Here is a 132069-nt window from a genome sequence, read left to right as displayed (position 1 = left end):
AATTCATCTTGAGACACTTTACAAAGACCTTACTCATTGTTTTATTACAAAGACAGAACGGCAATCTAAAAAACATACCTGCCTGCATGTGGAGTAGACCTTAGAGATGTGTAAAACAAGTTCAGACATGAACACACCAAGAGACTCTTTTACTCCAGCTTCACAGACACTTTAATGATGCAGACAATTTGGAGTTTATTTTATTAGAGGCAGAGAGATTGGATGAGACAGAACATCAGGTAATTGTTTCTGATTTGAAACTACATCAGGCTGCAAATATTTACACGAGATGAACTGAAAGTGTTTTCTCCTCCATCGTCTTCAGACAGTTGAGTCAAACCGAACCAGCAACCGAGGCAGGGGAATGGATTCTGTGACTTCTTCCTTTGAGTGGTGGCCTTGTTTGAGATCCGATCCATACGATAAAGAAGTAGAAAGTGAGCAGCACAATGATGTTTGGTTGAAAATATTCAAATTCTTTAATTTTCTTGAATAGATGGGGAGATATCCGAAGCAGTTCTTAATTTCAGGATGATGTGTGTCTCCTTCTAACCTCCTCAAACAAAGACATGATCATTACAAAGCAGCCGATCAATCAATGGTACCATATCAACTGAAGACTAACACCAAGCAGGAAGTGGATGACAGCCCCCACTAAATAGAAACAAACACACATTCTTCACATCCTAAGAAGTTCAGGTGAGTCCCACAGTCTGTACAGCGTCTCTTCATCCATATCGTGTCCCTCAGCCCCCATGTCTTTGTTTTGATCCCATCATCACGTTACTCTCCACCCTTGCCATTAACAATGGCAAAGATTATGAGTCCGATAATGATGAGTGCAGCGACCACTCCGACACCGATGAACACCAGTTTCATCTTCTTGTTCTCCCATCTTTTCTTCTGCTTCACCTGATTCGCAGTCTTTTCAAAATGTTTACTCTGAAAGAAGAAGCACACATAGATGAAGTTAGATTATTGTGTTGTGTAACTTAAAGAGGACATATTATCCCCCTCCTCCACCTTTTCAAACAGTCCCCTGTGGTCAAAATATAACATTAATCAAGCACCAGAAGAGGTTTGTGACCCTCTCTCAGAACACTCCGTTTTGGTGTGTGTGTCTCTTTAAATGCAATGACCCCCCCCCCCCCCCTCTGTAGAGAAAATAAAAATGGCGGACCTGTGCAAAAGTTTTGTTCTAGTCTCATGGTGGAGTCCATGGGTGGAGATACCAGGGGAGGGAAGTTTTTTTTTAACCAGAATCCCACTGTGACATCACAAGGAGAGCACATTTGAAACTGAGCATTTTTCTCTGTGTGTTCTCTGTGCAGACCACAAACAAAGGACTGGATGGGTTTATTTCACATGTTGTGGGTCAGTAGACACTCAGGTTACACAAATATATGTTCAGAAACACTGTAGAAGTGGATTTTTCAAAATATGTCCCCTTTAATTAATAAAAAGCAAAGTGGCAACCAGATAACTTTAAGACTCTCTGCTTTTGAATGTTTATCAATTATTTTCAGAGGAATTGTAAAGTACTGAAGCCTTTTGTCTAAAACTCTCGAGGTCAACTTCCGGTTGTCCCCTTTAACCTCTTGCCTGATAGAGTTGGACATATGAATAAAAGATTATTCACAGCACAGCACTTTCAACACCATTTGAACTGCACGTGATGAAATGAAATGCACTTCTGTTGTTTCCTTCCGTTCCATTCTTTAAAGAAGAATATTCTCGATGATCACATCACTGTAGTCTTTCCGGTAGGGGTCGACTGATTATCCTCCTGGTCGTGATCGGGGGCCGATATCCGGCACTCTGTCGATTATCTGTATCAGCGTTTTATTTTACGATTGCCGATACAATAAATGACTTACAAAGAGCACTACTCTCACCACTCCGTCTCACCTATTGTCCCTCCCACAACACTATCTGATTGACAGGACGTCACAAAGTTAATATCCAATCAAAGTTGAACCCTTGACGCCACTGACATGCACAGAGACGAAAGTAGCAGGAGGAGAGAACATTTAGGCAAAGTCTTGTGTTGGAGTATTTTTAAAGTTATTTTTGGGAATGCAGAGTCTCATGATAATCCCCCTCACATCACATTTACTTGGTTGTTCCTTTATTCTGATAAAAACAGAATCTAGTGCAGCTTTAGGTCTTAAAATGGCTCCAAATTGTTGATGTGTTATCGTGCTCTGAGTGCTGAGCGACACTTGAGAGCTCCCAGCTGCACATCCTTACAAACCATGTGATCACAAAGTAAATCAAACTGTTTAGTCCTGTCTGTTTGCTTTTCTACTTCCCTGAGATCTTGGCCACAGCGTTATGTAACACAGGCCAACGGGGCTATGTGGAAATAGGTTGACCTTCTTTTTGACCCCCAGATGGACATTTACCTCATGGCATGTCCTGGACTCACTCTGTGGTACCCGGGGAGACCAGCTTACTTCATTCATCTTAGCAAACAATAGGAAATACCTCTCTAAAAATAGCCCCATCAAACACAATCAGGATGGAAATTGTACATTTGTTTTCCTCTCCAGCTCCTCCTAAGGTGTATTTTTAGACCTCAATGTGACATTTCCTATTTGTGAGCCTGCAGAGAGGGAGTCTGTAAACCATAAACTCCAGTCATTCCCCCGACCTTCACAAAGTCCACAGAGAAACTAAAGTGCTGTGTTGTCTTTCTTTCACCTGAACAGCTTCTCTGACACACTCTTACCTTTTCCAGCAGCTCGTCAGCTCTGTCCTCCAGGTCGTTCAGTTTGTCACCTCTCTCATCTGCCTTGTTCATGTTGTCCAGCATGATGCCCTTCACCTCCTCCACATCGTCCTGGGCCTGCTGCAGGCGGCTCTTCCCATTTTCCTGCCCAATCAACACATGAAGCATGATGTCAGAGTCTGGTGAGACATGTCTGAGACTGTAGCATCAAGATTTGAGTCGTCTTGAGCTTTAGGAAAGTTTTCCAGCCTCAATAAACCGATTCATTAAATAAAGATCAGTCTACTTCTCACAGTAAGGTTGAGCTATTAATCCAGTTTCAATTTCAGTTATGATTGAATCTTCCCAAAATCATGAGAACAAGATAATCCATGTCAATACAGATTCATGTTCCAACGGGTGAAGTATCCCTTTAATCGTTTAATCTGGAGTAGAACTGTGAAATACATTTTGAAGTTTGTCTTCTTGGCCCAGAAAAGACAGAAAGTGTCTTTTTGGCTCATGTGGATGAAAGACACCAAATCCCAGAATGCACAGCACCGCAGGCCACTCCCACTAAGGTCAGGTTTACAGACATATTTACTTCAACACATACGGCCGTTTCCTCAACTGATTCCGAGGTTTCTTCTACAAGGAATTGGCATCCTGTCAGAAAACAGACTCTATGTCTGTGTTCATAGGCAAACAGTGAGAGCACCGACACTACCAGTATGCCCCAGCTCCAGCTGGCCCCGGCTCCTCGTCCTCACCGCCACCGACAGGCAGGCCTGTCTCGGCTGCTGGCTGCGAGACGGTTGCTGCCAACAGGCTGGATTTGTTTCCAGAGGCTAGCGGTCAGCGGCGGCAGCAGCCAAAACACACCACCGGCCTGTCGGCAGCAACCGTCTTGCCGCTATATTTATATTTTTTCGCCATTATCAGCTTTCTCCATAGAGCCTGTTAGCATAGCTTCCAAGCAATATGGCTGACGTTAAGTTTGGATTCTGGGAGTGAGTTCCCACCCACTTATCTGTGATTGGTCTGTAGCTTCAGTGGTCGAAAATATGAGGAACTAGCGTTGTAGTTTCACCCCGCTAACCGCAACATTTTCCGATGACGCAAAATGATGCACGACCATTCAAAAATACTACCAGGTTTCTAATGATAAAAAGCTTAATGCAAATGTGTGAAGTATCCCTTTAAGGAGCTGCATGTGGTGCTGCATCATGTGTGGAAAAAGTTTCAAAGTGTAACATTTTGGTCACAAGCGTTTTTATCACCACTACCTCAGAAACAGAGTTAAACGCACAGTATGTACATTCCGCCACCAGGGGGCTCTCAATCAAAAATAACAAAAGATGGCATTGAGGCTGGAGGGGAATCATGGGAGTGATTCTCTCTGCTACTCCTCCACCCCGATGAAAATGAACTCCGAGTTGACTGTTGTCAAGACATACCGACCTAAAACTGACCTGAGGAAGAGAATATGTTTTCCCGACGAGCTAATGTATCCGAGTATAATTCACCTGATGTTTTTTTTACAGCAGCACAAACAGCAACAGTACGGCAGCTTTCAGAAGTAGTTCACGCTTCCTTATACAGCGGCCATTTTTTCCAAAATGTCAGCAACATGCTCATCTCAGATCTAGTTGTTCAGACATGTGCACGATTTAAAGGTCACATATTATACAAAATCCTCTCCACCATGTTCCTCTAACTCTAATATGTGTCTCTAGTCTGTCTACAAACCCCCCAATGATGAGAAAAGTCCATCCTCTCCGTCTTTTACCTGCTCCACTTTTCAGAAAATGTGTGCTCAAACAGGCTGTTTGGAGATTTTCCCTTCATGACATCACAAAGGGCAGTAGCCCCTCCCCCAGGTGGGTGACACTCCCACAGCTGGTGTTTGTTCTGCCCTCTGAGTCGGCCTTCTCAACGTAAACAATAGGACATGGAGCGAGAAAGACAGAGACACCCGAGCCCTTCCAGACACAGAAACAGACTGTTCTGAGCAGGGCTGAAATAGAGGGGTTTATAGTAGGGGTGTAAAGGTACACATACTCGGACCGGACCGTTTCGCAGGCGGACCGATCCGATTACGCACGGAACAGAAGTGCTTTAATCCGTGTTCCCACACGGACCGCAAAGCGGAGGCACACCTCTGGGTGGAGGAAAGCTGCGGCCGCTGGTATGGGACACAACTTTTACTTAGTAACTTTGAAGTAAAAGTTCAAACATAAACTGTGCAAACTGTGCAGATTACTAGTTCATCGAGCCCTGTCTGTTTGGACAGTTGAATATAACCGGGATGGAGTTCTTTATACGGACTGACTCTTAAGTTTCGTTTTCATTTTCAGCGATGATCCCGCTCCAGCGCTGCGGGGCAAAAGGGGAGGGGGAGACACGTCTGTGTGGGAGCATAACCTGCAGCATGATAGAATGAACACCCTCCCTCCCCATTCCCACAATAATGGACAAAAAGACGTTGACAAGACGAGAGTAGTGTGCCGTCATTGTTCAGCGGACATCGGGTACGTCGGAAGCAACACGTCCAACTTATTAAAGCACTTGAAAAGGCACCAGGCGAACGTAAACATCACTGCAACTAGGAAAAAACAGACAGCCTTTTGCTAGTAATTCTAAAATACTTCATTTCATTCATATCTTTTATTTATTGGAGACTCTTGGTTGAAGGATGCAGCATAAGTTAATTTTTTGTTTAATTTAAAATGTTATTAAAAAGTAACCTGAGCAGGTGTACAAGTCTTAACTGTTGATGCTGCACTTAGCCCAATGTGTAAAAGGGAAATTCTAAATGTTCCTAATAAAAAAAAGTGTTGCATCAGATCCCTTTACTGTACCGAAAATGCACCAAACCGAAGCTTCAAAACTGAGAACTGTACCCAACCAAAGATTTTGTGTACTGTTGCACCCCTAGTTTATAGACATGATCAAATACAGGATCAGAGTGGATCTAAAACAAGGAACAAAATAAGAGCAGCTGAACTTAAGTTTTCAGTACAGAGAGATTAATAATTTATCATTCAAGTAAAATGAAGAAGAACAGGCTTTCCCAGTTCAGCAGAAAGTGTGGTGGCAGCAGAAGTGGAAAAAGAAAGCACCCCATGGAGGGGGCAGAAGACAAACAACATTAGATCCAGGCTGATAAGAAGCCAGGAGCAGGACATGCAGAGAGCAGTTAGAGCGTAATGCAATTTGTATCCTGAGTAATGAGAGGAAACCCCCGTCTCAGATGTTGACAGGAACAGGAAACCAACAGATAGAACAAAACAAGAACGCTTTCTGCTTTGGCTCATAATTCACTCTCACTTCTCTTTAAAGTGCTGAGGGTCTGCTTTAGGTCTACTGAAGGTCTACTGAAGGTCTACTGAAGGTATACTGAAGGTATACTGTTGGTCTACTATCCACAGGAAGTCAGGATTCATAGACTTTAATGAATTGAAGGGGTTAGACAGTGAACAATGAATGACCCAGTTACCCAGTTTAAAGAAAAGAGTTTGTGTTTAACAGTCAGCTGGCGACGTCTTTTCACAGGAACTGCTGCCCATTCCAGTACCCCTCCTTGCTTCCTTCCTTCCTCCCCTCACTCACTCCTTCCCTTTCCTCCCTCCTGTCTGCGTTCATGTCGGCCTACCTGGCACTAACCAGGGAAGCCACACCTTCCTGCACTGTGTTATGGCTTGTTCATTATAGGCTCGTGTGCAACTACATCCAAATGAAATTTAAAAACAACTTAGACCTTTGTGTTGCTTTAATAGAAACATTTTATATTTAAATAAAATAAAAACAATAAGAACTTTCACTCGTAATTATGGAGCAGCAGGAAAGTGATGTTAAAAAGGGTTAGGGACCAGGGACTCTAAAAGAACATGTTTTCAATTTGTCTCTAACTTCTTTCATTTGAAATATCAGCCTTTGTATGGTCTCTTTCTACACTAACTTTAATTATAGGCTACAGCCTGGATATGTGTTTTTGTTCTTTTGTTCCCTGTTTGCCATCTGGTCATATGCTGTGCAGGCTCTGCCCCCCCCCCCCCCCTCCATCAGACAGACTAGTAGATACACCTGCACATGCTCAGGTGTTATTGCGCTACTTCAGGCTCTCCTACACTTACTGCAGCAGCACTTTCTTTATATTTGATATCGTCTTATTATGATCATGTTCCATATTCTGTTATCTTATTTCATATTTCTTTTTTGTTATTTGTCACATTATAAAAGCTTCCATCTCTCTCCTCTGTTTTATTTCCTTTAATTGCTCTCCAGGCTCTTATTATTGTCATTAGAGCCTGACCTATTAATCGGCTGATATCAGCATATCTAAAGCCGTTTTCACATCTGCACTCCGGATAATATCTAGATTATATCTGGGGGGTGGGGGGTGGGGGGGTCTCCTGAGGTAAGAATCTCAATCTGAGCGGTGATGAACGTATATGCTCAGTTACTTTACATTTGAGTGAATATCTTGTCTTCTTTATAAAGTTTTTGATATCTGAGGGTTAGACACAATAAATGTGTATATCTATATTTATTTATCTCTACAGATCAAACATAGATCTTAGAAAGATATCGGCTGATACATAGCAGCTTTTTTCCCCAACATCGGCCCCAAAACTCCCACATCGGTCTGACCCTAATTATTACACATAACAGGTCTTTGTTTTTAACCCTGTAGTGTCTCTGTCATGCGTCTTATTTTCTTTCAGTGTAGAGGCTTATTATGGAAGTGACACTTTTGAATGCTGAATATGTGTTTTACTTTTAGAAATGTAAGTTCGTTAATTGAAGTTTGATTAAAAGTTGTTCAGACCCGAAGCTAAACTCTCTTCTAGCCTAACAGCCTGCCCTTCACTGCTCTTTTCTGAATCAATCCTCAACATTTAAAATAGCATAGACTGTCAACAGGTAGAAAGGGAGACGTCACAGGTGACATCGCCTACAGTGTCCTCTTTGCCAACTTTGACCTTCCTGAGCTCGTTTTTCAGCAGCTAGAACAAACTCTCCTCTCTCTGTCTTCTCTTCTCCTTGTGGAAACTGTTCGGTGTTATGAAAGTCATGTTGAACATATTATCAAACAGTCTTTATGGACTTACCATGTCTGTGGCGTCTCCTGCTGTGGTCGTGTAGAAGCCGTCACCGGGACGAATGCATTTAAAGTGCGCCTCCAGAAAGCTCCAGAAACAGGAAACACAACTACCGAGCTGCTGACAGTTAAATCTTTTCTCTCTTTATGTCACACCTTGCTTCCGTTTTGTGGTTTGCTTGTTGTTCAGCTCCTCTAATGTGAACTCTCTCCTGTTGCTTTCACTTCTTCTCGTCGAGCCCTGCCGTCAGTCTTATCTTACTGGTGGACTTTGGACTGTCTGTTTGGTGATGCGTTCACGGTACTCCAGGAAATTTGCATACAGCAGGGCTGGTTATGTGGCCACAGGCAGACTCGGTAAAGCCCCGGACTTCCTACAGGATATATGGCTACTTGTAGACAGGTTGATAATTAAGTTGATGTGTCGGATGTCTATTCACTTAGAGTCTATGTTACAACCGGAAAGAAACTGCAAAAACATGTAGGCTACTAAATGAGGCTTCTGTTGATGAAAGATAATTTTTTTACATAGCCCTACACCTACTCGTGAGGTTGCTCTCCCCCACCCCCCTCCATGTCCCCTTTTTCGACTTTTTGACTACATGACATGTTTTGAGAGCTATAGTTCTTTTAATAATAATAATAATAATAATAATAATAATAATAATACAATACATATTATTCAATCATAATACATAATGATAACACCTCATGGACCACAAGATGTCTTAAACAGCCACAGTGACGTGATGAACATGATTTTCACCAGCTTACATGGTCATAGTCTACATCAGGGGTCATCATCTAGACTACATTTGTACAAGGGCCGGCTTTTTTCGGACTTTAAAATACGCTTGCACATAAACCTGACAATGGGTGGGTCGTCTCTCAACCGGAAGGTCGGGGGTTCGATCCCCAGCACTTGTAGCAACATGTCCGATTTGTCCTTGGGTGAGACACTTAACCCCAAATTAATTCTGCTGCTTCTTCAGTGGCACTTCTGATGGTCACAGGGTGTGAATGTGCAGGTGTGACCTGCAGGGAGAAAGCGCTTTGGGTTGTCAGAAGACTAGAAAATAAATATACAAGTTCAAGTCCATTTAGCGTTTACATTGTGTTATAACATCCAGCCATATTGAAAATTAATCTTTTATTGTCATACTGCTGATCCTTTGAGGGTCCAATCACAGCAGACCTACAGGAAAGAAGCGGGGCAGGCTACACCCTGGACAGATCGCAGGTCAATCACAAGGCTGTCACATGGAGATTCAAGTCACATAATGGGAAATTCAGTCACAACCAAAGAAGCACGTCTGTGAACTGTGGGAGGAAGCGTTAGTACATAGAGAAAACCCACTCAGGCACAGGGAGGACATTCAGACTGCACACAGAACAGGCCCCAGACAAGTGGAGGGTTCAATCCTCAACCTTCTCTCTGTGACCTACACTCTGTAACCCCCATCACTAGCAGGCCACCATATGAACAATAAAGAGACCCCTTGTTGAATTGTGGAAAGCAGTGGTGTAGACTATGGTACAGAACCAGCTCACACCTGCTACCCAACCGTTACCTTTACAACGTCTGTAGGAGAACCTCCAGATACTGGATTCAAGCAAAAAGACCCTTTTTAGAGCCACTGTTGGGTTTGTTCATTTGACTGTAGTGACATGGCCGGCCTTGTGAGATTATAGCACATCATCACACACGCAGGGCAGGATTAGACAGTGCTGGCGGGAAAATAAAAAAAACATGAAAGGCTAGACCTTTTCATTCGTGTTGACATCTGGGTAGTCACACCATGTGGCACTCTGTGGCACCCACAGCAAATCAGCATAATCAATACCATCCTGATGATGTGCAATACTCCAGCACTGTGACACTTTAATACTCTGACACTTGACCTCCTAAGCACCTTAAAGGGATACTTCACCTATTAGCATTAATCTTTGTATCATTAGAAACCTGGTAGTATTTTTGAATGGTCGTGCACCCCGCCCACATTTTCCCCTGAGATGGGAAATCTTTGTATTTCTAAGTCTGAAAAGGAGCTTCCAGTGACGCAAAATGACGATTTTTGAGTCAGTGGAAGCTGTTGCGGTTAGCGGGGTGAAACTACAACGCTAGTTCCTCATATTTTCGACGACTGAAGCTACAGACCAATCACAGATCAGTGGGTGGGACCTCACTCCCAGAATCGAAACTTAACGTCCGCCATATTGCTTGGAAGCTATGCTAACAGGCTCTATGGAGAAAGCTAATAATGGCGAAAAAATATAAATATAGCGGCGAGATGGCTGCTGCCAACAGGCCAGTCTTGTGTCTTGGCTGCTGCGGGGCCAGCGCTAGCTGGCTACCGGGGCCGCGGCTAGCCCGGCCGCTAGCGGACACAGACATAGAGTCTGTTTTCTCCCAGGAATTCCCAAGATCAATTCTGGAAGAAATCTCTGAATCAGTTGAGGAAATGGCCTCATGTGTTGTGGTAAATATGTCTGTAAATGTTTTTATTATTATATTTCTACTGCTATACTGTATATTTTGGAGAAACTGTATCGATCGAATTTCCCTCTGGGATTAATAAAGTATTTCTGATTCTGAAATCGAGGGCCTCAGTGGGAGTGGCCTGCAGTGTTGTGCATTCTGGGATTTGGTGTCTTTCATCCACGAACCAAAAAGACACTTTTTGCCTTTTCTTGGCCAAGAAGGCACCAACTTCAAAATGTATTTCCCATTTCTACTACATATATGACCCAATGTCAATACAGATTCATGTTTCAACGGGTGAAGTATCCCTTTAAGCACTTTTAACGCTGATGGTCACTTTACACTGGTTTGTTCTGAACCAGTCTATATTCTGGTTTAGTAATGAACAGTATATGTTGTTGTTTTGTCATTACTTGTTGTATTAGTTCTGCTTGTCATTGTGGTTTTATGTAACTGTGTCTACCCAACCTGCCGAGGGACTGGTATATTTACATGTTTATGGTCATTAATGTGCACTGCCCCTATTTTAAATAAATAAATGATGGCTAAAAGCTGAGATGTAGCTTTTAGCCATCTATTTGGGATTTGGAGCCATGCCTGCTGCTTCATCTCTCTATCTGTTGGAAGTGGCTTTAACTGTTGTTGCTTTTTCAAAGTTTAATCATCTGAGCAGCTCTCCTCAGACAGGTTTAAGGCTGCAGATGACCTGTCTTGACATGAAACCATGGACACATAACATCATTGGAATCTGCCCCCCCCAAAAAAATTGAAATGTTCCTTTCAGTAGGCTGCCAGAGTGCCACAATGTTTACACAATTCCTCTCCAAAGAAGAACTGCACAACAGAAGTAACAAAACATGCTAACATGACTTCATGTATTTATTTTATCAAGTAATTGTTGGTTGTTCTGTAAAGAAAGTATGTGGACTCAAAGCTCTTTTACAACAGGTCACACATTCACACACTGATTGATGGTAGAGGCTGCTGAGTAAAGAGTCCATCAGTATTAACTCATCCATTCATACACATTCACACACTGATGGTGGAGGCTGCTGTGTAAAGAGACCATCAGTATTAACTCATCCATTCATACACATTCACACACTGATGGTAGAGGCTGTAGCTGTCGCAGAACATTATATTTCTTTGAACAGGATTTGTTGTAATTACAGAGAAAATGTTTTGCGACAGCTACAGAGGCTGCTGAGTAAAGCATCCATCAGTATTAACTCATCCATTCATACATATTTACACACTGATGGTAGAGGCTGCTGAGTAAAGAGTCCATCAGTATTAACTCATCCATTCACACACTGACTCATCCATTCATACATATTTACACACTGATGGTAGAGGCTGCTGAGTAAAGAGTCCATCAGTATTAACTCATCCATTCACACACTGATGGTAGAGGCTGCTGAGTAAAGAGTCCATCAGTATTAACTCATGCATTCATACACTGATGGTAGAGGCTGCTGTGTAAAGCGTCCATCAGTATTAACTCATCCATTGTGTGTGTGTGTGTGTGTGTGTGTGTGTGTTAATAATAATCATTTTATTTATGTAGCACTTTTCAAGCCAGAGGCACAGAGTGCTTCCCAACGACGACACAATCAGTGAAGAAGTGAAAAGAAGAATTGAATAAAATAAAACAAAAAATATTAAATAAATGTGAAACATGTAAGCATAACAAAATAAGCTTCAAGGGGACATATTATGAAAAATCCACTTCTACAGTGTTGTTGAACATATATTTGGGTAACCTGAGTGTCTACTGACCCACAACGTGAAATAAAACCATCCAGTCCTTTGTTTGTGGTCTGCATAAGTCTTACAACACTGAGAAAAATGCTCTGTTTCAAATGTGCTCTCCTTGTGATGTCACAGTGGGATTCTGGTTAAAAATCCCCTCCCCTCCCCTGGTATCCTCACCCATGGACTCCACCCCCAGCCTAGAACAAAACTTTTGCACAGGTCCGCCATTTTTATTCTCTCTACAGAGGGGGGGGGGGGGGGGGGGGGGGTCATTGCATTTAAAGAGACACACACACACACCAAAACAGAGCGTTCTGAGAGAGCTGCTTTATACAGGGTCACAAACCTCTTCTGGTGCTTGATTCATGTTATATTTTGACCAAAGCACAGCACAGATGTTTCATTTAGACCACAGGGGACAGTTTGAAAAGCTGGAGTAGGGGGATAATATGCCCTCTTTAAATCACATGATTGCACAACAGAGCTGTAATAACTCAAACAGATAAAATTAGTTATCAGACAAAAAGGCAAGTGTGTAAAAATGTGTTTTGAGTCTGGATTTAAAAACAGAGACAATGTCAGCAGATTTAACTTTAACAGGAAGGCTGATCCAGAGCTGAGGAGCCGGTACAGCAAATGATCGATCACCCTTTGACCTTAGTCTCGACTGAGGAACTGCCAGGAGCCTAACCCTGCAGATCACAGAGGCCGTTCTGGGTGGTAAGGAGCGAGGAGTTCATGGATGTAGTCTGGTGCCTGGCCATGTAAAATGTTAAAATAGATCCTAAAAGAAATGGGTAAGCAATGCAAAGAGGCTTAAACTGGGATGATGTGAGCAAAGCGTTTTGTCTAAACAGCTGTGTGATTATTAAGTACAGTTATTTCATTCTGTAACAAAAAGAGGATATACACAAACTCTGGATCTACAGCTACTATCGGTCATAGTGTTTGGAAAGTGAAACATGAGAAAGAGGAAGTGGAGTAATTCTCACATTTTTTCCTCTCAAAGGTTATTATTGCTTCTTTGTGGGAATTTCTCACAAGATCTAAAACCCACCATTTTTAAATTTAGCGTATTTCTTTACCTCGACACCCACAGCTGAAGCTCTGTAAATATAAATTATCGGTTCCAACAGCTAACCTCTCTAAAGCGTCTGAGTATTCTTTGTTTATCTAAAGATGATCTTAATCCCATTAGAATTATGCTGAGCAGCACATTGTCCCATGCCCATAAACGCCACATAAAACAGAGCACTCTAGAGATATCACATTAAACACAGAGCTAGGTTACATGGAAGGAAAACTATGAGATGGAGATAGTAGAGCTGACCGTGCCCTGGAACGGTCGCTGAGGGAGGAGGCCTTCAGACGCAAAAGCCTCACATACTCCGAACTAGCAGTGATGCTGAGAAAGGTGGCTGGAAAAAAAGGGTCTGCCGTGTTGAGGTCAGCTGCAGCAGCTTTGTGGGCAGATCAACCACCAGGCTTCTGAATTGATTGAAGGGCATGGGGGTTCAGGTCCTCAGGGCGAGTAGAGGGAGGTAAAGCAGAGGGGGGCAGACATGGTACACCAGATGAGCCCTCTGGAGATGTTTAGGGCCTGTCGTCGAAAACACCTGTGAAGGCGGGTGCCCACCTGATGACCCCCGTGGTGTTGTTACCTCCCTTTAACCCCTGCCTCAAGTACCTCAGAAGACTAGAAAAGAACTCTACAAGCTGAAGTTCTTTTTCTATTTACTGATAAACTCTTTCCATTCTGACATGATTTTATTTTAAATTCTGCAGTGTGAGGTGACACTCCTCTGTCATTAACACTGAAAAGAAAAGAGGATGGGACCAGGGCCTCCACACCCGCACAGAACTATGAAAAAACAAACTCAGAAATGTTGTTATCAAAGTAAAGCAGGAAGCAACCTCGCCTTGTAACTGCCTCTATTTAAAGCAGTTTGTGTGATGTAACATAACCCAAAGCTGTGGTTAAAGGAGCTGCATCAAAACGTGTGTCACTTGTTTTCCATTCCATGTCATCAGCTAAACGATTCTATTATTATACACAATGTATACATATTATAACTGTTGTGTATTTTAAACTACAGTTACACTTTAGTGAGGGGCCACTCGAACTCTCACTTACTCTCCCAATAAAATAACTTTTTAAACTAAAATGGTAAATGGACTTGAGCTTGTAGAGTTCTTTTCTAGTCTCCTGCTGCTCAAAGACTCTTTTGCACAGCGGGTCACACCAACACATTCACACACTGATGGTAAAGGCCGCTGAGTAAAGACTCCATCAGTATTAACTCACCCATTCATACACTAATGGTAGAGGCCGCTGAGTAAAGACTCCATCAGTATTAACTCATCCATTCATACACATTCACACACTGATGGTAGAGGCCGCTGTGTAAAGACTCCATCAGTATTAACTCATCCATTCATACACATTCACACACTGATGGTAGAGGCCGCTGAGTAAAGAGTCCATCAGTATTAACTCATCCATTCATACACATACACATTCACACACTGATGGTAGAGGCCGCTGTGTAAAGACTCCATCAGTATTAACTCATCCATTCATACACATTCACACACTGATGGTAGAGGCCGCTGAGTAAAGAGTCCATCAGTATTAACTCATCCATTCATACACATACACATTCACACACTGATGGTAGAGGCTGCTGTGTAAAGAGTCCATCAGTATTATCTCATCCATTCATACACATTCACACACTGATGGTAGAGGCCGCTGAGTAAAGAGTCCATCAGTATTAACTCATCTATTCATACACATACACATTCACACACTGATGGTTGAGGTTGCTGTGTAAAGAGTCCATCAGTATTAACTCATCCATTCATACACATTCACACACTGATGGTAGAGGCCGCTGTGTAAGGAGTCCATCAGTATTAACTCATCCATTCATACACATTCACACACTGATGGTAGAGGCCGCTGTGTAAGGAGTCCATCAGTATTAACTCATCCATTCATACACATTCACACACTGATGGTAGAGGCCGCTGAGTAAAGAGTCCATCAGTATTAACTCATCCATTCATACACATACACATTCACACACTGATGGTAGAGGCTGCTGTGTAAAGAGTCCATCAGTATTATCTCATCCATTCATACACATTCACACACTGATGGTAGAGGCCGCTGAGTAAAGAGTCCATCAGTATTAACTCATCCATTCATACACATACACATTCACACACTGATGGTAGAGGCTGCTGTGTAAAGAGTCCATCAGTATTAACTCATCCATTCATACACATTCACACACTGATGGTAGAGGCCGCTGAGTAAAGAGTCCATCAGTATTAACTCATCCATTCATACACATACACATTCAAACACTGATGGTAGAGGCTGCTGTGTAAAGAGTCCATCAGTATTAATTCATCCATTCATACACATTCACACACTGATGGTAGAGGCCGCTGAGTAAAGAGTCCATCAGTATTAACTCATCCATTCATACACATACTGATGGTAGAGGCCGCTGAGTAAAGAGTCCATCAGTATTAACTCATCCATTCATACACATACACATTCACACACTGATGGTAGAGGCTGCTGTGTAAAGAGTCCATCAGTATTAACTCATCCATTCATACACATTCACACACTGATGGTAGAGGCTGCTGGGTAAAGAGTCCATCAGAATTAAAGGATGAACATGCAACCTTTTTGATCCAGTAGATGTCGCCCTTGAGCACCACCATGAAACCAAAACAAACAGCTTTGGCCACACCTCCTCCATACTGAAGTATTCGCCCTCCTTCCGCGGAACCAGTGGGGGAGCATAGCGCTGTGTGTGTGTGTGCATGTCTGTCTGTCTGTGTATGTGGAGCTCCCGCGGTGCCGTGCTTCCACAACACCAAATGCAATGTGAATTCACAGACTGGGACACCAATATTACGTCGTCGCAGAATCACAATGAATATACAAAGACAGCTGAGCTTAGCTCAGGCACTTTTGCAATAGTAAAGGCTGCTGAGTAAAGTGTCCATCTGTATTTACTTATTGTGGTAGTGAGGTGTTTCCTACAGCTCATCTGTAGGGGAGAGATGTTAGAGAGGCTTGGGGAGCAGTGCCAGAGTCAATTAGCACAGGTGATATCCGTTGGCTGATTGCACTCCTTTTTCTTTCTCTGCAGAAGAATGCTGGAGCTGGCATGAGACACACATACACACACTCACACAAACACTGTAGGGATTTTTGATTTTAAAAAAAGAACTAGATGATCTCTGGAAACACCGGGCAAATTAAAAATTTGGAGGAAGGAAAAATTGTTTATGTTGCATCTGTTGTGCTGAAACACACTTATCCATTCATACACACTTGTACACTGCCTACGAAGCAGTGGGAGCAACTTGGGGTTAAATGTCTTGTCCAAAGACCCTCAGAGATGTGGCTGCAGCAGCTGGGGATCAAACCTCTGACCTTCAAGTTATGAGACGACCAAGTGATCCACAGCCGCCTGACAATCATACAAAACATAGCCCAGAATCATCTTACTACTGCATCATCATCATGAAGTGGACATATTGTCATCAGCAGCATGGACAGAGACTTAAGCCTTTTCCTGCCAGTTTCAGCACATGAGACTGTGACAGGGTAGAGCTGCTGGAGTCAGAGACACAGCCAACAAAAGGCTTCCTCTGTGGAAAGAGGCTCAAACACAAAGGCCATATTCAGTATGCTGACCGCCCTCCCTCCACATCATTGTCCAACACTCATCCATTGACGGCACACTCACATCCACATGACTACAGACGATTCCAGGCTGATTTCCCAGCAGTGACAAACAGGCTTTCAGTACATTCTTTATGTTTGTGCTCGTCTGAGAGCCTGTTATACTAAAAACTAATAACGCTTTTTATCGTTGGGGATACAAAACTTAATTTAGTCACCGCCTGTTGACAAAACAACACATTCCCTCGTTTGGGATCGTCGAGGTCGCCCATTGTTGGGTCAACAGAAAGGTGACTGTGTACGGTCTGCCTCTTTATTTATTTTCCTCGCTCGGAGGTCTTCAACAGATTAGTTAATCAGGAAGGTTTTAAAGTTTTGGTCTTGGGCATATAAGGGTTTATATTATCCTGACAAATTCTGAAAAAAGCTGATAAATTAAAGCTGTGGGTCAGTGGTAGAGTTGGCAGTCTCTCTCTTTGGGGTTGGATCCCCAGCTCCTGCAGCCAGCTCCTTGGGAAAGACACTTAACCCCAAGTTGCTCCCGCTACTTCTTCTGCGGCGTATGAATGGGGTTAGTTAAAATAAAAACTGTGCGACATGTTTCACAAAAATAAATCATAAATCCAGTCTATCCTGTGTAAATGTGTCTCTGAGTCATGACTGTCTACAATGAGTGAGAAGCTCGAGTCCCACTGGCTGTGTTGTTATTACTGATGGACTCTTTACTCAGCAGCCTCTACCATCAGTGTGTGGATGGATGAGTTAATACTGATGAACTCTTTACACAGCACCCTCTACCATCAGTGTATGAATGGATGAGTTAATACTGATGGACTCTTTACGCAGCAGCCTCTACCATCAGTGTGTGAATGTGTATGAATGGATGAGTTAATACTGATGGACTCTTTACTCAGCAGCCTCTACCATCAGTGTGTGAATGTGTATGAATGGATGTTTTAATATTGATGGACTCTTTACACTGCAGCCTCTACCATCAGTGTGTGAATGTGTATGAATGGATGAGTTAATACTGATGGACTCTTTACACAGCAGCCTCTACCATCAGTGTGTGAATGTGTGTGAATGGATGAATTAATACTGATGGACGCTTTACACAGCAGCCTCTACTGTGTGGATGTGTGACCTGCATTCACAGGTTTTAATGTAATAACATATATATGTCTCAGTAATATGTCTTTACTGTCACTCCTTCGCTGTTTTTTAAGCAGCTTCAACGTGGTGACAGAGTTCAGCTGAGCCGTGACGAAGTAGATATTCATAACTTCCCAGATATCTTATCTCTAACTTTACAGATCAGCTCTAGTGAAACTCTGTGGGGCATTTGGGCTTGTTTTTCTGGAGTCTGTTACCAACCTTTAGCTTTTGAAACACAAGCAAAAAGAAAATGTTTGGGGATTTTCTGAAAAGCTGTAATCATTAAAACAGGACGTTGAACTGAAGGGTGGACAAAACTGAAAACTAATGTGTGTCAATAAGTTTGAATACTGTGAAAAATGCAGTTAGAGAAAAAAAGGAGCATTAACCGAAATCAGGCCCAGCTGCTTAGGATCTTAGCCAGCATGCCCTGACTGCACACATCTGTGTTTCAGAGATCAAACTGTGAGATCCATCTTACTGACATGTATCTGTTTACACTGCTTCACACTGTGAGGAGTTTTATTCTGGAAGATATGTTCACTGTAGATCATACACATACCTGCACAGCTCCTCCTTTATGTTCTATTATATGCATTTAATTGCTTTAAATATTTTTTATTTTTTTATTTAAGTTGTCAGCAGGAGCCATGCTGTTGATCTATGGCGTCTTAATAACTTATCTTTAACCCTTTTGATATTTGTTAGGCACCAAAAGACTGAGTCAAACTCCTCATATGTGTAAAAATACTTGGCAATAAAGATGCTGATTCTGATCTTGTTGGACTTTAACCAACGATAGGTTTGTTTTAAAAGTCTGTCATGTAAATAGTAAATGGATTTGGGTTTGTATTTTTATTTTCTAGTCTTCTGACTACTCAAAGCTCTTTTTCCCTGCAGGTCACACATATACATTCACACAATGATGGTAGAGGCTGCTGTGTAAAGAGTCCATCGGTGTTAACTCATCCATTTATACACATTCACACACTGATGGTAGAGGCTGCTGAGTAAAGACTCCATCAGTATTAACTCATCCATTCATAAACATTCGCACAGTGATGGTAGAGGCTGCTGCGTAAAGAGTCCATCAGTATTAACTCATCCATTCATACACATTCGCACAGTGATGGTAGAGGCTGCTGCGTAAAGAGTCCATCAGTATTAACTCATCCATTCATACACATTCGCACAGTGATGGTAGAGGCCGCTGCGTAAAGAGTCCATCAGTATTAACTCACCTATTCATACACATTCGCACAGTGATGGTAGAGGCCGCTGAGTAAAGAGTCCATCAGTATTAACTCATCCATTCATGCACTGATGGTAGAGGCTGCTGTGTAAAGAGTCCATCAGTATTAACTCATCCATTCATACACTGATGGTAGAGGCTGCTGTGTAAAGAGTCCATCAGTATTAACTCATCCATTCACACACTGATGGTAGAGGCTGCTGTGTAAAGCGTCCATCAGTATTAACTCATCCATTCATACACATTCGCACAGTGATGGTAGAGGCTGCTGCGTAAAGACTCCATCAGTATTAACTCATCCATTCATAAACATTCGCACAGTGATGGTAGAGGCTGCTGCGTAAAGAGTCCATCAGTATTAACTCATCCATTCATACACATTCACACACTGATGGTAGAGGCCGCTGAGTAAAGAGTCCATCAGTATTAACTCAACCATTCATACACATTCGCACAGTGATGGTAGAGGCCGCTGAGTAAAGACTCCATCAGTATTAACTCATCCATTCATGCACATTCACACACTGATGGTAGAGGCCGCTGAGTAAAGACTCCATCAGTATTAACTCATCCATTCATGCACATTCACACTGATGGTAGAGGCCGCTGAGTAAAGAGTCCATCAGTATTAACTCATCCATTCATACACTGATGGTAGAGGCTGCTGAGTAAAGAGTCCATCAGTATTAACTCATCCATTCATACACTGATGGTAGAGGCTGCTTTGTAAAGAGTCCATCAGTATTAACTCATCCATTCACACACTGATGGTAGAGGCTGCTGTGTAAAGCGTCCATCAGTATTAACTCATCCATTCATACACATTCACACACTGATGGTAGAGGCTGCTGAGTAAAGAGTCCGTCAGTATTAACGTGGTTCTATTTTGTTTAAATAGTTTAAAAGCTGAATAAAAGCTTTATATCAGATTCTTCAGAAATCACTTGCTCAGTTTGTTTTGGTGTATTGATGATTATAAAAACGAAGGTACATATCTGAAGCCTAGAAGGTCAGATTATTTTAAATCTAATTAATGCTAAACTAAACAGCAGAGAGGGTTGTTGGCACGATTTCAGATCTCTGTTCCAGACTTGTACTAAGAAGAGAGGCTGTGTTTGGGAACTGAACCTTGTAGTTATAAGCTGTGACAGTAGGGGAGCTATCCATTGACATGGAGCTAGCAGGGGGGGACCACGGAGGGACTGTAAGTGATCTGTCTCAGCTGCTTCCTAGAAATGTCCATGGGACTGAAAAGTGACCTTTCACAGCCGACCCTGCATGGTGGTGTATTTATTGAATCTAAGTACCAGAGCATGTGCTGCAGTGCTGAGAGCTTGTTTTCTTATGCACCAAATGAACTCTTGACTGACCTCTGCTGGTTCACACAAACATTACAGCTGATAGCTTTGACTTGTAGAAAATCCTGGTGTCGGTTCCTGACCTCTCTGTCTCTCTCTCTCTCTCCTCTCTCTCTGCACACAGACAACACTAGATGTATACCCAGTGGTGTAGTGCAGTTACCCTGCAGATATATTAAGTATATCCACTTATGTTTCAGTCTCCATAGGATACACACTTCTAAATCTCCTCTGATTCACACCATTTATGTATTCACAATATTCAAGTATGCTGCAATAATTTTTTTCCTAGGAAAATAATACAGACACAGAATCGAATTTAAAAACATCAAATGTCCTACGGTCCTTGAATGCATCACAACATACGCTATACTCGTCTTAAAAATGAAAGTAAAGCATAAAAAGTAACTACACATAAAGTTTGTTCATAAGTGTGTGAAACCTGCATTTGGAGAAGTGGAAATATGAGCCAGACTAAATATAACCCTGAACACAAACAGACCCGGGATAGTAGGTGTGCAGCGTGTTAGTGTTTACCTTCAGGGGTGAAAGGTTAATGTGTTAATAAATAGCCTCCAATGACGTGACAGATGGTCCGGTGTAGTCCACTTTGTCAAACTTCTATTTAAAATAAAGTGAAATGTTGTTTGTATGTCTGAAGTAAAGAAGCAGCCGACATGAGAGATTTTTAATCTTAATCAGAGATCCACTCCTGGATTATAGAAACAAGGTGATTGGAATAAAATGTAAAAAACAAATAATACAAAAAAAAAACATAAAATGGTGAAGCAGTAACTGATTATTAGATTAGTACCACATTCTTGTTTTCCAGTAATGAAGAGTGTTTGTTTGTCCTGATGAGGACGTCAGCGCCCTCCTGTGTTCTTCTCGAACATCACTTCTGATCCTTAGTTCAAGAACTTCATTATAAAAAACTTAAAATAACGCTGAAGCTTTGTTCCCCAGAAAAGATGACGCTGTACATTTCTGATAACTTCATGCAATCCTGACAGTACAGCCCAGTATGACCAGTGTCACTGAACATAGTTCAGTTTCTTGCCTCCATCACACGTTACATGAGGGATGTGTGCCATGACAGTGCTGCACAGGTCTGTGATTCACAGCTGCCCACGGCCTATACAGCAGCCCTGGCCCATGGTCACCCTGCAGACTGAATGTGGAGCAACACCATGACTGGGATGCAACCTCTCTCCACTCTCCTCCTCTTCAACAACTCTGACTCACAGCTTAGCACACATTATTCAACCCACAAGAAAGAGTCCTCAACAGAGTTGGAAGACAATGTTCCTCGCTAAATGTTACTGTTGTGCAGTTCAAAAGCTCCAATAAACACGAGTGGAACATTTATTACAGTAGCTACATGTAAAACAGTAAAGGCTACATGGTGGTTGTTTTCTGGATGGAAACATGCAGATGTTATTTATTAAAGGGGACATATCATGAAAAATCCACTTCTACAGTGTTTTTGAACATATATTTGTGTAACAAATGTGAAATAAACCCATCCAGTCCTTTGTTTGTGGTCTGCATAAGTCTTACAACACAGAGAAAAATGCTCCGTTTCAAATGTGCTCTCCTTGTGATGTCACAGTGGGATTCTGGTAAAAAGAAACCCCCTCCCCTCCCCTGGTATCTCCACCCATGGACTCCACCCCCAGTCTATAGCTAAAATTTTGAGCCAGTCCTCCATTTTTATTCTCTCTCCAGAGGAGTGATGTCTACCAGGAAAACTCAGGGGGGGGGGGGTCATTACATTTAAAGAGACACACACACCAAAACGGAGCGTTCTGAGAGAGCTGGTTTATACAGGGTCACAAACCTCCTCTGGTGCTAGATTCTGATAATCAAATAAAATATAAAAATTTGGGTCATGATTTCTCATGGAGGATTTGGTGGTGGGTCCTGAGTCTAGACGAGTTGAAAATCACTGCAGTAGATCATTGCTTTGTAACACATGTCCCCCCATAAGGAATAGTTCAATCACAATCAAGAGTTGTCGCCTCTCAACCAGAAGGTCGAGGGTTCGATCCCCAGCTCCTGCAGCAACATGTCTGATTTGTCCTTGAGCAAGACATTTAACCCCAAGTTGCTCCCACTGCTTCGACAGCAGCGTCTGAATGTGTATGAATGGATTAGTAACTTCTGATGGTCTCACTACACAGCAGCCTCTACCATCAGTGTGTGAATGTGTAGGTGTGACCTGCAGTGTAAAAGCGCTTTGATTAGTCAGAAGACTAGAAAAGCACTGTATAAGCTCAAGTGCATTCACCATTTACCATAGCAGCAGGCCCTCTCCACCAACGCTCCAGAGGAAAAACGAGAGGAGCTCCCAGGAAAACATTTGGTTAGGAACTTACTTCAAACCTGTCCATGCATCCCTGAAAGTTCAGTTACTCAACCCTCGAGCCGACTAAAAATGACCAATAACCACTTTGTGCAGAGAGTCATCATGGAAACAACACACCAAATCACCATCATCCAGCAATGCTTTGAAATGTATAAACTCAAGTATCACTTTCCCTGCTGACACATGAAAATGTTAAACAGCTCCTGTTATCAGAATATGAGTATTAAGAAAAGGTGACTTCATATTCTTTGATTTATACAGCCTATTCAAAGTGACCCTCAGACAAGCCTGAACAGGCCGCTGATCTACCTCTTAGAAGACCACTTTACGTCCGCACCTGTCCACTCTACATCTGACCCCTGACCCCGCCCCGCGCCCTGGTGTCAGTTTATGTTGACCCACTAGAAGCAGGCGATGTGTCACTTTGAGCTGAAGCTGTGAAAAGGTTTCAGGTAACTGTTGGAGAGTCAGAGCTGAAAGCTTTTGAAGTTGAAGTTGAACATGTGACCTGGAGCCCTCGGGCAGGATGAGCTCAGTTTGTAAGTAAAGAGTTACAAACGCAGAACAAACAGTGTGAGAGTCAAGCAGACGACAGGTGAACTGAGACCTGAGACGAGACAGATTGGAGCATTACAGAGGAGTAAAACATGTAACGATGTGTAGACGGTCGTTCAGTGAATGAAGAACATTTTGTAGAATCTTTACAGTCATCTCATTGTGTTCTTTAAAGGCTTTATATGTGATTTTTGATCCAGCAGATGTCGCCCTTGAGCACCAGCATGAAACCAAAACAACTTGCGCTGCATTGTTGTGTTAGCATGCTAATGTTAGCGATCTTTATTATGCTTGTATCTTCACACTGCATGTAAATTTACCTGAAATGAGCGTGATCTAGAAACACAGTTAAGCAGTGAGTACAGTATGTTATTCTTCTTTTCTCTAGTCCCTCAATTAAACAACTTTTATACACGAGGGGAGGAGTCAGCTGGCTGTCCTGGCGATGTAAACAAACTGAAGATAGGACTCTGAAAACTCTGAAAACATCACAGACAGTGGGACACGGGTTTTACACCCATTGTAGACAGTCATGACTCACAGAGTTATTTTCAGAGGATATACTTGATTTCTATTATATTTACTGCCTCTTTGAGTGATCTCACTCTGTCCACGAACACACCAACATGTTTTAAATGTTTTTCTCAGCTGCACAGTTCAGTAACAGCTTGCACGTTTTCACTCATTTGACACCAAACATTATCACTATCCTGTCTTCCACTAACGACAGAGCATCATAATGTATAACTGTGCAGACTAACGAGATCAGCCACTCTAAACACTTCATCTGAAATTCCTGGGAGCTCCTGAGGTGGATGGCCTGCCTGAACAAATGGTAAATGCAGCGGGAGCAATTCGGGGTTTGGTGTCTTGCCTGGGGACACATCTGACATGTTGTTGCAGGAGCTGGGGATTGAACCCTCAGCCTTCTAGTTGGGAGACAATGACTCCACCAACTGAGCCACAGCCGCCCCTCAACAACCAACCCCCTCGCCCCACCTGATCCCTATCCCTCTTCCTGCATCTTATCTCATCTCCCCCTATCCTATTTTCAAACCCTGCTCAATATAGCATTAAGCTGGGTCTTTGTAATATAGCAATAAGTAAGGTATTTTACCTGATCTTTGTAAAGTGTCTTAAGATAACACTTGTTATGAGTTGACGCTATACAAATAAAGATTGATTGATTGAAATGACTTCAACATTTGATGTAAGGGCAGACATACTTTATCCAATGTCAAGATTTGATCTAAAAAGTGAAGTACACACGTTCTGACTTTATTGTCTTAAAACCTGCCTTCTCACGCTCACACAGCTGTTAGCACAACCAGAGGAGCTGCCTGTCAACGGGCAAGAAAGGCAGGCAGACCTCTGCTTGCAGCCCCAGGTCAGCAGGGGGCGCCAGAGGGCTGACAAACTTTAAAACACAGCAGTAACTGGAAATCAAGTTGCAACCTCCGGGGTTGAAAAATGAAGCCAATGCTGAAGTACAAGATCCAACAGTTCAGTGAGGGTCGGCATGAGGTGGACCAAGAGCCTCACAAGTCACATACACACCCATTTAAAAGAGCCAGTTTACAGCCTGGTTCAAAAACAGTACTGGTTATTGTTCTCACAGGCACAAACTGTACGGGGGGGGGGGTTAATGTTTTGATGACTCATCAGTTTTGATTTGATGAAGGATAAGAGTTATTCACAATAAGGTGTGTAGCTGACCTGATTGACAGGTGGGCGCGGTGTAACGGTTTGTCAGGAGGTTTAAAACCTGCCTCAGCTCCAGCTCTCAGCCTGTCGTTAGGTTGACTGAAAGTTAGGGTGCGTTCAAATTGTCCCTCCTATCTCCTTTCACTATCCACTTTACCTTAACCCTGCGAAAACGTCATGAGGTCAAGGAAAGATGTTAGGAGAATTCATGAAGGACTCAGGGAAAGGCGATCTCGTTGCTCTGACAATCCGAACACATTTTCCACTAGGCGACGTAATTAAATGCGACGGGCCGGCGGAGGTTATTGACGTGGGTCTGCCGTGTTGAAACTACAATGTTCCGAAAATGGACTACAAAAAACGCATCTAAAAAACTTTCCCCTGTGCCTTCTTACCGGTGAAATATTCCTAATTACCACAAGGTTGGGATTGAAATAAAAGCAATATAGGCTACCAGGCTACAAGTAAAAAAAAGTGAAACCATCATCTGCTGACTTAGACTTAGACTTAGACTTTCTTTATTGTCATTCAAACTTGTACTTTACAGTGCAGATAAGAACGAAATTTCGTTGCATTTGGCCCGTTGTAGTGCATGATAAAAACAGCAGCATGTATTTACATATAAAAAATAAAAATAAGGTGCAGATATAAATAGATATAAAAAGAAAAACTATGTGTAAAAATACTATACAGATAAATATATTGCACGTTATATTGTGTTTTACAGTCCAGTGAGGTAGTCCTGTGTGGGGGTTTGAGGGGGAATGGAGAGATTATTTTTTCCTGTTCAAAAAACTTATGGCCTGTGGGAAGAAGCTGTTACAGAACCTGGAAGTTCTGCTTCGGAGGCTGCGGAACCTCTTTCCAGAGTCCAGCAGTGAAAACAGTCCTTGGTGGGGGTGGGAGGTGTCTCTGCTGATTTTCTGAGCCCTGGTCAGACAGCGGATCTTTGCGATCTACAGCGGATCTTTGCGATCTACAGCGGATCTTTGCGATCTACAGCGGATCTTTGCGATCTGCTGAACACGATGCTGAGTAAAGAGTCCATCAGTATTAACTCATCCATTCATACACATTCACACACTGATGGTAGAGGCTGCTGAGTAAAGAGTCCATCAGTATTAACTCATCCATTCATACACATTCACACACTGATGGTAGAGGCTGCTGAGTAAAGAGTCCATCAGTATTAACTCATCCATTCATACACATTCATACACCGCCAGACCAAGCAGTGGGAGCTGTTCTGCATGGTTGTGTTAGCATGCTAATGTTAGCACTTTTTAGTTAGCTTGAAGCTTCACATTACATGTAAACTGACACAGAATGAGCGTGATCTAAAAACTCTTACTAACATCCAAATAATCAGTGAGTATGTTCTTCTTCTTCTCTCTAGTTCTTGACTAAAACAGCTTTTACACACAAGGGGAGGAGCCGGCCGTCCCGTCCATGTAAACACGGCTCTGACAACAACACAGCCAGTGGGACTCGAGCTTCTCACTCATTGTAGACAGTCATGACTTAGAGACACATTTACACAGGATAGACTGGATTTATGAGATATTTGTTTAACATGTTGCACATTCTTCTTTTAACTAACTCCATTCATGCGTCGCCAATGAAGCAGTGGGAGCAATCCAGGGTTAAATGTCTTGCCTAAGGACACATCAGACATGTTGCTGTAGGAGCTGGGGATTCTGTTCATTATGAGTCTGGTTTGGCCCAAGACTTCTGCCTCTTAAAGGAAGCTCTTCCTCTCCTCTGTAACTTTGCTTAATGTTGCTCAATGCTCATGATGGATTAATGCTGGGTCTTTGTAATATAACGAGTAAGGTCTTTAACCTGCTCTTCGTAAAGAGTCTTTAAATAACATTTGTTATGAATATTAGCTACACAAATAAAGATTGATTGATGGTTGTACAGTGAGGGGAGGTAGAAACTGAATCACTGCCACCGATTATCACAACTGTTTCTCTACCTTGAGACAAAGAAGAGAAACCAACACGAGAGCTGTGGTAAATACTTTTTATTTCATATCAGAACATTAAAACCAAAGGAACACCATCAGACTCACCCAGCTGATCAGACAATAAGCTACATGACATCGGTTTAGAGAATTTTAAATGGCGGACGTGTGACGTGGTCTCTCACAGCCTTAGACGATCGAGAGTACAGACACAGATCTGAGGCCTGCTGCGTCCCAGAGACAGGTTATTATACAACATTAAATCTGTTCCTATTTAAACCTTCATTTAGAAAATAATCAAACAGTAGTTCTTCAAATGACAGTTTCAGGAAGAATCGATCCGAATGACCACTTTATAGAGAACTCACAAAGAGCTTCCAGCAGTTCATACTTCACTAACAACAGAGAAAACTTTAATTAAATCATTCAATAAATATCCTCTAGTTTAATTAACAGGTAGGTTAAAGAACGAGGTCAATATATACAACGGACTATTTACAGTTCATACAGGGATTCATGACCGCATGTAATCTAGTACTGTAACTGCAGAGAGAGAGGGGAGGAGAGAATTACCCACAAGGCTTTGCTCCAGGCTGACAAAAAAAAACTACACTACCCACTACATGTTTGAGAGACAGCCAGTTTGCAAGTCATAAACTGGGAAGGCTGGAGGAGGGGGCGGGGGTTAACGTCTCAGCTGGTTGGCTGAATTTTCCCTCACATGACAACTGTGGTAAAACCATTTAACTGTGGACTCTGGTGGGTTGTTAATGATGTAGTGTCAGATATTTATACTGCACAACTCCAAGATTATGTCCAGGATTGATGAAATGCTCATTAGGCTGTAGCACGAACTAACTGCTCAACAATTTTGATGTTCAACACCTCTCCTCTCCCCTCCTCTCCCCTCCTCTCCTCTGTCATCTTGTCTCCTCTCTTGGAACTAAAAACTGGGAGTCCATAGAAAAAGAAATGCGTAGTGTAACATACTTTAAAAGTAAACAAGCCCACAGATGGTAACATAGAAATCCAACAATCATTCAAGACTTCCTTTCAACACAACGTGACCTTCAACTAGATCAGATTTAAAACAATTTTCAAACTTCATGAAAAACTGCATTTTTTGGTCCTTCTAAAAAACGCAGACCGTTTCTGTAAAGGTACACGTACGAGGTAACGCTCAAAATATCCTTAATGTCGACTAAGACGCCGGAGAAACCCCCATTAATCCGCTCTAATGACCCGGATTAAAGGATGAAATCAACTTGTGTGATTAAACAGTTTCATAATAAGGACGCAGAATGGGTGAATCACGGCGCCCTCTCATAACAGTGACAGGGTTTTTATTTTACACCTCTTTCAAAAAGAGCTCCGATGGACTGGTGCTGCGAGGCGGCTTAAAATGTTTGTGGTCATTAAAGTGACTTTAACCTAAGTGTGGCGTTCTTGAATGACAGTATGACCACAAAAAAAGAAACAGTAGAAACCTATCCAGAAATAATTGAGGTTTCACCAGACGGCAATGATCTGCTCGGGTCGATATATCAGAGTTTGATCTAAATTATGTACATTAGTGTGTGTGTGTGTGTGTGTGTGTTTAGGGCTTGCTGGTGGGAGTGACTATAGGAGGCACCGAGCTGCCGCCGACAGGAATCACTCCGGTTGCCAGCAGGATGATGATGAGGACGATGATGAGGACGACCACCACGATCAACACGATCAGCTTGACGTTCTTCCACCAGTAGGTGCGAGCCACTTTCTGAGACGTTTGCTTGAAGTGCTGAGCCTGAGCGGGGAGGAGGAGACGTCACATGCACTCAGAGAGGACACAAACACTTCCTGGACTGTAAAACTAGCCACAAGGCGGCCATTTGTGAGCCTTTGTTCATGGCAGAGATGTTGACATGTCACCTCAGAAAATGAGCTTTATGAGACTTAAGCTGTTTTCACATCTGCACTCCTGAAAATTCTGTTAAACTTGTGCATGGTTTCCATGGTTTCAGTAGTCCATGTGTCAGCTGACTTTGACTCAAAGTAAAAGGTAAAATCCTTCGGTATGACTTACCCCTTCTCGCAGGTCCTCTGACTTGTCCATGAGGTCATCCAGTCTCTCTCCTCGGGCCAGGATCCGGTCCACGTTCTGTGTCATGATATCTTTCACTCCATCCACCTGATCCTTCAAAGTCTGCACCTTGTCCTGAGACTCGGGCTCTGGCCCCACACCTCCTCGCTCCTGGGATCAGACAGAGAGGAATGATTAAAGAATGTGAGCTGAGTCAGAATCCAAGCTTCATTTCAAAGGTTTTATCAGGAGAAACACAAGAATGGTTTTAGATTAGTTTGTGGTATGTGGTCTTAAATCCAAATAGTAACATTTTCATTCCTCAGCAGCTGAGCACCGACTCAACTCTTCAACATGTATTTAGTTTGTTTGAGCAACTTTCTTTGGTTTCCTGATTCATTTAAAAGGTAAATGGACTTGAGCTTGTATATTTATTCTAGTCTTCTGACTACTCAAAGCTCTTTTACACTGCAGATCACACATTCACACACTGATGGTAGAGGCTGCTGAGTAAAGAGACCATCAGTATTAACTCATCCATTCATACACATTCACACACTGATGGTAGAGGCCGCTGAGTAAAGAGACCATCAGCCAACGAAGCAGAAGGAGCAACTTGGTGTTAAGTGTCTGGCCCAAGGACACACCGGACATGTGGCTGCAGGAACTTGGGATTGAACCAGTGAATTGGATCAGTGGTAGAGTCGGCTGTCACTCAACCAGAAGGTGGGGGGTTCGAACTTGGCCTTTGGTGCAAACTGGATGTATATGAAGGGAGTGGGCCTAAATAAAGAAGGGTACCTTAGAAAATGTAGATTCCATGTTTTGTGGTGTAACTCCCTTCCAAAAGGGTCAATACCTGAAGATAACTCCGGCTCTAAAGATTGGCCCGTTTGTCTTTTATGAGCCACCTTCATGTATAAAATACAGAACCACCACGGGGGTCACTAAAGATTTGGTCTTAGTCTGGCTCCAGCTGATTTTTCTTTGTAAACTCTGAAATGATGAGCATGTATTCTCAGGATGCTGAGATCAGTGTCATCCTTCAACGTGTGTACGCAGCTGTCGTTGGCTTTGTGAGTCTCTAAAGACTTTTGAGCTGTTTCATGTGACAGCGCACCCTGCTGGCTGTCAAACCATCCGGGAACGTTCTGCACAAACAGGAATTTAACATGTATCCTACAGAGATGATGTTTTAAACTCCAGGCAGGTTTGAGGTGTGTATGTGCAGATCTACAGTGACGGCATGTCCCATGAGCCAGCAACAAAGTGTAAACAACACGGTCGCTAGGCAACAGAGACAGCACTGCTGCGTCATCTTCCACCTCCTCTCTCTCTCTCTCTCTCTCTCTCTCTCTTAATGTACCTTAATCGTTTCTCTTCTCTTCAGCTCATCATCGCCCGCCCTTCACTTATTTCTGTGTTTTAAATCTTACTCCCTCCCTCCCTCCTTCCCTCTGATACCTCTCCCTTCCCTCTGATACCTCTCCTTGTTTCCTCTGGAGTCGTTGGTGCGTGCCGTATTATTTAACACACCTGTTCACACCTGTTCGCCTGCTGCTATGTAGCTGCTTTGACTCCTGTACAAATGGTTTTGGTATGCTTTTTCTTTGACATATTTTCCAGTTCCTTATCTCCTCTTACATCACGTGTATGTGAGTTCTTGTGGCATGTCTCGCTGTTCCTCTCCCTGTGTTGGTGTTTTATGTTCAGAGAGGCTCATTGAGCAGCTGAGAGCGATCAGGTATCAGCAGAACCATAAAAAACCATGAAGTTCACGCATGGCGTCTTTAAGCTTTTAACTGGGTCAGGCCTCTTTTAGGAATGTTTCCATAAATGTGTGACTTCAGACTTCCAGTCAAACGTATCGGCTCAAACAAAAGACTTCCTGTTAGTGTAGCTGACACATCAGATGGGATCATTACACACGTTAGTGCCATCTTTATAGCTCAATAATATATCTTTAGAAATCTGAGGCTGTAAACACAAAGCAGGACTGATTTGTCACATGACGTTTATACTCCCTGCTCCATCCTAATCTAGTCAAATGAGAAATAACTAATCTGCAAGAACGCACTTTGATTTGACCTCATGCAGACGGTTTGATTTGACCTCATGCAGACGGCTCTACAAAGCAGACGGTTTGATTTGACCTCATGCAGACGGCTCTACAAAGCAGACGGTTTGATTTGACCTCATGCAGACAGCTCTACAAAGCAGACGGTTTGATTTGACCTCATGCAGACAGCTCTACAAAGCAGACGGTTTGATTTGACCTCATGCAGACGGTTTGATTTGACCTCATGCAGACGGCTCTACAAAGCAGACGGTTTGATTTGACCTCATGCAGACGGTTTGATTTGACCTCATGCAGACAGCTCTACAAAGCAGACGGTTTGATTTGACCTCATGCAGACGGTTTGATTTGACCTCATGCAGACAGCTCTACAAAGCAGACGGTTTGATTTGACCTCATGCAGACAGCTCTACAAAGCAGACGGTTTGATTTGACCTCATGCAGACAGCTCTACAAAGCAGACGGTTTGATTTGACCTCATGCAGACGGTTTGATTTGACCTCATGCAGACGGCTCTACAAAGCAGACGGTTTGATTTGACCTCATGCAGACGGTTTGATTTGACCTCATGCAGACAGCTCTACAAAGCAGACGGTTTGATTTGACCTCATGCAGACGGTTTGATTTGACCTCATGCAGACAGCTCTACAAAGCAGACGGTTTGATTTGACCTCATGCAGACGGTTTGATTTGACCTCATGCAGACAGCTCTACAAAGCAGACGGTTTGATTTGACCTCATGCAGACAGCTCTACAAAGCAGACGGTTTGATTTGACCTCATGCAGACGGTTTGATTTGACCTCATGCAGACAGTTTGATTTGACTTCATGCAGACGGCTCTACAAAGCAGACGGTTTGATTTGACCTCATGCAGACAGTTTGATTTGACCTCATGCAGACGGCTCTACAAAGCAGACGGTTTGATTTGACCTCATGCAGACAGTTTGATTTGACTTCATGCAGACGGTTTGATTTGACCTCATGCAGACGGTTTGATTTGACCTCATGCAGACGGCTCTATAAAGCAGAGGTGCAATTCCTTCAGGAAGAAATCTCTGAATCAGTTGAGGAAACGGCCGTTATGTGTTGTAGTTAATTTATCTGTAAATCAAGGACCTTTGTGGGAGTGGCCTGCGGTGCTGTGCATTCTGGGAGTTGTTGTCTTTCATCCACATGAGCCAAAAAGACACTTTCTGCCTTTTCTCTGCCAAGAAGGCACCAACTTCAAAATGTATTTCACATTTCTACTACATATATGACCCAATGTCAATACAGATTCATGTTTCAACGGGGGAAGTATCTCTTTAATGAGGTTTTCCTGGTTAAACACATTTAAATAAAGTTTTTAAATAAGCTGTGAGTTCTGATGAAATGTTGCATGAGGCCAACATGATGTGAGATAAGACATCAATGTGTTAACACAGTTTAAAGGTGCACTGTGGAGTTTTGGTAGAGAAATGTGAAAGAATTTAAAGATGCTGTGGTCTATGTTTATAACTCTATACACCAGGGCTGTGCTCAGTGATCGATATGGAAATATATCGTCATGTGCTCCTATCGATTTTCACAATAACACCTTAAACCATCGCTCTGGAATTACAATATTTTAATGTATTTCTAGGCTTCTGAGGACCTGAGGTGTTCCTCTGCTGTTAGTCTCAACAATCAAGAACAGCTGTTGTAGTGAAGACGATATGTATCCTATCATGGCCTCTGTTTCCTGATACATATCGTATCGTTTGGCTGATGGAAATACCCAGCCCTACTAAACACAAACTGTCCTCAGAGGAAAATGTGATCTCTGGAACACTGTTATGAACCAGGAGAAGTTTAGGTGGAGGGCGGAAACAGTGACACAATTCTGTTATATTTTCTGAACTAAATACACAAACTTTGCTCCAAGAAAAAAAAACAGAGTCCTTGAACACTTCGGAGCTAAATCTACCAGAAGCCCCCACCACCACAACTCCTCCTGTATCATCTTCAAACAGTGTTACAGGGTTAGGCTGTGTATTAACGTATACAGCACATTTCTCTACCAAAACTCCAGAGTGCACCTTTAACCAGCTTTAGGAGCTTTTCCACCTGGGACTGTTTGACTTCAGCAGGTGTCATTTGGCCATTTTGTTTCTGAACAATGAGTGCCTGCGCTCACCTAGCTCACCTTCATACTGCGAAGTCTACAACAATTTGAAGGGGAACGTCACCAGGTGTTTCGCTTGAGATCACCTGTTGGTCTGACTTTATTACACCTGACGGCGGAGACGATCTGTGAACAACAACACCAAACTTCAGCACTTACCGGATCAATGTCCATCTTGTTGGGATTCTTAAAAACCTTCCGAGCGCAGCCAAACTTTGGACAGACTTTGTTCTCTGTTTTTGCCGCTGTTTTTAAAAAAGTTAATAAAACCTGTTAAAGACTTAAAGCGAGTTTCAAACTCCGACAGAGCGGCTGCTTTTTCTCTTCAGGTGAACTTCCTGGTTGTTGTTTTTTTCTTCTTTGAAATGAATTCTTTCGCCTCAACTGTCAAGTAGAGCCCAGCACGACGACAACTTCCGGTCCATATTTAGAAAATAAAAGCACTTATTGTAACTTTATTTTTTTAAAACATAGATGGTCGGTTTATCTTAAACTTTGGAAAATTTAAATTGAATAATGAATAGTCTGAGGGAACAACATTTGTGACAATCAATCCGTTTTAGTAAGAAATTATATTCATGAAAAAAGCATTGAGAAAAGTCATTTTTACAAGCGTAGCTCACCTTAATTTTGTAAACAGCCTTCAACAGTAATGACTAAATGGTAATTATTCCATATGATACGTTTTTATTATAATTATCATCATGTTAATCATTTATTTTCATAATAACTTTCACGTTGTGATAAATATAATGATTTAATATATTATTTTACCCACATAAAAAGGCGGCTGTGGCTCAGGTGGTAGAGTCGGTCGTCTCTCAACTGGAAGGTCGGGGTTTGATCCCCAGCTCCTGCAGCCACATGTTTGATGTGTCCTTGAAAAGACACTTAACCCCAAGTTGATCCCACTGGTTCTTGTGGGCTTCAGCGGTGTGTGAATGTGTATGAATGAGTTAATACTGATGGACTCTTTACTCAGCAGCCTCTACCATCAGTGTGTGAATGGATGAGTTAATACTGATGGACTCTTTACTCAGCGGCCTCTACCATCAGTGTGTGAATGTGTATGAATGGATGAGTTAATACTGATGGACTCTTTATTCAGCGGCCTCTACCATCAGTGTGTGAATGTGTATGAATGGATGAGTTAATACTGATGGACTCTTTACTCAGCGGCCTCTACCTTCAGTGTGCGAATGTGTATGAATGGATGAGTTAATACTGATGGAGTCTTTACTCAGCGGCCTCTACCATCAGTGTGTGAATGGAGGAGTTAATACTGATGGACTCTTTACTCAGCGGCCTCCACCATCAGTGTGTGAATGTGTATGAATGGATGAGTTAATACCGATGGACTCTTTACTCAGCGGCCTCTACCATCAGTGTGTGAATGTGTATGAATGGATGTATAATACTGATGGACTCTTTACACAGCGGCCTCTACCATCAGTGTGTGAATGTGTATGAATGGATGAGTTAATACTGATGGACTCTTTACTCAGCGGCCTCTACCATCAGTGTGTGAATGTGTATGAATGGATGAGTTAATACTGATGGAGTCTTTACTCAGCGGCCTCTACCATCAGTGTGTGAATGGAGGAGTTAATACCGATGGACTCTTTACTCAGCGGGCTCTACCATCAGTGTGTGAATGTGTATGAATGGATGTATAATACTGATGGACTCTTTACACAGCGGCCTCTACCATCAGTGTGTGAATGTGTATGAATGGATGAGTTAATACCGATGGACTCTTTACTCAGCGGCCTCTACCATCAGTGTGTGAATGTGTATGAATGGATGTATAATACTGATGGACTCTTTACACAGCGGCCTCTACCATCAGTGTGTGAATGTGTATGAATGGATGAGTTAATACTGATGGACTCTTTACACAGCGGCCTCTACCATCAGTGTGTGAATGTGTATGAATGGATGAGTTAATACTGATGGACTCTTTACACAGCGGCCTCTACCATCAGTGTGTGAATGTGTATGAATGGATGAGTTAATACTGGTGGTCTCTTTACTCAGCGGCCTCTACCATCAGTGTGTGAATGTGTATGAATGGATGAGTTAATACTGATGGACTCTACTCAGCAGCCTCTACCATCAGTGTGTGAATGGATGAGTTAATACTGATGGACTCTTTACTCAGCGGCCTCTACCATCAGTGTGTGAATGTGTATGAATGGATGTGTTAATACTAATGGACTCTTTACACAGCGGCCTCTACCATCAGTGTGTGAATGTGTATGAATGGATGAGTTAATACTGATGGACTCTTTACACAGCGGCCTCTACCATTAGTGTGTGAATGTGTAGGTGTGACCTGTGGTATAAAAGAGCTTTCAGTAGTATACAAGCTCCTTTAAACATTTACATTTTTCTTCACAATTATTATATTTTGAAGCCAACTTCCCTTTATTCTCTTTCTCGCTGTATGAAACACAACTTGACGGACTCTCCCTCTTTCAGCCAATGAATGATGTCATACCAAGGTGTTTCCATCATATGACTATAATAAACCTAATCACTGAATCACTCTGACCGACCTCTCAAACAGTGTCTTAACATTCAGCACTGCAGTTAGCCAGGTGTTATATCACCTGAAGTTTTTCATGAAACCGAAGACCTGAACATGCTGTACTCACACCTTGAGTATAACGTTTCTGTGACCTTCTGTGTGTTCTCATCAACCTCTCATTCTCTGCCGTAACAGCTCCACTCTGGTTTCTTGTCCGTTTTAGTCTCTCTCTGGAGAACCAGTGACACCTTACATACATGTTCAGGTGTTTTCATGGAGTAAGTTTTAACTCATGTTGTTCTTCACTGGGTTCACTGGGAAGGTTTGAAGCCGCCCAGCTTGAAAAAGGAACGTTGTTGCTGAAGGCCGCTGTCTTATAAAGCTCAATATCTCCTCATCAGTAACAATGTTGTTGTTCAAAGATGTTTTTTGATGAGAAACATGTCGATCAGTCTGAGTGGGTATGGTGTTAGGTAGTAGTGGTGAGATGGTGTATATATCATTATGATTCATATTCATTTAAATAAATAACAGCTCACTGGCTTCCTCAGCTGAACATGTGGCTCCTCCCTGTTCCTTGATGACTGATGACATACCAAGCCCCACCCAGCCGGCACCACCAGACCAGACCAACCGGTTCCTCCTCTGTCTTGGAGGCTGAAGAGGCCTTCATGCAGATCATTACCTGATGTCAGGTCAGGGGTTAGGGTTAGCCGTTGCTGCAGGCTGCTTGGAGTTTCAAGCCACTAAAAATAATTCAAGCTGTTGAAAGTTCACCTGTGAAGCTGCTGTGCTAAAAATAACATCTTACACTTCTGGAATAACACGTGTTTTAGAAAAAGGCTTTTATTTGGGTTCACAATGTACACTTATGGCAGATGAGCGGTTAAATAATCCACACACAGGACGAGGATCTAGAAGACAGAAAAAAAAGAACAGACAGCTGATCTGCCTCCGTGAGAAAAACAGGGGAAGGCGTCTAAAACAAGTCTTGATTATGTACGTCTCCAAAAATGAAATAAACCAAAAAGAGGGTGACAGAAACGAGATATTTTACAACATAAAAAAATAAAGAAAAACAGCAGGGGCTCTCCGTAAGTCATCTCTCTTCAGTGACCTTGTTTGATGATGATATCTGACATGTCATCGACCTTCACCAGCTCCAAGTTCTGGTAAACACACACACATATTTCACATTGAAACATGAGATACAGATCAGCATACAAACAAATACACTATCAGGCATACACAAGTCACCTATATGTGTGTGTGTGTGTGTGTGTGTGTGTGTGTGTGTGTGTGTGTGTGTGTGTGTGTGTGTGTGTGTGTGTGTGTGTGCAGGGAGGGTCATATCAGACAGACGTGAGCACAACTAGAACAACAACAACAACAGGAAATAGTTACAAAAAGCCTAAAGAGCAGTGGTCTAAAGGAAGCCACAGATATGAGAGCGTATAGGTTATGACCAACATGTCAAACGATTGCTACAGGTGTTTCAAAGCTTGCTACCTACTCTACATTTTTTTAGGGCCTGATGTGGGATTTTGGGGTCGGTACCGATATCGATATTGGGGAGAGAAAAATCAGATACCTGTATATCGGCCGATGTATTTCTCTTAGATCTATGAAATCACTCAGGAAAAGTAACTGAGCATGTACATGCGTCACCGCTCGACACTCTGTAGAGTGATGATGCTTGATGTAATCCATATAGCGCCCTCTGCTGGTGACAGAGAACTGCTAGGGTAATACAATGAAACTCAAATTAAGTTCTATTTGACTGGAGAATAAATCGAGTAATATTGGCGCATATCTAAATAAAATAGTGGATACTGAGAGTCGCTGGATAATTATCAGATATTATCTCAGCTGGCTGATTAATCGGTCGAGCTTTAATTCGTTGCTCTAAACTTTTCCAGGACTTGCAGTTTTATTTGCTATGGAACAAGCAGCCATGATGTTGAAGAAGGTTCAAACATAACTCACCTTTTCGTTGGCAAGATGAAGCAGAGCAACAAACGCTAGCGGCACCGACAGGTTCTGAGCCATTGTATTGGGCAATCTGGAGAAAACACAAGAGGAGACATAATGAGAACTACGATGATTTTTAAATTCCATTATTTAAACTGTTCAAACCGAATTTCTATTTATTTATTTTTATTTAACCTTTATTTATCCAGGAAAGTCCCATTTGAGATTAAAAACCTCTTTTTCAAGGGAGTCCTGGCCAAGAGGCAGCAAAAGTTACACAGTCACACTCACAACATACAGACAGCAATTAAAATTATAAAAAACATTTAGCAATTAAAATGATAAAAAACAGTTACAAGTAAAGGAGGTCGTCTCAAGTGCTCACAGCCTGGATTTAAAAGCATTCAAAGAAATCAGTTCAGTTATTTTCCAGTCTTTTTGCAGCATGTTCCATGTAGAAGGAACAGAGTAGACGAAAGCCCTTTTTCCCAGCTCTGTGCGGGCAAATGGAACAGACAGCAAGAACTGATCATTTGAACGCAAACCGTAAGAATCAACAGTGTCTTTCATGTAGAGAGTGAAATGATAAAGTGATCTTACTATATGATCATTAAGGAAACATGCTATGTTGAAGTGCTGGCTTCTCTGACAACAATGCAGCAGCCAGTATGTCCTCCTTCTAACTTTAGATTCTGCTCCTGAATGCTCTGGATTTGTTTGGACCAGAGACGGTAGGAGGTTTTAAGACACACCCCCACACGGCCGTTTTGGACGCCCCTCTGTTTGTCAGATATGAGAGCAGTTATCAGGTCAACAGGTGTTGCAGCGATGGAAGTGGTCAAGAGAAGTGATTCAGATAGAAGTGATTGGACCCGACCTAAAAAGCCTCTGCATGTTTCTAATAAGCTCCACGAGCAGAAACGTGCTCAAACTAGGATCAATATTGAAGATGCTTTTGAAAAATGGAGAGAGGTTAGAACACAGAAAGGTTTACAGACCCATGCAGAGCTGGATAAACACTGAAGCTTCAGTGTCCACCACATGGTGACCTGTGAGAGCATCCACTCTGGGGGGGGGGGCTCTCTACAATGTTTAGAATTTAGACTGCAGTACCCATTTTAAACCCTAGGGGTCAGAGTTATATATCGCTCCTTTGAGGAAGTAGTAGTTTTCCGTTCTGCTGCTGGCTGTTTGGTTTTTAAAATGATTCCTTCTTTCCAGGCTGACTGACAAACATTTCCACCCACACAACTGTTTTAGTTCAGAGATCACAGGGTGACCATGTGAGCCGATAACTTGTCTAAGTATAAAGATACAGAGCAGAGAAACATGAAATGCTCTTTGGGTAAGCCCAATTCTCTCTCTATTCTTCCTCATAAGTGTGCAGCAGCTACAGCCGATGTGGTAGGAGGTCTGCTGGTACCTTTGTAATAATGTCTTGGTTGTCTGGCTGAAGACTTTCTCCCCACACACCTCTGGCTTCTCCGCAGGCACCACCTCCTGTGGGAAACATAGAGGCATACATCATTACATACACTTCAATCAGAAATATACACACCTAACACAAGGCTGCTACAGTCCAGAGCCTGGAGTTTACATTTTAAACTGATTTTATTATTCTTTTAACAACTGCAGATACATTGACTTATGACAAGTCCCCTTTACCTCGGTGGATTTATCTGGGCCGTCAGTCAGAAGAGTCCACATGCTGTTCTTCAGTCTCTTCATGTCCATCTTTTTTGCCGTCTTAGCATAGTTGATCTCAATCTTGTTGACCTACACAAACCAGCAATAACATAAATCATTGTTGAGTAAACCTGCAAAGCATCCATTTCAATAATAAATAGTTATTTTCATGATTAACAGTGTTTTGTGTAAAGTATATCCTCAGCCAGATGTTAAAAGCGGCTTTTAAGTGTAACAGACTCTAAGCATAAAGATGATTTCTCTAAAAACAGCCACGAGCAGTACGTCCACTCTAAGGTCTTCTCACTCACCCTGTGTGGTTCAGGTACCAGATCATCCTCCCCGTAAGTTGAAATGCCCTCTAGATCTTGTGAAGGTGGAGGTATGCCGTCACTTGAGGGCTGTGTATCGTCTGCACTGGGGAACCCTTCAACATCGTCATCACTGTCTCTGCCCTGAACAGACAGATCCACAAACAAAGAGATGAACTATGAGACTATCATCCATCTGTGGTTCCTGAGGAGAACACAAGTCTGCACATTTAGTGGATTCTACAGTCCTGAAGAAGCTCATTACAAACAGAACCAGTGGAGGATGGGACAGGTGCTGCAACATCACAGGTTTGGTACAGGTAAAGCCAAACGTTGTGAACAAAGAGTTGGACACCTGAAGTTCTCAAGCCAAGCTCTATGAAGGTTTAGGATAGTCGATGTCTTTGTGTGTTAAAAATGTGATGAAAGTCCTGACTGCATGCAACAAACAGAAATGGTAAACATGACAGAAGAGCGCCTGTATAGACACAGTCCAGTGGAAGTCAAAGAAAGGAGGAGTTCAGACCTGAAGACCCGGGCAGAAGTTGGCTGTATCGTTGGGGTTGTTGTAGTCATAGTCTCCAATGCCTTCTCCGAGCTCTCCAGACAGACGCTTCTGGCCCTCTTTATTCAACTAGGACATCAAACAAACAGTACTTGATTATTTAGTATTCAAGAAGTATTCTCTCAGGGTCCATCACAGATGGATTGTAGCACATTTCCTTATGTTTTAAACCATTTTCACACATACGGAAATTTCCTGAAAAACTCCGGAGATTTGGCTACCCGGAGGGGCTTTAGGCTAAGTGAGCTGATGTCTGAACGCGGCCGAATATACTCCAGAGAATTCACCTCGAGCCAATAGAAAGAGAATGACATTTATAAACAGTGACTGTCTACAGTGTCTGCATGCGACCACTACGATCTCCGTACACGTAATTAAACGTCTGCATTATGTTTTCTGTTCGTCAGTATGTTGTTCTCCTCTCTTTTGTGGATGTTGTCATTCCATTGGATTACACATAGCATTGATATAAAGACAAATATTCTCATTATAACGCCGTGTAGAGGACTCTGTTGCTACAGCCGCTACTTCCTCGTCTTACCTCGGGAAATGATGGGAGCTGTAAAATCAAAAGGTGTAATGATGGCTGAACTTTGTCATGTCGCTCCTGATGAGTTAATACTGATGGACTCTACTCAGCAGCCTCTACCATCAGTGTGTGAATGTGTATGAATGGATGAGTTAATACTGATGGACTCTTTACTCAGCAGCCTCCACCATCAGTGTGTGAATGTGGATGAATGGATGAGTTAATACTGATGGACTCTTTACTCAGCAGCCTCTACCATCAGTGTGTGAATGTGTATGAATGGATGAGTTAATACTGATGGACTCTTTACTCAGCAGCCTCTACCATCAGTGTGTGAATGTGTATGAATGGATGAGTTAATACTGATGGTCTCTTTACTCAGCAGCCTCTACCATCATTGTATGAATGGATGAGTTAATACTGATGGACTCTTTACTCAGCAGCCTCTACCATCAGTGTGTGAATGTGTAGGTGTGACACAGGAGCTTGGAGTAGAAGACTAGAAAAGAAATATACAAAATCAAGTCCATTTAATAAATCCATTTAAAGAGTCCAAACCTTAAAAGGAAACGGACAGTTCAAGGCTCTGATTCCACTCACAAAAGGGTGCTCGTGTTTGTGGGTCTCCACTTATACCGTTACCAGCTCTGACGGCTAAACAGGAGAAGTGACAACTCACCGAGCTGGAGGGTTTGAAGTTGAGCTGGGAGAGCGTCTCTGGAGGAAACTGGAAGTCTGCAGGTAGAGTTGTTTTCTTGTTGCTGGCACTGAGGGCAGACTTGATGTTTGTCGTGGCAGCCTGTGAAGGGGGAGCAGATGATCGGATCCAGGTCTCATACTGTAGCTTTAAGTTGGGTTCAAACACTTTTTCTCTCTCCAACATACTGGGATTAAGATGAGAAGTAAAGCCACTCACTGTCTCCAAAGAAACTTTTACTGTACAGAAAATCTGTTTCCAACACGTAGACGTTACCTTGGTGAACCTCTCAGGTATATTTACAGCCGCTCGAGTATAACTCCCGACCTTCTTTTAGTTTATCAACAAAATCAACAAGAGAGAAAAAGAGTGAGCAGCCTGCTGACTTTACGCCCCCCCCTCGTACGTCCCTCCCATAAACACATTGACTGTGCTGCTAGTTCATCTCATTTTGAAACCGCAGCTTCTAATGTTGTTGTTTGATGTTTTTCTGCAGCTGCGGTGATTTCAGTGATGTCTTCAATAAGCGAGAACCCCCTAATGTGATAACGAAATATCGAGGGAGATATTTCAAAACGTGAGTAATGTAGTCTCTAACGTAGTGCTGGGGAATACAAAAACACACAAAGATAAACAAAGATACAGAATGAGACGAGGTGGAACAAGCCGACCGCTGTAAGGAAGGAGGGGAGCAGGTGTGTTTGGATAAGACAATAGAAGTGGGGCGGAGTAAACATGAGCAGATTAAGTTGTTGACGATGGAGTTCCCATCAGGGGGTCGACATACATTTCTTTTACAATTTTGGGTTATATTTTAATATTAGATTTGTATTTATGTCAAATGTGTTTTTTCCCCTCTAAATTTATTTATATTCAACAACTTGAAGCTGTTCATCTTATCCACGCACGCACAAAGACACAAACAGCAGGAGTACGCCACGATGGAAGTGCATTTTGAAAAGTTCAACTCCATATTCTGTTTTTTTTTTTTTTTTTTTTAGGAGTTCAGCATCAAGCAGCTGAACATTAACATTAACAAAACAAAGCCAGTGAGGTACTCTCGCCTCACGCTCGGCATTATGAATAAATAAAAACAGGTCTGTAAAATACTTGGACAGCCCGCCCAGTTATCATCTATGTGTGGGAAACACTGAAAAGCAAAATCAATATAAAAACACAAAGGTAATATTAAAAGTACAAAGAAAAAAGGTTGCAATAATAAACCCCGCCTCAGGTGCAGCGTGATTCTGTGGGAAACTCTAAATATTACAAGAAAGCAAACATTTCTCTTCCCGTTACATGCTCCTATAAATCCAGAAGCATTAAACAGTTCTCACTGAATGAGCAGTGGAAAAATGAAGCCAGCAGCTGCTCTTACTCTCGTGGTGCGGAAGTAAGTGTCAAAGTTGACGTCATCACTGAAGTCTATCTCAAAAGTCTTCTTGGGCTTTCTCTTACGCGTCTCCTTGTCAGGCAGATGGTCCACTAGAAGACATGAATAACAAGCAGATCATTGTTTCCATGTTCACATTCAGCAGCGAAACAGTCTCTGCTATGAGAGAACGAGCTGATTTAACCCTTTATTACTCAGAACAGGAAGTAAGCCTATAAAGTGGAAAATGATGCAAATAGATTTATAAATAAAGTATAGTCAGCATCCTGATGTGTTTTGCTGACATGGCAGATGACTCTTTGGCTGTTGACTAAAACCGCTGGCAGACTCCAAACAAAGACATGAGCTGCAGGAGGTTGTGGTAACAATAAAACTCATGAACACTATTACAGAAACAGAATTGTGTTATTATAGCATTGTACATGATAATCAATAGTCTCAAAAGTGCATCTAATTATGTCTCTAATTATGTTTGAAGACTTTGACTTACGCTTGTGCTTTGGCTTGAACTGCCAGTAGCCAGGCCCCGCCCACGTGGCCATGGTCCTGGGGCTGAAGTATGAATACTCTCTGGGCTGTGAGGACAGCTGCAGACACATGGTGGCGATGTCTCCCTCCCCAATGGGAATCACATCCCTGCAAGAGTTGGATTCTAATGAGTAAAATGTCTACTCTGGTGTTGCTGCATTATTTAATTATCATACATAATTTATGAACTTCACACTCCAAGGCTTAAGGAGGCATTAAGGAGAGGAGGCTCTTTCCCCTGCAGAGAACATAACTGAACGCTATAGATCACGAGAGAGAGAAAGACAGAGAGAGAAAGAGAGAGAGACAGAGAGAGAGAGACAGAGAGACAGAGAGAGGAGAGAGAGAAAAAGAGAGAGAGAGACAGAGAGAAGTAGAGAGAGAAAAAGAGAGACAGAGAGAGGAGAGAGAGAAAAAGACAGAGAGAGAAAGAGAGAGAGAAAGACAGAGAAAGAGAGAGAAAGAGACAGAGAGAGGAGAGAGAGAAAAATAGAGAGAGACAGAAAGAGAGGAAGCGAGAGAGAGAGAAAGAGAGGGAGAGAGAGAAAAAGAGAGACAGAGAGAGGAGAGAGAGAAAAAGAGAGAGAGAGCGAGAGACATCTCTAGAAATGTTTCCTCAGACTATTAAAATCACTAAACAAAACATGCATACCGTCCTTTGCCGGAGCCAGAGGCTTCACAGCCTTCCTTGTGTTCCTTGGATCCGTCCTCACAGTCACCTTGTCCGTCCTCGTAGTCTGCATCAAAGTCCGGGCAGTCGTCTTCTTCGGGCTCTGGCTCGGCATTCACGTCAAACACGTGCTCACCCTGCTTCATCTTCTCCAGGAGCTGATTCATAGTCTGAAAGAAGCTGCACAGTCAGACACGGGGCACACTCATAGAAATAGAAATCCTAGATGTTGAGTGTGGAGTATTTGGTAGGATATGTTAAACCGCAGGTCAAGAGAGGACTGAGTGTTACTGTGATCTTCTTCTATGGTATCTGCAGGTTTTGGATGTTCACATCTAGACACAAGATATTAGAAGAGGCTGATGAGTTTACCTGGTCAAGGAAGTAACGAACGCATCCTGAAGACAGACGCTAAATAATTACAAAAAGTAGGCTACAAAAAGATCTGTATTTCCAAAAGTTCTATTTAAAAATCTTTTTGTTAAAGGGAAATTATCTGCAGGAATTTTTCTATCAAACGCTTACAGTATTTGTTTGCATACTTAAGACTAGGGTTGAATCCTTGTCATACACAAAATGCCTCTGCTGCAGTAATCATAACACGTTTGATTTTCTGGATGCATTTTCACACTCTAAACACTTTTTAAAAAGCTGTAGATGTCAGGACAGAAAACTTTCCATGCTAAAGTTTGTTTTTCATTGTCAATCTACGGCAATATATGTATATAAATATAATTCTATAAATGTCATAAAAATGAGAATGGAGTGGAGTTCTGTAAATACAGGCAGTTTAACAGATGGTTCAATCAGACCCGTAGGAACATAAAGCACCCTTACGTCTTCATCTAAATGGCCAGTTGTTCTCACTAACAATGTGTCGTCACATTTGATGAAATGTGTGTATGTTTTATTTTGGACCCTCACTGATATGTGCTATAATGGCCAGATAACCAGTGCACTTCAGTGTCGCCAGCAGGAGGCAGTGTGGCGCTGGGCTTCTCCCGTGCTCTGTTACTCTTGTTTCTTCCTCTTTCTAAGGAGTGAAGCTGAACTGAAAAGAAGCACAGTGGTTTGTCTCATTATTTTCTCCTGTTTAAACAGCAATCTTATCTGATCTCAGTTTGAGACCTGCAACACTCACAGCTGCAGGAACATACCATAAAAAATGAATCAAAACTTTGTGGCACACTGAAAATAACTTTTATTGTGTTACCTGAAGCTTCCTCAGCTTTACCCAGCACCACCTTACATCTTAGTTTAAGAACTAGTCTCTGGTCCCTCTGACGAGGAGGCAACAAGCTAACTTTACCAACATGCAAATTAACACATTTCTCTGCTACTACACATAAATAAACCTCAGATGGTCACACAGCGTTGATTGAAAACTGGTAACGATATGAGAATATGTTAAAACATTCACTCTCAAAATGTGGTATGAAACCAGGGTATGCAGGATCCCTCTGGGGAGTCTCTGATTATTTATTTTGGTTAACAAGCAAAGCTGTGATGGCAAGCAGAGGAAGAAAATGTGACTTATTTTTTGCATTTGTAGTTCCTATCGGGAAATATTAGAAAGTAAAGTGAGACGGGTTTCTCAAGCAGCGGAGCAGGAACTGAAGACGACGACATATGACTGAACTGACATCAGTTTGGATTCTTTTGGAGCCGCACAGAGAGTGAGTCCAGGCCGCAAGGTTATAAATAAATAATGTGGATATCAGGAATAAAATGGCCTCCTGTGTAAACTGTATATGAAGTTAAATAGCCCTACACTGCTGTATCATTATGTTGGTCATAATGGTGGAATGTGGAGAGCTTAATATTTCATTACTCATTGTGAAAAGTTTAAGAACCGCTGTGCTAAGCTTCAGAAAAGTCTGCATGGTTGTGTTTCGCCGTCTGAGCTGACGTTGTAAATTAAAAAAAAAAAGGAGTTTCTGGCTCTCTTGCCAATTTATCTATAATCCATATAAATTAACTTCATCACTCCTAATCCTGCCTACTGATGCTGGATCAGACTAGCTGGACAAAAACTGACAGTGCTAGAACCATTGAGTGTTTCTTTATGAACAAGCATAACCTTAACTAAAGCACATTTGACCAATTATAACAGGAGAGGGAAGCTGAGTGTGGTCATGCTGCTTACCAAACTGTAAGTGGAGCACAGAGCCAGAGGGGGTGGATATAGGGTCAATTATTTTTAATATCAGGTTTGTTGGTTATTCTCTAACCTGATCAGGGTTCCAGCTAGTGAAGGAGAAGTCCTGCAGGGATGGGCAGATGGCGCTCTTCTCCTGTGAACGCTGGAGTCCAGCTTGCAGAAACACAGAAAGAAAGATGGCTGTTATTCGTCTTCTGTTGAAGCTCAAACGATGTGGTACATGAGGTGGCACAGGCGTTCAGAAAATCTGGTACTGGAACAGTTTTTAATGGCTGCCTAATAATTAATGCCAATGAATGGAAGATGACATTTCTCCCGGGCTTGGTATACGTTTCTTCTTACCCATGAATGGAGATGCAGAGACTCCCTGAGGAGAGGGAGGAGAATACGAGGGCCTGGACTGGAGCAGGGTCATGTAAGAGGGAAACAGCAGCTCGCAGCGACTGTTCTCACTGAAGAGAACGGACAGGAAGACACCAGCTGTGCTGCTCTCGTCAAAAGATGAAGCCATTCTGTGAAACATGGGGTCCACCTGGGAAAGAAAAACGGACAGTTACTTGATCAGGAACACAGAACAAAGATGATAGATAATCTTAAAATGTCCTTTTAATTCATATCTTCCTACTATTGGAGCACAAGGATCAGTAAGAGCAGAAACTGCTGCTTTAAGATAAGTCGTGTATGTATCCGTTTCAGATCATGTGACTTTCATCAAACATAAACCAATCAGCCAGCTCTAAGTGGAAATCAGATGATTATAAAGTTTTAATCAATGATTTAGAGCGGCTGTGGCTCAGTTGGTAGAGTCATCGCCTCTCGACCAGTAGGTCGAGGGTTCAATCCCCAGCTGAGCAATGTGTGTCCTTGGGCAAGACACTCAACCCTGAATTGCTCCTGCTGCTTCGGTGGCGGTGTATGAATGGATGACTGTTGTACTTAATCTCTGATGTACGCTGCTTTGGATAAAAGCGTCTGCTAAGTGAATTGTAACATTGTATAAAGTTTTAATCAATGATTTAATGAGACTCATTACAGGAACACTGCTTTGGCTTCTCTTAACCCATTAATGTCCACAGTGTAGTTTTAAGATTTCCTCCATACTTGTAGTTCCAAGTGAGCTGAGAACAAATAACTCACTTTTAATAATAGTCTCAGTTTGAAGTTGCGACGCTCGGTTTTCTTAACCCTCAGGACAAAAAACTGCTCTAAAAATAGTACAGATTAATATTTTTTTTCTGCATAAATCTCTTTAACAACTTCAGCCCTGCTCAAAACTATCAAATATTGAATAATTATCAGGATTTTAACCAGTTAAATGCCAGAATCATGTAATCAAACTGGCATTTAAAGGGTTAAAATCCTCAAAATGATATATAACCTAACTCCACACAGAGAGGCTCTTGTGAGACGGGAATTCAAACCAGGAATACTATGTGAAGTCTTCTAACTGTATTATGTAAAGCCACCTAACTATCATTCTTTTAAAAAACATGTGTGGGTGTGATTTATTTTGTAAACATTAATCGCTCTGGTAAAATGAAAGCGTACCTCGCACTTCCTCTCAGACTCAGCGCTATTTATGTTGCTCAGGTTCTGCTCCACCGTCCTCTTGGGGGGTCTTTTCTTCTTTGGCTGCTTGGCAGTCACTTCCCCTCCTGCAGCCCCTTCCTCTCCACCCTCCTCCTTCAGACAGTGCTCTGTATAAACACAAAGAAAGAGACAGAATAAAATAACATAAAAGAACATTTTGGGAGGGTGAAGATTTACATATGTAGTAAGGAGAGGGCTACATCCTTGTTCTAGAGCTTCTCCATCTATTTATATGAAACAGTAAAAACCCGGGAAGTGAACGCTAACAAACATGGCTGCCCTGTTTCATATGCAAATGAACAAAAAGCCTCATTCACCTTCATGAGCACTTAAAAAAACGTCTAATGATGAGAACAAACGGTGATGCATTAAGGAAGTGATGGTGTGGAAAACTTTGATGTTGTTCTTCATTTCTGAAGACTGTAATATATAAGAGCTGCACTGCAGACCAGGGCCTCTTTTTACCGTGAAACACAGAACAAGAAAAAGAGATGGGCGTCATTAAAACAAAGATCCCCGATATGAAACATCTGTCTCCTCATCGCGCTGAATAACCATAAACCTGCTGGTCACATCTTCTGATTGAGTCATGTTTTCACACTTTCAGAAAACTTCTGATGTTTCCTGGAGGAGCTGCATGTGTGAACACAAACTGCTATATATTTCACTGAGACTTCACCTGGAGTTTCTCCTCCAGCCTCCTGGTATTTATTCTGCAGAAAGTCAGAGTGAGCAGCAAACTAAGCAGGATATTATCAGGAGAATTCACCTGGAGCGAGTGGGAGAGGGGAAATTATGTTTGAATACAAGCTACCTCTACGATCTCCGTGCTCCAATGAACCTGCTGCATTATGTTTCCTGTTCTCCTTCTCCGCTCTTTTGTTGATATTGTGACTCTGTCAAACTACTCACAGCAGTGTTTCCCCTAGGTTTACAGCGTTGGGGGGGAGGGACAAGCCGACACAAACACTTGAAGGAACCTTGATGTTCATGCGTTACTTTTAATGACAGCTGTCCTGTTCTATCGGAAAGGTATCCTTAATTAAATGACTTCTTTCCCTGATTTCCGACTCTATCCACTATCCTATCTCTACAATAAAGGCCCAAAAAGACCAAAAAGAAATCTTAAATATATATATATAAATAAATAAATAAATAAATAAATAAATAAATATATAAATATATATATAATTATTATTTTTTTTTTTAACTTGACCTTCATTGGGGGGGGGGGGGGGGACGTAACACTGCACAGCATTGATATGAAGACAGATATTCTCATTAGAGCATCGTACATCAGACTGTTGCTTCCTCCGCTACTTCCACGTTTTTTTTAAACATCATGCCTTGCCTCAGCAGACCCCCCGCCCCCCCTCCGGTCTGACTGGGATAGTCTCCCGCTGTGAGCAGCCAGGTCAGGAGAATCTCCAGAGCAGTCACTGCACAGCGCCTAATGCTGAAATACAGCGCCTAATGCTGAAATACAGCACCGTCGTCATGGCAGCAACAGGTATAACTATGACAGTGTGTTTTATTGAAACCTGTACAGAACGACTCAGCTACAGAATATTTAACAACAGACTTAGTACTTAATGTAAAAACATGCTTTACTGACCCAAAACTATGTGAGGTCTGGACTTTATTAATGTCTGCTCAGCGTATATCCTCTCGCCGCGGTATGTATTCTGTAGCCAAATTGTACTTTACAGGATTTTGAACAACAGACTGTCTTGTCCTTTGTGTAAGTGCAAAAGGCTAAAGATGAGGATGAGGTGGTGATAACAGCTGCTGCTGTGACGGTAGGGCTGGGAATCTTTGGGTGTCTCAAGATTTGATTCAGAATTAATTTTGGATTCAAAACAATTCATTGATTCAAAGTCTATTTATGAATGAGTCCATACTTCAGGATCTACTCCAGTCATCTGAGAGACTGGCTGAATTTCTTGTTAGTCCATGAGTCAAAGAGCTAGCATTAGCACTGAGCAGGGAGTGACTGATTAGCCAAAGAAAAAATAAATCGATTTTTGGAAGTTATGAATCTATTTAAAATCTCGGGAGATAAGGATCTCGATTTTTACAAAAATCATTTTTTTCCCACCTCGACGTGACAGTGCTTTGTTTAATCACCAGGTTGTCACGGCGTTGTTGTTAAAAAAATAAAAATAAGTAAAAGTCAGTGGGCCAGTTGTCTTCCTCTAAATTCACAAACAAATCTGCCAAAAAAATATGTGATTTTACCGAACTATTTAGCCACCCTGGGTCACTGCGATGGGAATTCCTTCACAGCGACAGCTCAAGTTGAAACAGGTTGCTGGTAGCTTTCTTTGCACATTTTTTCATTTTTAAATATAAATGAGTATTTAAATGTGATTAATCCCTGCTGTGATTAATAATGATTCAATATATTTAATGATTGACAGCACTACTAACAACCTAAATTAAAATATAAAAGAACATCAAAATCCTCCCATTGCCGAGTCTCACCCTCTCCAGGTTTGGTCTCCGCTCCGAGGCCACCCAGCACCCTGTAGGCATCAGCATGAACAGCATCCACCCTAACAGCATAGATCTTTGTACTGGCATCCAAAGTGCCGGCTGCGACCTTAAGGAAGAACAACAAAGACATGAAGCGCCTGAGAAATAATCAGCAAGTGACTGTTTGGAAACATCTTATGAGAATCACTTAATAAAGAAATGACTGACTAATATTTGACTGAAAATGATTTAATGAAGGATAAAAAGGGAACCTCCTGCTCATCACAAACTAATGTTATAGATCGACATATCAGGAAAATAAAAGTTCATTTAACTGTTTTTGTGTTTTTCCCCTCAGACCTATAGATCAGCTTGTCCTCTCTGAGAGCTGAAGAATATGAACCTTTGAATTGTGTTTTTAGTTTATGGAGCCATACATAAATGTAGAATATTTTATGAGACTAAAGCAGCCAAATTGTTGTTTAACAAGTCATGTATGAAGTAACTATTTAAAAACATTTATTTGGGGGCGCCGGTAGCCTATTGGTTAGTGTGCGCGCCCAGTGTATGGAGGCTGTGGTCCTCCAAGCAGGTGGCCCCAATTTGAATCCGGCCTGTGGCTCCTTTCCTGCAGGTCATCCCCCACTTTCTCGCTCTGATTTCTGACTCTGACACTGTCCTGTTTCTAAATAGAAGCATACAATGCCCAGAAATAAATCTTCAAAGGAAGAATGTGCAACATATTACACATATATAAATCCAGTCTATCTTGTGTAAATGTGTCTCTGAGTCATGACTGTCTACAATGAGGGAGAAGCTTGAGTCCTGCTGAAAATTAATTTGTCATTAATGTTTCTATCTTGTTGTCTTTAAAGTTAAAACTAATAAGAGTATCTTTCAAGTTAAAACAGGGACACAGCTTCAGCAAATAAAATGAGAGTGCTTGATTCATCATCCAGAAAGTGAAGAATAACGGATACAAATCCATCCCACCTTGAAATTTGTGAGCTCAGAGTCCTTTTGTTTGAGAATGTCAGCCATGTAATCGATCAGATGAAGACCAAAGGCATTCTTGGTGGTGATTTTCTGCCAAAAAGAAAAGAAGACATTAGTGTTCAGTCATTTTTAATCATCACACTTATTATTCCAACAGTATAAGATAAACACCTTAAACTAAATCATAAAACACAAAGAACATGTTGGACACAAAAAGATGAACATTACATGTCCAGGTCTCTTATTCATTCAACCTGACAGACTGTGTGAAACACCAAACGACACCTCCCGGATACTCGATATGCATGCACACAGACTTACATTCTCTGTGGAGAGTTTTATGCAGGTGGAGTAGTGCTCTGAGATCTGAGCATTTGACAACTTGGGCACAGCAGCAGGAGTCCCTGCGGCACTGCATACAAAAAGGAGATCATCTTTAAGCCCTAAACACTTACATGTGTAACACCAAAAGAATTGACTATTGATGATTTTAAATGTTCATATACACAAAAGACAGCTAATTAACATTTAAGCTCATGTCAGACCATCACCGTATCCATGTACGACACACATAAGGATGCTTTATCTCTTAAGGTTACCTGTTAGTCGCAGTGTCATTAAAGGAGGAGTCACTGGCAGCTTGAAGGTCAATGACTCTTGACCTTCTGCGCTGACGTCGTTCCTGCTCATCATCATTGCCGGGGAAAGCTGACAGCAGCGGGGTGCTGCATGCTGCAGGGGAGAGACCCTTGTTTTTCAAAGACGATGACGTCCATCCTGGACGTATCCTAGAGACAGGCGTCGACGCTGCACTCATCCTTAGTTTGAAACAACAAAAAACAAACACAAAGTCTACTTGTTGAAACAGGTCAAAGATTTGCTTCAATAGAGAAAAGAAAGACAGGCTGGTAGTATTAGGTTTGATGTTTTGAATGATAAGAAAGAAAATAAGTAGAAGAATGTTGCACACTGTCAGTTTGTTATGATCTAATTCTGAAATATCAAATCTGATAACATTATGTTAATTTCAGTATCCTTGATTAGCCTTTCTTCGTTTTTTTTTAAAAACTGGTGTAGCACATAATCATTAGCGTAAGACATTATTCACACATCTTTAAATCTGTAGCTGCTGGTGTGAAACGTTGTTGAATGAAAGCCTGTGCTGTACTCAATGTGCTTGTTGTGTTGTTTCTTAATTCTATTTTATTACCAGCAGAAACTTTGTGTGGCCAACACACAATTATTTGAGTATATTATAGGGCGTCTCGATTATGTCAGGCATCACAATCATGATTATTTTTGATTGAAATTGAAATCTTGATTATATGTGTATTTCTTTTAGTGAAGGGACCGATCCAATCTTATACCGGTGTTGTATGTTGTCTGGTTTTCAGTTTAACTGGTTACCTTTGTTTACAAACGTCAAAGGTTTGTCATGGCGACAGCAGATGTTACAATCACCGAGAGGAAACGTAGCTGACCTGGCGAATGCCTGAATGATTAAGGTTATAATTTAACTGATTTCAAGTCGCAACTCATATCTACTGCGGAAAATATGATTGTATGAGTGAGCACTACATCCCAGCCACCTAAGAAAAATGCAAAATAAAGAAAATATAATACATGTTCATGATCGCGCCGAGCTGGATTCGATCTCACTAAAACAAAATTAACACCTAATCACCTGTACCCTGCCTTACAGCGTGCACCACCTGAACAGTGACATTTCATCAATTCCATTACGTATTCGTTTATGATGTCCGCCTCCTGGTCACATTTTAGTTTGGCTGCTTCTACAACAACTGGTTACCTCGGTTTGTCTTCAAATACCAGCACATATAAAGGTTTTTACCAGAGGCTACAGCCTTACAGACCACAACATAACAGACCTCTACACCACTACCCATTTTGACAAAGAAATACTTTGAAACAGTGACGATGTATTTCAAAACAAACACTGAGCCACTGTTTGATTCACATGACAGGAGACTGCTGAGTTGATCGTAGAAAAGCTACCTGAACATTTCTATTGCCATGCTTTTCAAATGTAAATGTCCACGGCCACTTCTGATTGTATAAGTGGGCACTATACACGACACTTGCGAAAAAATAAAATAAAATGTATGCATGATCGTGTCAAGCTGGAGTCGATCTCACCAGAGAAAAAATGCATGTAAATAAATGCAAGCGATGTGATGTAGCTCACTTTCATTTTGTGAAAGTAGCTCTCAGATGAAGAAAGGTTGGAGACCCCTGGTATAACGAGTCAGATCGTTCTGGTTTCAAAGTGACTTTCTTTGTGACTTTATGTACGGGTAGGTGAAGATAAACCCGAACCCGAGGTAACCAGTTGTTGTTGTTGTTGTTGTTGTTGTAGAAACAGCCAAACTAAAATGTGACCAGGAGGCTGACATCATAAACAAATACGTAATGGATTTGATAAACATACACCGTTCAGGTGGTGCACGCTGTAAGGCAGGACACAGGTAATTGTTTGTTTACTTTATTTTAGTGAGATCGACTCCAGCTCGACACGATCATGCATACATTTTATTTTATTTTTTCGCAAGTGTCGTGTATAGTGCCCACTTATACAATCATAAGTGGCCGTGGACATTTACATTTGAAAAGCATGGCAATAGAAATGTTCAGGTAGCTTTTCTACGATCAACTCAGCAGTCTCCTGTCATGTGAATCAAACAGTGGCTCAGTGTTTGTTTTGAAATACATCGTCACTGTTTCAAAGTATTTCTTTGTCAAAATGGGTAGTGGTGTAGAGGTCTGTTATGTTGTGGTCTGTAAGGCTGTAGCCTCTGGTAAAAACCTTTATATGTGCTGGTATTTGAAGACAAACCGAGGTAACCAGTTGTTGTAGAAGCAGCCAAACTAAAATGTGACCAGGAGGCGGACATCATAAACGAATACGTAATGGAATTGATGAAATGTCACTGTTCAGGTGGTGCACGCTGTAAGGCAGGACGCAGGTGATTAGGTGTTAATTTTGTTTTAGTGAGATCGAATCCAGCTCGGCGCGATCATGAACATGTATTATATTTTCTTTATTTTGTATTTTTCTTAGGTGGCTGGGATGTAGTGCTCACTCATACAATCATATTTACCGCAGTAGATTTAAAACGCGACTTGAAATCAGTGCAAATATGATCAGACAGGCATTCTCCAGGTCAGCTACGTTTCCTCTCAAAAGTCGGAAACATCTGCTGTCGGGTCCGTTCGGTAACCAGACAATGTGGGAACCAGACAACATACAACACCGGGTCCAATATTGGTACGCAATCGGACTGACGGCGCCAATCTCATGTCACTGATCAAGAAAGACGGTTGGGCACTTTAAACATCCTCGCACAGTCTCGCTTTGAAGACGGTAGGACTGGACTGTCCACCGAAGTGTCCACAAATCGTCTCCATGACGATGTTCAGAGTCAGACGAGATGAAACAGCTCCTTCTAGATTATCAAAAGTTAAATACTTACACTTAAGTTTAAAAGATTAATTAAAAAACCTCACGTCTTGTATTCTACGAAGCCAACACAATACAATACAAAGGTTTACTTCAGCTTTGTATAGCTTTACACATAATATCAACAACAATAACAATATTAATTGGGATTAAAAGAAATAACAGATTCAGTATCAGTACGTATCGGAACTGAACGAAGTGGGTCGGTGCATCTCTAATTTTATTTAAGTCTAATGATTCTGTTTTCATCTTTAAAGTCCAGTCAGGGACCGGGGTCGCAAATGAGCCACGGCTAGAAACAGTGTCATCTACTTTGTATTTGACATATGACGCGATGTTCAATTCATGTGTCCCTGTTAAATAAAACAAAATGAATAAATAAAAAACATGATTACTGGTTGATTCTACAACATCTGCAGCACAAGAACTAAACAAACTAAAACACTCTACATGGCGTGCAGCACAGTCATCGTTTCAGTATCTTGTTTTCATCATCGTGGCAAGATAAACCCTTCAATAAGGGTCACTAAGGATAAGAAGATGCTGTTGATGGATGTCGATCCTGACTTTAAATCTCTAAACACGAAATGAGAGAATGCAGATTTCCAATTCTCCCTGAAATCAACTCGAAAAGTCGGATATAACTCTAAGCAGTCAACTTACGGCACAATATATATGTTAAAGTATGCTATACGGTGATTGTGTGAAAGTTAACAGACTTAAACAACCACTGAAGACAAACGTTGTACCCTTTCAATAAACGCTTCCTAACTTTACATGCTACTTTTCGTTAGCATTAGCCACCGTTAGCATAACACCACCGTTAGCATTAGCCAGTATGGAGGAGTTCTCGTTGTTTTGTTTCCTGGTTTTCAGACACGTACGAGTTTACCTCCAAACATCTTGTTTCCTCAACATACCTCGAAGCGTTAAAATCCTTTTTTCAACTTTCTTCAACGTATTTTCTTGTAGCTGTGCGTCCAACAACAGAGAGCTGCAGTTATTCTTCCTGTGTGGCGTTTGAATTTTGCGCCGAACGGTTTACGTAATCCCAACACACGTCATGACGTTGGATAACGCCCAGTCGTAGGGCATGACGCAAAGACTAGAGCCAGCCCATCCAAAACACGTTACTTACAGTATATAATGTATAATAATGATTTGTATCGTTTTATTTTTTATTTTTTCTTATAATAAATACAAATTGCTTAAAGAAACTGCATTACATTTAGCAATAGTAATAATAATAATAAAACATATAGAATAATAATAATGTATAATTTCCTTGCTCTTTAAATCAGTTGATTATTTTCATTGCCATGAACTCTCCCTGACCACTGTCAGTGGGATGAGGCTTTTTAATGTCTGAGTGGTGTTTGTAGACTAGTACAATCATTCATTTATTGGAGGCAACTGGCCTCTTATAGGCAAAAATCTTCCCATTTGTTAGCAGAGTCAGTTTGCAAAACAATCCTGGCGTGCATAAGATTAAGATTCACTTTACTGATCCCTGCTAGGGGAAATTCTGTTTTTACATTCTGTTTATCATGCAACACATACATAGGCTGAAATATACTCATGCACAAACAAGATCCTATGGTCTAATGGACCTTAATGGAGAGAGACAGAGTGAGGAAGCTGGGCTGCCCACAGTGGGCACTCCTGAGCTGGTGGTGGGGAGGGGGTTTGGTGCCTTGCTCAAGTGCACCTCAGCAGTGCTCAGGAGCTCTCCAGCTACCAGACCAACTTCCAGATTTGGTCAGCACTGGGACTTGAACCAGCAACCCTCTGGTCCCAACCCAAGTCCCTACAGACTGAGCTACTGCCACCCCAAAATTACATCAAAATATTTACAGAGGAAGAAACACACTGTGGGGCATCAGTTCTGCCTGAACTGAACATACATGTGCACTTCAACTTTGAATACCAGTGCATATCATTGGCTACTGTCACTTGTAGATTAATTTTGCACAGCATTGAAAAAGCCTTTTTACAATTGAGAGCACACATATTTCCCTTCACCATTTAAGACTGCCTGAATGGCAGGACAGGTGGGGAGTTTAAGAGAGTGCAGCTCCAGACTTAGTAACCCAAAATGTCTACAGTGTAGATATGTCACTGTAGAATATAAAGCAAGTGATTCTCTTGTGCATTATTTCAGCTTGATTGAATGAAACTGCCTCGTGAGCAAATCAGCACGGACAAGTTAACATTCAATCAGTTCAAATACCTTATCAAATGGATCCACTCAACCCATCACCATCACCCATGGCTAGACATAGAGCTAACAGAACACAACGACATATCATTCAAAGACCTTCTATCGTTTATCTATCGTGACACAATCAAACATCACACCTGCTTCAAACACACCGCAATCGCAACAACTCTGACAGCTCGGAGGAAGGTCAACAAAATAAAAAAACACTGCATTCCCACCTACAACTCACACGACCATATGGAACAATCCTGACTTCACAGCAAATAAATCCCCCCTCTCAGGCACTAAATGGAAAGAAAAAGCCATCACACACCACCAGCACATCTTTTACCAAATAACTTATTATCATTCCAACAGCTCACGGACACATACGGCATAGAGAAAAAAACAATTCTCCAATATATGAAACTAAAACAGTCAACAGATTGACTACAACAGTCAATCAAGGCAAAAGTAAAGATCACTAACACTCACCTAATTCAACCATCACTACTGGAAAGCATTAGCAAAATAGCACAATAAAAAAGACACTCTCAAAAAGCTTATATCTTCTACCGATGATGCACCTCATATTCTGCTAAACAAATAAAGACATCAACATCCACACTGACAATCAATCTTGGAACAAAGTCTGCAATAACATTTTCATTATGTCCAACAACACTAACATACGGCATATACAAAATCATCCACAGAACACATCTCACGCAACACAAGACTGAATCAGACATTTGCACTCACTGCACAAAAGATACTCCTTTATTCATCCCACAACGGGGACATTTACAGTGTTACAGCAGCAAAGAGCAAGGATTGCCAACAAAAGAAACACACAGTGCACAGTTAAATAGAATAAGAAATATGAAAAAATAAAAAAAATATATACAGTAGATACAAAATATAGATAAGCTGAGAGCTGCAGTTTTAACAAAAATGTAGTCAGGATATTCAGTAAGAACACTTTCATGCACACAGTTCACATAAAGTGGAACATGCAGGTAGATAACATAATATAATATAATTGTTACACAAGGTAAGAGTGAATTGTCCGGTTTGTGTGTGTGTTTTGTGATCTACTGGGAGCAGACTTGGTTGAACAGTCTGACTGCAGCAGGAAGGACCTGCGGTATCTCTCCTTCTGACACCGTGGATGGTGAAGCCTGTCGCTGAAGTAGCTGCCCAGCTGATACAGGACCATGCAGGGGGCGACAATGAATAAATCCTAACATTGTTTCTTCCCAGCCACTTGTGTAAACCATACTCTATGCAATCTGACCAGCACAGTTGAAACAAACATCTCAAATTCCTTAAATTCATCAGAAAGAAGAACACTCTGGTTGTATGCGGTTTTAGTCGTGGTTTCTTATAACACAGAGTGCAGACAAGTGTTTGTGAAGAACTGTGATTTATGGTCATGGCATTAAAACTGAAACGACTCTGTGTGTGTCACATGTACATGCACGATATTTAAACTACACAGAATTCAATATATATACACACACACAGACACACACACTCATGTGGATGCAGCAGTGCCTGACAAATGAAAAGCATTCATCTCTTCATCAGAGACCTCAGCTTGTTTTAATCAGCCATCTGATTGATTTCCCCTGTCTGGTCATTGATGGGAGATGATGAGGATTATTTAGCGACTCAATCTTTCTCAGCTCTCTCCCCATGTCTTGATTCCCCTGGGAACACTGCTGACTCTGCAGGGGAGATTTTACAGTAATTTCCTGACTTCCACTGTGTTCCTGTCTAACATTTAGTCACCTCTTCATGTGAAACCTCTCAGGCCTGGGCTTGTAAAATGGCCTAGTGAGAAAGGTGTGTTGGCTGGGAATAATGAAAATATGTGTGACAGAGAAAATCAATTTTCTGGAAACAACATATTGGTCTCTGTGCCTTTCTGTGTCTTACACAATCACAAATGTACAAGCACACAAATGTGCAGCACTCACACATACACAGGCACATATTTTTAAATAGTGTTTACAACCTTAATCCATACAAATTCAAATGTGATGTTCCACACTAAGAGAAAGCTTTGAAGGGAAAGTTGAAGATGAGTTGTTCACATTCTGTAATGGCTCCATAGAGATGCATTACCTGCACCTCAATAACCCCCGAAGTGATGCCATGAATACTGATGGCTCATAACAGGAAAGCAGGTGGTGGTAGCCCAAATATTTATTTGATTATTGTCCAACTTGAGATTGTGCTTTAGAAAATCACTCATGCTTCATAGGAAATCATACAGGAGATCTGGAAGATCTGGGTAGTTAGACTCTGTCATGTCTCTGAGCATGAAAATGTCCTTATACCTGACGAGAGCTACCTGGGTATATTACAGAAAATTCATTCTTCACACTGCAAACACCTCAATCGGTGTCTGTGGTGTTGTTATTCAAACACACAGTCCTATTTTTGGCACTTACATATAGTCATTTTGCCTGAAGCGTAAAAATGAATCCAGGTAAATTAAAATAATGTGAATAGAAATATACTACAAAGTTCAGATAGAGGTGTTCCCTCAACATAGACAGTGACAGGGGAATGCTAGTTCCCTGGCAACAGGGTAAGATGAAGAAAAAGCCACCCCATAAATGTATGGGATCAGTAATGAAGCGCCTACATTTTCACATCAGAGGGGGAAGGAGGGAGAAAAAAGACCAACTGTTTTGGACATAATGGTGCAGAAAAAGAGAGACAAACAGAGAGAGAAAGAGAGAGAGAGAGAGAGAGAGAGAGAGAGAGAGAGATTTAAAAGTGGTGACAAAAGTGACCCTCAGAACTACAGAGGGATATGTGTCACCAGCTGTTTGGGCAAACTGCTCTGCAGCATCATAAACTCCCGGAATGTTGACTTCTTAAAAGAACACAACGTCCTGCATAAAAGTCAGATTGGATTCATGCCTCACCATCGCACATCAGATCATATCTTCACCCTCAGCACTCTCATTAACCACCATGTACACCAAAAGAAAAAGAAAATGTATGCTTGTTTTGTAGACTTCAGGAAGGACTTTGACTCGATTTGGCATGAAGGACTATTTAACAGATTACTAGAAAGTGGCATAGGGGGGAAAACCTATGATTTAATTAAAACTATGTATGTAAATAACAGATGTGCAATTAGAACAAATTATTTCAGGCAGTACCGTGGGGTAAAACAGGGCTGCAACATGAGCCCAACCCTCTTTAACATATATATTAACACATTCACAGAAGAACTGCAGAAGTCCACAGCTCCTGGTGTGACCCTGCAGGACACAGAGGTCAAATGTCTGATGTTTGCTGATGACCTGATTCTGCTGTCTCCCTCCCCAGAGAGTTTACAGCAGAGCCTGGAGATCCTCCACAAGTTCAGCCAAACATGGGCACTTACTGTCAATATGAACAAGACGAAAATAATGACCTTCCAAAGCAGATCCAACTCTCAGAGAAACACATTCACATTAGGAAACATAGAAATCCAGCACACCAAACAATACAAATATTTAGTCTTAGTCATCACTCCCACTGGACATTTTGGCATGGCTGTGAATAAGCTGAAGAAAGGAAGAAGGACTTTTTATGCCATCAAAAGAAAAATTCAGATTGACATTCCAATTAGGACCTGGCTCAAAATTCTCAATTCAATAATAGACCCAATCATTTTATATGGTAGTGAAGTATGGGGCCCATTAACCAACCAAGACTTCCCCAAATGGGAAAAACACCCGCTGGAAGCCCTGCATGCAGAACTGTGTAGAAACATCCTGAGAGTCCACAGACACACGGCCAGTAATGCATGCAGGGCAGAACTCAGCCAATACCCTTTAATCATTAACATCACATTCTATAAACACCTCCAATCCAGTGACCCCCACTCCTACCAGTTCAAAGCCCTTCAGCGTCAGGAGTTGAACCCAGATAAGAGTCCCCTCTGCCAGTTGATCCTGAAGCTCCGCCCTCAAACACCAGGGCTTCAGGACACACCCCAAACAATCTGGCCCAACCAAATTATCTCAAAACAAAAAGACAATTATATCAAATATTGGAAGGAAAGCACCAAATCACAAAGTAAATTAGAATTCTATTTGAGCCTAAACAGAGAGTACAAGCTGGCAGAGTACCTGAGCACAGTGAGGGATGTGAAACTAAGGAAAACCATGACGATGTACAGACTGAGTGGACACAGTCTGACCATAGAAACAGGCCGTGACAGACAGAACTGGTTACCCAGAGAGGCCAGGCTGTGTTCACTCTGCCATCAGAATCTCACTTCCTCCTACACTATGACATGGATAAAGATTTAAGAGAGACTCTCTATGATTACATTTATAATAAAGATCCTGACTTTCTCCATCTCCCTGATCCTCAGAAGCTGCTCTATCTCTGTGGAGAGAAAAGTCTGTGTGCAGTACGAGCTGATAAATATGTTCATGATTGTCACAAACTGAGACAAAATACACTTAAAGAGCCCATATTATGCCCTTTTTGGGGTTCGTATATTTAATCTATGTTCCTACTTTTGTGCGTTCACAATAGCTAAAGTCCGAAAAAAGTGTCTGTTTTCATGTACTGCTCCTCCTTGCTCCCTCTCCGCTCTGAGTCCGTCAGCTACACTCTGTTGAGCCCACACTGTTAGATCCCACGTGGGCCAAGTCTGCTCTGATTGGTCTGCCGATCCGCTCTGTCGTTATTGGTCAGTTGCTCAGCACGCTTCTTGGAAATGTCCCGCCTCTTTTACCATATTTGGAATGCAGCCACTGGCTCCGTCCGAGGGGAGCATAAACATTAGCACCTTAGCACTACTGTGCTACCGCAGGCGATGGCATATTGTGGGCGTGCTACAGAAGTTAACGGGCGTGCAACATGAGCTGCTGGGCTTGCCACAACGAGCCAATGGGCTTAGATCAGTGATCTCACACTGACAATGACGTCAGACTGACAAATTTTTATCGAGGGGGGCTAGAACCCGAGCGTTACATGCGGCTGATGTTGCAGCTAACAGGAGGACGTAGGAAAAGTTTCCGTGGACTTTGAATTTTTTCACATAGATGTGCCTAAACATGCACAGGACACTTGGAAAACACACTAAAGAGCATATAAAACCAGAAAAAGCATAATATGGGACCTTTAATGTTTCATAGAAATACACTGTAAAAATAATTCATGTTATTGTTAATGTCTTTTATTCATATTTGTTGTGTTTGTTTACTGTATATATTGTTATCATTTGTTGTTCAAAATGTTTTCTGTACTGCTTTGGCAACATGGATTGTTGATCTGTCATGCCAATAAAGCTCATTTTAATTGAATTGAATTAAGAGAAAGAGAGAGAGAGAAAGAGTTAAAGAGATAAAGAGAGAGAGAGATTTGATTTTTGATTTTTAAAACACAATTTATTTGCCGCTCACATACAATGTACACATCTACACTGTAAACCCGAACAAGTTGAAAGTACTCAAAATGTTTGTCGTAACTGATTACCTCAAGGTTTTTAAGTAGAAGTAACAATTTTGAGTAGAACTTAAGTCAAAATGTTTAATTTCAGTTAACTCCATTGTTTTCTTTTTTCTTTTTTTTTTCTTTTAAGTTTTCCCAACTCAAATGTATTACTTAATTGTTTTAACATTTTTAAGTTATGCATACTAGGTTAAATTGATTTGATGAAACTCATTTAAATTAAATCCAACTGACTTTTTTACTAAATAAATTTAATTGCGCTCAACCCAACGGCTGGGGGAAATCTAATCAAAACATTTATTTATGCTTTACTCATGCACTGTAGGAAAATTTTACAAAAAAAAACTTCTCATCAGATAAAATGTACAAGAAAACCCAAATTCAGTTACTTTTGTTCCAAACTTTGACATGAAAAAAGAAAGTGCATCATGACCTGAGGTATATTATCCAATGGAACATTATTAAATAACATTAAGGTAAAACCTACATTATTAATATAACTTGCTGTAAGCTTCAGTAAACATTTTGAACACACTGATTAACAGTAAGGAAGTGCATTTTGGACTTTTCTACCAGTTTGTAACATTCTGTGACAAATCCTCTCAAGCCTCCTTTAAATTACAGTTTGAGCTTATACAACTTGACAGATTTCTTTACACACGTGCCTTCAAACTTTGAACAACTCATTTTTTAGACTCAGCAGGCAAGGTTTGAGTGGTCTGTTATCATCCAAACACATGAGTATTTTCTAAACAAAGGTAAACGTGTGGATGAGTTTCTTTGGATAATCTAAATGCAATGCATAGATCAAGCCAAATAAGATAACAAGCGCATCGGCCAACCTGGTGAGACCTGTAACTACGAAGTCATCTTCGACGACAGAGATGCTGTCGGGGTTGAAGTCCATGGTTCCAGTGGAATTTTCCGTTACCACGGTGAGGATAGCAACAGGAGTTTCTGCAAAGTGTGGCTCATCTTCCCACTGCAAAATACAAGAAAATACAAAAAGATTATGTAGACAATTCCAGTAACAAGATTGTGAATCCTGCACTCTTTGCTCGTGCTCCTCACACAATTTTAAGGATGTTGTATTTCTTACAGTTCTGCCTTGCCTAAGACTGTATTGCTTCATGGAGAGGAAAAACGATGACAGTCTTAATACTATTTTCCTATTAAGATACACTTTAGAAAAACCCAAACATATATTTGCTTCTATTAAACGCACAGTATGTAAAATCCGCTGCCAGGGGGCTCTCAATCAAAACAATAACAAAAAATGACATTGACGCTAGAAGGGAATCATGGGAGTTCTCCCTGCTGCAAGTACTCAACAAAATATATCTATATAACATAATATTAGTAAATTTTTTATTAATTTAGTTATTTGAAAGTAAATATTGTCTTAAAATTCTACATGTTATACATTTAAAGTCTGTAAATGAAGGATGTCACATTGCATGTATGTTTACACATTGATATTGACAATTTTGTAAATGCATTGAGTACGTACGTTGCAGAGTCATCTTCACGCAGGTACAGCGGAAGGGCACGGAGAGCCAGACTGCGTCTCATGTTTACATCATGTGTTTCCTAGATAAAAAAAAATGAATAATGGTTTATTTCTTATTATTATAAGAATACATTATTATTATCAACCTTACCTGCAGGTAAACATTTATTTTAAACTTACCTACAGGTCATAAATCCTTAGGATCTCATGTTGGGCCTCTGCTGTCTTGCCTGTCCCCAAGGCCTTCTTCCTGTACAAGGCTAGAAGTGTTGATGTGTGCCTGTCAAGCTGGCTATAAAATGTGTTACGTAGGTTCACATTTGTGATTCGGTGAAACTCAGCAAACACCTACAGACACACAAACAAATAAATGGATAAAGATTCAGGCAGATGTTTGAACAGTAAAACTTAATGTATTTATTACTTTTTTAAGACGCATGGCTTGCTCTGTGTTAAATAAAAAAAAAGACAGTTTTCACCTGTGACTCCATTTTTAGAGCTAGCCATCTTTCCAAAAAGCCCCTCACCTGTGGACTTCCCTGCACGATCTCTTTGCGGCGAAGGGCAAACGTCATCTGCATGAACTTTTCAATCAACATTTGATCTTTGTCTGTCTTTTCAACTTCTTGAATGATTTCTTGTCTCATTTGTTCCAGAGAGTCCTGGTTTTCTCCTTTGGGAAAATTGGGTAGGTAGTTTACTTCAGCTCATCTGGCTCTTTTGATGTTGGAATGGGAAGGCTCACTCTCAGGGTGGTTTCTGCTCCGCCTGCCTGCGTTGATGGACACCTCTGCACAGACAGATTTGCCCAGCTTAGTACGATAGTTTCCCATCTTGAACTTCAAACAGACCTTCCATCCATACCATCCATTCCTGCTTCCAAGTTCACAGAGACATGGATATGCTGTAACCAACGCTTCAGCTGCCATACCCACCTCCCTGTCATTTGGGTATGGTTTGAAGCTGTACATGGTTTCTGCCATGTTCTTCAGAATGTTGTGCTTCTGTGACCTTGTCAATTTCACAGTCTTTCCAGAACTTTCAAACACAGTGTTTCCTTCTTGAAGTACATGGTCAACTTCAAAAGAAAAAGCCGGCAGAGGGAAACAATCAGGCTTGAATCATTTTCAGATCTCATGACTTTTAATGTGCCCTTCTCTGGCAACTCTTGAATATCTACAAGAAGGGTAAGTTGTCAAAAACCTGGGCCTTTGTTACAGAGGTCAAATGTTCACTCACTGCGTGAGAAAAAGTCTATTCTTAAGATTTTTTTTTATTGTGAAAAATGTAGACTTTTGCAATGTGTTTATTGTGAATTCTCACATTGTGTTACTGATGCTCATTGGGAATTATTTGTGCTGCCATACTTTTCAGTGCAGTAATATGAACCGCTTGGGTGATAACAGCAGTCTGCCATCTGTGTTGTATGCAGAGAGAGGTGATGTGCCATTGAGTTCAAATAAGTTGTATACAGTTAAACTACCTGGGGACAATTCATAGGATCGCACGTGTTCAATGTAGTATGATTTGTGTTGCCGGCAAAGAAGGACAATGACATTGTTAACGAGGAGAATCTGCTCAATTTTGCAAAACTGTGGCAGTCCACCATCTTGTCCAACAGAAACAAACATTTCAACACCATAATCAGTTCCATCAATGGTGACCTTTGATGTACTGTAAATCATGCTGCTGTCTGCTATTTGGTCAAGGTATGCCCTCGCAACATCAGGAAGCGCTGATACCATCACCAAAGATACATTTGATGTCTGCTGATGAGGTTTAAAAAATGACGGGGCGCTAAGATAGTATGCCAACATTTGTTGATGCCTGTTTGCTAGAGTTTTTAGCACATTCTTAAAGTTTTGTGTGTCATGCACAACACGCTTAAAAAAGCGGTGTTTGCCCTCAAATCTCATCGTCCACATGTGGACAAGGGGCCCAAAACAGCGTATGAGGTCCGGATAGTGTTCAATGTAGTGATGTTTAGGCTGTAGTTTGAAATCAGGAAAAACCTCCTGCAGCACGTGTCTGTGATCCTGTATCTTTATCTGCAAATACTGAATTCGTCTGTAAATGCCAAGCACAGCACTATCTCAACCACGTCCTTCAAATCCATCAGCACAGTCCATGCTCCATCTCCCTCAGGAACCAAAAAAAAGCCTGCTAAAGTGTGGGCTGCAAGGTTATCAGAAACCACAAACATGACTGTGCCATGAACTGCCTTACCGATGGACTCAATGAATATTCCATCTTGCTCAAGCGTCTTGAGGTCTCTTAACAAAGGACCAAGGGCTCTTTCATAGCCAAACATTTGAATGTCAGACGCTTTACATAACGCTGCAAGCTGAATCACGTGCAAGCTTGATCTGTATTTACTGAGTAGATCAGCAAGTATCCAGTACACTGAACTGAGTTTGTGGATTTTCCTTGATGTGCCAAGTGGATTTGCTATTTCAAGATCATCAATGTACAAAACTAGTGGCAGCTTTAGCTCATCTGAGGAAGATAAGAATTCATTCTCTTTAAAGTATGAACCGTCTTGGTGGCTCACATAATGACCTTTTTGTGCCATCTTTGTTTCTTTAACTTTGTCCAGAATGTCAGTATGTCTGAAAAGTTTTTGGATCATCTCACGAATGGGAATGTGCACTGCTGTGTGTCCTGGCACATACTGTACAGGGTAATTTTTCTCAAAAAATTTTCTTCTTCTCTTGGTTGAAGATAATGCTTCCCCAGTGCTGTAGCACTGACAAGGATGTTGCTGTCCATGACAGCACTGACTAACTCATCCAAAGTTGTTTCACTAGCAGTGACATCATGTCTCTGTAGGACTTCTCTTATAGTCTGTTTAAGAAGAGGTTGGGACAGAGAAAAGAATAGTTTGCATCTTTAGGAATAATGATGCCAAGTTAAGTCTTAATCTGTCAGTGTCACATTGACTCTCTATCTCAGAAAGATCAAATGCCTCTATGCTCTCACACTGAGCATTTCCCTCACCGACACATTCACCAGTAGTTAAGTCTTGGTAACCAACATTTTCTGCTGATATAACTGTATCATCAAAGTCTGAACTCTCTCCGTGTTTTCTACTTTTCTGTGCATTAAATGATGTGTATGCATTTGTGCTGTAATTGCAGTTTCTGAAAGGGCATACTACCATTTCATGAGTTTTTAAATGACTTCTTAAGTGACCAAACAGAGTCGCCTTAGAAAAGGGCTTCTTAAAGTCACGCAAGGGACAAGTAAAAAATGCATGTGCTGCCTGTACGCCGTCATTTGCATCTATTCTGGCTATGCCATTATGATTACGTGAAAAATGAGTTTTCATCGCATTAAATGACTGAAAAGTACAAATGCAATTGCTGTAGAGACATGGCAGAGGGCTGACTCTTGAATAATTGCTATGTTGCAAAGGATAGTGCCTAAATAACTTTGCCCGCGTATCCAGGGATGTAGAACGCAATTTGCATTTCCAGTCCATGTCAAGCCTGAAATTGAAAAGACAGGTAGGGGCCTGCCCAGCTGGGACAGTCCAGAATTGTCCCATGAAGGACCGGTTCCTGCAGCAGCCAGTGTAGGGAGTCTGCCTGGTCCTGTCTCTGTTTTTTTACAAGGTTCCAGACATTAAAAACACTTTTATAAAAACTAGGCAGAGATGACCTGTTAAAATGGGTGCTGTCCATTAAAAACTAATTAAAATCCATACCCACGTTATTAAAACAGTTCAGGATGCAGCAGGCTAGAGGTCTCCACAGAGTGTCCTTTGCAGCTCCCCTGCTGGCCAAATGGACCTGGCCCTGACCGCCCTCCTCTTTAGGGAGAAAAAGGACACTCTGTGGGATCCAGTGCATCGTGTCCCAAATAAAATCAACTAAAAGACGTTGTACCTGAGCTAGGAGAGAGGCTGGAGGATCCATGCAGGCCAGTCTGTGCCACAGGGAGGATGAGACCAGGTTGTTGGCGATGAGGGTCCGTCCTCTGTAAGACATCGCCACTTATTTAAACTGCCTTTAAACAGTAGCAGCCTTGGACCAGAGCAACCCTGTGTGGTCCTTTTAATTCCAATACTTTACAATAAGGGTACATTAATTAACATGAGTTAATATATTATTAAGCCTTAACTAATGGTTACTAACAGTTAACTACTGTATCTAGTAATCATTTATTAAGGGTGTTCATGTTAACTACGGTATTAATTAATACATTATTTAATCCTTATTAAGGATGCTATTAATATTAGTTAATGCAGTAATAAGCCTTAATTAAACCGCAAGCGGTGATGAAGGGCCCTCGCACCCCTGTGCATGTCGGGGTGTGTCGCGACTGGGGGAGTGCAGCAGCAGCAGGATTTGTCTAAGCAGCAGGCCACGCAGTTCGATTTGTGTAAAAGTCGTAGTACTGGCAAGTTCAAAAAGGTAACATGATGAGATTCAAAGAATATTGGTATGCAGAGTGGTTCAGGCCAGAACTGTCATGATGCACAGCTGCAAAGTGTGCTGCTGCATTGGCGTCTTTTGCCGTTTTTACATACGCACCCCTGAAAATATGAAGGTAATAGTAATTTAAACATTTGGAATGTGTAATTTATAAATTCTGGGCTACAATGAAATCAAAATCAAAAGTTTTTAAAAAAAAAGCTGTAAGACAATAACGGCATCTGAATAGCCCACTTTCCAAACCTAAGAATTTAACACATAAAGGAAGGTCCTGTCTCCATCTTACAGCCCCCAGAGGAGTTTTTTCTAATGTCACATGTAGCCTGGTCTAAGTGCGTGTGCTGGGTGCATTTATGAATTTGATACATCAGTATATTATTGATTATTTAAATCTCTGGACATACTGATTAGTTATGATGTAAAATTATTTTCTGTATGCTCAGGGGTCAGCTGTTACACACAAAGCCCAGGTTTATACAGTAAAATTGTTTGGAGTAAAATAGCCTTTCGTGATAAATACTGAGCTCAATTGCAGTTGTTTAAAAAAATATTTCCTCTTTCAGAGGCTTAAAGAGCCCATATTATGCCCTTTTTGGGGTTCGTATATTTAATCTATGTTCCTACTTTTGTACGTTCACAATAGCTGAAGTCCGCAAAAAGTGTCTGTTTTCATGTACTGCTCCTCCCTCTCCGCTCTGAGTCTGTCAGCTACACTCTGCTGAGCCCACACTTTTAGACCCCACGTGGGCCAAGTCTGCTCTGATTGGTCTGCCGATCCGCTCTGTTGTTATTGGTCAGTTGCTCAGCATGGTTCTCGGAAATGTCCCGCCTCTTTTACCATATTGGGAGTGCAGCCACTGGCTCCGTCCGGTGGGCGTGCTACAGAAGTTAACGGGCGTGCAACATGAGCTGCAGGGCTTGCCACAACGAGCCAATGGGCTTAGATCAGTGATCTCACACTGACAATGACGTCGGACTGACAATTTTTTATCGAGGGGGGCTAGAACCGAGCGTTACATGCGGCTAATGCTGCAGCTAACAGGAGGACGTAGGAGAAGCCGTGTTTCTGCAGACTTCTAATTTTTTCACATAGATGTGCCTAAACATGCACAGGACACATGGAAAACAGACTAAAGAGCATATAAAACCAGAAAAAGCATAATATGGGACCTTTAACGTTTTATTTAGCTTTAGCTCAATTTAGCAGGTTTTTCTGTCCCTTTTAAAGTAACTGATTTTAGTTTTTCTGTTTAAATTTCTCTCAATAATTTTTGCAGGGATATTCCTGTGCCAAGAGAGTGTTTACTGAAATCAGCCTCTCTAGTCACCACAAGATGGCAGCATTGCCTTAATTTCAGAGATTTGGACTGAATGTCTTATGATTTAATATGTAAAGTACCCTTTGTAGTGAATTTTGATAGACTGTCATCATAAATGCATGTTTTGGTAATAGTAATTCATTACTAAGTAGTAAGAGATTTAAATGTTTTATTGATATATTTGATACATTTTCTTTACATTTTCTAAACAAATTAAAGAATTATGGCAGAATTCCTGTTGGGTTTTGACTATGGGTGTAAGAGAATTTTTTGGAGGTCACTGATATGTCAAGAATACACTGACCCACTCTGGAGATGATCAGTTGTATAGGGCCTCAAAAAGTATGTCAAAATAAACAGCCTGTAAAAAGCAAAATCAGGCCATTATTTTGAAATCCCCAAAAATATGACGAGCTTCCTATTGGGTTTTGACATAGCCATAGCATTTTATGTAGGTCCGGACATGGTTAATATGCTGAAAACAATTAATGGATGTAGATAAAAAAAAACCTCTGTGGGGAGTCGTTTTGGGAAAAATACACAGTGGTGCACCAAGGCATCAAAGTTTGACAGTACGCTGCGGCCACGCCCTTTCATGTAGATTTTTGGTTTTGCATAATTTTAGATCTTCAACATGTCTAGAACACACGGACACTGAGTTGGCGATGATCAGGTGAACAGGGCCTCAGGGAAGTACGTTCAAATGGTAGACTATGGACTAGGTTCTGACTATGGTTGCAAAAGGATTTTATGTAGATCCTGACATAGTTAATGTGCATAAAAAATGTCATGCATGTAGGTGAAAAAACCCCTATGGGGAGGCCTTTTGGAAAGGGTAAAAGGGGTGCGGTGAGACATCAAATTTTGACGTTACACCGTGGTCACACCCTTTTATGTAGCATTGTGCAGAGCACAACAGGAGATCTTCAACATGTCTAGAACACACTGACACTGAGTTTGCAATAATCGGATGAACGCCTTTGGGCAAGTATGTTCAAATAGATAGCCTATGAAATACAAAATTGCGCCATTTTTTTAATGTTAAAGAAACTGTGGGGGACTTCCTGTTGGGTTTTGACAAAGGGTGCCAGATGATTTTATGTAGGTCCTGACATGTTTAATATATCGAAATGTTTTCGTGCATGTAGGTGAAAAGAACCCCTATGGAGAGGCCTTTATGAAAATTTCAAGGGGGCGCCACTGTGCTGTGTGTATACGACCATGTTAAGCAATTTTAAGCCCCTCAAATAACTATTTTTTGTTTAATGGCGAACAACGCATCCTAAGGGAACAGCTTTTTGACGCAGGCCTTTGAGCTTCGAAAGGTCGTATGGCCAAGGTCTTTGGATGGTCAACAGTGATTTTGAGGAAGATATAAACAACTGTGTAGCAATGACTAGTGAAAAGGAAATAGTGCTCAAAGGTAGTGACTTCCTGTTGTCAACAGGTGGCGCTGTGACTAATTAAAACAATTCAATCATGGATGTGTTCAGGGCGGGCTCTTTGTCATGCATGAATTTTTTGGTGATGATTGAACACTGCATAGTAGAGTTATAAGCATTTTCTATCTTTGGTGCGATGCCAAAAACAACATCAAACTTGGATATCACACCACGGCCACATCTTATTCTGAAACCTCGTGATTTGAGCACAACTTTTATTCTTTAACTTGACTACTTTAATTTGATAACAAACTTGAATTGATCAGATAAACGCTCTCAGGCAGATGCTTTTAAAGGTACCCTTTAAACAGAGAAAATATAGTTTTTTTTGACATTCAAAAAATCATAGCGGACTTCCTGTTGACATTAGACAATGACTTCCACTGACTTTTTTGTAGGTCTCGGCATGCTTAACATGTGCCGACATTTTTGTGAATGTAAGCAAAAACACCTATTTCTAAAAATCAAAAGGGGGCGCCGTTGAACCATTTTGTGAAAGTCGTGTACGAAACCATCAAAATATAAAATTTTCACCAGACCTGATGACTGTGCCAAGTTTGGTGAGTTTTAGGGCACACTCAAGCAGTGCAAAGTGCAAATTTTGCAACAGGGTTCCAATAGGGTCCTGCTTCGGGCCCTAATTAACAGTAAATGAATACAATAATAAACATTAATAAACCCTTAACAGATATCTTTTGTTAACATTAATTAAGTGTTTACATGTTAATTAAGCCTATTAACTAATATTACTAAATGGTTGATGAAGATGTTAATTTAGATGCATTTCTTGAGGTTCACAGCTAAGTCATGTCATTAAGAAAAAAATGTTTTTATTCATGTTTATTAAAGGTTAATGACTGTTCACTTACTTGTCCATCCTCCAACTGGTGACTTATTTTTGGTAAAGGTTAAGATCAGTGGACCACACCATGGTCTTCATATAGACGTTAGATTGTTCCTTTATCTTCATGTATACGTTTTAACTTACAGCCTAACCTATCATTATTGTTGATGTTATATAAGCATTATTAAACCATAATTAACCATTTATTAATGCTCTGAATAAGCATTACTTAACCATAAGTAACCAGTTATTAATGCTCTGAACAAGCATTACATAAGCATAATTAACCATTTATTAATGCTCTGAATAAGCCTTACTTAAACATGATTAACCATTTATTAATGCTCCGAATAAGCCTTAACCATAATTAACCATTTATTAATGCTCTGAATAAGCATTACTTAACCATAATTAACCATTTATTAATGCATTTTGTGACCCTCATTGTAAAGTGGCAAACATATATCCCTTAAGTAACACTTTATAAATGCTTAAAAATGCTAAATAAGCAATACTTAAAGGTTCTTTATGTAACTTTTTACATGTATAAATCATTTTTTATCACCCATTAATAAGTGAACGGTTAACTGATGTGAAAAAGTAGATGTTCACTGTCTATCTGTGTTGCCTGTGTAAAATGTTTCTCCGGGTCGTATTTTCGGCGAAAGCTCCAGGAAGTGACATTTTATGCACGTTGTCAACGTCCTTCTCACTCCGCTCCGCTTACAGAGATCAACAGTACAAACTCATCACACACTCCCGGTCTTCACCTCCACAGCCAGAGGCCGCCTTCCACACACTTCTATCCGCCGTAGGAGCTCTCAAAGACAGACAAACTCATCACACACTCCTGCTCTCAGCCAGTGCCTGCAGAGACTGTCGTTTGTATGAATGAATACAGACACACAGACTCCTTCACAGACTTTCACATGTGTATGACCAGAGGTGTACGGACCAATTACGGATACAGACACTTTTATTATCTATGCAGCATCATAAGTTTGTGTGAACCCCACACACATCCTCACACACACACACAAAAGATTTTGGCATCTTACATTCTGTTGGGGTTGTATCAAGTCAACTTTGGTTATATTCTTTAATAATTATATTTAATTATTAATAATATAAATAACAATATCATTAAACTATGTTTAATCTCGTTTGGGGCACCACCCTGTAATCAGGGAAATATAACCAAAATATCACTCAAATCAGTCTCAAATTAGTTACTTAATTACTAATGTTATTAATAATTAATAACTATATTTAATAAATTGAAGGCGTGAAATCCGTACACAAAGCCCTCACACCCAGCTTATATCACAATTCAAATACACCAGTAATCACAAACAACTGCTCTCTTAAATTATAACAGAATTTATTTAAACAAAGCAACATCAATCCAAAATCAATTAACTTAATCAAACAAATAACTATTATAAACTAATCTAAGCAAACAAACATTATCAAGCAAGGCTTGTGGAAGAGGTGTAAAAGTGTAGTTATATGTGTGTGTGTGTGTGTGTGTGTGTGTGTGTGTGTGTTGGTCGCTTTGCCTGCGATTGGTAAAGGAAAAGTAGTCCGGCGACAAAACAGATCTTGTGTCCGTCCAGATGCAGAGGCGTTTGATGGCGGCGAGGGTCCCTTACGGCAAGAGCGGCTTCATTGGTTCTCCATCGAGTGGAAAGATGTACGTTGATGTCCTTTCGTTGCGGGACGGAATCTTTCTGATAATCTGTTATAGTCTGACGCTCTCCGAGAAACTGTTAAGCGTTCACTGGACAATCCGAGCTCGGAATTCAGAACACTGCCGGCCGTGGATTACCTGCGCGCCAAAAATTAAAACAAAGGATGGTTGTTGCAGGAAACAAGAGGTGAGGTTGTGTCTCCGAACACTTGAAGTCAGCGCGTGGAAAGAGAGCGAACAATGGAAGTCTTGGAGCTTTGTAGCCTGGCCTGCTTCATGGGGGGGTCTACCTCAGGTCCCCTCCAATGAGAAGAGAGAGGTTCTGGTCCCCCCCTTACTACTACGTAGGTGTGAATTACTGCAGGGGATTCTGGGATTAAGAGTCCTTTTAGGCCTCTTTGTGATCTCGGTGAATAACTCAAATGAGGCTTCTCATAGAGATGCATTGTTTGCCGGTCATAAGTCTGCGTGGCCCAACAATACTAATCATTTACTTACCAACAAAATTGCAACATTATGATAAAGCATGTTTTATTAAAGATGCATCGATATGTACTTCACTTTACTTAGTCTTAGTCTTAATCTTAGTCTTCTTAATCTTCTTTTCATGTTTCATTTTCTCTAGAGCCATTACAAGTGAGAGTCAAGGATGATTAAAAGGTAGTGCCAGTTAACAAAAAATATATAGTGTGTTCTTAATAAGGTTCTTCTACAAAACAAATACGTTAAGTAATGACACACACAACTTAATGAAAGCCTTCTTTTCAGAACTGATACTATAGGTGAGCTGAAAATTAAGACATGCATTTCCTGATAAAGAGAATTAGCTAGTATTTGGTGTCGTTATTGTCTCGTCTTCTTCTTATTAAAGTACCAAAAATTCACAAGTAACCTTTCAACCTAATTTATAATGGAGGACATAACTTAATTTTATTTTGAATACAACATGTGGCCCTTATAAAGAGAACAGGTGCTATTAACTGGATGACCCCCCCCCCCCCCCCCCCCCCCTTGCTTGACCAATGGTTACAAAAACTTAAACATTATGTACACAATGGAACAAATGACGGCTACAACTGAGACTGCCTGTTTTCAAAAGGAGAAGGATAGCAGTTACTGACACCTCACTTAGGACTGTTCTCATTTGTAACTGTTAATTGCCTGTTATTATGAAAAAGTGGCAATAAAAATGTAAAAGAAATATAAAGATAACAGGTTATAGCTAAGACATTGCATTCTTAAAGGGATACTTCCCCCGTTGAAACATGAATCTGTATTGACATTGGGTCATATATGTAGTAGAAATGTGAAATAAATGTTGAAGTTGGTGCCTTCTTGGCCGAGAAAAGGCAGAAAGTGTCTTTTTGGCTCATGTTCAAGATTCAAGGTTGTCTTTATTATCCCTGCGAGAGAGCAATTTGTTGTGCAGTTAGCAGTCAAACACATACATACATACATACAGCCCACAATCAGCACATAACATAAAATGGACAATAAATAAATACAGTAGTTAAGAGACAGATGGAAACACAGTTAATTGTTTAAAAAGGTGATGGCAGCAGGAACAAATGAGTTTCTCATCCTTTTTGTCCTGCATGCTGGCAGACTGAATCTGTGGCCTGAAGGCAGCAACTTAAAATCCTTGGACGTGGATGAAAGACAACAAATCCCAGAATGCACAGCACCACAGGCCACTCCCACTAAGATGCTCTATTAACAGACATTTACTTCAACACATACGGCCGTTTCCTCAACTGATTCCGAGATTTCTTCCAGAAGGATTCGGCATCTTGTAAATTCCTGTCAGAAAACAGACTCTATGTCTGTGTCCATAGGCAAACAGTGAGAGCACCGACACTACCAGTCCGCCCCAGCTCGAGCTGGCCCCGGCCTCCGATTCCTCAACGCAGCAGCTGCCTCGTCGCTATATTGTGGCTCGTAGAGATAGCCACGAACATCCGATTCGAGCACAAGACCTTAAAAATCCCATTCATCCATATCAGTTTGAAGTTGAAACATACTTATATCATACATTTGTTCTTCTCAACTTTCTCCATAGAGCCTGTTAACATAGCTTCCTAGAGAGATGGAGGAAGTTGGGTTTTGATTCTGGGAGAGGTCCCACCCACTGATCTGTGATAGGTCTGTAGTGGGTCCCACCCCTGTGGGCGAGTTGAAAATATGAGGAACTAGCCATGCAGTTTCACCCCCTCTCACCAAAGCAGCCTCCGATGACGCAAAATTATGTTTTCTGCGTCACCTGAGGCTCCTTTTCACTACCAGGTTTCTAATGATATAAAGATTAATGCAAATGGTTGAAGTATCCCTTTAAGAACAAGTTCTTTAAAATCAATATAATGGAGTGTAGGCTGATCACTCCTGTGTTTTATATTTGATTTGTTTTCTGATTCAGCATCATACAAGGATTCCTTGCATCCCTACATGCATCTCCGGTGGGAGCGACTGGGATGAAAGTGGAGGAGGCAAGTGAGGGATGCATGGAACTGAGACTTACCCCTTGTTGCAAGTAGATGTGGGAGGAGTCTGAGAGAACTCTCTAATTCAGCACACCTAAGCAGGCTGGTTTCAGGAGGACATAAAGCAGAGCTGCTCATTCTTCTCACTCTCTTCCTTGGCCTGCAGACTGCTGTCAGAATTTCTTTGTATATGCTCATTCACCCTTACTTCCTCTCAAGCATAACACCTTGTAATTTATTAATTCAATTAAAATATAATGTATGATGTTGCTGTCTGTGTGGTCTCCCTCTTTTGTCGCATACTGTTGATCCAGGCTGTGACACCGTGAAGAGCAAATGTGCAGACGGCCTTTCCCCACATTCAGATGCAAAAAAAGAGCAAACTGCACAGAGCAGGACAACTAGTGGGTGTGTTAGGGCCGGCGTATTTTTAGTGCAGATTCTTTTGTGGATTGGATTCTTAAAAGGGGCAGATTGCAGGTAGTATTTCTGCCTGATTCAATAAGAATGGATTGCGCTAAGTCTTTCATGCTCAGTTTGTGTTAAATGATTTCCAGTTGTGGAAGAGGATAAGTTGTGTTTGATTTAGTTTAGATATAGCCCAGGTGCAAAGTAGTATTAATATTTGGTTTTTCATTGTTTGAGATTAACTTGTTTTCTAGTGTCTTGTAATCCCATACAAACTGGCCGGCTGGGCCTCTTTTTGCTGCATGTGTTGCTCACTTGTACAAACAGGAACTTCCAAGCTTGCATGGGTTTTTATAATAATCATTTGACTTTGTTCTCTGAAATACCGAAACACAAGCACATCAATTAATATTACCGGACATCTGGGTCGACTTAATTACGCATGTGTATCACACTTGGCTGTGGCTCAGTTGGTAGAGTTGTCGCTTCTGAACCGGAAGGTCGAGGGTTTGATCCCCAGCTGAGCAACATGTCCAATGTGTCCTTGGGCAACTTAACCCTGAATTGCTCCCACTGCTTCAGTGGTGGTGCATGAGTGGGATTAGTGACTTCTGATGGATGATACTACATAGTGACTGCTACCATCAGTATGTGAATGGGTGGGTGTGACATGCAGTGTAGAAAAGCTTTGAGTAGTCGGAAGACTAGAAAAGCGCTATATAAGCTCGAGTCCATTTACCATTGCAGAAGACTTGCTGCTACGTACTACAGGTGAGCGTATTGCATCATTTCCTGTTCTCCGCTGTACTGTGTTGCTCAGTGCTGATTGTTAGAGCTAAAAGCTTAATTGTTGAATTAGCCTAGTTTCTTACGACTGTTGTTTCCAACACACTGTACGTTCAGACAAACAGAAGTAATCGAAAAGCACTCTTTCTCTCTAGCGACAAACCTGCTTAACAGTTTTGTTTATTTTAGCTACCTACTCTTAGCATAGCTTACCTTAGCAGTTAGCTTTATTTACAATGGCTTCTTTTTCTGTCTCTCCCTCTCCTGCTCTCTCTTGCTCTACGTGTCAGATGTTAAGTTACTCCTCGTCCTCCTTTAGTGATAATGATATATGTAAGAAATATAGTTTATTTTTAGCTTTTGAGGCGAGGGTGTCTGAGTTAGAGAGACGGCTCCGCACCATTGAGTCAGAGTCATCGTATGCAGCAGTAGTTAGCCAGCCACCTGTAGCTGGTGCAGACTGACATAGCATGGCTTCCTCCCCGGTAGCTCACGAGCAGTGGCTGGGTTACTGTCCGAGGGAAGCATAGTCGAAAATCGAAGCACACAGTTCCCCACCAACCACTTCACGTTTCAAACTAATTTTCCCCACTCAGCGACACACCCGCTGAGAATAAAACTCTGATTATTGGAGACTCCATAGTCCGAAACGTGAAGCTAGCAAAGTCAATGGGCATAGTTAGGTGTATACCCGGGGCCAGAGCGGGCGACATCGCATCTCATTTAAAGTTGCTGACTAAAAACTAAAGGTAGATTTGATACAATCGTAATTCATGTCGGCACTAATGACCCCCGACCACGCCAGTCGGAAGTCACTAAGATTAATGTGGAGTCGGTGTGTACTTTTGCTAAGACGATGTCGGACTCCGTAGTGTTCTCTGGACCCCTCCCAAATCAGACCAGTGATGACATGTATAGCCGCATGTCATCACTCAACCGCTGGCTGTCGAGGTGGTATCCAGCAAACGATGTGGGCTTCATAGATAACTGGCAGTCTTTTGGGGGAAAACCTGGTCTGCTAGCTAGAGACGGCATCCATCCCACTTTGGACGGTGCAGCTCTATTATCTAGAAACATAGCAGAGGTTATTAGTCCAAAACCTTGACAACACAGAGTTCAGACCAGGAGGCAGAGCTGCAGTCTTACACGCTTCTCTGCACCTCCCTTAGATCTGTCTCCCATTCACTATAGCTGTAATTCTGAATCGAACTGTAGTTATACTATAGGTACTGTGTCTGTCCCCTGGCCCAGACCCGTTTTTATAAGTCATCCAAACGTAGAAAAAAAAGGCGTAAATCGTCAAAATCTACGAATGCGATTTTGCAAAAAAATCAGAATATTCACTGCAGACTTTTGAACATTAGGTCCTTAGCATCCAAATCTCTTTTAGTGAATGATCTGATATCAGATCCGCATATTGATTTATTTTGTTTGACTGAAACCTGGCTGTGTCGAGATGAATATTTTAGTTTAAATGAATCCACTCCTCCCAGTCATTTTAGTACTCATATACCTCGTGACACCGGACAAGGTGGTGGAGTAGCAGCTATTTTTAATTCTAGTCTTCTAGTTAACCCTCAACCAAAGCTGAATTTTTCTCATTTTGAAAGCCTTGTTCTTAGTCTTTCACATCCAGTCTCAAGAACCTTTCAGCCAGTTCTAGTTGTTGTAGTTTACCGCCCTCCTGGCCCATATTCTGAGTTTCTATCTGAATTTGCAGAATTTTTGTCAAATTTAGTCCTTAGCAGTGATAAAATAATTGTTGTAGGTGACTTCAATATCCATGTGGATGTTGATAATGATAGCCTTAGCACAGCTTTCATGTCACTATTAGACTCTATTGGTTTCACCCAGGGTGTAAACGAACCTACTCATCGTTTTAACCACACCCTAGATCTTGTTTTAGCTTATGGCATTGAAATCCAAAACCTTACAGTTTTCCTAGAAAATCCTCTTCTATCAGACCATTTTCTTTATTACTTTCAACTTTGTCCTACCAGAATTAGCTCAGCTTAATAAAAATGTGCTCTCTAGAAGTTTATTTGATAGTGCTGTAGCTAGATTTAAGGAAGCTATGTCAGCTGCTTTTGATTCAGTACCGTGTTTCAACCCTGTTGGAAACTCTTATGATAGCTTTAGTCCCTCTCAGCTAGGTCAGTTTGTTGATTATGCAGTGGATTCGCTGAGTTACTCTTGATTCGATTGCTCCCCTAAAACAGAAGGCTATCAAACGGCAGAGACTAGCTCCATGGTTCAACTCAGAAACCCGTACTCTAAAACAATCGCCGCGAAATTTTGAAAGAATATGGCGCTCGACCACAACGGTAGAATCTTGTTTATTCTGGCAGGATAGTCATAGAAAATATATGAAAGCTCTACGTCACGCTCGAGCTGCCTACTACTCCTCTCTAATCTAGGAAAACAAAAGAAATCCTAGATACCTTTTCGGCACTGTAGCCAGGCTGACAGAGAGTCATAGCTCCATTGAGCCTTGTATTCCTTTAGCCCTCAGCAGTAATGATTTCCTGAGCTTTTTCAACAACAAAATTCTAGACATCAGAGACAAAATTGGTAACCTCCTGCCCCTACCTGGTGCAGATACGTCTGATACGGCAGAGACAGTTCCAGGACCAGATATTAGTCCAGACTGTTTTTTTCCAATCAACCTTTCAGAGCTAAATTCAATTCTTTCTGCGTCGAAACCGTCAACCTGTCTTTTAGACCCAATCCCAACCAAGCTGTTTAAGGAAGTCTTTCCCTTCGTTAGCAACTCTATATTAGATATGATCAATATGTCTTTACTGGCAGGCTATGTACCACAGTCATTTAAAGTAGCGGTAATCAAACCTCGACTCAAAAAACCTACTCTAGATTCAGGAACTCTAGCTCTCACAAGGTGCCTGCTATTCTGGAAAGACGAGCTTAAGGAAGGAAGAGTTTCATAGCCTGCTCCAGTCTGTATCAGTGGGACATTGAGATCATCAAGTCTTACAAGAACCTGGGTACTGGATCCCCAAACACTGTCTACAGGAAGGGCTTGAGCCAGCTTCCTGAGGACGCACAGGTTCTTAAACCTCTGTAGCAAAATGCTTTGCTTGTTCTATCAGTTTGTTGCTGCGAGCGCTGAGCACCATCTTCTTTGCTGCCTCGCGCGGGGGCTGAGTCTGTTGTTGTTGGCCTGCAGCCCGTCAGACTGGATGAGGCGGTTGAGACCAGAATACAGACAACGTCTCCCACTCTTCACAACATGCTGCACAATCTGAAGAGCAGCTTCAGAAACAGACTAACTCACCCCCGCTGTTCCAAAGAAAGAAGAAGGAGGACTTATTTTACCTGCCTCTATGAGACTGAATGACAAATTCACACGTCAAACCCACAGATGCTGAAGAGCTCTGATTATCCTCTGCACTATCCACTCTGATTTTTGTATTATTTATTTATTATAAAGTATATCTTCTTCTATATTTTGACTGCTGATTATTACTGAATGCAGATGTTCCCTAATGTCTCAATACTATATGTATGAACTCACCTGAGACTCTATCTTCACCTTGCTGCCCTCATTTATCTCTTTTAACTTTAAAAGTTTAGTTTTTAGTTTTGTATTTGTTGAATTGAAAGACTTAAAAAGCTTGCCTTGTTGTGTGATTGATGTCTTTTCCAGATCCTAATAGGGTTTTTCTTGTCAGTATGTGAGGCAGGGACCATATCATTTCATGCATATAAATCTAGAATTGCAAGCTGGCCCGTCCACTGTATGTTGGTCCTCATGTTTCAATTATGGTTTTAGAGCAAGTGCCACCATCCAGTGGCAGTGCAGTAAGTAGTGTTCCTTGACTCTACCACTCAGTCACAGCTCTGTCGCCTCTCAGCTGGAGGGTAGTGTCACATATTCAGGCTAGCGGTGAATATTTTATTTTGTTAGTTTAGTGTTTGGGTTTATAGTCAAATTTGGTTATAATATTAATAATTATCCTTAATTCATTATTGATATAAATTAGCAATATTATTAAACTAAGTTAATATATTTGGGGCACCACTCTGAGATCAGAGAACAAATAGCCAAATATCCCCAAAATCAGTCTCAAATTAGTTATTTAATTCCTAATATTGTCAATAATTAATAACTGTATTTAATAAATTGAAGGAGTGAAATCCGTACACAAAGCCCTCACACCCAGCTTATATCACAATGCAAATACACTAGTAACCACAAACAACTGCTTTCATCAATCCAAAATCAATTAACTTAATCAAACAAATAACTATCATAAACTAATCTAAGCAACAAACATTATCAAGCAAGGCTTGTGAGGAGTAAAAGTGTAGTTATTTGTGTGTGTGTGGATGAGAGAGACAGAAAGAGAGAGAGAAAGAGAGAAAACAAGATGGTGGAGAGAGACAATGCACCATGTGGCTTCATCACATGGGGACAAAATGGTGGACAACAAAGGAAGCCGTGTGGCTAGGGTTGCCACCTTCCAAGCAGAAAAATAAAGGACACCCCGCAGAGGGGTGCAACTCAGTAGGGGCCTGACCACCACTGGCCCAACGGTGGGGTGGGGCACCAGTTGTGGTGAATCATGATTTAAAACGTGGTTTTAATGAAATAGTAAGAGTCATACTTGAAGTTTGAAGTGCTTTATTAACACTTTTTTTCTGAAATAATTTACAAAAACGCAAAACTTCAGGGTAAAGGCAGAAACAGTAATGTATGCACAATGAAATGCAGCTAACAGGACTTCAGCAGATGATTACTACTAGCTAGGCCTATCTAATTTACAACTTAAGTTAAACTTCAAATAAAGCTATTAACTTAACATTAATTCATTAACAGAGTATTATTGAAGTGCTTTTGACACTGCTGTAGGGGAGGATGACAGATTTTTAATTAAATAAACAGTATGAATTTAATAGTAGTTTTATTCATTTATTCTGTCCTTCTGTCTGTTGTTTTAGTTATTTTCTCATGAAATCATGAATGATACTATTAATATGGTTTTGAACTATTTTCTTATCGTATTAATAAGTGTCTATTGTCGATATATTGATGTTGTATTGATGATATCTCGCCCAGGCCATACTGTGAATACAGATAAATGTCATCTTTTTGTTTTACGTACCGAAAAATATTCACACTATCCAAACTATACTGGAATAACCTATCTATAAACATTGGAGAAAATATATTAAGTAGGCCTACAATAGTTTCCTTTACATTATATTCATTTTCACTGACACTGTCAAGCCAGGCATTACTTTCTCCTCATGTCTGTATTTCTGCATCCGTTTACGTTTCAATGGTGCATGGTGTGGGTATCAGAGGCAGCTGCAGACATGCAGCTGACTTTCTCTCACCCAATCACTAAAGAGCTCTCATTGCTCATGCCAAAAAAGAACCAAACAAACCAACAGATGCTCTGAGGAGGCGGAAACTAGCCTGAATGATGCTGAGTTCAAGGCACCTTAGAAATACGGGACAAACCGCGTCCCGTATTGATTCAAAACGGGACACAATATCAAAGTGTAAAATACGGGACGATTCCGTATTTTACGGGATGGGTGGCAACCCTACGTGTGGCTGCCTTTTGAAATAGTTTGAGCTCTCTGAGCTGAGTTCAGTAACTGTTACTTAAACACCAGAAAGCCAGTGGTCGGACTTTGATTCAACGGAGGGTACACTGGTCTTTCTGTTTGTGAAAGCCGTTGACTGAAGGTAAACTAGCATAGTATTACACACATAGGCGAACACAGCCGTTCATCACAATAAAACAAATGCAGCAGCTTACAACAGATACTAAACATAATGTGACGTCTCGTCAACAATGATGCATAATTATCAGTGGTTATAAAAGAAACATCTTGTCAAGTTCCCCTGTGCTTCCCAACTTGAAAGGAATGATCTTCTACTCAAATGAGTGGACTTCCTTTTATTATTCCTTTTATTTGGAGATCTCCTTTAGGTTTTCAGTTTAGCTTTCAGCTTAGCTTAGTGGTTTAGGTGAAAAACCTTTGAAAGAAGAAACACAACAAAACAAATACATGTTAACATTGTTTAAATCAAATCTGTTTTAATCGCACCTGTGCACACTTGTGTATTCTTTTTAGCAAAACTCTCACTTTATACTTAATCAAACAATCAAACAATGAACTTAAAAGTCTGTCATCACTCCGTGTGATACTTAAACAGTCAAAACACTTTTAACATTAAGAGGCACGCTATCAAAGACTAAACAAAGTCAGTGCGTGCCCGACCTGTTTCCACACCAGCAAACAGTCTTTTAAAGTCCATGAAGCATCTTACCGGCTGCCTCTTTGGATTTGCTGTAGATGATCAACTTTGCACAGTTCAGTTGTCTGGATTGTCTTTTCTTTTAGTGTCAGCAGGTTAGCTGTTGGTCTGCCTCTCCTCTCATGCTGTCTGTGTGCGTCTGTTTTAATGACTCCGGTGCTGTGAGGATTGATTCCTTCTGGTTAGGTCTGATCATTAGACTGATTTTTAACAAAATAACGTATTTATTAAATTAATCTAAATGTTTAATGCTGTAAAATTAATCTTCCTTTTGGTTTTGATTCAAATGTTTACATTTCTAAAATACTTTTTAACCTGCATGCTTTTCCATTTGTATGTTATTTTTTATCTTTTACTTCTTTGAAATAATCAAATTTAATTTATTTATTGATCTATTAATTCATTTATTTTTTAACAGACCAAACTCCAGTTTGACTTGACACCTCCCTCTTGATCTTCCTCATGCCACACGCTAACCTTTTTATTAAGAATACAATAAATATACCTTAAGTGTAAAACGTAAAGGTACTTGTTTAAAATTTAAACACATAATCTGTAGACATATTGTAAAAACTAAAATAATGCACTTACAACAATGCACTGAACACTTTTTGGTAGATTCAGCTGCCAAAACATATTTATTTGTCAAGGGTAAACCTCAGTCTCCCAACATCGAATTGCACAGCTGCTATACAGACAAGTGTGAAATGTTAGCTTGAATCTGAAATAAAATTTCAAACTTTTCTCTACCAATAAAAAACAAGATTCAACTGTTTTCACATTAAGTGCTTGTACACCTACTGGGGCTAATTTCACCCATCAATGAACAGCTACTAAATGTATTATGTTAACTAACAGTGTCACATTTAACCATCATTTATAAAGGATAAATAAGGATAAATAGATAGTTAATTAACCACGAGTTATTTACTGTTAACAAACAATTAAATTATAGTTAATAGTGTTTGCTAATGATTTGTAATGCTATAATTTATGTTATGTTAACAGTTTATTGATGCACACATTTCATACACTTTATAAAGTGTTTGTTAATGATGACCAAATGATTTATTATACTTTAAGAGATGGTTTATAAAACATCTATAAACATTACAGAGATACATGGACCAGATATTTGTTCATGGTTTGTAAATATTTTATAAAGCGTCTATTAACCTTATTTGGATGGTTATTATAAAGTTGGAACTGAAGATTAGAATCCCTTATTGATAGCTTGTAAAGCATCTATAAATATTTTTTAGATAGATAATTAATATTCATCAATGAGTAATAATTGGTTTATAAACCGTCTACAATCATTATCTGGATGGTTATTGTAAAGTTGGAACTGAAGATTATAATACTCTGTAAATGGTTCATAAATAATGTGTAGAGCATCTATTAACTTCATTTGGATGGTTATTATAAAGTTGGAAATGATATTTATAACACTTTAACAATTGCTTCATACATGGTTTATAAACCATTCATAAACAATAAGTGACTGACTATTATAAAGTTGCAACTAGAATTAGAATTAATGAAATATTAAGTGGTTTATAAAACATAAAGTAATACACATTTATAAACAGAAAGTCATGGGACTTCAAAAAAATTAACTCAACTCAGAAATGACAACTTTATTTTAATGCAACCATTTTTTCCCCAATTCTTGCAACAGCAAAGTTAACGAACAGCATATGGGGCCAGAGACACAATCAATAAGTTGGCAAAGTCAGAATGGTTGCTGCTGCTACTTCAATGTTTCAATGATTTGACCCCTATTATTGTCGCTATATTTGATTTGTATCTATTTGTATTGCTTCTTACAGTTTAGTAATGGTCTAAACAGTATTAGAATTTGATCTTATATGTTGTCATCAATGTGAATGTGGACCAATATCAAAAGAAACTAGATTGTTAAGAGCCAGAGCATTTGAATATCAATAAAGAGAATTTCCACACCAGTATATATATGTATATTAAATACACAAAATAAAGAAAGAAGAAAATTGATGGACCCTTTATAGATGATGGTTATTATAAACCAAAACGATTTGTATTTTTTTTAAATTTCTTTATCATGTTACGAAAATTTCAATAGGGCTCTGATGCAACTGGTCCCCTGGGTTCAGAGAACAAAGTTGGAAAATACTGTCCATTGTCGACTACACAGATTCTGATGAATCGCAAACTCCAACTATGAATCCTGTTTATGTTAACACATGTTTTCAGGTATTGTGAAGTTGGTACATTTTGGGTTTTTATCTTTTTCATCAATTGTGTTCTTTTTTTGTTGTTGAAATAAATGCAAATAACGTTTATTTTGGACTCCCTAGAAATCAAGTCCAAGTTTCTATCCCTAGGCTTAGGAGGACCAAAAGCATACAGGTAAAGAAACACACAATTTTGAGCAAGATGAAAAGTTAGTTAAGCAAATATTTCAACAGTAAAGATTTAAAATGTATTTTCTTAAGATGAAGAACCAGATTGATTTTGATTCAGATGAGCTTTTTGACTCCACCTCAGCTGACAGTGGAGAGACAAGTAAGGATTCTGATGGTACAGACATCAGTGAGTTACTTGTAAGGATATCCCATTTATGTTTTTGACTCCTTGAGCTTCTTGATTAGATTCAAACATTCTGGGTCACAAATATTAGTTTGAACACTAAGATTATTGAAATAGGAGTTAAAGAGGGTTAAAGTTCACTTAGTGGAACTTGTGTCTACAGAAGCTTGCAGTCCTCTAATGGTTTATACCAGCTGCCTGAAGCACTTTAACCAGACTATTGAAAAGTTTATCTATAGCCTGTAATTAAGGAACTTTACATTTAAATTACTATATCAATAAGTGACAGCTGAATTTACCTTCTGCTGGAGACATTTGTCATTTAAAAGAGTGTGTATGTGATGGTCAGCACTGGCTAAAGATGAGAAGCTGCTAGCTGATGGCTCCTTGAAATGAAAATTTCTGTCAGAGCTCACAAAATGTGTCCAACCTTAATTTCAGAAGCCGACGAACTAGAATTATTTTTTTATATTCACAGACTTTAATGTTCACTTATAGGGTAACAGAGATGGCCCTTTTTGTCCTTTGGCCCTCTGACAAGTGAATGTTAAAATGTTATCAGCCACTCAGTAGATTAGGTTTTGTTTTAGACTGGAGAGTAAAGCAAATGTACCAACCTCTTGCATATTTTACTAGCATTTGGCAAGGGGAATGTTCCCACTTTGGAGCCAATTTGTAGAAAGGAGTAGCATAGTAACAGCCACAGGGAGGGATCAGACTAATTTTGACAATATCAGTCCATTAGAACGCTGATACTGATTATTAGGTTGAGCCTGGGACATAGTCATTGACTGGGGTAGGAATAATACACTGGAATTTCAGATTTTCTGTTGGGTTTTCTTCTTTTTTTACCAGACCAATGCCTCACCACAGCAGAGCACCATGACATCTCAACCAACTGGTTGTAATTAATTGCTAGTTTGTTTGATAGCTGCCTGCCGATAAATGCATGGAAGGCAAAAAAAATTAAGTCAAGTCTGTCGGCAAAACTGGTGGCGCGGGGTATCATTACAATAAATACGAAATTGGTCTGCGCTCTCCGGGTGCATGAGGAAGTGGGAGCAGACGCTGCCACGGCCACACAAACCCTCAGCGGCCAAACGGAAGAGGGGGCTGAGGCTGCCACGGCCATTCCGGTATCCCCAGACCCAATGGCTTTAATTCAGGCTGGGGTGGAGATGGAGGACCTGAAACTGGCCCTTCGCATGAGAGAGGTTGAGCTAGAGACAAAAAACAGACAGGTTGAGCTCATGCACCTCTGCATTAGAGCGATGGAGCTGGAAAGACCTCCCTATATGTCTACCACTGTGAGTCCAAATCCCTCCACCGCTGCCTCCGAGCGGTTCGATGTGAGTAGGCACATTGCTTTGGTGCTTTGGTCAGAAGTTGATTCCTATTTGAATGCATTTGAGCGCATTGCAGCAACTTTGAGATGGCCCAAAGATGTTTGGAGTTTGCTGCTTCAGTGCAAATTAATGGGTAAAGTGCGGGAGGTTTGTGCAAGCCTATCTATTGATGAGAGTTTAAATTATGACGTTTTGAAAGCCACTGTTTTACGGGCATATGAATTGGTACCTGAGGCTTACCGCCAAAAACGTTGTTCTTGTGAAAAATCTGCCAACCAAACACATGTGGAGAGAAACAGAACACTGTCCATGCTTAGGCTGAGGGTTGCCCGCGCGCCGAAACTTTAAACAAAGAGAAGAGTGCTGTAAAAACAGGAGGTTAACTTGTGTCCCCGAACACTTAAAGTCAGCAAGTGGAAAGAGGGAGAGCAATGGGAGTCTTGGGAGTTTTGTAGCCTGACGTGCTTCATGTGGGGTTTACCTTAGGTCCCCTCCAATGAGAAGAGAGAGAGTTCGGGTCCCCGTTTTCTTCACACGTAGGTGTGAAGTATTTGCAGGGGATTCTGGGAGTCCTTTAGGCCTCTTTGTGATCCCAGCGAATAACTATAGTCAGGCTTCTCAAAGAGAGGCCCAAGTCCTTTTGTTTGCCTGTTAACCCAACAATCAGGAACAAGGGTCTTTATGGGAATGATTGGGTTGGTCCATATAAAGAAGCTCTGAGGGAAAGGATGTTAACATCACTGTGGCTAATTAGTTTACATTGACATCATGGAGAATAGTCAGGTGAACTTCTTCACAGACGTTACATGGCCTCTTTAAGCTGCATTCTCCCACATTTACTGCATCTATCCTTCTCTCTGATCCATTTCAAAATGTCATCTTTGCAAAGTTGAATTCTGTGCATGAACCAAGGAAATGGTCTCTGATATTACAGTAGGGTCTGTAGGGCATAGGTTTATCATTTAACTTTACTTTGGTGTTGAATCTTGGTGTCCTATCCTTTTCAGATATTGTTGATGAGTAGACAGTGGAGACCCGTCTAGAGGGCTGTCGTACCTTCTTGGTTTGTGGGTTTTCCTGTTTGTGGAGTTGAACAACTCTCTCTGATATGCGTTTGGCTCTCGACTTTGACTGTAGCCAGGTAGGTCAAGGATGGAGTACGTTTGGTTCCCCTGCCCAGTCAAAATGCCACGATTAATACAGTGCTCATCAAATCCATCTCTGTACTGATACTGATGGACTCTTTACTCAGCAGCCTCTACCATCAGTGTGTGAATGTGTATGAATAGATGAGTTGATACTGATGGACTCTTTACTTAGCAGCCTCTACCATCAGTGTGTGAATATGTATGAATGGATGAATTAATACTAATGGACTCTTTACTCAGCAGCCTCTACCATCAGTGCGTGAATGTGTATGAATAGATGAGTTAATACTTTACACAGCAGCCTCTACCATCAGGGTGTGAATGTGTATGAATGGATGAGTTAATACTTTACACAGCAGCCTCTACCTTCAGGTTGTGAATGTGTAGATGTGACCTGCGGTGTAAAAGTGCTTTGAGTCCATTTACTGTTTACTCTTTTCTTTATTATTTACACTAACCTTTGAAGTATTTCAGGGTTAGTATCTTAAAGCTCATAAAGTTTGGGGCGCTGGTGGCGCAGTGGTTAGTGCGCCCGTCACATGTACGGAGACTGTAGTCCTCCAAGAGGGTGGCCCAGGTTTGAATCCAGCCTGTGGTTCCTTTCCTGCATTTCATTCCCCACTCTCTCTCTCCCTGATTTCAGACTCCATCCACTGTCCTATCTCTACATTAAAGGCAAAAAAAGCCCATATAAAAAAAAAAGTTTGTAAAGTTTTTCCAAGTTAACTGTTGATCGTTTAGGATTAGGTTAAAATATTTTACTCCGTTTAAAAAAAAAAAGATTTGTTTTCTAGATATAAAACATGACTGACTGATTGGCAGTGCAGGTTCTGTTAAAGTGATGCAAACAGAGAGTGTGGATCTCCAAATGGCACTAAAGGAATGTATTTATAGGGAGGAAAGCAGTTCAACTCAAATGCAGCTTCCACGACTAACATGCATCCAAAGAGGGAAATGTAAAAAAAAACATCTGTAGAGCTTAGAAGATAAAATAAAGAGTTTTTATGAACTCATGCAGAGAGAGGCGAACACTGATTGATCATGACATTTAAAAACAGAAAGGACTAGAATTGCAGCAACCACTGATTACTTATTTCCATAATCAACAGATTTATGCCATTAAAAGTTTTGTAAAAGTGTGGCTATAGCGGTCGTTTGTCTCCTTGCTAATGTGGGCACTGCTAGGATTGGCTGGGACTAAAAAAACATCCTTGGACACTGACCCAGCCAAGCCACCAACTACCAGAACCAGATAGATACAGGGAACCAAAATGCAGACTTACAAGGGGCAGAGTTCAGTAACAGTTTAATAAACAGTCCAGGTCCCCATTCCTCGTATTTGGTTCATCTAATCAGAGCTGATGTCCTTTTAGCCTGATTCAATTAACATGATGAGGCTGGCTAAGTCCGTTCCTCCACCGCTGAATCGCGCTATATCAGTATCGTTAATTGGAACCAAACATGAGTGAGCAGGACACTTGCGCGTGCCCGTTTTACATAAAAAGGGAGCAGCATGGATCACAGAAATCACGATTGTCTCTTTCATAATTGATGGCGAACCTCAAGAAAAGAGCGACATTTTTCTCTCAATTAGCGCAGCAAACAATGATGGAGGAGTGCGAAAATTACAAGAACATAATTCCTGCCACATCCAACACCTCGGCAGCAGTGAAGGCGAGACCAGCAGCTTGGCCAGGGATTGCGGACAAGTTAAATGCGTAAGCAAGGAATATGTATCGTTATGACCTGCTGTAAAAGGCAAGCCATTTATTTAAATGTGAGGGTTTGCTGTAACCTCATAATGAAAAAAGTAATGACCTAGATTAATGACTTTCTATCATGAATGAACCTTGTGTACTTTCTATAGTTACTAGTAGGCTTAGCTATCTGTTTTCATATTTATATATTGTGCACTTTTTCCCCTCTTATCGCTTTCAATATAGAACAAACCCTAATGTCAAGCGAACTTGGGAACAAGTTAAAGTAAAACACAAGAACATCATTCAGTGTGGTAAGTGAATATAATTTGTGCCATGGTGTTGAATTGACAAAGTTCCCATGTGTCACTGTTCCTATTTAAGCCAACAAGAAAAGGGCTGAACAAGCAAAAACGGAAGGAGGATTGGAGTCTCCAGAGTTCACCCCTGCCGAGGAGCTAGCCCTCCAGCACAACAGGGGTAGGCCCATTATTGAGGGTGTAGCTGGAGGCAGCTGCTCATATGAACATGTTGGCAGGGAGCTCTTAGGTCAAAGGTAGGTGAACCGCATTGTGAAATTTTACAGTGGTTGGACATTCTGCTGCAGCCACCACCCCTGGTGTTGGTTGGAGGAGAGGAGCATGTAAGTTAATATAGCTGCATCAGTGTACTGATTCTGTGTATGTTCATTGTGTGATAACAGAAGATAGAAGAAGATGCAGGGGGGGGTAAGGGAAGGAAACTGTAATCCTCATATCTCAATCCTTGTTTGTGGTATTTGGACTAAGTCAATCCATTCCTTTAGGGGAGAACTGAACCACAACCAGCAGAGCTTGGCCCCTCTCACACTGCTAGAGATGTAGCAGTGATTTCTATTCAATACACTCACAATGTAGTCAGAAGATATCTAAGTTGGTGAGTATCCGACCACCTGACAACTAAATCATGATTGATGTATTTCAGACAGAGAGTGAGGAAAGTGTCAGGAGTGTCTACAAACGGTACCTGCAGACCAAAATTGCATACAGGCAGCTGAAGATGAGGAAGCTGCATTAAGCGCTCAAATAGCTTGACTGACAGCTGGATATAAGTATGTAGGCCTAAAGCAAAGTCTCCTTAATGCCTCAAGCAACTGTCATGAATTGTAACTAAAATGTCTTCTCCCCCCCTCCCCCTCCCAATAGTTGACTACTCCACTCAATGATAGTGATTGACAAAAGGGAAACTCAATGGTTTTGAAATGAAAAAGTGAAAATATTAAAATAAAGTTAAATTTAAATCCTAAATGAGGAAGGTTATGTGAAAAATTGTTGTGTAATGATGGACCTCGCTGCTTGCGGCTCCATTCCTTCGTCCAGCTGGACCGCGACGAAACGCACCCTCTTGTTCCTGATGGTGGCAACGCTCTGTCTGGGGTCACCTGCAATCCCCGAAGGCACCTGAATCTAGCCTTCAGTCGACCAAAGGCCATTTCGATCCGGGCTGTCGTTTTTTGCCAGAGCCCCGTTGAATCTGACCTGAGGCTCTGGTTCTGGCTCCAGGTAGGGGGTCATGAAGAAGGGTTTGCAGGCATAACCCCCATCTCCAATTAGGAGCCCATCATAATGACCTGTAATATGTAAAATGTTATTGTCTAAACATTATCTTTTTATTTTAATTTTTATTGTGATAAGGTGAACAAGTACAAAACAAAAATTTGCACATAGACATGACAATTAAAGCGATGGCAAATAAACAAAAACAGGCAAAACAGAAATAAACAAAACAAAATCAAAATACGCAAACATTAGCAAAGACAAATACAATTGAAGTAGATATAATAAAAGTCAAGTAGTAAGTTGAAGTAATGTATAAGAAACGTGTGAATGTGTGTGTGGCAGTATAATACATTAAAGTGAGTGGCTGAATGGGAAGTAGCAAGAAAAATAAATAGCAACAAAATTTAAGATAATTGAGAGGAAGAGAAAAGAGGGGAGAAAAACAAATATATATATATATATATGTCAACATTAAAGGAGAGAAGAACATTTTAAATTTTAATTTCAGTTTGAGGTATGATTTTTCTGAGATTTAGGTGAATTATGAATGGATTCCAGGTGTTATTAAAGGCTGATATATTGTTATTGTTGCAGGCTGTGATTCTTTCTATTACAATGTGTTCTGTGAGTAGGTTGGTCCAGTGAGTTATGTGGCAGTATCTTTACAATTTCCAGTTCTGATAGATGATTTTCTTGGCGATAGTTAGAGAAATGAGTAGCAGGTTTTTGTAGTTATTTGGGATGGTGATTTGTGATGTGTCTCCAAGTAAGCAAAGTAATGGGGACGGGAGGACTCTGCAGCCCAAGATAGTGGAGAGATTTTCAGTGACTGTGATCCAAAATGAGTGAACTGGTTGACAGGCCCAAGTGGCGTAAAGATAGTCATCTGTGAAATCATGAGTGCATTGTGAACAGATGTCTGTGTTAGCTAAACCCATTTTGAACATTTTACCTTGAGTGATGTGTGTCCTGTGGATGGTTTTGTATTGTATAAGTTGTAATTTAGTATTATTGGTCATAGAAAAGATGTTGTCTAAACATTATCAATACATTAAATTAACATTTAAAACGACAACATGTTCTGATACCTTGATCAAAGCTGTTTTATTTAGTTTAAGTCATGGTTATTATACTACGGATTATTATGGCCACATTATGGGGAACTTTTTATTTTGGATTTTGTGTTTGAAGTCATTTATTTACGGATGATTCTTGCTCCTTCATCGACTGGGTCTCTCAGGAAGGGAGCTTACCTGCCCTGGAGCAGGTTTAAGTTTATTGATCTGTTGCTATAGTGATTAAACCTGCTTTGATGCACCGAACAAGCCTGACTGACGTCAGGTTATCCTGAAATTATCCAGCTAACGTTACGTTAGCCACGTGCGAGGAACCCTAACCCTATCCTGGGGTCTCATTTATAACCACATACCCACAAAACGGGGTCTGAAACTGGCGTACGCCTTTTCCCACACAAAGTCTGTGATCTATAAAAACAAACATGAGGGGAAAATGTGCGCACCGGTAAGCAAACTGTGACCCAGACGTACGTTCATTTTGGAGGCATGGGAAATTGGCGACACAGACGCGAGGCGATGAACTGAAGCCTGCAGATACATATTAATGTCTCTAACACATTTTGTTTCACTAAATATCAAACTTTACTGACAGAACCACGTCATCATAATCATTCAAACCGACGATTTTATTTAGGCTATATGCCGGCTATGAGCCGTTTCCAAAAAGTAACTTTTATCATGACAATATAATAAACAAATAAATAAAAATAATTATATGAAGAAGTCAGTGTGGGTCCTGTAATAAACACTGAAGACACTCGTGTGTAATGATGAACGCTGGATGTTTTGGCGCTGTTGGAGGACAGCGCCAAAACAGCGTCGGCTGTTCCGGCCAACCTTTATTTCTATGTACTTAGTGCACACGAAAAATGAAGGAAACTTACACTTAAAAGGAGCTTTTTGAGTGAATAAATATAAATGCAAAATAAGTTGAACCCCAGTCTAATTTGGAATCAGTATAACCCGTGAACGCCAGAATTACACTTTACCCTTGAGGCGGTTCTCGGTCCAAGAAATAGAGGAACCAAAATGATGCCAAATCAAAAAGTGTGTTTTTAATAGGAATGTGAGGATCCAGGTCCTCCCCTTCTCTTTTCCTTTCTGTGTGTTCTGGAGCTGAGCATAGATCCACACCTTGTTGCAATCAAGCCTGCACACCTGCTGCTCGTCTTCAAGCCACCTACGCTCTCTGCAAGATAAAGGTCCGGCTTAGTCATCCACTCATTGCCTAGTCGTCTGTTTACCCGGCGTGGTACACAGCTCAGGCTACTTAAGAATTTTTTTTTAAATGAGACGTTTTCAGTCCTTTTAATTCAGTCTTTTCCCTGTCTCTCCGTCAATCAGCACCGAGCTCAAGGACCCCAGCCTCCACAACCCAGCCAGCCTCAGTCTCTAATAAGTAAAGTAAAACATTAACTGCAACCAGCTCACACATCCTGGACCTTTCTGATTCATTCAGCCAGTAACCTCTTTGCAAAAATCTGACATTAGTACAATATACACTGCTTCTGTCATTTTGTTTTGAACCTTGACCTCTCATTATTGACCTGACATCGATGAACGGAAATTAGCATTAGTGCTAACAGTAGCAGCTCGCGGTGCTCTGGACATGTACACCACGTTTATCTTCACAGAAGACGAGAAGGAAAGATACGACTACGTCATTTCAAAGTTTGAACAGTACTGGACACCAAAGAAATATGAGACATAGGAGAGGTACGTCTTCAGGAACAGAATGAAGAAAGCGTCAGACTCATTTGAACGCTACGCTACAGACCCGAGGTTGTAAAGTTAGGCGTGTAACTTTGGGACACTCTGTGACTCCATGAGAAGACACCAATTAGTCATAGGCGAGTGAGATAAGAAGGTGAGGATGAATTTAGTGTCAGAGTCGGACCTTTCAAATTTGTCAAGCTTCAGAAAGTGCAAAGGCGCTCATATCGTTATTAAATTAACAAAATGTTAAAGGTGTTCACGAGTGTCTGTTCAGTCTCTCTCTGTCAAACTGGACAAACGAGACCATCCTGTGATCAGAGGAACATCACACACCTCGTGTGTAACCGTGTTAGTAGAATACTCAAGTATTTTCTGACATATAGAGACAGACAACCAGCCACACTCACATTCCCACCTTGACGTTTTGACATTATTCTCTATTTATTGTGTTTTTAATTTCTCTTTATTCCTGTCCAATGTGTTATATTGTGTTTTCACCTGCACAGCACTTGGAGGATGTTTTCAATGTGCTACAAATCAACTTTCACTTGAAACTGATTTATAGGCTGAGGATACTTTGCTGACTTCATTTCCTGTCATTGGGGACAAACAGCTGCACTTTCATGATGAGATTCATGCAAATATACGACTGATCAGTGCAAGGGCAAACAAGTGTGAGAGCAGAGCAGCTGTGTGTCGGGGATGAGGACAATGAAATGTGTTTAGACTAAAACAGATATTACTTTTCAGGGTCCAGAAGTGTCACCATTACGTTACATTACTGTTTTCAGAAGAGCAGGTGTTTTTTATTAATATGACATGTTTGTATTTTATATTTCAATCCCATCCAGAGTGCATTCATGTCTTATTTTTCTCCTTTACAAATATTCAACTTGCCTATATTTAATGTAATAAACCAGTGTTGTCAGATACACGTACATCAACATAATGACCTCAACGAGCCGGCTGAATAAACAATGTATAGTTTTATTGATATATGTAGGGAGCAAGGGGCAACCTCCGGTCTCGAAAAAAAAAAAGCCCGTTTTTACCACAGGAATCAACATGTTTACAGCCTGGTTCAAAAACGAGATATATCTGATAAGTTGACGGCCCCTTCTCCTCACACTGTGGGGGGGGGGAATTTTTTTATAACTCATCAGATTTTATTCTATTAAGGAAAACGGCTATGCCCATGTAAGGGTTGTGGCAGATTTGATTGACAGCTCTGCGGCTGCATCTGTCTGTCAGGTCAGCAGGTCAGGAGGCTAACAGCTTGATCCGTCTGATTTCTCCTCTTTTTTACTTCGTTTGGAGAGTTTGTTTAACACATATCTGACAACATACATGGCTTGCTGTGCGGTTAACAGACCATCCAACAACTTGATGCTTCAGTTGTTTTCGGTAAGTGATATAGTAGTGTTATATTTACTGCTTACTCAGTGTCGGTATTTATATTTACGGACCTAGCTTGTTTAGCATTAGCTTGTAAACCAGTCGGCTAACTGTACTCAGTGTAGCTCATTATTTACAATGGTTTAGAAATGTTTGTTGTTAAGATGTTGTTGTTGAAAATAATGAGTTTGTGTGATGTTAGAAGCTAAAGGTTCACCTCGGTGGTTATCTGACGTTATGTTATTATTAAAAAACAAAGTTTGTAGTAATTATCCGTCAGTACTTAAGCTAAACTTAACTGAACCTAATGTGCTGTGTAGGTTATAGAGGATGACATTAACGTTACATGGTTGATGTAGTGTCTTAAGATTTGTACAAACTGTTAACAAATTTAAAAAAAAAATGCACTTTTTATGAGTTCAGGTAAATTTAATATGGTTATTAATATAGTTCTTAATCATTGCAGATGCTCTTATAAAGAATATAGCAGTAAAAATATAAAATATAAATAACATGTGGAATGAAAATAAGATATAAAGCACATAGATATAAAGTATAAGAAATAGTTTGAAGAATACAGCCATGTACTGAGCTCATGTTAATAATAAATGAGTTACTGTATGTTCTGTACTAAAGCACAGAGAGTTGGGACCTGTTACTGATTTAAATAATTCAGGTTATATTTGTTTCATGTTAAGATGAAGTAATAGCCACAATAAACTGCTCAATTTTCCTCACACAAAATCTGAGACCATTTGATGTGGAATATCATTGTGCAAGTGAGTGAGAGAGCTGAAAACAGCATGATTACAATAAGGTTTATCTTCTTAACTTTGAATAGATGTTGATTACCTGAATACTGTACCTTTGTTGTCTGGGTAGTACACTGTTGAATTTATAAATGTGCTCTTACACACAGATGAATACAGAAAAATAGATGAGAACAAAAAAATGATTTAATGAATAAGTGCTATTTTCTCTCTTTCTTTGCCATCCTGAAGACCGCTCACTAAAAGTCCATGTTCTCCTGGATCCATGTCACATGCTTGAGCTTCTTCAGAATGACTTTTCAACAGTTGAAGTTCTGGTGAGAGAAGATGACCAGCAGATAAGACAGCAGTACATGAAGGAGCTCCACAAGCTTCAGAAGGAGGAGGAGGGTTTGCACCTTGGAAGACTGTATTCATGCTTCAGCTGAAAATAAAAATAGATCTCCTCCAAACAACTTGCAATCAAACCATTTTCTTCCCATTTTAAACCCTTTGTCCAGTTTAGATGGGAGAAGTTGATATTATGTGATATTGATCTGGGAAGACTACATTTCTAAATCATTTTTAACTGTGTTTTTATTCACAAGTTATTGATCTTATTTACTCTCCATGTATCTTGATTTAAGAATCGGGCTGTGTTTAAGGGCAGATTTTGCAATGACTTTGTTCCATCCCACTTTCAGAAATTCACCCCACCATCCATCGTAGTGCGCGTTCGGCCCGCTCGCCTCATAGACTGTAAACATTATTTTCGCCTGCCTGGGAGCTGGAGTCTGACGTCACTTTCCTGCGCCGTCCACTTTGTCATTTCGTTTTCGAGTTGGTTTGAATTATGATCACTTTTTAGCACAGCAAGTTTGAAAACGAAAAGCCAAAGACCTTTTGGTTTTCATTTGAATGATGTCATACAATATACATACATAGAGAGCAAAAGTATAATGCAAACTGGATGACTGAATATTCATTTTAAATATAGGTCAAATAATGCACCTATAATCTGAAAATTAAAACATGTTTCTGTTACTGTACTTTCATTTTAAAATTAGATTTTTCATTTGAATTATGATACAGATTTAGCGGGGCATTTTTTAAAAATGATAAAGCAAATGTAATTTTCTTCCTCATTTTAATTTAGTCAAAGAATGTGCATTTTTGAAGTTGAAAACTAAAATTCAAATTAGATAAATTAATCATCATTTTATTTTTAAGTCAAATAATACACTCATATTCTAAAAATTAAAAAGCATTTCTGTTAATGCATTTGTATTCAAATTACCTTTATCATTTGAATTTTGATCACTAATCGCTTCCATAGACATAAAGGAGTGCATTTATATAGAAATATTTATTTAATCTGTAAAACCACATTCAAAAAGCCTGTTTTTACAGCAGAGATTAACATGTTTACAGCTTGGTACAAAACAAACAAATAGGTGTGATTAGCTCATGTCTCGATGGACACACACTGTACGGGGTCGTTTGATTTGATGAAGGATAAGAGTTATTCACAATAAGGCGTGTAGCTGACCAGCTTGACAGGCGGGTGCATTGTAACGGTTTGTCAAGAGGCTTAAAACACGCCTCAGCTCCAGCTCTCAGCCTGTGGGTGACATCACTCAGGCCATCCGGGGGAGACCTCCCTCACAGCAAGCTGTTGAAGAGAAGCAACCGAAGTCCACCCCAGAAGAACCAACAAATACAGATGTTGAGGCTCAGGTTTCTTCCTCTGTCTCTGCAGCTCTCTGGGCACCTCGAGGGACAAGTCACCAATAATCCACACTGTGTCTATAGGAGAAATACAAAGGTGTTCAATTAATGCCTCAGACAAGACAAAATGTACAGTTAACTACATGTGACAGCTCAGGGTGTTTTTTTGTTATTAGCCACATCTGCAGGAATAATATTGAACAAGGTAGCTGCAACTCCTAATAACAGATACCAGTCTTAAACACTATTTTTTCTAATACTTAGTTTTTGGTGTGAAGCTGACACTGTCCACAGACTCCATGACTTCACAGGTTCTATAGAAAACAAATATCTTATAATAAATACTAAATAATTATTTTTCAATTGTCATGTTCACCGTCATCGCTGTTGACATCAGTAAATATAAGACACAGACATTCCTCTTTTTGTCAGAACAGTAACATGAACTGTATGTTTCGTAATATTGATTTCTTCTGGATGTCTCATATTTATTTACAGTTTATGGATAAAACTTTGTTAATGTATTTCTCTGCTAACACTGACAAAGTCTAACTGCTCTGACAAATAACTAATAACCATAGTTGTATATTTAAAAAAGTGTAGTTCTAAGACTTTAATTAAATATTTGGGTTGAATATAATTAGTTTTAACTGTGTTGTAGAAAAATTAAATGTTAACTTACTGTTTGTAGAGTTTTCTCAGGACGAGCAGGAATAGAGGATGATAGCAGCCTAGCTGTTAGCTATGCTGTCAAGTGGACTGCTAACGTTGAGCTGAATGGACGGAGCTAAGTCCTGCTGGTCCCGCCTTACTGCTGTTGCTAGGTTGATCCGAAGTTAGGTTGAGACTGCAAATCCAATATGGATGCGGCCGTCGATTGGACTCATTTGCTGCCTATGTAACAGACGGGTCAGGGTTTGTCCAGTAATATTTACAGTCTATGGTAGGGAGCAGGGGTCCTGGTGTAGTAATGTGACAGCAAATTAAAGACGCTCACTCAGTCCTGTCCTTGCAGAGATTACGGGGAATGTTTTCAAATTCATCCCTTTTGGGGCGGCAGTGGCTCAGTCTGCAGGGACCATAGACTGTAAATATTACTGGACGAACCCTGACCCGTCTGTTACATAGGCAGAAAATGAGTCCAATCGACGGCCGCATCCAGGTTTGGCTGTTCTTCGGTTAGCATATTAGCATTCCTTTGGCTCTAAAAAGAGAGCTTAAGATAACTGGATTACTGCTCAAAACTGCTCTTTGTGTTGCTTTTATTTTGCTTTTCTTATTGCCTCAGTACCTTTATATCAGTTCTCATATAAAATGTATTTTATTTTGAAAGACTGCAAAAGGGACTTCCGCTTTATCGTGAAGTCATGAGATCTTTCAGGATGCTACATCTGTTTGTTAGCTTTGAGCTCCAACTCAGCCAGTGATTAGAGACAGGACTACTGCTGAATGCACGTTGCTTTACCATGTTCACCTGTAAAATCTTTTCTGGCCTGGTGGGTTAATTAAACGGCTATGATTGGCTAAAATGTCCCTAAATAAATCTGATGTGACCAATAGGTTTTCATGAATGACTCTACCAGTAATAAGTGTGGGGATGAAATACATTTCAGTGAAAACACTCAAGGGAGCATGGTCTGAACTAGCCTGTTTGTGCTAGTGGACAACCAAGCTAACACTGATGTTGGGGACATATTCTGCTCTCTGTGTGGTATCTGTCCAACTTTCTGACACAGCCTAATGATGACCCTACATCTTCTTCTTTTTTAAAGTTTACAGTGCTCTGAAACTTTCCTTCCAAACAGGTTGCTCCACAGTCCTGTTTATTGAAACAGCTCTGCAGGGGGAAGCAGCCACTCTGCCCTTTATTTTCCATCAGTGCTGAGGAAGGAAAGCACCATGCTGTGACACACTACGTAACTAGCACCTGCAGTGATATTATCATGGCGGGGTTTACTCTCTGAGGCATTGAATGCACAACTCATTATGTCTCCAAGGGGCTGCAAGTTCAGACCGCCGACACGCACACAGATATGTGCCCTCCCCACCCCTCAGAGATATCGCCAAAGAGCTTCCAGTCATTATCAGTCAGCATGCTGAACTTAATTGTCACAGCTCTGCAGGCATTTTCTAAATGAGAGGAGGCTCTGCGGGCCCACATGGAGCACCAGGTCAGCTGACCAGGTGGATGTTAAACTATTTAAACATGGATGTGTGAGCAGTAGGTGATGACAGACACGGTCATGTGTTGAATGTAGCTCCATGTGTGTGTATGTTTGTGTGTGTGTGTGTGTGTGTGTGTGTGTGTGTGTGTGTGTGTGTGTGTTAGGGGAGATAATGTAAGGGAGCTGCACAGTGGGCAACCTGAGGCTTCTTTTCCAACAGTTAGCGTGATGTTTTATTTACCCAGTGAACTGGGGACCAAATCCATATTTAGAGGTCAAACTGAAAGTCTTCTGTTTAACAGGTGGAGACATGAGTGAAAAATACTGCATGTTGAGATCATGAAATATTAAACTCCTGTCATTAAATATGACCACATGATGGGCACTTATTGATCTGCTGTCTTCATTGATTTTTCTTTTCTTCAAATGCTTCTCTTAGAGGCAGATAGCTGACTTTCCTCTCATGCTTTATGTTTGACTTTCAAGGAAGAATGTAGCTCCAGCATGAAACCAAAACAAACTATTCTGAAGCCTCAACTCTCCTCCAGCGTCATAACTCTGACCGCTCTCCACTCCTGTTTGCTCCAAGGAGTCATCAATTAGAACGCACCATAATTAAGCACTATTAAGCGAAATAGTAATAATGCTAATAATAAGTAATAATGCTCGAGCTGCAGCTGCCTGTGTCCTGCATTGTTGTGTTAGCATGCATTACATTGTATGTAAACTGACACAGAATGAGCATGATCTAAAAACTCTTACTAACATCCAAATAATCAGTGAGTATGTTCTTCTTCTTCTCTCTAGTTCTTGACTAAAACAGCTTTTATACACAAGGGGAGGAGCCTGTGTTGTTGTCAGAGCGTAAACACGGCTCTGACAACAACACAGCCAGTGGGACTCGAGCTTCTCCCTCATTGAAGACAGTCATGACTCAGAGACACATTTATAGATATATATAGATATACTTGACATTTTACATAAATGCTTATGTTGAGTACCTATTGTTTTAGTTTGAAATAAACATGCTTTGTCTGTTTAAAAAAATGTTGCTTCAGGACTGTTTTCTGACCCAGGACCAGTGGAAACTCAGACTGCAGACACGTACACATTGTGTGCTGTCTCTTCAGTCGATTTGATGTTCTTGTAACTCAAGTTGCTGCTATAAACTTTCCATCCACAGAGCAATTTGGTGGATGCAACAGTGGGATTTGTTTTTTTAGTCTGCTTTTCTGCCTTTTTATGTAAAATTTCACACATTCTTTCTTTAAAGAAAACTGCAGAAAAAAACAGCACACTTGCACAGTAACGAAAACAGAAGTCAGCTCCTTTAATGTCCTTTAACGTTTCATAATCTGGGTAGAACATCAGTATACGTTCCGTTAAGCCGCTGCTGTACCCAATTATAAAACATCAAAGGACATCAAGTGAGCTGACTTTCCTGTTTGCTTGATGAAACGGAACACTATAGATGAGACGAGATATGCTAAGATAGAAAGTAATAAATCCTCAACATAATTCTGGAGGAATGCTTTTTGACTTCACTGTGGAGGATTTAGCTTTCTGCAGTTTACAGCATGTTCCTCTGACTGTGTGACAGATATGACTGAGGTATGACCTCGAGACAGTGAGGAGAAAATCAGTGAGAATGAAGAACTATGAAGTGGGACGGCTGTGGTTCAGTGGTAGAGTTGTTCTTTTCTCAAACGGAGGGTCAGGGTTCGATCTCCAGCTCCTGAAGCAACATGTCCGACGTGTCCTTAGGCAAGACACTTAAACTCCCCACTGTTCGGATGTGGATAAATATGTATGAATGGATGAGTTAATACTGATGGACTCTTTACTCAGCAGCCTCTACCATCAGTGTGTGAATGTATAGGTGTGACCTGCAGTGTAAAAACACTTTGATTACTCAGAAGACTAGAAAAGAATTATAGAAGCTCAAGTCCATTTACCATGACTTGTTCTCAGTCAAACTGCTTCATGTAGATCTGATGTTATTCCTGCATGTTTAATCAACCTGTTTAAACAAGAACAGCTGATTGTATTCATATAACGGCTACAGCGCAGTCCAACTAACATTATCCCCCAAGATCCATCTGCAAACACTTTTTTGTCTTAAACACTTTTGGGGCTCAGAAAATCATGTAACTGTAACCCTGACAGATGATCACCTCAGTTGAAATGGTTGTTTAGAGATGTTTTATAGATTTACTCACCCTGCTGTTATGAAACAGAGCACGTTTCAGTGCAAGCGCAAATAAAGAGTCGCTCCCCGCAGACTTTGTTTTGCTTTGATGCTTTCCTCATCAACAGAATAAATCGTTTCCTAAGCATCCAAACACAAACAGAGTCCTGGAGACCGGAGTGTGGATACAAATCAGAAGATGTGAAGTATGAGCAGGAATTTAGAATTTTAGAAATTTGAAATACTTTATTAATCCCTGAGGGAAATTCTGGGTTACACTCTGTTATTATTTTTTAGAGACATGCTTCTCACACACATGCACAAACAGGACCTGTGGACATGCATTAGTGGAGAGATGTCAGAGTGAGGCTGCTATATACTGCTACACAGAGAGCGCACCAGAGCTGTTGGGGGTTCGGTGCCTTGCTCAAGGGCACCTCGGCAGTACTCCGGATGTGCCATGGCACCTCTACAGCTACCTGAACAACTTCCGTATTTTTGATCCGCACCGGGACTTGAACCAGCGACCCTCCGGTTCCCAACCCAAGTCCCCACAGACCCAGACTTGGTCATTTAAGGGGATCATTTCTAATAGAGAAGTTGGTTAAGAAGAAGTGCTGTGACTTCTGGTACAAGAAGAGCAAACTTTTAACATGCTTAAGTTTGGTCTTTTTCAGGTGTGTGGTTCGACAACGCGTTCTGGAGACATTATCTTTTAGTTTTTGTCCAAACCACATCCTGATGGACAGCTTATTTATTCTTCTTTTTTAAAGTTATTTTTTGGGCCTCTTGAGCCTATGAGAGAGGACAGCTGAAGAGAGACAGGAAATGTTTGGAGGAGAGGGTAGCCTCTGCACATAGGGCGCGCGATATGACCGCCAGGCCATCAGCGCTCTCCTGATGGACAGCTTTGAGACCAATCGTATCACAAGGTGGGACAAGATAACAGGTATAAACGCAGACCCTGAAGGCCCAAAAAGTTAAAAAAAAAAAATCTTGTTCGCTCAAGTTATCGTCTAACACAAGTTATTAACCCTTCCTGTTGTTTTTTTTATTGTTTGTATTTATACTAAACTTTATGTACATGTTTTTGTTAACTTGTTTAAACGTTGGATTTTCTCTGCGCTCTAAGTTTCATGTTTTAAAAACGCTTCTTTGTCCACTTTTCCTTCAAATGAAGCTCTTGTCAAGATGTGTGTATATGTTCTGCACACTTTTCAAAAGGATGGCACACGGGCCGTGAGATGAAGTGTTTTGTTAATTACATGTCTCAGTAAACCAGCGTGACTGAAGCACACACACAACAAAGGATTAGCTGGTGCACTTGATTTGAGGTCTAGTGGCTAACATGAGCTGAGTGATACAGAGTCACACCAGGAGCTTTTCACAATCAAAACTATGGAGGAAAGCAGCCGCACAAAGCTTGACGTCAACTGGACGGTGTTGACTGGGACTGTTGAGTCTGTGGGTGGGCATGTCGCATTGTGCATCCCTGCAAGCCGTTTAGTGCACAGTAAAGAAAATGTGATCAAAAACGAGGCACAGAAAACAGAAAACACCTCCTATATTTACTTTGAAATATTTTATTTCTTCATGAAATTTAGCAGTGGTCACAGGCAATGGTTTGAACATTTCTTTAGTTAAAGGTTACGACTAGTCCAGACCTTTTTCTCTGGACTCACTCTGTGGTACCCGGGGAGACCAGCTTACTTCATTCATCTTAGCAAACAATAGGAACTACCTCTCTAAAAATAGCCCCATCAAACACAATCAGGATGTAAATTGTACATTTGTTTTCCTCTCCAGCTCCTCCTAAGGTGTATTTTTAGACCTCAATGTGACATTTCCTATTTGTGAGCCTGCAGAGAGGGAGTCTGTAAACCATAAACTCCAGTCATTCCCCCGACCTTCACAAAGTCCACAGAGAAACTAAAGTGCTGTGTTGTCTTTCTTTCACCTGAACAGCTTCTCTGACACACTCTTACCTTTTCCAGCAGCTCGTCAGCTCTGTCCTCCAGGTCGTTCAGTTTGTCACCTCTCTCATCTGCCTTGTTCATGTTGTCCAGCATGATGCCCTTCACCTCCTCCACGTCGTCCTGGGCCTGCTGCAGGCGGCTCTTCCCATTTTCCTGCCCAATCAACACATGAAGCATGATGTCAGAGTCTGGTAAGACATGAGGTGGATTTAGAGAAGATGTAACGTGCTCACAGTCTGACATTTCCTGGGGTTAAAGAAGGATGCATAATCCTCATTACTGCTTTCTGATACATAGTTTTTCTTTTTACTTTGTGGCACATGATGTGATACTTGTTGGAAGACGTTAAAGGCAGGGTTGGACATTTTTGAAAACTAGCATGATTTTGAAAGTAGCATTCCCTCAGTGCTCCGTCTACACCCACCCCCTCCCCTCTGTGCTACTTCATAAGCCACGCCCCCTCACTTACATGCATGAACGCCGTTTCTCCGGAAGTGGACCTCAGCTCATCTCTTACATTGTGTAGAAACTACGTCGTCTCATGTCTCATTCAGCGGTAAGTAAACTCACAGTATAAACTCCTAAAGTCATCAGTGAGGCTCTTTGAGTGTGAGCTAGAGCACGCAAGAGGTAGAGAGCGAGCAGGGAGACAGGGAGGCATCTGATTGGTTCATCAGATTGGTACCTCGTGGCAGACATTGGTTTAAGTTTTTACAGACTTACACCTGATACAGATGATGGATTTTCTTTGTTCCTTTTTCAGAGAACATGAGTTATTAATTTCTGTCAGGACCTAAAGACAATTTACACCAAAATCTTAAAAAGTGGATCTGGAGGAAATGACCAACCCTGCCTTTAGTTTACATAGAAAAAGTATGATCATAGTCATAGTCACCATGGAAGACAGCTTTATCTAGAAAAACAAATTAAAGGGTGGCCACACGTTAAAGACAAAAAAGCCACTGAAGCCCAACTAGAGCTTTTGACTTTAGACACACTCAAACAGAAACAGAATCAAAGTGAACAATCATGATATCAAAGGAGGATTAGAATCAAACTGCTTTAAGTTGACATTTCACTCTCACCATGAAATGACCATCTCTTTAAATGTCATACCTGATTATTAAAATGATAAATCATCTGTAGTATATAGTCACAGTATCTTGTCTGTAAGGGGTCAATGAACTCGGGTAAAGACACAATTGTTAGATGCTCTATTATATGAGACTTAAGTGGGCTCCATCATTTCACGGTGGGAGGTTAGTATCTCACCTAGAGCTCGGTCAGAGGACGTGTTGTGACTGCACGCTGATGCCTTGAGGAGCTTTCCTCAAGAAAATAAATCCCTGACAGGCTGAGGCAATCAAACGCTCTCCAAAGTGTGATGGGGAGGCTCTGTGACAAAGAAGGAGGAAAGGACAGTGATGGATAATAATTTACTTTCACAAAGCTCGCTTAGATGTCAGAAGGGAGGGGTGCGATATTCTCCTATAAATAATAGGAGCCTAACGAGTATGCAAAACACTGATTAATGACTGAGTTCAGACCACACAAAGCAATTACATGAAGAGGACGAGGGAAAGAAACATTAACAGATCCACATTTACTAAAGAGCTTTAAAGGCAGCCAGACCTTCACTGAAGCATTTTAGCAATGAGAGAGAGAAGATAAAACACATAACGCACCAGAGGGTTTTCCAGAGCAGCTCCACTGGAGCAACATCACAGTCAGGGCACTTTGGTTGCATTTTTAGAAGCAGCTGATGAGAAGAGGGCAGCTTCTGTGGTTCACACTCATCCTGTCAAGTCTCATGCTGCTGTCCCATAAATCTGCCGGGAGAAAGTAGTCTGTCATATTATATTTGTTGTTGATGTTATATTTATTAGAAATGATATGGCCTATATTACAGCAAATCTCTGCTGTAAAATGAGTCAGTTTTTTTTTTGTAGATTTTAGGGGCCTTTTTGCTTTCAATGACAGGATGGCTGAAGAGAGAGAGGACACATGGGGAGGAGAGAGAGGGAGGTAGACATGCATCAAAGGGCCGAGGTCAGGCTTTCGCACCTGCAGAAAACTCCTGAAAAACTCCAGATATTTCCAGGAGGAGCTGTATATGTGAACATAAAAAGCCACATTTTCTAACTGCAAAGGCTGCGATTACATTCTGGTCTTGTGACATGCAAGCAAGAGAGAGGACCTGCTGAACAATGGCCTCAGGCTCACCAGAACCTGGCACTGAGGACACTTGTCTACAGTGTTGTGTCCCTGAGGAATGTACTCCAGGGATCTATCCTGGGCCCTATTCTGTTCAGCCTTTATATAAATGACCTGCCATCAGACTGCACTGGATGTGAGGTTCAGATGTATGCTGATGATACAGTAATTTATGTTCATGCAAAAACCAAAGCCCAAGCTGCTGCCAAACTCAGTGATACAATGGCACATAAATGGCTTGCTTACTCACAGCTGTATCTCAGTGTAAAGAAGACAGTCTGTATGTTTTTTAGCAAGACTAACACTGTATCTCACTGTGAACCCAAGGTCTATGTGTCTGGTGAGGTCATTCAAACAGTTACACATTTTAAATATCTAGGTATTATCCTTGACACTACTCTATCCTTAAAAAACCAGGGAGCAAGGTAATGCAAATAACCATATACAATCTAGCCAACTTTAGATATATAAGGAACTGTTTGACAACACCTGTAGCAAAGCTCGACATGAATGCTATGATCATTCCCCACTTAACATATTGTATGACAAGCTGGACCCAGATGAATAGCACAACATTAAGGCCTATCTTATCACTTCACAAACAAGCGCTTAAAGTGTTGGACAGAAAACCCAAGCTTTACCACCACTGTTACATCCTTGACAAATATAACTTATATTATAATATTTTAAAACACACTGACAAATGCCTAATTTTTAAGATTACCAATGGCAAGGCTCCCCCACCACTCTGCACTTTTATACAGCAGAAAACAATCCAACAGCAGAACCACAAGGTCTGCCCTAAGAGGAGACTGTGTAGGCCCTCTTAGGTCCAGCTCCTTTGGTCAATTCTATTTCTCTGTGAGAGCCTCTAAATTATGGAACCAATTGCCAGTGGAGATTAGAAACTGCACCTCCCACCATACATTCACCCACCGTCTTAAGGGCTGGCTTTTAAGCAATCAAAAATGTGAACACCTTTGATAGTATTTAATCTGAGTGCATGTTTGTCAGTTGCTATGTATTGTTGTAGCTGTGCTGTCTCACCCATGGTGGTTTGTGTGAATGGTTGTATGGTTATATGTTTAAATGGAGCCAGTATATTGGCATCATGTTATACTGTTGTTATCTGTTGCTGTGTGTATTCTTTAACATGTTTTTATTTTTTAGCCACCCTGTGCCTAGCTTAAAGGGCCCATATATGCCCTTTTTGGGGTTCGTATATTTAATCTATGTACCTACTAAAGTATGTTCACAATAGCTAAAGTTTGAAAAAAAGTGTCTGTTTTCATGTACTGCCGCTCCATGCACCTGCTCGCTTCTGATTCTCTCTCTAAGGCTCTGAAGTGCCCACGTTCAGAGTCCTCACCAGTGGGCGAGCTGTATCTGTTCCCACTCAACGTTCTTGAAGCCAAAATACGCCGCTTAGGGGCGCTTCCATCTAGCGATTTTGACGTCATTTGGAGCCAGAGTCTGCGCAGTAGGGTCCAGGGGCAGGAGCCCTGGTAACACGCCCCGCCCACTTAGCGTACTGCCCTGATGATTTACGCAGCCCAGCTACGCTGAAAGCGTTCTTCCGGTCTACGAGTGTTATTAAGAAATGTGTAAGTAGGACAACAAACAACCGTATTCAAAGTCTAATATTTAAACACACTGTGTTTTAAAAAATCCCGCTATTTTCATCATTATTGAAAATACGTGGGCTGCTGGGTCCTCTGTTTTTGCCGAAATCGTTCTATATTTAAGCTATATTTAAGCTAGGTTAGCACCACAGACCGTAGGCTACAGGTGGTAAGATATGTTGTATTTTGTTAGAAACTGATAGTTTGCAATGCAATTCATGTCTGCTTTTCTAATATATTTAAATGAACAGTAAATCAATTGTTTCTTTGTGTCTTCATTTAGGCAAAGAAGACTATCAATCCAACTGGTCAGACATCTTCCACAGAGGCCAAGCATAAGTTAAAATCATCTGTTAAAAGTTATATATCCGGTGATTTGTTTCGAAGTTTCATAAGAGGATTGTAAAAACAAACTATTGTTAACAATACAGTCTTCTAAAATGAAATAAAAATCAGACTGAGTCATACACCAGCTAAATGTTAAATAAAAAGGTGATGTTTTCTTTTCCATTTTACAATCAACAGAACCTAAAAATGACTCATTTCAACCTTTGTCTGCACACCTGTTACAGTGGTCAGGCTGGGGGTCGCATAGGAACCTCCTCCTTTTTTCACCTGTGCTTGGACTAAGAGCTGTGCCAGATGCCCTGCTCATCCACTGTGGTAAAAATGACCTTACACCAGCAGCTCTCCCAGATGAAGAGTCCTCTCTGCCATCACCCAGAGGAGCTGATCAACGTCTGCACAACTGAAGAAGGTGGACAGAGTCTGGTGCTTTGTGACAGTGAACAGTGAGAAGGCTACCATAGTCATCCTCAGATAAAACACAGAGATCCTGGTCAATATTCAATGGTGCTATTTTTTCTTTACATGATGTTGCCCTGTGTTTAAAAGGCCAGATGCTGGAGGGTTGTGTTGGATTTGCTTTTCCATCATATTTTAACAGTCAAAAAATCATCCAGGATTTCTATACTTCATTTGATTTTTGTTGGGATTTCTTTGATAAATTATGTTTTATACTTTCTCCTATGTCCCAGCAGTTCGACCTGATGGTCTTTACTTATTTTCCATATGGTTAATTCAATTCAATTCAATTTATTTGTATATCAACTCATAACAAGTGTTATCTCAAGACACTTTACAAAAAGCAGGTAAAATACCTTACTCTTTGTCTGTTAACATTACAAAAGAGCAGGTAAAAAGACCTTACTCATTGTTATGTTACAAAAAGCAGGTAAAAGACCTTACTTATTGCTATGTTACAAAGATCCAGCCTATCCATCATGAGCACTTTAGCAAAGCAGCAAAAGTTACAGTGGTATGAAAAAACTGCCTTGTTAAAAGGCAGAAATCTTCGGCCGGATTGTTCTGGCAGGCCATCAACCAACGATCTTGAGGAGCCTAAGAGAGCTCAAGAGCTCTCAGGAAAGTAGGTGGTTAGTGACTGAGATTTACAGATAGATACATGCAGTAATATGATGTACTGTATATGCACAGAGAGAGAGAGAGGAGCTCAAGGTGCCAGTTCCCCCGGTAGTCTAAGCCTATAGCAGCATAACTAAGAGCTGGTCTACACCAGCACTAACTATAAGATTTATCAAAAAGGAAAGTTTTAAGTCTATTCTTAAAAATACAGACTGTGTCTGCCTCCCGGACCCCGGCTTGAAGGCGGTTCCAGAGGAGAGGAGCCCGATAACTGAAGGCTCTACCCCCCATAGTACACTTAGAGACTGTAGGTACCACCAGCAGGCCTGCACTCCGAGACCGCAACGCTCTCGAGGGACAGTACGGCACTAGTAGCTCCTTAAGATAGGATGGTGCCTGGCCATTTAGAGCTTTGTAGGTGAGAAGAAGGATCTTGAATTCTATTCTAGACTGTATAGGGAGCCAGTGCAGAGAAGCCAGGACAGGAGTGATGTGGTCCCATTTCCTGGTTCTGGTCAGTACACGAGCTGCAGCGTTCTGGACCAGTTGAAGAGTCTTTAGAGACTTGCCAAAGCACCCTGACAAAAGAGAGTTACAATAATCCAGTCTGGAGGTAACAAATGCGTGAACTAGTTTTTCGGCATCATTTTGCGACAGGATATTCCTGATCTTGGATATATTATGAAGGTGAAAATAGGCTGTTCTTGAAACTTGTCTGATGTGAGAGCTAAAAGACATATCTTGATCAAAAAGAACTCCTAGATTCCTAACAGTGGTGCTAGATGTCAGTCTGATGTCACTAAGGACAGTCAAATCACTATAAAAAGTCTCTCTGAGGTTCTTAGGGCCTAGCACAATAACTTCAGTCTTGTCTGAGTTAAGTAGCAAAAAATTTCTGGTCATCCAGGTCCTAACGTCCTTAAGGCACGTTTCTAGCTGACATAACTGACTGGTGCCATCGGGCTTCATTGATACATACAGCTGAGTATCATCTGCATAACAATGAAACTGTATGGAGTGTTTCCTCATAATATTTCCCAGAGGAAGCATATATAATGTAAAGAGAATTGGTCCAAGCACTGAACCTTGTGGGACTCCATGGCAAACTTTAGTGTGCATAGAGGACTCATCATTAACAGATTCATTAACGGATGAACCAAAAGCAAGTTTTTTTTTTTTAAATCAACAAAATAGTGTTTGAAACAAATAAAGAAACATTTTGGTTACATTCCTGAAATGAGAGATACCTGGTCCTCACTGCAGCTGCCTGTCATGTTTATTTCAAGGCAACATGTTTATTGTTGCAGTTTGGGGAGCTCTCCCCGTCTGAGGCTGTGCCACTCGTCTCCATTTTGGGGAAGAGGGGAAGCCAGGGGTTGTTTATTGATGATTCTTTTTCATAAAATGGTTAAATAAACTTTTTAAAAATCTGAAATGACTGTCTCTGATTAACTGGAGCACGACAAAGTGTTGGTCACAGTAAAATAATTTAGCAGGTAAGTTTATAGCTCACATTTGAAAAGGCCTTGAACTGACATTAAATTCTTCCAACAACAGCTAAAGATAAAAGATAAAGATAAACTTTATTGATCCCCGTGGGGGAAATTTGTGCATTACAGCAGCTCAAGAAAACAAGGGACGGGAATATCATTATTAAAAATAAAAAAAGAAGTTAAAAATCAAATCAAACATATTTACATCAGTTAAATAAAAATACAATAATCGAAAATTACACAGTAACTACACTGTAAAGAGTTATTGTTATTAAAAAAAACACAGTGTGTAGCATGAGGTGGTGATGCTGTTAAAGAGTCTGATTAAACAGTCTGACGGCAGATGGGATGAACAACCTGCGGTAGCGCTCTGTCTTGCAGGGTGGGTGTCTCAGTCTGCTGCTGAAGAAGCTGCTCAGGGCCCCCACAGTGTCAAGCAGGGGGTGAGAGGGGTTGTCCATGATGGATGTCAGCTTCATTAATGTCCTCCTCTCACCCACCTCCTCTACAGAGTCCAGAGGACAGTCCAAGACAGAACTGGCCCTCCTGACCAGTCTGTTCAGTCTCTTCCTGTCTCTCTCTGTGCTCCCTCCTTCCCAGCAGACCACTGCATAGAAAAGTGCAGACCACCACAGTGTCATAAAAAGTCCGTAGCAGAGTCCTGCACACTCCAAAGGACCTCAGTCGCCTCAGCAGGTGTAGTCGACATTGGCCGTTCTTGTACAGGACGTCTGTGTTGTGTGACCAGTCCAATTTATTGTTGAGGTGAACACCCAGGTATTTGTACATCTCCATCCTCTCGATGTCCAAGCCCTGGATGTTAACCGGTGCAATCACCATATCCTTTGTCTTGCTGGCATTGAGCTGAAGGTGGTTGAGCTCACTCCAGTCGACAAAGTCCATGATGACCTGCCTGTACTCCTGTTTGCTCCCCTTAGACACACACCCCACGATGGCTGTGTCATCGGAGAACTTCTGCAGGTGGCAGCTCCCAGAGTTGTAAGACAACAGCAAAACTTACAGACGAGCTCAGCTTGTCACAGCCGGTCTAGTCTGAGATAAATGGCCTTCAAACTTATCTAATATTAAACATTTAAAGCCAATAAGCATAGCAAGATACGCATGAGATTCCATTTCCATTTATGAAATCACAGACTTGTCAAACAGTCTGGCATTTTGTGCTACTGATTTCAAGAGTTAATAACTGAAGAGAAGAACTCCATCGAGAGAGGACAGGAAACGCTCAGGGGACGAGTCCTCCATGTTGTCAGGGGTTGCTGATGGATCTGAATCTGAGGGCATCTTCTGTAATAAAAAAAACAATCATGGAGTTAAATGTAAAGTATAATGAATTTTACTGTGATGTTTATGCTTCAGACCTGAAATAAGATCTGTCCTGAGGTTCTGCTAAATTCAGCTTCTAAAGTTTGCCTTTATAAATAAGTAGCTGATCATGTTTTTGTTTTCCTTTTAAAGACAGGAGAACTATTTAAGAGGAAAAATAAATATATAATAATACAGGATGAATCCAAGAATATGATCAGCTTTATGAATTTATGTTTTAAGACAAGTGTTCCTGCCATTCTTTTTTTTATTTTTTAGGCATTTTTGCCTTTAATGTAGAGATAGGACAGTAGATAGAGTTGGAAATAAGGGAGAGAGAAAGCAAGTGGGGAGTGACATGTGGGAAGGGAGCCACAGGCTGGATTCAAACCTGGGCTGTCTGGTTTGAGGACTACAGCCTCAATACATGGGGCGTGCGCACTAACCACTGCACCACCAATGCCCTGTTCCTGTCACTTTCTATTGAAGATTATTTTAAACCGTCATCACATGGACCAGCCTGATAAATTAAACATACATATTTTCATACAATCATGACATATGTCTCCTGTTGATTTCTCAAGTTACAGATACTCACAGTACAACTGTGAAACTTAAACAGTGAGACATGATTTCAGCAGTGTGACCAAAAACTGCAGTCAGTTGGATTCTTGTGCTTCATTAGTAATACGCAGAAGTAGCTTCAGTATTTGGCTAAAAAAAGAGTAAATTCAATGTACTGATTTGGTGTTGTGTGGTAATTACCCATTAAACGAATCAGACAGCCAATTTGTGTGCAGAACCTCACCGGAGCTGGAATCAGAGTCTGGACTGCTGTTTCCTTTGGGCACTGATTTCCTTGAAGACAGAAAGAAGAACAATTTAAACATGAACTAGACTTCTTCATGCGGCTGTGGCTCAGTTGGTAGAGTTGTCGCCTCTCAACCGGAAGGTTGAGGGTTTGATCCCCAGCTGGGCAACATGTCCAATGTGTCCTTGGGCAAGACACTTAACCCCGAATTGCTTCAGCTGCTTCAGTGGTGGTGTATTAATGGGATTAGTTATTTCTGATGGATGATACTACATAGTGACTGCTACCATCAGTGTATGAATGGGTGGGTGTGACATGTGGTGTAAAAGTGCTTTGAGTAGTTGGAAGACTAGAAAAGTGCTATATAAGCTCAAGTCCATTTACCATTTACTTCTTGCAGAACCATAGAGGCTGTTAAAAGCTTCTGCTAGTCTTCCTTACATTTTAAAGATCGATTTTTGGGCTTTTTGTGCCTTTAATGGAGAGATAGGACAGTGGATAGAGTTGGAAATCAGGGAGAGAGAGTGGGGGGCAACATGCGGGAAAGAAGCCACAGGTGGGATGTGAACCCAGGCCGCCCGCTTGAGACGACAGCCTCCATACATGGGGCGCGCGCACTAACCACTGCGCCACCAGCGCCACCAGCGCCCCCTTCCTTACATTTTAAGAAAGATTATAAATTGTTACTAAAATTACTCTGATGCTGATAGCGACAGATAATTTTACAATTGAGTCCTATGTGAAGGCGTTCTTTTTAGAATCAGCACTGCAAAGACAAGATGATGGCGTCCACCTTCACAACGTGCTGCTTCAGTCTGGCTGCATCATGGTCACCTACAGGAACACCACAGAAATGTAATCAAAGTACTTCAGTTTATTTATCAGAGGATGTACTGTATGCAAAGTAGATCCTGCAATCCTCAAAAAGATTTGAGACTGCTTTGTTATTTGAGAGCACAGATTGTTTCTTTTCCCTTCTCTCTGTTTGCCTGTACATGACCTTCTAGCGCTGTAAAAGATGCTACAGTAAATCCTGGATCAGCTGTGCGGATGGTGTGACTGTGTGGTAAAGCTTTGTTGAAGTTGTCACGCACATACTCATATGCCTTTGGAGAGTAACAGTGCAGTGTGGTGGCAAACTGCTTCAGCTCCTCTGAGTACTTAGCTGACTTTTTCCCCTGTTGTATCTTCCGCAAAATGTGTTTTGGTACTTCATCAACTGACTCGAGCAAAGATGCACATTGACTTGATATCAATAGCTACTTCTTCAGTTGATTGATGACTTGTTTTCTCTCAGAGACTTCAGGTTGTAGCAGTGATCATCTTGAATTTCAAGTTTTGCTTGTGTTGATGTTGTTGCTTGATAACTATGATCTTCTATATTTCTATCCACTGTTACAGCAGTGTCAGCCTGACAGATGTCAATGCTAAGAGGGAAATTTCCTTTTGCATTGTTAGTCAAGATGGCATTGCTGTAATCGGCAGCAGAAGTCAAGTTGATGTAACATTGGTCAGCTATTGAATCCTCTTTATTGTCACCAGAAAACCTGCTATTTGAAAATGACAGGGGATTTACCTTGGTGTCACAACTATCCAAAATCCTGCGTTTTGCACCAGAAGTCCTCAAATGATGACTTGGAAACAGAGTAGGGACAGCTGTGGTCTTTAGGTAACGATTTCCCTACAGACAGTAAGAAATAAATAATTTCCCAAAATCACATTCATGTATCCACAAACATGATGCTGACAGCAATGAAAATACAAGTCACTTGTTTATGTTATTAATTATCTAACCTTTGAGTTCACGGTGAAGGCATGCTCTTCAAAATGAACACTGCAAAGATGAGATGATGGTGTAGGTCTCCAGTCCTTCTGTCTCATGTCAGCCATATTTGAATGCAGAGGCTGTGGATGTTCAGTTTTGTTTGGCTATAAAAAGGTAACAATAGCCTTAATTTTAATCATGGTGTTTCTCTTCGTTAACGATTATTGACATTTAAAACATATTAACATGTGTGGGGAAAAACGCAATCTTTATGCCTTTTTTTATTGTGCCTATGTCTCCTCCTAACTACCATAACAGCAGCATTTTGTGTGTAACACTGGTCTCCTGCATTAACACCTTCCTTTCAAAGGTGTTAAATACAGACACAGTCACAATCACCTCAGTTTTTGTCAGGTTTTGTCAATTTTTAGTACAAATTCTCAATGAGCGTCATTCAATTTACAATATGATCAACTTGTGACTGTTGAATTGGTAGTGTGTGGAAGCCAATGCAGAATATTTATCACGTTTAAGCAGCATGATGCTCGGTTAATATTACATTACACCGCCGCCGGTTGTTGATGTCTGCGTTCACGTTTCGGTTCGTCTCTTAAATCAGTAACAGTTCAATTAAATCAGAGCTTACCTTTAGTTTTATCTGGATACATAGAGAAATATTCTACCCTCGTATATAGTACTATGAATTTCAGCCCGCACGGTGAAAGTAAAACCTGTTATTCTCGGTATAGCCCACTTATCACTCAGACTGTAAAAATGTACACATTAGTAATGATGCAGGCCAGATTACAATTATTTGGCTTTGTTTTTGCCCTAGATACTTTTTTGAGACCTTACCAGACGTATTTATTTTTGCTGTAACATAACTGTACAGTCAATGAACCGCATCTATGAGTGGATTTTTATTAAGATTCTTGGTTTTAAATACAATTTCAATCACAATAACGATATAACAACATCAAGAAACATGGCATGTCAGTTATTAGGTTTGCTCATGTTAAAAAATAAAATAAAAAGATAAATCATGCCGGATAAGTAACCTAGCTTAACAACATTTCGGGTAACCTTAGATTGCTTATGTGTTAGCTAGCTAGATAACGACTTTAACCAACCAATGACACATAAATCTTAAAAACTGCAAAGATCCCTTAGATCCCACAGGTCGGTTAGAACAGTTTACTGCAGAATAACTCATTTTGCCAGCTCAAAAAAGACGAAAAACCTGAACGGAAAAATTCAATGGCGTCTCGGCGTTCCTTCGCTACGTAACTTTGCTATTCACAAAGAGAGCTACGCAAGATCTGCGGCTGTCAATCATCATCAAATATGACGTAAAATCCCGTTTTTCAATCTCAAATAACTTATTTAAAACAAACTTCACAGAAAAATGAGCACTTGAACCATAGACTGTAAATATTACTGGGCGAACCCTGACCCGTCTGTTACATAGGCAGAAAATGAGTCCAATCGACGGCCGCATCCATATTGGATTTGCAGTCTCAACCTAACTTCGGACCAACCTAGCAACAGCAGTAAGGCGGGACCGGCGGGACTTAACTCCGCCCATTCAGCTCAACGTTAGCAGTCCACTTGACAGCATAGCTAACAGCTAGGCTGCTATCATCCCCTACTGCTGCTCATCCTGAGTTATCTCTATAAACAGTAAGTTAACATATAACTTTTCTACAACACAGTTAAAACTAATTATATTCAACCCAAATATTTAATTAAAGTCTTAAAACTACACTTTTTTAAATATACAACTATGGTTATTAGTTATTTGTCAGAGCAGTTAGACTTTGTCAGTGTTAGCAGAGAAATACATTAACAAAGTTTTATCCATAAACTGTAAATAAATATGAGACATCCAGAAGAAATCAATATTACAAAGCATACAGTTCATGTTACTGTTCTGACAAAAAGAGGAATGTCTGTGTCTTATATTTACTGATGTCAACAGCGATGAGGTGAACATGACAATTGAAAAATAAATATTTAGTATTTATTATAAGATATTTGTTTTCTATTGAACCTCGTGAAGTCATGGAGTCTGTGGACAGTGTCAGCTTCAACCTAAAAATTTAAGTATTAGAAAAAATAGTGTTTAAGACTGGCATCTATTATTATGAGTTGCAGCTACCTTGTTCAATATTATTCCTGCAGATGTGGCTAATAACAAAAAACAACCTGAGCTGTCACATGTAGTTAACTGTACATTTTGTCTTGTCTGAGGCATTAATTGAACACCTTTGTATTTCTCCTATAGACACAGTGTGGATTATTGGTGACTGGTCCGTCGAGGTGCCCAGAGAGCTGCAGAGACAGAGGAAGAAACCTGAGCCTCAACAACATCTGTATTTGTTGGTTCTTCTGGGGTGGACTTCAGTTGCTTCTCTTCAACAGCTCGCTGCGAGGGAGGTCTCCCCCGGATGGCCTGAGTGATGTCACCCACAGGCTGAGAGCTGGGGCGGGTTTTAAGCCTCTTGACAAACCGTTACACCGCGCCCACCTGTCAAGCTGGTCAGCTACACGCCTTATTGTGAACAACTCTTATCCTTCATCAAATCAAACGACCCCTGTACAGTGTGTGTTGATCGAGACATGAGCTAATCACACCTATTTGTTTGTTTTGTACCAAGCTGTAAACATGTTAATCTCTGCTGTGAAAACAGACTTTTTTTAATGATGTTTTTCAGATTAAATAAATATTTCTATATAAATGCACTCCTTTATGTCTACTTATGAGTATACATTTCAGATTTTAAAAGGACAAGACTAAAATGTGCATTAATGCTCAACTCAATAGCTTAGGGAAGGAAGTCTACTTTTACACAACTTTTTATTCTTTTGACATTTTTTTTACCAAATACTAATGTAGTTCAATTTCTGAAAGTGGGATGGAACAGAGTCATTGCAAAAATATGCCCTTAAACACAGCCCCATTCTTAAATCAAGATACATGGAGAGTAAATAAGATCAATAACTTGTGAATAAAAACACAGTTAAAAATGATTTAGAAATGTAGTCTTCCCAGATCAATATCACATAATATCAACTTCTCCCATCTAAACTGGACAAAGGGTTTTAAAATGGGAAGAAAATGGTTTGATTGCAAGTTGTTTGGAGGAGATCTAGTTTTATTTGAACAGCTGAAGCATGAATACAGTCTTCCAAGGTGCAAACCCTCCTCCTCCTCCTGAAGCCTGTGGAGCTCCTTCATGTACTGCTGTCTTACCTGTTGGCCATCTTCTCTCAGAAGAACTTCAACTGTTGAAATGTCATTCAGAAGAAGCTCGAGCATGTGACATGGATCCAGGAGAACATGGACTTTTAGTGAGAGGTCTTCAGGATGGAAAAGAAAGAGAGAAAATATCAGTTATTCATTAAATCATTTTGTTTGTTCTCATTTATTTTTCTGTATTCATCTGTGTGTAAGAGCACATTTATAAATTCAACAGTGTACTACCCAGACAACAAAGGTACAGTATTCAGGTAATCAACATCTATTCAAAGTTAAGAAGATAAACCTTATTGTAATCATGCTGTTTTCAGCTCTCTCACTTGCACAATGATATTCTACATCAAATTGTCTCAGATTTTGTGTGAGGAAAAATTAAGCATCTTATTGTGGATAGTACTTCATCTTTACATGAAACAAATATAATCTGAATTATTTAAATAATTAACAGGTCCCAACTCTCTGTGCTTTAGTACAGAACATACAGTAACTCATTTATTATTAACATGAGCTCAGTACATGGCTGTATTCTTCAAACTATTTCTTATACTTTATATCTTATTTTCATTTTATATGTTATTTATATTTTATATTTCTACAGCTATATTCTGTGTATGAGTTCACTGAAAATTAATATGGTTATTAATATAGTTTTTTTTTTAATTTGTTAACAGTTTGCTCAAATCTTAAGACACTACATCAACCATGTAACTTTAATGTCATCCTCTATAACCTACACAGCACATTAGGTTCAGTTTAGTTTATGTTACTGATGGATAATTACTACAAAGTTTGTTTTTTAATGTCCACATTTACATGGAGTATAACATTCATCATAACGTCAGATAACCATATTTACAGTCTGTGGTTAACCACCGAGGTGAACCTCTAGCTTCTAACATCACACAAACTCATTATTTTCAACAACAACATCTTAACAACAAACATTTCTAAACCATTGTAAATAATGAGCTACACTGTTAGCTGACTGGTTTACAAGCTAATGCTAAACAAGCTAGGTCCATAAATATAAACACGAGTATGCAGTAAATATAACACTACTATATCACTTACCGAAAAAAACTGAAGCATCAACTTGTTGGATGGTCTGTTAACCGCACAGCAAGCCATGTATGTTGTCAGATATGTGTTAAACAAACTCTCCAAACGAAGTAAAAAAGAGGAGAAATCAGACCGTTCAAGCTGTTAGCCTCCTGACCTGCTGACCCCGCAGAGCTGTCAATCAAATCTGACACAACCAAATATGGGCATAGTCGTTTTCCTTAATAGAATAAAATCCGATGAGTTATAAAAAAATTCACCCCCCCCCCACAGTGTGAGGAGAAGGGGCCGTCAACTTCTCAGATATATCTCGTTTTTTGAACCAGGCTGTAAACATGTTGATTCCTGTGGTAAAAACAGGCTTTTTTGGCTGTGAGCTTATGGCACTTCCGGCGCTTCTGCAGCCAGCCTCAAGCGGAACCTCGAGGAACTGCAGTTTTTTGTACTTCCGCATAGGCTTCATTTTTCGAGACCGGAGGTTGCCCCTTGACTTGAACACAATGTAGTGTGATAATAACTCATGATCACAGCAGAGTTTAGGTTTGGAAAAAAATTATGTGACGAGTATTTTAGCTTTACAGTTTGACCCACATCCCATCTGTTATCATTGAGGAGGCGGGGTTTATGACCTATACTGCAGCCAGTCAGCAGGGGGAGCTCTAAAAATAAAAGCTTCACTCCAGCGGGAGCTTGTCCCATCCATTATTTTTACAGTCTGGTATGGTCCCCATAGACTGTGTGCCAAGTCTGATCTGATTGGTCGGCCTGTCGGCTCTGTCGTGATTGGTCAGTCGCTTAGCACGGTTCTCGGAAATGTTTTGCTAAAGTGCTCATGATGGCTAGGCCGGATCTTTGTAATATAGCAATAAGTAAGGTCTTTTGCCTGCTTTTTGTAACATAACAATGAGTAAGGTCTTTTTACCTACTCTTTTGTAATGTTAACAGACAAAGACTAATGTATTTACCTGCTTTTTGTAAAGTGTCTCGAGATAACACTTGTTATGAGTTGACGCTATACAAATAAAAATTGATTGATTGATTGATTGATTGATTTATTGTTTGATTGAAATGTCTCGCCCCTTTTACCATACTGGGAATGCAGCCACTTTGGCTCCCAGCAGAGCAAAAACACCGGTATGCAAACGGCAAAGGCAACTTCAACTTCACCAATCTGACAGAGAGGAGGAACAAACACAACAAGCTTTGCCACGAAGGTATGAGCACGACGTTTCAGTGTTGTAGGTATTTATTTTGCAGCCTTTTCAGATGTAATATGTGTGTAATATATGCTAATCGGTAGCTAACGCAATAGCTTCATTGCGTTGTTTATGTATATACTAAGTGTGGAAACTGCAGCTAAATGCTTACCGAAGCAAACACCGTGTGCTGCAGAATACCATGATAACTTACAACAAGAACATAGCAACAGTAACACACACCTTATGTTTGTATCAAGTCTTTTTATCAGAAAAACTCTCACTGTTATTGTGTTTAAAAATACGTTAGCCTCTTCCAATTTCACTGACTGGAGCTACCAGCATATTTCCCTAATCCAAAAATATATATCTTACTCGTGGCTTCACAAAGTTTGGCTTGATTACAATATGATTATTGGCTACAAATGTATTCTGTGCAATACATTTTTATTGTATTAACATTAGTACTGTACGTTGTTTATTGCAGCAACTCACCTTGTTCTGCATTGTATATCGCCTCCTTGATGTGATTAAAAATTCAATGAGCAATTGTAAGTATCAATGACATCATGGACTTACTTACTTTGACTACAAAAGCCCAGGTGATAATCACGTGTTTGTTGGATCAATATCTCATGCAATAATGTTTCCTCCTCTGTCATTATTTTCCTTCTTATTGAACATTATTTCATTTTAATCAGTATCTTCTTTCATCAGGAGAATAAATCCGCTGCCTGTTCCTTGTACCAAAAACATCCAGGACTGTTTAAACCCATTTACACTTCAAAACATCCACAACATCTTCAGAGGAGAACATCACGGAGAACTGCAGAAGAGTATGTTTATTATAAGTAATGATTTACATCTTCAATCAAATTCATTTTAATAAAACAGTTTCACTATTTCAGAGGAATAAAGGAAGGGTTAGAAGGAGGGAGGAAATGTATTGAATTTTTTTTTGAGATTTTTTATAAATATTTGTAATACGTATTTTTCCCGAATTGTATTAAAACCTATGCAAAATGAGCAACGTAAAGGTTGATATCATGATACGAATATTATTAAACGGGGTACTCCTGCTCCTGCATTACGCTGGTAATACATCACATCAGAAAACAGGCTGAACACCTGAGAGAGGTGAAACAGAATGCAGGTTTTCAAGAGATCGAAGGAGCGATATTTCTTTAGTTTTATTTGCTCACAAGTTGCCAGAATTTCATCAAAGCTACGGGACAGGCACACCGTTGCACTGCGCACGCATCCTGACGGTCTTCAGTTCTGTGCACACTTCTTACCAGTTTCTCCTGTCTTGACTGATGAAAAACAAAAGTTTTGGCTGATAATAACAAAGCTTCCTATGGAGTGAGACACAAAGAGCAGCTCGTGCAAATAAATGCGTAATGGCCCAGACCATCTCCTCACATCCAGACGTTGAGCCTGATGCATCTCCCGACTAGTTTTACCTCTGGTTATTGTAAAAACAGTAAATTAAAATAAATATTAACTGATTTTAATTACAGATTGTTCATTTTTAGGTCACCCAGAGGTGAACGTGTTGTGTTGACCACCTAAAGGTTTCAGCGTGGTGACATCTCTTCTAAATGCAGTAGCCTGCTGTTGCACCTTTATCACCAGCTTTCATCAGACTGTAAAAATATAACTATTACTGAACATTTCATTCTTATCCAAAAACGATATCACGCACAGGCTGCCCGATCATACAGAGGTCCGCTGGTTTAACCGTGGAGCAGCGCTAAAATGTTTCCTTGAATTGCGCACGGAGATGACACAGATTCATGGCGCATAAAAAGTCAGTGACAGAGTTAGATTACGATATTGCGGACACGTTGTCCTGTAGAAGTTGTTGCTTTATTACGTTCAGCATGTTCGTTGTTATGCATCACAGACAGCAACAAGCTACAATACAAAAAGCTAAAATCAGCAATCATGTAATGAAATCACAGTTTTCTGATATTCTTGCTCAGATTTCAGCAGTTGGACAATTTTTTAGGTGTGTGTGCGTACCTTTGCTTGTCCCTTAGTGTACCCCAGGCCAACTGTGTGTGGACTGATGACCCCTTTGGAGGTAGGTATGTCTGTGTGGCCTCTGAGACTTGTGGGGAGTCTGTCTGCCACCCAACCTCATTATGAAACCTTGGTACACTCGTTAGGATACTGGAGCTACTCCATAGCAGCTAAAAAGTTGTTTTCAAACAAATAAGAAAGACAATTAATGAGCGTACTTACATGTTGTGGTTGTGAACTTCCAGAAGCATCAGAATCTCCATAGCTGCCACAGAGAGTAGGAGCTGAAACTTCTTTCCAAGTCTGTTTTCTGCTCAAGCTAACGTGCATTAGCACCTTAGCACTACTGTGCTAACGCAGGCTGCAGCATATCGTGGGCGTGCCACAGAAGTTAACGGGCGTGAAACATGAGCTGCTGGGCTTGCCACAATGAGCCAATGGGCTTAGATCACTGATATCACATTGACAAGACGTCACACTGGCAATTTTTTTTCAAGGGGGGCTAGAACCGAACGTATGCAGCTAATGCTGCAGCTAACAGGAGGACGTAGGAGAAGCCGCATTTACGCAGACTTTGAATTTCTGCAAATAGATGTGCCTAAACATGCACAGGAGACTTGGAAAACACACTAAAGGGCATATAAAACCAGAAAAAGCATAATATGACCCCTTTAACATCTTGCCAAAGGACTACAGTTGAAAATGAGCCTGCTGGCTAACACTGGCACATTTACAGAAATGTTGATTAATGTGCACTCTCCTTTAAATAAATAAATGAAATTAAATGAAAGAGGAGCAGTACGTCGGTTGTGTGGAGCTATTTTTTTTGTTTTGTTTTTTAAAGAAGACGCTGCACATCGTCAGGTTCTGTGCAGAACCTGCCGTGCTAGGGTTGCTACACTTGATGAGCGGTACAGCGAGCCCTCCCGCACATATTTGAGCCAGGTTGCCATACCAAAGCTATATATAAAATGTAAGCAGAGAGTTGCAGCAGCACTGAAAACAGCGGATTTGTTCGCTACTACAACGGACCTGTGGTCAAGCTGTACAGCGGGGTACTTTGAGTCATTATGCTGCGTTTCATTGATGAAGACTTTAACCTCAGAGCTCGCTGCCTTCAAACTGCATACTTCCCAGACGACTACACGGGGAAACATTGCAGCCGGCCTGAGAGAGGGGCTTGCTAGCTGGGATCTCCATGAAGAGAACCATGTCTGCATAACGATGAACAATGCATCAAATATGGTGTTGGCAGTGAACAAGGCTGCAGTGTTTTGGGCCCCGATTACATCTGACGAGTGGTAGGTTAATTGTGTGAGAGGGAGAGGGAGAAAGAGGGAGAGAGAGTGTGTGTGTGTGACTGTGACTGTATTTGTGAGTGGAGGGAGGTCTGTGTGTATGTGTAATGGTGATAGATAGCCTTGTATCACACAACTCAAATTGTATTCATGAAACAATTTTAATTTCTTTCAGGAAATGCATTCAAAGATGACAAGAGGTTCAAGAGCAACGGGACTATGCAAGAAGCTGGTGGGGCACTTCTCCCACAGTATGAGGAAGAAAGCAGAACTGTTGCATCATTCCTGGACCCTATAGTTTAAATTATGTTGTCATGACAATTATTACATACTTACAAGGCTGGAAGTTAAACATGTCAGTCATTATACAACTGTGATTGAAATAAATAAAAATGTCATTCAAATCAATTCATCTACCATCGAATTTTGTCCTAAGATATACAGTAGGTAACATATAAGCCAGGCCTTACAGTAAAAACAGTTTTGAAATGTTGATTCTGTCTAATATGTAGTTGTTTTTATCACATTTTAAATCTCAATTTTGGTAAAAAAAATAAAAATCGCAATTAGATTATTTACTAAAATCGTGAAGCCTTAATGACAACATCAACAAAAGAGCGGAGAATGGAAAACTGGTGAACAGAAAACATAATGCAGCCATTTAATTACGTGCATGGAGATCATAGTGGTCATGTGCAGAACACTGTGCAGTAGTCTCAGTAGATAAATGTCACCACTCCCTCCTATTGGCTCAAGGTGAATTCTCCAGAGAATATCCTGCGGCGTTCTCATATCAGCTCACTCTGAGTTGCTTTCTGATGTGAAAACGGCTTCACTGTCCCTAAACCTGTAGCCCTACTCTACCACCCACTGAGCTAAACCAGCATCCCCCACTGTTTTTCAAAAATGACTGTTCTATTAAAATGCAGAACATTGAAGTAAATGTAACCACTCTTAGGGCCTTGCTCGACTCTGGGAGTGATTAGACACTGGTACACAGGAAGTTGGTAACACCCAACATTGTCAGCAGCAGTGACAACATCCCTATCTGTTGTGTTCATGGAGATGAGAAGCCTTATCCAACAGCTGACATGTATGGTAGAAGGGCAAACTTACCTTTTGAACATTTGGGTTGCTGATAATCTGCCTTTTGATACTGTTCTAGAAAGAGACCTACCAGTTCTTTTTGATTTGTTGGAGCCAGAACAAAGCAGAAAGTGTAACACTGTGGTAACCAGAATGCAGGCCAAGCAATCCAATGGGCCCTCAGCAATTCTCAGTGCCCTGCCCTTTTTCAATGAGGAGTTGGAAACGACACCTGGAAAGTCTCGGAAAAACCGCAGAGAGAGAAGGCAGGAGAAATTCCAAAAGACAGTGGTGACACCATCAACCAGCACTGAGACACTGGGGTTTCAAGATCCAGGTAATATAAGTGATATGCAGAAAACTGATTAATCTTTAGTCTCACTTTTCCAGAAGGCAAAGGAGAGGGAGCCGGAGGCTGAGTTGTACATCATAAGTGATGAGTATATCCTGCAAAATGGCATCCTCTATCGTCAACAAGAGTCAGCGTGGCAGCTAGTGCTTCCCCAAGCAGCTAGAAACACCATACTTGCCTTGAGGCACTGAGGTCCCTGGGCTGGCCACCTGGGCAAACACAAAACCATAGCTTGCGTGAAAAACCATTTCCACTGGGCCTGGCCTGTGCAGAGATGTTGCTCAGTTTTGTGAAAGCTGCCCTCAGTGCCAAATAACATCTGCTAAAACACCCCAGAGAGCTCCACTTCAACCACTACCCATTATTGGCACCCCATTTGAGCTCCTTGGGATGGACATTGTTGGTCCTGTAGAGACAAGCAAAGCAGGAAACCGTTATTTGCTGGTTATAACAGACTGTGTGACCAAGTATCCAGAAGTCTTTCCACTAAAATCCATAAAGTAAAAATCAGTTGCTCTCTGTTCGGTACAATTCTTTTCAAGGGTGGGCTTCCCTTGTGAAATATTAACTTATCAGGGAACTTATTTTATGTCTACTCTACTGAAACAGTTGAACCAGTTACTGGGTATCAGGAACCTCAGGACCACACCATATTATCCTCAAATGGATGGCGTAACAGAGCGCTTTAACCTGACCCTGAAAAAGATGCTCCGGAAGTTAGTAAATGACACTGGTACAGACTGGGATCAATGGCTGCCCTACCTCCTCTTTGCATACAGAGAAGTACCCTCCTCCACTGGTTTCTCTCCTTTTGAACTTTTGTATGGACATGAAGTTCAGGGGCTGTTGGCACTGTAGAGAGTGATCTGGGAGGGTGGGATCTGTTAACGTTGTACCCTATGTCATCCAGATGAGTGAGCGGCTGGTGTAAATGGGTGAGCTGGCCCAATCGCACATGGCGGACGCCCAGCACCAACAGAAGTCCTGGTACGACAAGTCAGCCAGGCAGAGATCCTTCAACCCAGGACAGAAAGTGCTGGTGCTCCTACCTAGTGATGACAACAAACTGTTGACTAAATGGCAAGGACCGTTCCAAATCCTAAAGAAACTTCTCACCTCTCAGGTGGCCAAAGGCTTCAGGTGAGATATATCTATAATTAAAAAGTTTTCCAGGAGAATCCTGGGAGAATTCAATTCAATTCAATTCAATTCAATTTATTTTTGTATAGCGTCAACTCATAACAAGTGTTATCTCAAGACACTTTACAAAAAGCAGGTAAAATACCTTACTCTTTGTTTGTTAACATTACGAAAGAGCAGGTAAAAAGACCTTACTCATTGTTATGTTACAAAACACTGGCAGGCCGTCAACCAACAATCTTGAGGAGCCTAAGGGAGCTCAAGAGCTCTCAGGAAAGTAGGTGGTTAGTGACTGAGATTTACAGATAGATACATGCAGTAATATGATGTACTGTGTATGCACAGAGAGAGAGAGAGAGAGAGAGAACAAATATTTTTGAACATGACATTGTTGTTAAAGAAGGTTAAAGGATCCCTGAAGGCCTGTTGGGACCATCTGTTGGGAGGAGGGAGGTTGACCTGTTGCGGGGGCTTCGTGAGATCTCGTACAAGATCCTCCCACCCCCCGGGTTTGGTGTGTGGGAATCTTTGTGAATAGGTAGTCAATTTTTGGAAGAATTGTCATTTTAATGGTTGCTATTCTCTAACCCCCGACCTTCAGGTTGAGAGACAGCCGACCACTGATCCACAATGGCCCTGCAGTAGATGTAAAACAATAAGAAAAAACTATGAAAAAGGCAATACAGCTGCTGTTAATAATTTAAATAGGATAAGATAAGGAATGTTAAAAGCAATCTCAACCAAATATGTACAAGAGGTGCAGTGCAGGAGCTGAACAGTTGTTCAGGTGTGGGCATAACAAAGCTGAGTGCAAATATATTAGCGTATAAGTACATTGAGTAATAAACATCGACTGGCAAGTTCAAACACAGAGCACATTCAGAGTCTCTATTTTTAACGAAAGATCATGAATTAATTCATCACAATAAACTTTAAATTTGATGGATTCTCTATGATGAAGAAACAATTAAACCAAGAAGGATGATTACTTTTTAAATCTGTGACCTCTGACCTTCGGTTCAAATGGCTAGAGAATGATTTTTTCATTGACATTCAGAGAACATTTCAGAACACACACAGTCACAACAGCATAATGATCTCTATATCTAAAGGCCCTGACACACTGTGGAGATTGGCAGCCGTCGGTCCTAGTTGGACCTTCGGTGAGCGGTCGATTGGACATGCTGAATCGTATTGATGAGAGGGATCTCTCTGATTGGCTGTTGGGAGGTTTCATTTATCTCCAGCTTTCAACACAGGTTCAGGAAAGCCCTTTGAGCTGTAGTATTCATGCTTTCACCCATTAGTGCAGTTTCTCCTTATTTGTCTCCTCCGCCTCTTCTTTTCTTTTTCCATTAAAAGACTAAGGGCTGACAACGCCAGCGCCATTTTCAACTTCATCATTCTCCATTAGTAGGCTACCTATAATACAAGTGGTGACCGACAGCAGTGTGAAAATGGTCTTCTTGTATCATAACAACGGACTACCGCCACCTGCTGGCATGGAGAGTTATTTCCTCTCACTGTAGAACGTACGTGGTCATTGGCCGTCTGCTGTAATCTTTTTTGCGTAGTGTGCTAGTCCAACTTCTTGGCCAAGAAAAGAGATCGTTGCCACCAGTTCTTTGCCGTCTGCTTGGTGTGTCAGGGCCTTTATGAACTGACATATAAACATGTTCAAAACATATTACGCTAAGATTTACAAATGATATCTGAACCTGGTCTGGCTGCATCTAGGTCTGAACCATAGACTGGAAATATTAATGTTTGAAGCCTGAGTGACGTTACCCATCTGTCCCTGCAGGGGGCGCTGGAGTCCCATCGATGGCGGTCTCCATGCTGGAAATGCTGCCTCAGTCTAACTTTCAGTCAACCTTACGACAGGCTGAGAGCTGGAGCTGAGGCGGGTTTTAAACCTCCTGACAAACCGTTACACCGCACCCACCTGTCACTCAGGTCAGCTACACGTCTGAACTAAACAACTTCTATATAACTTGAATTTCCAAAAAAGTTCACAATAATGTGAACTTTTTAATAAAACAACGCTTCAGATCATGCCCTCATCATGTTTGTATCACTTCTCCTGCAGTTCTCTAAAAACAGAGATTTCCAAAATAATCATCTTGATTCCACTTCTTGCAAAACATGTTGATGAATGGTGCAATCTCTGTTGCTGCCTTAAAATAGCAATGTGCCTTTTGTATTATGGGCACAAGTGGTGAAAAGGATAACGTCTTTTGTCAGTAACTGGCAATGATAGTTGCCCTTCTACTTTTGTGCAGGTGTAAGATATGGCCAAATGTCTTGGCGAGTCGTGACTTCCCAGAGTCTTATCATCACAGAGAGATTAAGAGGCAACCAAGCGAGGCTCCGAGAGTACAGCCAATCAAGAAACAGTCCAGTATAGAAACTCTACAAGGAAAACAACATGCTATTACTCTTGCACACCGACATTGGTTTGTAATGAGTTTGAAAATAAGTTGTTTAACAGAGGCATTGATACAGCATGGTTACATTGGGCCGGACAATCTGTTACACTGAGTCCAGGTCAAGGTAAGGGGAAATATGGAAAACTTCTTCAACAAGGCTGATCCAAAGACAGCGTGTAGTACAATATTATTAATAGTATTAATATTATTTGAGCTAACACTGCGCTAGGTTTCAATTCTGAATCTGCTTCAGTGTGTGGTGTGAATCCTGTGACGACCCCTCCCTCTTTGCTTCCACTCTGACTGCCTGTTTGCATGCTTGCTTGTCCTATCTTACTTTTTCAGGTGCTTGGAGTTGGCATGTGGGTGGAGCTGGGAGGGTCGTCAGCTGTTTCCTACTCAGCTGAGGAGAGCCGTCAGAAAGCAGAGAGGCCCGCCTTCCTATTTGAGACTGTCATTCTCTCAGCTGGGCCTGATGCTGTCTCCTCAGCCTTTTCCTTTGTTTGGTTCACTGCACACTTCACAAACAGCACACCACATGTTCACTCACCCACACATTTCAGACATGACTGACTCCTCATACTTCTTAATCATATTACTGCTTTAACTCCCTCTTTGTTACCAGCCCAGAGCCAGGTGGTAATGATCCACACACTAAAGTTTTCCAATCTAACGAGATCTAGTTTAACTTTCCTGTAAAGATACCCAAGCCAAAATAAAAACATTCAAAATTTTTTAGCCTGCTCTGCAATCACTGACTGAAACTCTCATGTAATCATCAAGGCAGATGGCGGCCACAAGGTTTCAACACTCCTTCATTCCTTTTTTTGTATTTCCCTCTCATGATTTATGGTCACTAAGTGCATGACTGCTCCTGATTGAGCCTCAATTTATTTATTTATGTATTTCCCTTTAATCACATTGATGCTGTCATACCCCCTCTCTTTGCTCTCTCCAATCACAATCATACCTGCTGGACAAACTTCCGCTCCCCACAAAGGACAGACGATTGGCAACCCACATCCATTGTGGTAAAGTGGTGGAGGCAGCCTCACCTTAACAATTTAATCGTTACTCATCTTAGTCTGTGGGAAATACAGTTCTTTTGTGATGTGCTCAATAAGTCTCCTTTTTTGGTAACACTTTACAATAAGGGTACATTAATTAACATTAGTTAAGGTATTATTAAGCCTTAACTAATGGTTATTAACAGTTAAATAATGTGTCTAGTATCATTTATTAAGGGTGTTCATGTTAACTACGGTATTAATTAATAAATTATTCAATCCTTATTAAGGATGCTATTAACATTAGTTAATGCAGTAATAAGCCGCAATAAACAGTTAATTCATACAATAATGAACATTAAGAAACTCTTAACAGATGCCTCTTATTAACATTAATTAAGGGTTTACATTTAATTAAGCCTATTAACTAATATTACTAAATGCTTGATGAAGATGTTCATTTTTTAAGGGTTTCTTAATGTTCATTATTGTATGAATTTACTGTTAATTAAGGCTTATTACTGCATTAACTCATGTTAATTAATGTACCCTTATTGTAAAGTGTTACCAGTTATCCAAAAAGCTTGTCAGAAGCCAAGTTGTTGAAGTAAAGTCTGACATGATGAGAAATGTTCTTGACATTTAGCGTTGTTGTTGGATCTTAACTAGGCGTAGTCATAGTCTATTAAAGGTAAACACACAGTGAGCTTCACAAGTCAATAACTTCCTGTTTTTGTCTTGAAACTGATTTTTATTTATTGAATGTCATAGTATTATTAAAATGTAATGAGTGAGACTGTGATATACTATTTAATTTTGTCAAATTTCCAATAAATAGGACCTTCTCTGACATCCTAAAAGCTGACATACCAACCACTTGAACTGCACAAGTAAAGCTTTTTATTGATCAGAGGATTAGAAAGTTAAGAAGAGTAGAAAGTGTATTTAACTGTCAAGAAGAACAACAAAGCTAAAGAAATACAGTTTTGTAAGAAATACATTTGTTCTAAACTGAGAGAACATGTTGGTCTGTTTTCTCCTCATTCTCTCTTCCTCCATGGAGCTCAATGTCAAAATGTTGTCCACATTCATTCTGTCTATATGTTGGTGTCAGCGTTGGCAACTCTGCACCAGTTCACAGCGGTACAAAGCTTGCCAATGGACTCTTTTCTCAAGAAAACGTACAGAATTAAGTCTGTAAGAGGACTCAGCTTAAAAAACATGACAGATAAGACATTCAGAGTGTGGTCAAATATGTTCATGTTCCTGAGAAGAAGGTAAATTATCCAGGGCAGGAACAGCAGCGTGTAAATGAGCAGCACCAGGACAAAAATTCCAACAATTCAACGTTTTTCTTGAGGGGACGGAGACGGAAGCAGAGAGGGCTCTGAGGGTCCCAACAAGGAA

The 132069-nt window shown here is 40.8% G+C and overlaps 3 protein-coding genes and 1 pseudogene across 3 annotated transcripts; 1 reads left to right on the top strand and 3 right to left on the bottom strand.

Annotated features, from left to right (window-relative positions):
• Positions 1-178: 178 nt before the first annotated feature.
• LOC109985937 (vesicle-associated membrane protein 5) lies at positions 179-8075 on the bottom strand. The gene is made up of 3 exons (XM_020636400.3): positions 7825-8075; positions 2732-2875; positions 179-942 (listed from the first exon to the last, which is right to left on the bottom strand). Exons 1-3 carry the CDS (start codon positions 7825-7827, stop codon positions 784-786), a joined length of 306 nt encoding a protein of 101 aa, XP_020492056.1. The 5' UTR covers positions 7828-8075; the 3' UTR covers positions 179-783.
• A 19093-nt stretch (positions 8076-27168) lies between these two features.
• On the bottom strand, positions 27169-33784 carry vamp8 (vesicle-associated membrane protein 8 (endobrevin)). The gene is made up of 3 exons (XM_020636426.3): positions 33566-33784; positions 29189-29356; positions 27169-28909 (listed from the first exon to the last, which is right to left on the bottom strand). The coding sequence occupies exons 1-3, from the start codon at positions 33578-33580 to the stop codon at positions 28721-28723; spliced, it is 372 nt and encodes a 123-aa protein (XP_020492082.1). The 5' UTR covers positions 33581-33784; the 3' UTR covers positions 27169-28720.
• A 2980-nt stretch (positions 33785-36764) lies between these two features.
• On the bottom strand, positions 36765-56038 carry ncaph (non-SMC condensin I complex, subunit H). The gene is made up of 18 exons (XM_020636336.3): positions 55907-56038; positions 52108-52326; positions 51830-51920; positions 51506-51598; positions 50522-50639; positions 47996-48144; positions 46790-46979; positions 46518-46600; positions 44269-44456; positions 43579-43724; positions 43074-43180; positions 41678-41797; positions 40431-40538; positions 39905-40048; positions 39573-39683; positions 39331-39407; positions 37923-37998; positions 36765-37105 (listed from the first exon to the last, which is right to left on the bottom strand). Exons 2-18 carry the CDS (start codon positions 52323-52325, stop codon positions 37046-37048), a joined length of 2079 nt encoding a protein of 692 aa, XP_020491992.1. The 5' UTR covers position 52326; positions 55907-56038; the 3' UTR covers positions 36765-37045.
• Positions 56039-77809: 21771 nt separating this feature from the next.
• Positions 77810-91337, top strand: LOC136181251 (uncharacterized; annotated as a pseudogene).
• Positions 91338-132069: the final 40732 nt, after the last annotated feature.

Source organism: Labrus bergylta, chromosome 2 (assembly GCF_963930695.1).
Source record: "Labrus bergylta chromosome 2, fLabBer1.1, whole genome shotgun sequence".
NCBI classification, from domain to species: domain Eukaryota; kingdom Metazoa; phylum Chordata; class Actinopteri; order Labriformes; family Labridae; genus Labrus; species Labrus bergylta.
Note: the sequence above shows the minus strand (reverse complement) of the source record. Positions and strands in the feature narration are given on the sequence as shown.

Excerpts from the sequence above, each read along its gene's own strand:
- ncaph (XM_020636336.3), bottom strand. The coding sequence starts at position 52,325 with ATGAGTGCAGCGTCGACGCCTGTCTCTAGGATACGTCCAGGATGGACG. Across the intron at positions 43,725-44,268 it reads TCTGGCTCCGGCAAAGGACG|GGATGTGATTCCCATTGGGG; the intron begins GTATGCATGTTT and ends CAACTCTTGCAG. Across the intron at positions 39,684-39,904 it reads TGGTACCTGAACCACACAGG|GTCAACAAGATTGAGATCAA; the intron begins GTGAGTGAGAAG and ends TGGTTTGTGTAG.
- vamp8 (XM_020636426.3), bottom strand. Across the intron at positions 28,910-29,188 it reads CAGAGGACCTGCGAGAAGGG|GCTCAGCACTTCAAGCAAAC; the intron begins GTAAGTCATACC and ends CTCCCCGCTCAG.
- LOC109985937 (XM_020636400.3), bottom strand. Across the intron at positions 943-2,731 it reads CTGACGAGCTGCTGGAAAAG|AGTAAACATTTTGAAAAGAC; the intron begins GTAAGAGTGTGT and ends TTCTTCTTTCAG.